This window comes from Vigna umbellata, chromosome 11, assembly GCF_029865625.1.
Source record: "Vigna umbellata cultivar VRB3 chromosome 11, Vumbellata_1.0, whole genome shotgun sequence".
Lineage (NCBI taxonomy): Eukaryota > Viridiplantae > Streptophyta > Magnoliopsida > Fabales > Fabaceae > Vigna > Vigna umbellata.
In genome coordinates this window covers 26,366,298-26,510,476 of record NC_142175.1, presented here as the reverse complement: position 1 = coordinate 26,510,476, position 144,179 = coordinate 26,366,298, and the positions used below count along the sequence as shown (strand labels likewise).

Below are 144,179 nucleotides of genomic sequence, written 5' to 3'. Positions count from 1 at the left end.
AACAAATAGAAACAAAATAAGTACATATGAAGGTACTATTTGTCCAAAGATTAAGAAAAGATTTGACAAGGAATTGCACTTGACTAAATACTGGATCCCTAGGTATGTTGACATCACTACATTACCATTTCACTTCTTTATGTATTCAATTTTGTACTTTAAACAGTGATTTGTGTTTTAAAAATTTGCAGTTGGTCAGGACAAAAAATTTTTGAGGTCAGACACATTTCAATGATGAGTGACAAGTATGTGGTTGACATAGATAAACTGGAATGCAGTTGCAGAAAGTGGACTTTAACAGCTATCCCATGCTGTCATGCACTAGCTGCCATGACATTTATCAACATCAATGGAGAAGACTACGTCCCACATTGGTTTACAAAGTCAACCTACCAAGAAACATATATTCCAATCATCTATCCTGTCAATGGTCCTCAGCTATGGGAAAAGACTTCTCAGCCTGATGTTTTGCCTCCAAGTAAAAGAGTGTTGCCTGGTAGACCAAAAAAGAAGAGAAGGCTAGAGGCTTGGGAGCTAAAGAAGGATGAGACACAACTCAAGCAAAATGGAACTCGTAAGAGATGTTCCATATGTAGACAGCTTGGTCATAAAAGAAATACTTGTCCACAAGCTCCTCCAGCAAACCGAACTCAATATCAATCAACTCAGCAAGCTGAAACCCAACCTGAACAAAGTCAGCCAATTACTGGACCAAGTCAGCTTACTCAATGCGTTTTGGAACAAACTCACCCATCTACAACACAAGTTTAAAAGTGATGGCTATTTTGTAATCAAAGACAAGTATTTTGTTTAGGTTAAGTATGTTTAGCTTAAGTATGTTTAGCTTAAGTGATGGCTGTTTTGTAATCAAAGACAAGTATTTTGTTAACTGTCAGACGTGCATTTGAAGTCCACTCTGTAATTCCAATGACAGATTTTGTTTTCTTTATGATGTAATCATGAATGGTGTTTGGACCTTTGGCATATCAATTTCAATGACAGATTTTGTTTCGAAGTGCATTTAACAATTCCATTTTGTCATTATATTTTTATCAGAGCTTCTGTTTTGATCACAGCTTCTGTTTTGGTGTTTGGTCATAGCTTCTGTTATAGAACAATTTTTTTGGATTAAAACAATGCACATATACTTCTTCCAATCACTGAAAGTCCCTTCTTATACAGAACTCTCTTTTTGGATTACAGAACTCTATTTTGATTAAAACAATGCACATATCACTCAGAATTTTATTGCCAGTTACACACCACTTCCTCATTTTATGTTGTATCTATCAAACAAAATGTAAATTCAAACCATAATTTCAGATGCTTGAATTCAAATTTCACATTCATTTCATAACATCATATTACAATTTGCCCAAAGTGCTCTTCACATAAACTATCTAATAGAACACATCATGGACTTTTAAACAAAATACATAGAACAATAATGTTAATCAATCCCAGAAAACATATCATTGTTATTAACATCTTCTCCCTTTTCTGACATTCCCTAACACATTTCTCCAGGCTATTAATCTTCCTCCTTTGCCTTCCAATAGTGCTAGCAGCATCATCTACGTAATCTTCATTAAGCCATTTAAAGAAATTGCATCCTTGAACTTCTTCATTTCTTGTCCGCTGTTCAAAGTATCCAATCACAAAATTTTCATTAATAACTAAAAATAATTTATGACAAACATTAAACTACAAACCTTGTAGCTAGGGCAGCCCCAGAATTGTTTCCCCTCGTTCTTAACTGTTTTTGCCACTCTCAACACAGCAGCCTCCCCACAATGGCATATTTGGCTTCCAACCAATCCTCTGGATGAACCACCACGAGAGCTCCCCCATGAGCAAGATGAACAACCGTGATTCGAAGACATTGCCAACCCCAAAGCGAGACAACCACTGAGACCGAAGAAGAAGTCGTCAACCGCGAACCACCACCAACCACTGACTTAAGCACAACCCGTAAAGAAGAACAACACGAATGACAACATGATGAACAACAACACCCACAACTGCTCCGTGTTCGCAATGTACGTGAAGAACTCCAACTCCAGCTGCCCTAACTTTCTTTCTATTCAATGCACCTGAAGAACTCCACCTCCAGCTCCCCAAATCAGTTTATCCCCCAATTTCCAATTAGGTGCCCTACCCTAACTTTAAAATCCTGTGCCCTAACAACACGTAAGCACAATCTCAATTACGTGTTGACACCTAATCAGAAACTACTGCCACATCAACAGCCCATTAACTCCGTTTGCCTCTATTTAACGGAAGGAACTAAATAGACTCACATAATTACAAGTAAGGATACATTACACTAAGTTTTATAAAAAGGGACTAAATTGAGATTTCCGACCCAAAGTGGGGACAACATTGGGTATTAAACCTATATATATATATATATATATATATATATATAAAGAAATACATGATAATAATAAGATATACAAAAATTAGTCTGCATATGTTTTTTTCTTTCTCTTTCATCTTTTATGTATTATCAGTTTTATTTTGTAACAAAATATTTATTAAAAAGGAACGGAAATTAGCTTTATTTTGTTATAAAATATTCATTAAATAGGTACGAAAATAAGTTTTATTCTGTAACAAAATATTCATTAAATAGGTATGGAATTTTATAACCCATGATTTCAAACGAATATTGAAAACAATTTATTCAAAAGAATTCGATAAAAGGTTTCTTTGTAATATTTTTCTAATTTGTAATAATTTAAATTACATGTATGCTTGGTTTTTTAGGCAAATTCTTTTATTATTTAAATTTTTTATATAGATATTAAAATAATAAATGCAATTTATACTTTTTACCATGACAAAAATAATTCTTTTATTTATACTGAGAGAATTTTGTTTTTTGTTCACATTTGTTTTTAATTTTACCTGTCGAGTTTATATATACCACTATAAAAGAATCGATCACATCAAACTAACAATTTAAAGTTTATAAATTCTTATTTAATAAATCAAAATAAATTTAATCAATTTTTTATAACTAAATATTTTTTAAAATTGTTAGAAATAATAATTTCTTTAATAAATCGAATATCTATCCATAAAAAATATTTATATTGAATTTTTGTTAATTGAATCAAACTTTTTAGGTAAAAATTTGATAAGTAAATTTTTTATTCTATTTATTATAATTCTAAATAAAATCTATAGGAACTAGATACGAGAGAAAGTGAGAGTAAAACTTGTACATTAATAGTGATAGTAGCAGCACTACACGTATCCCAGAACGTGACGTAAAACAAAACGTGACCTAAAATAAAATATTACAATAAATAACTATTCCTACAAAAAAAAATTTAAGAATTAGTTGTTCTTCCCCATCTGAGATCTACCAGTAATTGCACATTGCGGTGCCTACTTTCACAGATTCAGTCTCCCACATTTCCCCCAAATCCGTAAATGAAAAATTAAAAAAGATTCAATTGCATCTTTATATATTCATTTTCATTCGTGACTGCAATTTTCGGGGGATAAGTTTGGGATTTTGAATCATGTGGGGCACCATTGCCAATTTCAAGGAAAACCTCAACAAGATCGCGCTCGATGTTCATGACGACGACGAAATTCTCCGTGAGTACGGTACCGGCATCACTGCCAACGGCGACAACTCCGCCGTCTCCGGTCGCCGGAGTTCGCACGGTTCCGCCAGTCCCAAATCGGGGATCACGTCGCCGCTCGCCAACGGCATCGATCATGCTTCTCTTCCTGAGGTCATTCTTTTTCTCTGTTTCTCTCTTAAAGTTGCGTTGCGTTGTGAATCTTTGAGCTGCTTGAAAACTTAATAAGCGCGTATCTGGTTCTGCATTGAAGTAGGTTTTGGGTTTTAGTTTTGGAAAAAAAAGTTAGATGAACTTTCTTTGAAGTTTAATCGTTCTTTAATCGGAAGTGAAGTTTCACCTAGGTAATTTGCATAAACTTTTTAGTGCAAACGTTTGTTACCAAGATTATCAATGCGAAACTCCAATTGTCTGGAGCGACATAATTAACACCTAAAGAACTATATACAAGTTTAGTTCATAGAAAAAATTAAAGAAAAAAATTAAGCAAGTTGGATATGGGAAATTATTATGTTGTTCAAGATTACCACTGTCGTAGTTGATTTCCGCTCAACAAATATCAGCTGAGTTTAATTAATTCTTTCTTGGAAATTTAAAAATTCAAGTACATGTGACAGGAATATTAGTCGGAATCATCTACTCATGGTGGTTCCGTACTGTACATCTCATTGGCCATATTTGTTCCTGATCAGGAAAATTAGTCTTTGGGTACTTGGATATTAATTTCTTCAGTAATCAATCATTTTATATGAATGTTTTGGGACTAATTTGATGACTAAAAGCACATTCAAGAACTATGAATGTAATATTCATCCTCTAAGAAATAAGAACTAACATGATGGACACTTTATTTTCAAGGACTGATTTTGACTGTTCAGTCAAGAAATGTTTCAAAATAGGTTTACTTAATGTCCAACCTGTAAGCATGTCTGTATATGCGTTGAAATTGCAGCAGCGTGCATTTAAATATCTCTTCTCCACGTAAGTAACACAGGGGATACTTTTGGAAATGTATGTTTGAGGCAACTAAATGGTATGGTAGTACAAATGTGCATTATGAAACTAACTTGAGTTTACATAATGCTTATTTATCAAGTTCCGTGTACCTCAAAGATATGAAGATTCCCTTAGTTTACTATATTTTGATTGAAAATAAAAATAACCTTTTTGCTTTTCCAACTTATCGGAAGTTACTGAGATTTTTCTATCTCTCCATAACATCATTAACATGCCATTATTTCACACAGGCATTAGTAGGTCTGGAATGGGTTTGACTCTCCCACCCTTGCTATCACTAGGGAGGGGGAGAAACTTGAAGTCAATGAAATCGGGTTATACATCAAAGTTGTGTTGGATGTTAGAAAAGTGGGGAAAACCCGAATCCAATCAAAACAGGATTTTGTCATCAAAATCGTGTTGTGGTTAGACTGGCACCAACTGGTTAAGATTTAATTGTTATGCTTACTTTTCACGAAATTTAGCAGGTTAATTAGTGAAAATATGTTTCCATGCTTGAAATTGTAGTGTCTAAATATGTGAATGTTTATAACTTCTTTTGCCCCTTGAATCCCCCCTTACTTTAGAAGTTGATGGTTAAATAAGATGCCATTTTATAACCCAAAAGGAAAAGATGTAATTTTATTATTTGGTGTACTATTTGTAGATAGAACAGTACAAAGCAGAAATCAAGAAACTTCAAGCATCTGAGGCAGAGATTAAAGCATTATCAGTTAATTATGCAGCTCTGTTAAAAGAAAAAGAGGTACGATCATTACTTTCTGGAATATATGTAATTAATTTACATTTAATTTGTAGATTTTTGTTTTCATCAGTTCACTTGAAGCTACATAATTGTGCACTTGGGGTCTGATGAGACAGTTTTTTAATACAGAAACTTTTTGGGTTTAATCTGTTTAACTGGGTAATCTTCTATACGTTTTGAAGGACTATTGTTGGTTTTGTGCAACTTAGGGTGTTTTAAATTTATCGGTTATAGAATGAATAATGTGCTCTCACCCAAACGATTAAACTTTTGGGGCATGAGGCCTAGGTACATAATATGATATGGATACAAGAAATTTTTAAAAATTAAACACATGATATGGTCAAGATAAATTAGCAAGAAGGTTATATATGTATATTACATGAATAGACTATTTTTTGAGCAACATTAATATTACCAATTGCTCATTAATAGATAAATATATCAATAGTCAATAAATGATTACATTTTTCCAAAAAAGATACTCAAGGTCCTGACAAATAAGCATAGTTACACACCTTTCCTTCACCCATATCATAATATATTTCTTTTACTGTGTCAGGAAAAATATACTATTTCCCTACCCAAGTTAGAGTGTCATTGAAACAATCAATTTTCCATCCAAAAGAAGTTTTGGCTCTATAGAATAATTACATAGTTGTTAGGAAGAAGATAGATAACATGCTCTGACTTGTCATTTGGAAGAGAAATGCTCCTTTAGAACAACAGATATTATTGTCTGCCTTATAACAATAAAAGCTACATTTCTTACGGAGCTGAGTGCCTAGCTGTATCATATCTAGGCAGTAAGGGAGCCATATCAGGGAGTTTATTTAAAAAAATAAAATAAAATGAATGGATACTTTTTGGATAGTATGTAGATATATGTGATGTGTCAAACACATCAGTATTGGATATGTTTCAGACATTGATATTTTTGTATTTTCAGAGTATCGGGACTTCATAGATTTTTAGATAGATGGTTTATGACATAGTATTAGATCCTCTATAACCATGTGATCTAGAGTTCGATCCTTGTTGCATTTTTCCTGGGTGGGCTTGTGCATTTTTCATGCCTCAAGGTCATAGGTGAGAAGGTGTGCTATATATGAAATCATTCATGTCTATTCATCATTATAATCACCTATCAATTTATCTTAACTATTAATTCATTGTTTGCACCTGTGGCCTTCGATAAAATCAACCATCCCCATGATTTCCTTTTCAGGATCACATTGTTAAATTGAATAAAGAAAATGGCTCACTAAAGCAGAATTTAGAGGCTACAAATGCTGCTCTGCGTGTCTCCAGAATTGAAGGTTCTGGAGTATCTACAAATGGAACTTATACAGTCAAGGTATCTCAACCTGTTCTGGAGGTCCTTCATTAAATTTGGCTTTTGGTATCTGTTGCAAAATTTAATTAGCAATGAGGATGTTTGACTGGCAGTGCCATTTGCATTCTCAAATTGCAGTTGTGATTCAAGTTTGGTTTTTGGGCCTTGAATCTAAGTAAGCCTATTAAAATGCTGCAAACCTATTCTGAACATACTTCTTGTTTTAATGACTAGTTGTGGATAGAATTATGAGTGGGCAACCGGGTATATGTCATAACCATATGAAAATGCTTGTGTCCACCAAAAGAATTGATTTTTGTTTGTTTTATAGGCTTTCACCCACCAACCTTAATTTCATATTTGAGATAATTGGCTGCTTTGAGATAAGGTCTTTTGCTTATTATTTAATGGGGACCAAGCTTAGCTAAAAGCCTTGCAACTGTTTTTTTCTTAGGTTGTTTACAGCTCATTTTGGTAGGGAAAGATGGAAAGATGACTATGTTTCCTTTTGGGGCCTCTGTTTAAAGTTTGAATTTCCATCAAGAGATTTTACCCTTATAAGAATGAGATAGGATTTTCTTAGGGACTTTTTTTTTTCTTTTTTCTTTAAATATAAAAAACAAGGTATTAGAAAGCTCTTTTATAGTTATGGGTTTTCTCTGTATTTTTTAAGCAGTTTTATATAAGTCGGTGCATTTTTTAATAGCCATTCAAAAATATTTTTAAGTGTTAAAAATACTTTTGGAGAGGGTTGTATCTTTTATTATGAAAAAAGTACTTTTGGAACAGGACTAATGGAATTGCAAATATGCTATTATTTGTCAACTTTTAGGATTAGATCAGTGCAATTAATGAGTATTTTGAAATAAATATCTGGTCAAACATTTATCATTCATTCAGAAGAATACGAATTTCCTTGATTTTTATACTTTTTTTGTTTTAGATTATCTAGTGTGGGTTGGTGGGACTCGTAGACCTATCTGGTGTTATAGATGGTGATCATTAAGCTTGTGATATGTGCTTTGTTCCTTCCTAAGTATGGGAATACTGTTATGTTGTAACATGGCTAATAGTATTCGGTGATGTGGCTTTGATCTTAATAGATAACTAAGGATTCATGTTGACTACTTTTTGTGCAGGGAAGTACAGATCAATCACCTAATCGACAGAACAAGTTCAACTTGCAACGCAAAAGTCGTAATGCCATGAACAATGGAACTGTGTCTGCTTTGAAATCTGATGCTATTCAAAGTGAGATGGAATTCAAACATTCAAATTTACAAGGAAATTCCAAGGTAATGAATGATATGTATATTTTCGGGTTATTCTTAGCCTATAATTTGGTTTCTCTGTCTTTATAATGCAAACACCCATATTTTCCTGATAGTTTTGATGTATAACATTTGATAGCTTTGTATTTTATTTTTAGTGATGAGTGAATTTGACAACAGATGTATGAATGCCTTCTAGGAGCTTGCGCTTGATGGAAATACCTCAGCAGCTGTTCAACATTCCTCAGATATACAGAAGTTGAAGTTAGAACTAGAGGAAGAACGAGATCAATTGGCAAAGATTCAGCTCAAATTCCAAGGTACTTTTGTTATGCTTTTGGAATGCCTAAATTTTATCTAGGCATACAAGTAGAAGTGGCCTAAGTTCCTAACAAACATTCTTATTCTTTCTTTAATGTCAGAGGAACAGAGATTAAGCAAGTCTTTTCAAGAGGAGCTTAAAATGTTAAAGTTGGAAAGAGACAAAGTGAGTTATATTAGGTAGATATATGAATTTTCATGTTCTTGGCTGCATCATATTTACCTGGTCACACTTAAGAGAGTTATATTAGCTGATTATGTGTAATATAATATGATGGAATTGATTTCGAACTTGACAACAGCTTTGGGAGATGAAGCAAATGATGTATGCATGAAATTACCGTTACATTTCATTATGTATATTTTGGGAACCTTTTGTGATTGATACTTTTGTCATTGTGTTGTTGCTATCAACTTTTTCCTTTCACTTACTAGACATGCTCTGATAAAGTTAGAGAACTAAAGATTAAAAGCACCTCAATAAATGTTTTTTAGCCTTTCAGAAATACCTTTGCAAATTGGTCCTTCATATCGTTATACTGTTAAAAGATCCAATGAACTCACCAAATACTGATCTATATATGTTTTAAAAGAAATCTCCAGTATCTAAATCGGCTTTTGATGAACACAAATTGAGATTTAATATCAAACTATGAATAGAAGGACCAAAAGCATAAATAAATTTTCTTTCTACCACAAAAGATACAGAATAAATGGCCTTGCTGTTATTAATTCAGATGACAATCCAAATTGAAAATTTCTGTCTTTCTCTTCAAATAGAAAATAAAGTTGGCATAAACTAAAAAAGAACTGGATAGCTTTTATCAATTTTTCAAAATCTTCTTTTTATTATTTCTTTTGTTGAATCAATGATAAACGTTTGCATTGTCATAGATTGGGCTGTAAAGCTTTTGGTTATCTAACTAGTAATATGTTATTGCTTTGAAGAAATCAATGGAAGTGAACAAAATACACAACGAGTTGAATGAACAAGTATCAGAAATAAAGCATCTACAATTAGAGTTGACAAAACGGGAAAATGAAGCAGGGGAGGCTGTGGATAGCTTAAAAAGATTTATCAAAACTTTAGAGAAGGAAAACACCACTCTTAAGGTTTGTATATTTATGTTTTACCATATTTGACTGCAGTGTAGGTTGCTACTATTTTTTTGCTCAAAAATTGATAATGATGATTTTTGTATTATTTGGCTTCCGAAACACACCAATATGATCCTATTCCCCTTGTTATTAGATGGAAAAAAATGAAATTGAGGCTGCTCTTGAAAATAGCAGGAAGTTTTTCACAGATAAAATGATGCGTGATGCTTCACATACTCAGGAAAAAGATTCAAGCAGTGTCAGTGATGATGTGAGCCAAAACTTCATAGCAATAGGCACTTTACTTGTTATGTATTCAGATCCTTATTAATAATCGTTTTCTTTTCCTTTTGGGGATTGGGCAAATGGTTTTTGGTAATAGATGCCAGATAACTCCAAAAGTTTTCCAGAAAAGGAAGAAATGGAAAGATCATTAGACAAGCTAAGCAAAGATTTGAATGAAGCCCAGCGGGACAGGGACAAAGCAGTACAAGAATTGAACCGTCTCAAACAACATTTACTGGAAAAGGTTTTGTTCTTTTTTACTTTAATATCTTCGTCTATATTTTCAATAGTGGAACCAATGACGAGTAAACATGACATTCAAGAGACAAATGATGGCTCTTTTGCATTTCTCATTAATTAACTATTAATTATATAATTAATATATTTGTAAGATATATTTTCCTGTGTTAAACTTGACCTGGCTTGAACCATTGCCAACTGACCAAACACCTTTGACTATATAGTTTACTTCAGTGTTGGAAACTGAAACTAAAACACTCCTAGGTGGCGTATTGTCCCCTCTCAGTGTACGATAAAGATTTAAACTATAAAATTATAATATTCAGTGTGAGAGACTTGGTATTCTCCATCACTTCTACTTTTCCTGTATCTATGTTCTGCCCAACTCCTTTCTTGTATCCATACATGTCAGCTCCTTTCTTCTCATAATCTATTAAGTTAATCAGTCATTCAATTTTCCCAATTGCTCCTCTTCACTCTATTTTATTGTGAACCTTAAGAGTATGGTGTTTCTTCAACATACATCTAGAATGAGACACATTTATTGTATGTATATTGACCCATGTTAATTGGTGATGTCTGATTGATCTTTCAACATTTTCTTTTCAGTAATAATATGCAGTCCGAAGCATATTTTAAGTGGTCTAAAGACAACTAAACCATGCAAACATACGCATTTACAATGATACTTGTTAACTACATTTTCCTAATAAAATGAGCTTTGGTCATGATTAGATGCTTTCATTGTGTACTTTTGTTTGATTTGTTGACTTACAATTTTGCTATGTACTGAACTGCTTTTTTTCTCCATAATCTGAGCATGCATGATATATTTACTATATCCATATTTCTGCATCAATGTTCTTTTCCTTGCTGATTTATCTAGGCATCTGAGGAATCAGATAAAATGGATGAAGACAGCAAAATCATTGAAGAGCTACGTGATAGCAATACTTATTTAACAGCTCAAGTATCACATCTCGAGAGAACTCTGAAGCAAGCACTTGCAAGTCAAGAGGAACTGAAGATGGCTAACAATAGTGAAATTCTCAAGTCTAGAGAAGTCATTAATGACCTGAACACGAAGCTTACAAACTGTATGAGCACTATAGATGCTAAAAATATTGAACTTTTAAATCTACAGACAGCTCTAGGGCAGTACTATGCTGAAATTGAAGCCAAGGTACAAAACACATCAGTGCATCTTTTTTTATTGTTCATAAATTGCAGACATTAGTTGGGTTGTTAACACTTGCTCACTTTCATTTTCTTGGTACAGTTCCTTATATTTTAAATATGTGTGCTTGTGTCTACAGTTATGACTTACCTTTCATATGCACTATATTCTTATTCCTTAGGAGCATTTAGAAAGGGAGTTGGCTCATGCAAGAGAGGAAATTGCCAAGCTTTCTCAACTTTTGAAAGTAAGACTCTTTCTGTCTCTAAATATCTGAATGTGCTCTTGTTACTACTTTGAGAAGCAAACTGTATAAACTATTTGAGGGAAGAGAAAACCAGATTATATGATTTAGTGCAGATAAGAAACTATTTATACTGCACATAGTTTGAACTTTAACTAACCTAACTACATTGCCTACTCAGCATAACTGAGTCTGGTATCCGTTTCAGTTTATACCCAAATAGGTTTCCGGTGCAATACACTTTTAATAAACATGCATGCTTCAATTAGTATCATTAGAAAACATAATCAACATATTTAGAAGAGAACTATAACACAATATTAATTCATTGCAAAATAAATCAAGGCTTAATTACTCGCTTGATTCTCACTTTGATTGGAAAGTTTCAAGTTGATCCACTTAGCTTTTTGTTTTCAACTGAGTTCCAATTTTTTTAAAAGTTGACTTAATTAGGTTTTTTTAAGAAAAAGATTACTAATGACGTTAACGGCCACGTGTCAATTTGTGTTTTTTTTTTCTTTTGCAAAATTTTTTGTTTTCCACATGTCAGGTTCGTGGTGACATGTGGCATTAGTAATGCCACGTGACAATATTAGTGTCAAGTGTCATTGTCTTGTACTTAAGGAAAATGACACTTGAACAACCATTTTTGACAACATTTAGACACGCGCACACGTGTCTAAATTTGAGTGGTCCATTTTCATTTAATTTTTCCAACTGGACCACTCAAATTTAGACACGTGTGCGCGTGTCTAAATGTTGTCAAAAATGGTTGTTCAAGTATCATTTTCCTGTACTTAATGTAATTTCTATATATGTCTTTTATATTCAATTTTGTCTCAATTTTTTCCAAAATGGAGCAATATGGTCTCTCCAAATTGAGACCAAAATTTATTATTTTTATAAATTTTATATTGATATTTTTATTAAAAATGACTTTTTAACATATTACATTGTTGCATATTATTAATCCATGTTTTATTAATTCATGTTTTTATTATAAGATTAAAACTAATTAAGTATAAATCTTATTTAGAAAAAGAGTAAGTATTTAAAACTAATATATTGATTTAATAACATTTATTAATCCATGTTTTTTTGTAAGATTAAAACTAGTTAATAACATCTACAAAAATATCAGTATAAATTTGGTCTCAAATTGGAAAGGGAATATTGCTCTATTTGGAAATAAATTGGGATTAAATTGAATCAAAGAGATATATGTAGGGACTAAATTGAGGACAAGAAAATAATACTTGACACTGACACATGCCATTGATAGTGTCACTCGTCACACCACTTAATATGTGGACAATTTTTTTTTCTTTTGTAAAAAAAATTTAAAAAACTACAAATTGACATGTGGCTTCCTGTTACGTCGTTTGTAATTTGTTTTTTAAAGGACTTAATTGAGTCAATTTTTCAAAAATTGAGATCCAATTGAAACAAAAGGCTAAGCGGACACCAATTTGAAACTTTCCAACCAAACCAAAGTGTGGATCAAGTGAGTAATTAAACCATAAATCAATAAAGACATAAAATTTTATCAATTATAACCTGAAGTGTCAAATGTTATTAAGTTTATAATTGTATGAATTAAGTTTGTGTCATTTATTTTTAAGAGTTCTTGGATACACTTTTTAAAGTTTTGTATTCGCGAGTTACTTTAGTTATTTTAGTATGTCAATTGATTTTCTGAAAGATATAGGAAGTTACAAAGTTATTTTGGAAAAAAACATTTTTCCGTTTTTCAGTCTGTTTTTTAGTTTTCAAATTAATAATTAATCATCTAAGTTATTAGATTAAAACAACTTATTGTCATCATCATGTGTAGCAAAATGTCATCAGTACGTAGGAACTAGGTACAATTAATCCCTTAGGGGTGTTGTGGAAGTCATTATTATGAAAAACAATGTTAATCTAATAAATAAAATTTTTGGAAAGCAAAAAAGTATAAACAATAAATTTCTTTATTCAATATTTATGCATTTGATCTTATCTTGCATTGTTCCCAAAAAATTTACTAAAGTATATTTGTCTTGTTAGATAATAAATTAACTTGCTGGGATTCCTGATTTAGTAAGTTGTAGATTTAATGGTTACTGTTGTTACCAGGAAGCCGATCACAGAGCAGAAGTTTCAAGGAATGAAAGAGAAGAAATTTTAGCCAAGCTTTCACAATCTGAGAAGGTGCAAACTGAATGGAGAAGTAGAGTAAGCAAGCTTGAGGATGATAATGCCAAATTGAGGAAAGTTCTTGAGCAGAGTATGACACAGTTGAATAGAATGTCGGTAGATTCGGATTATCTTGTTGACAGGTTAGCCTGTTTGTGTTCTTTCTTAGTATGTTTTTCTTCCAACATTTGCTTGACCATGTGATTTCTCGTAAATTGATGAAATATTCTGGAAAGTGCATTTGTCTACTCTTTATTTCTTTATAAGATTATTTTTGGAATCTTCTAAGTAAGGATTTTGGCTGAATTTAGGCTCGAGATAGTATTTTTATTATGCGTCATACTAATCTAAATTAAATTGGTTGCAGGCGCATTGTGATAAAATTACTTGTAACTTATTTTCAGAGAAATCACAGCAGAGAGGTATGAAAATGTTATATGTTTTGTTTCTTTAAATGCATTGTGCAGGACTGGGTCTGAAATGAAACCCAACAATATCCTTTATTTTGCTCAAAATTGTTATAGTTCATGTTGCATGTGTATGGGTGCTAGTGGGGGCGACAGAGAGCAAATTTCTGATATATGACTAGCATTTTAAAAGTCCCAAGATTTGGTTAAACTGAAATCAAGGGAAATAGTAACATTTTTTCGTAAGTTATAGAGGAGTTGAGAAAAGCTTTTTCCCTTGGAATAAACTAAACCAAACACGCACAAGAAATCCACGAGGTGGTATGTGAGAAAAATTATTAGCTACGTGAATGAATGCAACGTTGATTCATGTTTTAACCTGAGTATGAAAGGGAAATGGTATGCAATTGTATTCTTCACATGCATTTGTTTACTTGCAGCTTATGTTTGCTTTCCGTAACTTGTACTTCTGTGTTGGATGTGTTATTTTATCTGATTTGTGGGATGTCTTGTGCTTACTGTTTGATACATTGGGAACAGGTTTTGGATCTTATGGTTCGCATGCTAGGATTTTCTGATGAGGATAAGCAAAGAATTGGTGGTGCTCAACAAGGTGCTGGTAAAGGTGTTGTTCGTGGAGTTCTAGGGCTGCCTGGCCGCCTGGTTGGAGGCATCCTGGGAGGAAATTCGACTGAATCAGCAGCTAATGCGGGATCTGATAACCAGGTAATTTCTTCTTATCTCTTATAACTTCTCCAATGGTACATTTGGCTGTTTTTCAATATAACAGATCACCACTGATGAGAAAATGGAGGAAATAGATTTATGTAATTCTATGCAATATGGATTAATATCTAGTTGAGTTTATCAGTATGGTACTTTATAAAATTAACCAATGAATTTTTCCCGACTGAACCATGTGTAAGTGTAATCAACCTTGTGCTTTAGAAATTTGAGTTGAATTTCTTATTATGTTTTCTCGTGCAGTCTTTTGCAGATCTGTGGGTTGATTTTCTTCTCAAGGAAACGGAAGAAAGAGAAAAGAGAGAATCATCAGGAAATTCAGGTAAATCCACGGAAGATCCTTCCAATAAAAGTCCAAATACTATGTCTGCCACTCCTCCATTTTCCAACAAAAGTCCAAACACTATTTCTGCCACTCCACCATTTTCCAATAAAAGTCCAAATACTATTTCTGCTACTCCACCCTTTTCGAATAGGACGTTTGATGCTGGAAAAACATCACCTTTTCAGATTACTCCAATTAATCAAAACGTCAGTCCTCCCCCTCGTGTTTATTTTCAGCGCTCTGAACATTTTGATTCTGAGTTCTCAACAGTTCCTCTTACGTCATCCGATTCTCAAACATCTAGTTCTAATCTGCTTCCAAGATACTAAGTATACATTGGAGTACGCAATTAAACAAAGGTATATATCATTGTTTGTTAAATTTTTGCGATATTGTTCAATTAATTCTTTAACATTTAAAATGAGTGTCTCTTTTTCTATTAAGAGGGTGCGGGGAACTTCTCAGTAATTTTGGAAGATGTAGATCTCATGTAATATCGTTCACATTTCTTTAATGTATATAATACACAATTCTATACTTGTACCAGTTCGCAGCTATAATGTATTCTCTATTTTGTGATCCGTAGTTTTCCCGCCAAATGTTTTACCTCTGATATTTTCTTAATAATGTTATAACTCCATGTTAGGAAAATAGTGAGCTTAAAGTATAGTACTTATACACAATCTTCATTGAAGGAAATTATTGTGACCGTACTTGGTATCAATTTCTGTGGTTGGAAAAAGCAATAGAGGGATATGCTGTATTGAAAATTTTCCATTCGTCTGCTATACTCACTTCTCCAATCTCTACATGTTAGTTTCAACTTTTGCTATCATGAAATCATTCCCAAGGATTCAGAATTTATTAGACTTTAGTTATTACTCACTGATTTTTATCGTACACAAAATCATATATTCCATTAATTTTTCGCACATTTAAGGCATTATTTCACAGTAATTTTTCCATATATACATCTACTAGGATAATTTATTTTTCTGCTGTTTTACTGTAAATTCCCTTTTGCAAACTTTTTCCTTTTTCTAAATATACTGTCTCTATTGTTAACGTTTTACATTTAAGATTTAATTGTTAAAAATGTTGAATTTTGTCAGAAAAATATTTTTCAAAAAGAAAAAAAGGAAAACTAAAAAAGAAGCTTCGTGAATTAGTTGTTAGCTTAAAACTTGATATCAATGAAAGAGAATCGACTCTATTAAAAATGGATTGTGTATATTATTGATAGAAGTACTTGTGTTCTCGCTATCAGAAAAATAAAACGCACTGTTCACTTAAAATAAAATAGTTTGTTACATAATTGCTGGTTAAAAGACACAAATTACTTATGACTTATTTCATATGCATATAACCAATTTATTTGCCATACAAACAAACCTTTAAATTGTATTGATTAAAATTGTAATTGAATTGTCTGTAGCAGGAAACTTTTAACTTACAATATTATACTATATTTATAAAATAAAAATAAAATGTAATCAAGTATTACATGAAATTATTGCTAAATTATAAATAAATTTTAAATTATATTATGTATGCTAATTTGTTATATTAAAATAGTTTATAAAAATATATGCAAAAATTATTTTTTTTAAATGATAGAAATTCTGAAAATAATCCGTAATCTGCGTATATTCATAATTTGATTAATTGTTATAGGACAAAATAATATCTTTGTTCTAGGACCAATATATATAAATTCACATAAACAATACTATCTTTGTTCTAGGGCAAAAAAAATATTGTTCTAAAACGATAGCAATTTTATTTTAAAAATATATTAATGTTTATAGTTTTCAATAAAATATAAATTAAATTATTTTAAATTTAATCCAAATAAATTACATCATTATTTATATTTCATATATAAAATAACATTTTTATTGAGATGATAAACATTTTAATTAATGACTCGTGATTAACTTGTACACTGCCAACTGAATAAACATTATAGTTGATTATGTATAAAAGATAGCTAATAAAATAAAATACATGGCACTTTGTTAATTCATAACTGAATAACAACGTAATTTTTTACTTTACAAATGCTCGATACATTTATTTATATATTCGAGTAAAATATATGGCACTTTTTACGGCAATTCCTCGTAGTAACGCAGAATTCAGACTATTTTATTGTATCTTTTTCAGACTGCTAATATTGTATTGAAAAAAGTTACAGGCAAACTACAATATTGTTTTAAAATGAAATAACATGACTCACTGTCCAAATTCTCCACAAAATTTACTTTTAAGAAAATAAATATAAATTCATTTTTCTATAATTAATTTATAAATAAGCTATTTGTAGAAATTGAGCTAATTTATCTAAATTTTTATGCAAGCTACTCCTAATTTTAACTTCTAAAATAAAGTGTGAAATATTGAATCATCAAACAGAAACACCAACCACCAGAAATCTTAATCAAAGAAAAACGTTGACAATTAACATAAATATTTTTTGCTTACAATATGATTACTGATTGAACGACTAAATGGTCCAACAAAAGTTGTAATCAGCAAAATCGACATTCTCGTAGCAAACCTGAAAAAGCTCATGGATCTTGAATACCGCACCCGCCAAAAAGCAAGTCCAAAAACAAGGCTTGGCATATGGTTTCAAAGAAACGAGGCTCTTAAATAAAAAAGACTCAAGTGGAGCCCTCTTTTCGTCTTCAGAATACCAAATACTTAAACACTAAGCTAACTTGCCTTTCAATGGACCTTTCGGGATCTTACTCAACACTTTCTCGTCAAACACAGCATACTGTTTTTTGAACTCGATCAATCCTTTCTCTGCCAGAGGGTCTATCTTGTCTTCATACTTATCATAAAAGACAGGAACCGTATGCAACAAAACGAAAACTGCAAACGAAGATCAAGGAAATCAGTGAAATTCCATAAATCATTGTCATGGCTTAAAACTAAATATAAAGCAAGAACAAGTTATTCTTACCAATGTAGAACAAGGTCAAGAAATTGACCCAGCTTCCCACAATTGATAGAACCCATGTGCTAACAATAACCTATCATAACATCAAGAACAGAATGCTCAGTTATTCAAACTAAAACTAACATTAAATTGAGAATCATAGGTACAGCATTTTGTAGTTCAAACCATGTTAAAATCCCATAATTCATAATAATTACACGTTAAAATAGAATATTTGATGTATATGAATGAAATTAGAAATGAGTTTAATGCATACAATGAGGAATGTCTTCAAATCTCTTCCAGAACCGATAGCATGCAAGGCAGCAAATCCGCGATTGAGTTCAATTGTCAATGCAGATGCAAATTGAAGAAAAGGTTCTTCAGAAAGATGAACAACTGGGATGCGAGGTGGTGCCCTGAAACAACAATATTTGATATTACATGCAATGCAAATTGGTTAGAAACAAATGATAGCCACTACACAGGATGACTTGGTTCAATAATAGAATAACAACTTCCTAATTCTTACTTGTGAATAAATGTATGGGCATTGGACCACAAAAACAAAACCGCAAGCAACAGAATCAAGATGTGGCCGACTAGCGTAAGCAGATGATATTCAAGCAACTCAAAAAAGATCCAAACAGCTGTTGCTACAGCAAGTACACTGGCAGATATCTTCTTGTTCCTCCACAACAGCACATCAGCAGCTGCAATTGAATAGAACAATTGGTTAGGATTAAAAAAATAAATCCCATGTGAAATATTTTAGCTTCTGATTATAATAATTTAGCGATTATTATATGGAGCTTTTAAAAAAGAAGATTGTAGTATATTAGATGATTGTAGTATACTTGTTTACAATTTACAAGAAAACCCCAAAGTGACTATTTTTTCTAATAACTTCTGAGTTCAATAAAATTTAAATTATTTCAATATTTTGAAAAACTGGAAGCCACACGAAAAACTAAATAAATGATTCCCTTCCCGAAAAAATCAGGTATTTCAAAGATATCTCCGATCTATATGATAAATCAACGTGTTTTTTTGACGGCAGTCAAACAACAATACTCAACAGGTAAAAAGACCACAAATCAAAACCCAATTAGAGAGCAATACAACATGTTGCTTCGTATGAATATACCAAAATACTCATTAAATTCAATATAAGCGAACATCGAGCACAAAAAGATTCAAAATTCAATATCTCACACTTAAGTGAACTCGAATTCCACTTCCAAATAATAACGTAGCATTCAAACAACTTAACACCACTACTTAACAAAATGTAGCATCGTTCAGAATCTACTCAACATAGATCAACGAATCACTTCACATCACAGATCTAACGAAACCACACCCAAACAGTGTCAATTAAGACAAAGAAAAGAAAATGCTAGAGAGAGATTCATACGCTTTCCGCCGCCTAGGACGGAGTGAACGGGCTTCTCCCTCCCGAAGAGACGGAAAACCTTATCCTTGATCGAGGAAGTATCCTTGATCGAGGAAGATTCCTTTTTGTCGGAATCGGAATCCGAAGAAGAGGAAGAGTCATGGCCATGGCCATGAAGCTTGTCGGCGATCTTGTCGAGCAACGATTCCCCAGTGGCCGGTACTGCAGTGTGCTCCGATTCTTCCGCCATTGTCTTCGAAAAACCCTAAATCTTCGAACGCGGAACCGCTCTTAAAGGGATCGAAAGGTTTTCGCTTTAGGCTCGTGCCGATGACAAGTAACGTGCGAGGCGCTCGGTGTCCCTTCTTATAGTGTTGTGCAAAACGAGGTTCAGTGCCGAACCTCAGGTTCGGTACACATTTGAATCTGGCACCAGTAATAGAGAGAGGGAAACCGTAGGAATTGACGGCGTCTCTGTTCAAAATCACTAGTGTTACTTTTCCCCCTAATAATCAGATTTTACTAACAGTCTAAAATGCATTAACTAAAAATAAAATTCTAGAACCGATTTTCATATGTTACAGTAGCATTGATTAGCGGGTAAATTTATATTTAAACATGAGTATTTTTTATTAAAATTAAAATTCTATTTTTCAAATACGTATAGTTAATGTTGATATTATTGGTAATACTGATTGTTTAAGTACAAAAAATACTAATTTTAATGAAAAGTGTGCTTAAATTACATCAATTAATATATTAAACTTATGTTTTGTACGTTGTTTGATAAAAACAGTTATTTTCTGTATTTTACTTTATCTGTATAATGTACACATTTCCGAAAATAATTAATCATATTCATTTTAAAATAGTACTGTTTTATTTTATTTTTGGTAATTTTTTTTAACTAAAATACATTTTCTATAAATTAAAAAAAATGATAATAAAAATAACTGATTAAGGTATTTTAAAATGAATATCAGTAAACAAAGGTGTTACTAAAAATGTTTAATCTTTTGAATATTTAAAGTTAAAAAGATTTTAAAATTAGATTGTGTTATTATCTAATGACTTATTCTAGTTTAATATGAAAGGAATTTTGGTGCATAGTTTTAATTACTAATTTTTTGTTAATATATTTAAAAATAAACAAATTTGATACATAAATTAAATTTCTGAATTTTGATCTGTAGATTTAAAAAGTAATAATTTAAGGAAATTAGAAGAGCGTTTAAATGATTGAAATTAAGGAAATTTATTAACAGACTATGAATTGAAAGAAAAAAAGAAAGTGGTTGTGCAAAAAATGGTGACGTGTATGGCGGTGATACTTTAGAAAAGTGGTGACCGACAATATCAAAAGTTGTGGGACAGGTGTCCCTTAGTGATTGGGACTCATGACTGCCGTTGGGTCATGGACGGTTACTCCTTTACGCAAGACACATTCTTACAAGCAAACGCCTACACTTTTTTATCATATATATATATATATATATATATATATATATATATATATATATATATATATACTCATTTTCGTACATTCTTCATTATTTTGGAAAAAAAAATACAAATTATGATGTTAATAAATTTTAATCGAGAATATACATGATTAAATAATTAACTGTTAATTTTTTCTTTAAAATAATTAAAAAAGATAATTTAATTTAATATAAACTTATGGTTCCAATTTATGTAAGAAATTTTGTACTCAATCCATCTCAACAAAAATGTTAAATTTAAATTTATGAATGAAAAAATAATATTAAAATAAAATTTTCAACAATTAATTAAGTTTCAACCACTTCATATTAATATATACAGAAGTTAATATTCTAACAAAGATAAATTTGTTTGGAAATTTTCTTTGATACTTTTAACTAAATGCTACTTCTATAAATAAACGATGCTTAACCCAAAAAAAATAAAATAGAGAAAAAAGTGTAAATGCTTGTGCTTATAAAAACTATTCATTAAAATAAAAGTTATAAAAGTTTGGTGAGATGCTTAAAAATAATATGACATAAGGAATCCATGTAAAGCAATAGAAACTCAAATATAATATCTATAACAACCAACGTTAGAGATGATCTAAAGTAATATTACAATCACCAGAAACAAAAATAAATTTATCCATGTTTATAACTTGGACTTAAATTATGTTATTTAATTCCTTGAAAGTAACTAGTCCTTATATATTTTTTTATCCTATAAAATTTAGTCACTCTTTCAATTTTAATACAATATGTAAATTTTAGTTTTAATTCCTATAAAACATTTTTCTTGAACTCTACCAATAAAACTTTGAAATTAATATTTGTAGTCCTTAATATAAATAAATAACACTTATCTTATGGATTTAAAATATTTTTTAACTCACTAAAGGTCGATATATATTATATTATAACACTAATATTAATTACTTAAAGCAGGCTTTTATGTTTTTATTCAACAGATAAGTAGTAAATTTTTGTCATATAATATCATTAATCCCATTTAATGACTTTTAGTGTTAAGTACGTAGACTAAATACAAATAAAAAAAAAACTACGGAAACCAAAATCAAAGTTGATGTATTAAATGAATAGATTTGTATAAACAATACATAATATTGTCTTACTATATAATAAAATTGTGCTTGAAATCTATATATAAATTTATATGGTACATCAATATTTCTTCTGGAGCGTGAAGGATGAGTCCATATATATATTGTTAAATGGGGTTTCAGCAATATTTCTATAAGATGTCCAGTGTAACAGAAAAAAGGTTGGTTTGAGCAACTACCATTCACAATAAGCTTAACATTCACATTTAACAGTAAAAGGTTATCTTGGTCGAAAATGTTGAAGTGAAGTTGGAGGAATCAACAATAGTTGCAACATATTTTGCTAAAGTGCAAAGACATATAACAGGGTCCATGTTCTCCAAATCAAGCGTTGCAGGTAAGCCACCACACGAAGCATCAGGACTAAGACTACCCTTTGCTTTACCTTAATTGGTGAGAAGAAATCCTAAACCTGTGAGATGAGAATGGATAACCTTATTTAGAATCCTTGAAGTAAAACCTAAGAGATATGTGTGAGATGAGAATGTTTATAGTTTCTTTTAATAATTTAGGACTACAAAAATAAAATAAAAAAGAAAATGCCAAAAACAATAAAAAAAAATTACCAAAAACATAATAGTCGATAATCACAAAAATCTCGATATATTAAAAATATTGACATCAATAATAAAAAAATTGTCAATAATTATTTTTAATTGGTCAAAATTCATTGATAATTACCAAAATCAAAGTCTGTTGATAAAATTTGTCAGTATTTGTGATTTATTGTTGTTGTTTTTCTTTTTTCTTCTCTTTCTCTACTATTACGTGATTACTACTACTTGTTCCTTCTCTTCAACTTCTTCTTATATTTCTCTTCCTTTGTTGTTGTTATTGCTATCATAGCCTCCAGTTTTTATCTTTGTGGTCTTCTTTTTCAATACAAGAATATTTGTAATTATTAATAGATTTTACCAACGGAAATAAATTTGTTGGTAAACCCAAATTTACTATAGAATTTTATTGATGTATTTTAGAATTTAAATTAACGAGGAATATTTTTGTTGGTAATGTATTTGACGGTTAATTTCATCAGTAAATTCCATCGATAATTTGTAATTCCTATTATTAACAAATTATTTTATCAGTAAAATCGTTGATTTAACAAGCATCAAATTTCCTGATGAAATATTTTATATATTAAGAGGAGACAGGTTAAAAAAAGAAAAAAAAAAGAAGAGAAAGAGAAAGGGGGGAGGGGGGGGGGGAAGAGGAGGCACACTTATGGTGGTGCCGCAATGATGACTCAGCGATAGTGGCAATTGAAGTTGTAGGAAGAGGAAGAAGAATAGGAAGAGGAAAAGGAAGAGAAAGAGAAGGATGAGGTAGCGGTAAAAAACGCGAACGTAAATGCATGACAAGGAGGAGAGAAGGAAGAAGAAGAAGAAAAGAAAAAGAAGAGGAAGAGAATGAGAAAGAAGAAGACAAAATTGTGACATTTATCAACGAATTTTACTAATGACCATAATTCGTTGGTAATTACCGAGGAATATTTACGTAGAATTTGCGGTCATCAGTAATTATCAACAGATTTTGCTATCGTTGCTAACATTTATTGATGAGCATTTTATAGATGGATTTTTGTTGTTGTTGTTGGTATTTTGTTTGTAAACTCGAATTATCGAAAAAAATTTGCTATTAAGTATGGATTGTGTTTGCCGGTAGTGAAATTTTCTTGTAGTATGTTGTTGTCGTGACTTTCGTTGCTACCATTGTTCCCATCATTGTCGTTGTTGTCGTCTCTACTACTACTGTTGTCGTCGTCTCTACTGCTATTACCATCATCGCCTCTACTGCTACTACCGTCATCGCCTTCTCCTCCTCCTCCTTATCCTTTTCCTTTTCACCTATCTCCGATTAATTTATAACAAATATCTTGTAAGATTTAATTAAAATTTAACACCCAATTTATTACAAATTTTATAGAGAAATAGTTAAAGTCTAAAATGGAAACTTTGACATCCATTTTATCAACGAAATTTAGCTTGAGAAATACTCATCACAATAAAAGTTTTTAATTATCAACAGATCTTAATTTGTAATAAAAATTCTGATGTACTGGTGAATTTCATTGATGAGTCTATTACTAATGTATATTTTGTTAATGACTAAAATTCTAAAACCCATCGATAAAATTCATTTATCAATTTTATTTTACTGATAATTTTTTTCGGTCAATAAATTTATAATTTATTATTGTGTAATTCATTATGTAATAATTAACATTTAATAATAAATACTTTTATTTTTTCAAAGACATGAAGTATAGTATAAGTTCATATTGAGCTTAGTACTCCACCTCCGTTTGGTTTAAGCTATTGTTACAAAAAAAAATTAATGTTCCTCTATCAAAATACAAATTATGAGATTTTTAGAAATTTGAGTTAAATCTTTTGAGACGTGGACACTGGGTTATTGATGAAGATTAATGACATACTGATTCACAGAAAATCTTTTAATCCTTATGTATATGAATATTAGTATATAAATTATTATGTATTTATAGGTTTTCAAACTGTTTTAAAAATTTAATAACCAAAAATAACCAAAAAGGTATAATTAATTATATAAATATTATACTGATGGAAAAAAAATGTCATGATAAACACCACCATTTTTATCCTAAGAATTACCTTACTAAGATAAAAACAATTAATATAAGAATATAATGTGAAAACTTCAAAATCAGAGAAAAAATCATGATTATTATCTAATGATAACTAGATAATAACACTGTGAAAATTTTTATAATATATAGACCATTTTCTCATGTCCTTTGACTCTAAATATATCCACACCCACCAAGCAAGAATTTAACCAAATGTTATAACACTTTACTACGAGAGTATAAGAAAAGTCAAATAAAAGCTTAAAGTGTTTTTGATTAGAGTCTCGAAACACTGTGAACCTTACCCATTCAATTTCTTATCTTAGGTGATGTGGGACTTTCCAAAATGTGGTATTTTCAACCTAGCAATTATTAAAATAAACACATCTTCATTTTTAAACCATGACAAAGAGTATACTCACTTAAAATCAAACCATTTTAAGAATTTCCTTTCACTGCACACTTGCATCAATGCTAACCAATGTCATGTATAATCACTACATCCTATACCAACATTAGCTAACCATATAACAACTTAGAATATCTAGTGAACCATGAGCTCTTAAACCACTTTGAAAAAAACATCATGAAGAACAACATCTTTATCCTAAAAAATTACCCTACTAATAGAAAAATAAAATAAAAACAATCAACCCAAAAATATAATGTGAAAACTCTAAAACTGAAAGAAAAAAAAACAATTGTTGTCTAGTGACAACATAAAAATAACATTATGTAAATTTTTTTACAATATATAAATCACTCTCCCATATCCTTTGACTCTAAATACAATTTAATAAAATTATAAAAACAAAATATAATATAAATTTAATTTAATTTTAATTAAATTTAATATAATAAAATATAAATTTAATTTTAATTTTGATCTCTTATCAATAACGGATACTCACACGTACTAGTAGTATAATATCGATAATCAATCTTTTTATAAATAGATACTAAATTATTTGTTACGCATTAACATGTGGATATCTATTTAAATAATCTATTTACTATCCGTAACACATTTTATTAGTCGATCTTACTATCACAAATATTTTTGTCATATTTAATCTTAGGTGATATGAAATTTTTTAATATTTATATTTTCATCAATCCAACAATATAGTATATGTTTTATTCTAATAATTACTTAATTGTTAATTATGAATAAATATATAATTATCATTTGCTTATCCGAGTCATTTGCATGTGTAGTTAAATAGATAGACAAAAAGCATAATACACTGGTTTCAAACATAAGCCAAGACCCTAAAGAAGAATAATAAGAAAAGTATAATGCGACAATGTGAATATACGATTAAGTCTAAAAAAGAATGCAAGAAACGTTATGTTGGAGAAGTACTTTGATTTATTTGGTTATGGCGTGATGAGGAAAAGAGAAAGAGGGAACCACGAAGGTTATGAAAAAAGGTTATGGGTTAAAAGTGAAAGCATGTGAGTGGGGACAGAAAAAGGGAGAAGCCGAAGACATTGTGCTTGGCTTGCAGGAGATTGAGTATCTCCAAAATGAAAAATGAATGAATAAAAAAAAGTACTGGAATGTTTAAAATTAAAACTGGAGAAGAACATGGAAGCAATGTTTACTATGAAAACTAATGACTTTAAGCATCTATTACTCAAAATTACTAAAGTTTCTAAAGAGAATGCTAATATTTGCATGTCCTTAGTATTTTATATTTTAACTTAAAATGTGAAATTATTTGTAATGTAATTATAATTACAAAATTTAAAATATTAAAAAACAAAAGTCTTACAACAAATTTAATTTAATTGTAATGTATTATAATTAAAAAAATTGAAAAATAAAAATAAACTATAATTACGTAATACTTGAATGAACATAAATTTGTTAAATTAATTTTGAAATAAAATTAATTTTCATTGGTTCATTTTCTTAGATATGTTTTATCATTTTAACTTGAATTTGTTGGTAAATGAACTCTTATGATGCAAATATATAATATTTACATAATTGCATCATTTTACTAATCACGCGTTAGATAGTTGATAACCAATGCTGAATTGATATTACAAGACTACAAATATAATGAAAAAAAATTACTCATTCCACACCCTTGTCTTTGATTGTTGACATTGGGAAAAAATCTCTTTTTTCTTTATGACGATGAGATTGTGAAACACATAAGTGTAGGACACTAAATATTGCATACTAAATACCTTATATTATGCATTGGATGTTATTTACCATAAATTGGATGAGAAGGTTGTTCATAAGAAGAACTAAATATCTTACATCAGACTGTGAATCCAATTTTATTTATTGTGTATATGTTTGAATAATAATAATAATATAAATTAAATAATCTTTTTTATTTTATTTTTTTATCTTTATTACACCAATATTAATTTACGATATTGTTTTATTTTCTGTATTTTTCTAAAGAAAAACAAAAACATTTTAATAATTTAAATAAAGATGTGTTAATTTATTTAATACAAAATGTCAAGTTTTTTAATTAAAAGTAAATTAAGGTTTTTCTAAAATTTAGCTATATATTTAGTTAATGTTATATCAATACTTGTTTTTTTTTTTTCATTTATTTGGCTTCGTTCTTTCAAACCATTCATTAAAAATATATAAAAAATAGTATTACTTATACTTTTTTTTTTCATTTTCTTTTTCTCTCTCTTGAAAGGATCCAAATACTACATCATGTTTGGTTATATGCTTCGTTATGATTGGTTATTTCGTTATTTTCTGCATTCTTTTCTCTCCATTTTTATCCCTATTTTTTTATCCCTATTTTTTTATCATGTTCAAAAGGGAAGAAAGGTTTTGTTGTTTACAAAAAAAAAAGTGAGAGATTATTGTTAAGATCGAATAGTAGAACCGTTCGATCAGTATTTTAATTTAGTTGTAAGATGATTGTTCGATCATCTTTTTCCTTTTTCTTTTGTATGATCGTTCGGTATAAATCATTTGTAAACCGTTTGGTCTAAGAGTGAGTACTTGTACAATTTTAACTTTTTCGTTATTTTTCTTGTAAGATTGAGATGTAATATTATTAGATGAGATTATTCTATTGTATGGTTTTACACTGTATTTTTGTTGGATGTTACAGTTTCAATAATAATTAATAATATGTAATGTATTTTTTAATTTTATTAATGTGGTTTTATATTTACATATTTGTTATAAGTCTAATTATTTCCTTCTCTATAATTAATAACTATTTTTAGAAAAATGGTTATTCTAATTTTTAGAATACATTTATGACCAATAAAAACATAATACTTACCTATTTAAAAAATTCTTTAAACGGTAATATATAATAATTAGCTTTAATGATCTTACTTAATGTGATGTCGTTTGAATTTTAAAACCGCAATATATATTTATTAAATACATTATTTTCTACTTTAAGCTTATATACCATAAAAATATTTGTATTAAATAAAATAATAATATTTTAAGGTTTAACATCCACCTATATGAGTGTATATATATATATATATATATATATATATATATATATATATATATATATATATATATACACGTACTCTTTTCTCTTCTCTTACATATAGCTAAAGAAACTGAAAGAATGAGTAACAAGATGGCATTCTTTCAAATGTTTTGTATTGCTCTTTTATTATCTTCAGGTAATAAACTTATTTATGTTTTGTTTATCATGTTTTTTTAGTTGCAAGTTTTTTCATAACATTTTATACGAATAAAATGAGATATACTATTAAATTACAGAAATTAAATTGTTAGATATGAGATGATATAAAAATAATAAGAAGAAAAAGGTTGATTAAGATAAAATTTGTAATTAGATATTGTATGGTTTTCAGGTGAAAGCAGATTAACAGCAACAATTTCTGAGACACAGTGCGAATTTGGAGGAGGATTTTGTTTGAAAGTTGGGGGTTGCAATAAGCATTGTAAGTTCATTGGGTATAAGGGTGGTGAATGTAATTCTCCTGGTAACGACTATTGTTGCTGCTCAAGATAAAAGGTCTTACTCTTATGTAATACTTTCAAAATAACTTTTTTATTACTTTATTTGTATCATAACTTTCCTTCTCATGGAATATCAATAAACTCCTTTAATTTAAAAAGTTGGTCCTCATTTAGCAACAAAATGAGGACTAAAACCAAAGTTCCGAGGACTAAAACGAACGTTTCGAAAAGAATGAGGACCATTGTACCTTACTTTGAAAGAGGGACGAAAATCAGAAACGGCCAATAGTTTAGGGACTAAAAACATATTTAATCTTTTTTTTTTCATTCCATTTTTATAAGTCTAACGGCTAACGAAATCAAAATGCGATTTTTCTCAGCATTTCCAAGGTTTTTCTATACACCTAAAATCTTTTTCTTAATGCTTAAATTATTCTTCTTATAAAAGTAATTTTTTTTCTTTTTTATATTACCCAACCCACCTACTATTAACTTTTAATCTTACTTTTTCTTAATCTAAACCTAACGTTACATCTCCTTTAAATAACGTTTCATTTNATGCTTTTTATATATCAAAAGACTTATATAATAAAGGTACTTAAGAGATTCTATATGCACAAGTCACATCCTTCATATACTCTTATGGTTGTGAAGTCGTTACATGTTAATAAAGATTCTTTTAAACCTCAAGAAAAGGACGAAAAACTTCTTAGTCCAAAAGTACTATATCTTATTATTATAATAAAACTAATGTATTTTTCTAATTATACTCGACCTAATATAACATTTGCTATAAATTTGTTAAACAAGATATAGTTCTTCACTTACAAGAAGATATTGAATCGAAGTAAAACATATACTTTGTTACCTTAAAGGTAATATAAATATGGGCTTATTTTATTCAAATGATTCAAAATTAGATCTAATGAGTTGTGCAAGTTGTTTATCAAATCCTCACAATGGTTAATTACAAACAAAATATTTGTTCATATGTGGTGGCACAACGATTTCATGGCGATATGTAAAAATAACTATAACAACAACATCCACAAATCATGCAAAATTTTAGCATTACATGAGGTAAGTCATAAATGTGTTTGATTAAGGCTTATAATTCAAAATGTGCAACAAACTTGTGGTTTATCTCAAAGAAAGATGGAATCAACAACCATATATGAAGACAATAATACATTGTGCAATTGAAAGGATGATATAAAGATCTAAAATATTTATTCATCTAGAAAATTTGACATATCTATTTACAAAGTTTTTGCTAATGATAACTTTTGAGTAATTGATTCTTAAGATTGAACTTTATTGTTTTAATGATGCGAGTTTATGTGAGAGAAAGAAATAAAATATGTGATAAATAATATTCTATTGAAAAAATAAAGAATAATGTATCTTTTTCTTTCATTAAGTTTTTATCCCAATGGTTTTTTCTAATAATGTTTTAACAGAAATTCATTTTTTAGTAATGTTTTCTATGATTGTTCATTAATTTGTTACATTTACTCATTATTCTTTATTGAGATTTGAATATTTATATTAACTATTTAATTTATATATTTTTTAATACATATTATATATATAAAGAAATACATGATAATAATAAGATATACAAAAATTAGTCTGCATATGTTTTTTTCTTTCTCTTTCATCTTTTATGTATTATCAGTTTTATTTTGTAACAAAATATTTATTAAAAAGGAACGGAAATTAGCTTTATTTTGTTATAAAATATTCATTAAATAGGTACGAAAATAAGTTTTATTCTGTAACAAAATATTCATTAAATAGGTATGGAATTTTATAACTCATGATTTCAAACGAATATTGAAAACAATTTATTCAAAAGAATTCGATAAAAGGTTTATTTGTAATATTTTTCTAATTTGTAATAATTTAAATTACATGTATGCTTGGTTTTTTAGGCAAATTCTTTTATTATTTAAATTTTTTATATAGATATTAAAATAATAAATGCAATTTATAATTTTTACCATGACAAAAATAATTCTTTTATTTATACTGAGAGAATTTTGTTTTTTGTTCACATTTGTTTTTAATTTTACCTGTCGAGTTTATATATACCACTATAAAAGAATCGATCACATCAAACTAACAATTTAAAGTTTATAAATTCTTATTTAATAAATCAAAATAAATTTAATCAATTTTTTATAACTAAATATTTTTTAAAATTGTTAGAAATAATAATTTCTTTAATAAATCGAATATCTATCCATAAAAAATATTTATATTGAATTTTTGTTAATTGAATCAAACTTTTAGGTAAAAATTTGATAAGTAAATTTTTTATTCTATTTATTATAATTCTAAATAAAATCTATAGGAACTAGATACAAGAGAAAGTGAGAGTAAAACTTGTACATTAATAGTGATAGTAGCAGCACTACACGTATCCCAGAACGTGACGTAAAACAAAACGTGACCTAAAATAAAATATTACAATAAATAACTATTCCTACAAAAAAAATTTAAGAATTAGTTGTTGTTCTTCCCCATCTGAGATCTACCAGTAATTGCACATTGCGGTGCCTACTTTCACAGATTCAGTCTCCCGCATTTCCCCCAAATCCGTAAATGAAAAATTAAAAAAGATTCAATTGCATCTTTATATATTCATTTTCATTCGTCACTGCAATTTTCGGGGGATAAGTTTGGGATTTTGAATCATGTGGGGCACCATTGCCAATTTCAAGGAAAACCTCAACAAGATCGCGCTCGATGTTCATGACGACGACGAAATTCTCCGTGAGTACGGTACCGGCATCACTGCCAACGGCGACAACTCCGCCGTCTCCGGTCGCCGGAGTTCGCACGGTTCCGCCAGTCCCAAATCGGGGATCACGTCGCCGCTCGCCAACGGCATCGATCATGCTTCTCTTCCTGAGGTCATTCTTTTTCTCTGTTTCTCTCTTAAAGTTGCGTTGCGTTGTGAATCTTTGAGCTGCTTGAAAACTTAATAAGCGCGTATCTGGTTCTGCATTGAAGTAGGTTTTGGGTTTTAGTTTTGGAAAAAAAAGTTAGATGAACTTTCTTTGAAGTTTAATCGTTCTTTAATCGGAAGTGAAGTTTCACCTAGGTAATTTGCATAAACTTTTTAGTGCAAACGTTTGTTACCAAGATTATCAATGCGAAACTCCAATTGTCTGGAGCGACATAATTAACACCTAAAGAACTATATACAAGTTTAGTTCATAGAAAAAATTAAAGAAAAAAATTAAGCAAGTTGGATATGGGAAATTATTATGTTGTTCAAGATTACCACTGTCGTAGTTGATTTCCGCTCAACAAATATCAGCTGAGTTTAATTAATTCTTTCTTGGAAATTTAAAAATTCAAGTACATGTGACAGGAATATTAGTCGGAATCATCTACTCATGGTGGTTCCGTACTGTACATCTCATTGGCCATATTTGTTCCGGATCAGGAAAATTAGTCTTTGGGTACTTGGATATTAATTTCTTCAGTAATCAATCATTTTATATGAATGTTTTGGGACTAATTTGATGACTAAAAGCACATTCAAGAACTATGAATGTAATATTCATCCTCTAAGAAATAAGAACTAACATGATGGACACTTTATTTTCAAGGACTGATTTTGACTGTTCAGTCAAGAAATGTTTCAAAATAGGTTTACTTAATGTCCAACCTGTAAGCATGTCTGTATATGCGTTGAAATTGCAGCAGCGTGCATTTAAATATCTCTTCTCCACGTAAGTAACACAGGGGATACTTTTGGAAATGTATGTTTGAGGCAACTAAATGGTATGGTAATACAAATGTGCATTATGAAACTAACTTGAGTTTACATAATGCTTATTTATCAAGTTCCGTGTACCTCAAAGATATGAAGATTCCCTTAGTTTACTATATTTTGATTGAAAATAAAAAATAACCTTTTTGCTTTTCCAACTTATCGGAAGTTACTGAGATTTTTCTATCTCTCCATAACATCATTAACTTGCCATTATTTCACACAGGCATTAGTAGGTCTGGAATGGGTTTGACTCTCCCACCCTTGCTATCACTAGGGAGGGGGAGAAACTTGAAGTCAATGAAATCGGGTTATACATCAAAGTTGTGTTGGATGTTAGAAAAGTGGGGAAAACCCGAATCCAATCAAAACAGGATTTTGTCATCAAAATCGTGTTGTGGTTAGACTGGCACCAACTGGTTAAGATTTAATTGTTATGCTTACTTTTCACGAAATTTAGTAGGTTAATAAGTGAAAATATGTTTCCATGCTTGAAATTGTAGTGTCTAAATATGTGAATGTTTATAACTTCTTTTGCCCCTTGAATCCCCCCTTACTTTAGAAGTTGATGGTTAAATAAGATGCCATTTTATAACCCAAAAGGAAAAGATGTAATTTTATTATTTGGTGTACTATTTGTAGATAGAACAGTACAAAGCAGAAATCAAGAAACTTCAAGCATCTGAGGCAGAGATTAAAGCATTATCAGTTAATTATGCAGCTCTGTTAAAAGAAAAAGAGGTACGATCATTACTTTCTGGAATATATGTAATTAATTTACATTTAATTTGTAGATTTTTGTTTTCATCAGTTCACTTGAAGCTACATAATTGTGCACTTGGGGTCTGATGAGACAGTTTTTTAATACAGAAACTTTTTGGGTTTAATCTGTTTAACTGGGTAATCTTCTATACGTTTTGAAGGACTATTGTTGGTTTTGTGCAACTTAGGGTGTTTTAAATTTATCGGTTATAGAATGAATAATGTGCTCTCACCCAAACGATTAAACTTTTGGGGCATGAGGCCTAGGTACATAATATGATATGGATACAAGAAATTTTTAAAAATTAAACACATGATATGGTCAAGATAAATTAGCAAGAAGGTTATATATGTATATTACATGAATAGACTATTTTTTGAGCAACATTAATATTACCAATTGCTCATTAATAGATAAATATATCAATAGTCAATAAATGATTACATTTTTCCAAAAAAGATACTCAAGGTCCTGACAAATAAGCATAGTTACACACCTTTCCTTCACCCATATCATAATATATTTCTTTTACTGTGTCAGGAAAAATATACTATTTCCCTACCCAAGTTAGAGTGTCATTGAAACAATCAATTTTCCATCCAAAAGAAGTTTTGGCTCTATAGAATAATTACATAGTTGTTAGGAAGAAGATAGATAACATGCTCTGACTTGTCATTTGGAAGAGAAATGCTCCTTTAGAACAACAGATATTATTGTCTGCCTTATAACAATAAAAGCTACATTTCTTACGGAGCTGAGTGCCTAGCTGTATCATATCTAGGCAGTAAGGGAGCCATATCAGGGAGTTTATTTAAAAAAATAAAATAAAATGAATGGATACTTTTTGGATAGTATGTAGATATATGTGATGTGTCAAACACATATCAGTATTGGATATGTTTCAGACATTGATATTTTTGTATTTTCAGAGTATCGGGACTTCATAGATTTTTAGATAGATGGTTTATGACATAGTATTAGATCCTCTATAACCATGTGATCTAGAGTTCAATCCTTGTTGCATTTTTCCTGGGTGGGCTTGTGCATTTTTCATGCCTCAAGGTCATAGGTGAGAAGGTGTGCTATATATGAAATCATTCATGTCTATTCATCATTATAATCACCTATCAATTTATCTTAACTATTAATTCATTGTTTGCACCTGTGGCCTTCGATAAAATCAACCATCCCCATGATTTCCTTTTCAGGATCACATTGTTAAATTGAATAAAGAAAATGGCTCACTAAAGCAGAATTTAGAGGCTACAAATGCTGCTCTGCGTGTCTCCAGAATTGAAGGTTCTGGAGTATCTACAAATGGAACTTATACAGTCAAGGTATCTCAACCTGTTCTGGAGGTCCTTCATTAAATTTGGTTTTTGGTATCTGTTGCGAAATTTAATTAGCAATGAGGATGTTTGACTGGCAGTGCCATTTGCATTCTCAAATTGCAGTTGTGATTCAAGTTTGGTTTTATACTGCAAACCTATTCTGAACATACTTGTTTTAATGACTAGTTGTGGATAGAATTATGAGTGGGCAACCGGGTATATGTCATAACCATATGAAAATGCTTGTGTCCACCAAAAGAATTGATTTTTGTTTGTTTTATAGGCTTTCACCCACCAACCTTAATTTCATATTTGAGATAATTGGCTGCTTTGAGATAAGGTCTTTTGCTTATTATTTAATGGGGACCAAGCTTAGCTAAAAGCCTTGCAACTGTTTTTTTCTTAGGTTGTTTACAGCTCATTTTGGTAGGGAAAGATGGAAAGATGACTGTTTCCTTTTGGGGCCTCAGTTTAAAGTTTGAATTTCCATCAAGAGATTTTACCCTTATAAGAATGAGATAGGATTTTCTTAGGGACTTTTTTGTTTCTTTTTTCTTTAAATATAAAAACCAAGGTATTAGAAAGCTCTTTTATAGTTATGGGTTTTCTCTGTATTTTTTAAGCAGTTTTATATAAGTCGGTGCATTTTTTAATAGCCATTCAAAAATATTTTTAAGTGTTAAAAATACTTTTGGAGAGGGTTGTATCTTTTATTATGAAAAAAGTACTTTTGGAACATGACTAATGGAATTGCAAATATGCTATTATTTGTCAACTTTTAGGATTAGATCAGTGCAATTAATGAGTATTTTGAAATAATTATCTGGTCAAACATTTATCATTCATTCAGAAGAATACGAATTTCCTTGATTTTTATACTTTTTTCGTTTTAGGTTATCTAGTGTGGGTTGGTGGGACTCGTAGACCTATCTGGTGTTATAGATGGTGATCATTAAGCTTGTGATATGTGCTTTGTTCCTTCCTAAGTATGGGAATACTGTTATGTTGTAACATGGTTAATAGTATTCGGTTATGTGGCTTTGATCTTAATAGATAACTAAGGATTCTTGTTGACTACTTTTTGTGCAGGGAAGTACAGATCAATCACCTAATCGACAGAACAAGTTCAACTTGCAACGCAAAAGTCGTAATGCCATGAACAATGGAACTGTGTCTGCTTTGAAATCTGATGCTATTCAAAGTGAGATGGAATTCAAACATTCAAATTTACAAGGAAATTCCAAGGTAATGAATGATATGTATATTTACGGGTTATTCTTAGCCTATAATTTGGTTTCTCTGTCTTTATAATGCAAACACCCATATTTTCCTGATAGTTTTGATGTATAACATTTGATAGCTTTGTATTTTATTTTTAGTGATGAGTGAATTTGACAACAGATGTATGAATGCCTTCTAGGAGCTTGCGCTTGATGGAAATACCTCAGCAGCTGTTCAACATTCCTCAGATATACAGAAGTTGAAGTTAGAACTAGAGGAAGAACGTGATCAATTGGCAAAGATTCAGCTCAAATTCCAAGGTACTTTTGTTATGCTTTTGGAATGCCTAAATTGTATCTGGGCATACAAGTAGAAGTGGCCTAAGTTCCTAACAAACATTCTTATTCTTTCTTTAATGTCAGAGGAACAGAGATTAAGCAAGTCTTTTCAAGAGGAGCTTAAAATGTTAAAGTTGGAAAGAGACAAAGTGAGTTATATTAGGTAGATATATGAATTTTCATGTTCTTGGCTGCATCATATTTACCTGGTCACACTTAAGAGAGTTATATTAGCTGATTATGTGTAATATAATATGATGGAATTGATTTCGAACTTGACAACAGCTTTGGGAGATGAAGCAAATGATGTATGCATGAAATTACCGTTACATTTCATTATGTATATTTTGGGAACCTTTTGTGATTGATACTTTTGTCATTGTGTTGTTGCTATCAACTTTTTCCTTTCACTTACTAGACATGCTCTGATAAAGTTAGAGAACTAAAGATTAAAAGCACCTCAATAAATGTTTTTTAGCCTTTCAGAAATAACTTTGCAAATTGGTCCTTCATATCGTTATACTGTTAAAAGATCCAATGAACTCACCAAATACTGATCTATATATGTTTTAAAAGAAATCTCCAGTATCTAAATCGGCTTTTGATGAACACAAATTGAGATTTAATATCAAACTATGAATAGAAGGACCAAAAGCATAAATAAATTTTCTTTCTACCACAAAAGATACAGAATAAATGGCCTTGCTGTTATTAATTCAGATGACAATCCAAATTGAAATTTTCTGTCTTTCTCTTCAAATAGAAAATAAAGTTGGCATAAACTAAAAAAGAACTGGATAGCTTTTATCAATTTTTCAAAATCTTCTTTTTATTATTTCTTTTGTTGAATCAATGATAAACATTTGCATTGTCATGGATTGGGCTGTAAAGCTTTTGGTTATCTAACTAGTAATATGTTATTGCTTTGAAGAAATCAATGGAGGTGAACAAAATACACAACGAGTTGAATGAACAAGTATCAGAAATAAAGCATCTAAAATTAGAGTTGACAAAACGGGAAAATGAAGCAGGGGAGGTTGTGGATAGCTTAAAAAGATTTATCAAAACTTTAGAGAAGGAAAACACCACTCTTAAGGTTTGTATATTTATGTTTTACCATATTTGAGTGCAGTGTAGGTTGCTACTATTTTTTTGCTCAAAAATTGATAATGATGATTTTTGTATTATTTGGCTTCCGAAACACACCAATATGATCTATTCCCCTTGTTATTAGATGGAAAAAATGAAATTGAGGCTGCTCTTGAAAATAGCAGGAAGTCTTTCACAGATAAAATGATGCGTGATGCTTCACATACTCAGGAAAAAGATTCAAGCAGTGTCAGTGATGATGTGAGCCAAAACTTCATAGGCACTTTACTTGTTATGTATTCAGATCCTTACTAATAATCGTTTCTTTTCCTTTTGGGGATTGGGCAAATGGTTTTTGGTAATAGATGCCAGATAACTCCAAAAGTTTTCCAGAAAAGGAAGAAATGGAAAGATCATTAGACAAGCTAAGCAAAGATTTGAATGAAGCCCAGCGGGACAGGGACAAAGCAGTACAAGAATTGAACCGTCTCAAACAACATTTACTGGAAAAGGTTTTGTTCTTTTTTACTTTAATATCTTCGTCTATATTTTCAATAGTGGAACCAATGACGAGTAAACATGACATTCAAGAGACAAATGATGGCTCTTTTGCATTTCTCATTAATTAACTATTAATTATATAATTAATATATTTGTAAGATATATTTTCCTGTGTTAAACTTGACCTGGCTTGAACCATTGCCAACTGACCAAACACCTTTGACTATATAGTTTACTTCAGTGTTGGAAACTGAAACTAAAACACTCCTAGGTGGCGTATTGTCCCCTCTCAGTGTACGATAAAGATTTAAACTATAAAATTATAATATTCAGTGTGAGAGACTTGGTATTCTCCATCACTTCTACTTTTCCTGTATCTATGTTCTGCCCAACTCCTTTCTTGTATCCATACATGTCAGCTCCTTTCTTCTCATAATCTATTAAGTTAATCAGTCATTCAATTTTCCCAATTGCTCCTCTTCACTCTATTTTATTGTGAACCTTAAGAGTATGGTGTTTCTTCAACATACATCTAGAATGAGACACATTTATTGTATGTATATTGACCCATGTTAATTGGTGATGTCTGATTGATCTTTCAACATTTTCTTTTCAGTAATAATATGCAGTCCGAAGCATATTTTAAGTGGTCTAAAGACAACTAAACCATGCAAACATACGCATTTACAATGATACTTGTTAACTACATTTTCCTAATAAAATGAGCTTTGGTCATGATTAGATGCTTTCATTGTGTACTTTTGTTTGATTTGTTGACTTACAATTTTGCTATGTACTGAACTGCTTTTTTTCTCCATAATCTGAGCATGCATGATATATTTACTATATCCATATTTCTGCATCAATGTTCTTTTCCTTGCTGATTTATCTAGGCATCTGAGGAATCAGATAAAATGGATGAAGACAGCAAAATCATTGAAGAGCTACGTGATAGCAATACTTATTTAACAGCTCAAGTATCGCATCTCGAGAGAACTCTGAAGCAAGCACTTGCAAGTCAAGAGGAACTGAAGATGGCTAACAATAGTGAAATTCTCAAGTCTAGAGAAGTCATTAATGACCTGAACAAGAAGCTTACAAACTGTATGAGCACTATAGATGCTAAAAATATTGAACTTTTAAATCTACAGACAGCTCTAGGGCAGTACTATGCTGAAATTGAATCCAAGGTACAAAACACATCAGTGCATCTTTTTTTATTGTTCATAAATTGCAGACATTAGTTGGGTTGTTAACACTTGCTCACTTTCATTTTCTTGGTACAGTTCCTTATATTTTAAATATGTGTGCTTGTGTCTACAGTTATGACTTACCTTTCATATGCACTATATTCTTATTCCTTAGGAGCATTTAGAAAGGGAGTTGGCTCATGCAAGAGAGGAAATTGCCAAGCTTTCTCAACTTTTGAAAGTAAGACTCTTTCTGTCTCTAAATATCTGAATGTGCTCTTGTTACTACTTTGAGAAGCAAACTGTATAAACTATTTGAGGGAAGAGAAAACCAGATTATATGATTTAGTGCAGATAAGAAACTATTTATACTGCACATAGTTTGAACTGTAACTAACCTAACTACATTGCCTACTCAGCATAACTGAGTCTGGTATCCGTTTCAGTTTATACCCATATAGGTTTCCGGTGCGATACACTTTTAATAAACATGCATGCTTCAATTAGTATCATTAGAAAACATAATCAACATATTTAGAAGAGAACTATAACACAATATTAATTCATTGCAAAATAAATCAAGGCTTAATTACTCGCTTGATTCTCACTTTGATTGGAAAGTTTCAAGTTGATCCACTTAGCTTTTTGTTTTCAACTGAGTTCCAATTTTCTTAAAAGTTGACTTAATTAGGTTTTTTTAAGAAAAAGATTACTAATGACGTTAACGGCCACGTGTCAATTTGTGTTTTTTTTTTTTTTGCAAAATTTTTTGTTTTCCACATGTCAGGTTCGTGGTGACATGTGGCATTAGTAATGCCATGTGACAATATTAGTGTCAAATGTCATTGTCTTGTACTTAATGTAATTTCTATATATGTCTTTTATATTCAATTTTGTCCCAATTTTTTCCAAAATGGAGCAATATGGTCTCTCCAAATTGAGACCAAAATTTATTATTTTTATAAATTTTATATTGATATTTTTATTAAAAATGACTTTTTAACATATTACATTGTTGCATATTATTAATCCATGTTTTATTAATTCATGTTTTTATTATAAGATTAAAACTAATTAAGTATAAATCTTATTTAGAAAAAGAGTTAGTATTTAAAACTAATATATTGATTTAATAACATTTATTAATCCATGTTTTTTTGTAAGATTAAAACTAGTTAATAACATCTACAAAAATATCAGTATAAATTTGGTCTCAAATTGGAAAGGGAATATTGCTCTATTTGGAAATAAATTGGGATTAAATTGAATCAAAGAGATATATGTAGGGACTAAATTGAGGACAAGAAAATAATACTTGACACTGACACATGGCATTGATAGTGTCACTCGTCACACCACTTAATATGTGGACAATTTTTTTTCTTTTGTAAAAAAAATTTAAAAAACTACAAATTGACATGTGGCTTCCTGTTACGTCGTTTGTAATTTGTTTTTTAAAGGACTTAATTGAGTCAATTTTTCAAAAATTGAGATCCAATTGAAACAAAAGGCTAAGCGGACACCAATTTGAAACTTTCCAACCAAACCAAAGTGTGGATCAAGTGAGTAATTAAACCATAAATCAATAAAGACATAAAATTTTATCAATTATAACCTGAAGTGTCAAATGTTATTAAGTTTATAATTGTATGAATTAAGTTTGTGTCATTTATTTTTAAGAGTTCTTGGATACACTTTTTAAAGTTTTGTATTCGCGAGTTACTTTAGTTATTTTAGTATGTCAATTGATTTTCTGAAAGATATAGGAAGTTACAAAGTTATTTTGGAAAAAAACATTTTTCCGTTTTTCAGTCTGTTTTTTAGTTTTCAAATTCTTTGTTTGATTAATAATTATTCCAAATTAATCATCTAAGTTATTAGATTAAAACAACAAATTACTATGTTATTGTCATCATCATGTGTAGCAAAATGTCATCAGTACGTAGGAACTAGGTACAATTAATCCCTTAGGGGTGTTGTGGAAGTCATTATTATGAAAAACAATGTTAATCTAATAAATAAAATTTTTGGAAAGCAAAAAAGTATAAACAAAAAATTTCTTTATTCAATATTTATGCATTTGATCTTATCTTGCATTGTTCCCAAAAAATTTACTAAAGTATATTTGTCTTGTTAGATAATAAATTAACTTGTTGGGATTCCTGATTTAGTAAGTTGTAGATTTAATGGTTACTGTTGTTACCAGGAAGCCGATCACAGAGCAGAAGTTTCAAGGAATGAAAGAGAAGAAATTTTAGCCAAGCTTTCACAATCTGAGAAGGTGCAAACTGAATGGAGAAGTAGAGTAAGCAAGCTTGAGGATGATAATGCCAAATTGAGGAAAGTTCTTGAGCAGAGTATGACACAGTTGAATAGAATGTCGGTAGATTCGGATTATCTTGTTGACAGGTTAGCCTGTTTGTGTTCTTTCTTAGTATGTTTTTCTTCCAACATTTGCTTGACCATGTGATTTCTCGTAAATTGATGAAATATTCTGGAAAGTGCATTTGTCTACTCTTTATTTCTTTATAAGATTATTTTTGGAATCTTCTAAGTAAGGATTTTGGCTGAATTTAGGCTCGAGATAGTATTTTTATTATGCGTCATACTAATCTAAATTAAATTGGTTGCAGGCGCATTGTGATAAAATTACTTGTAACTTATTTTCAGAGAAATCACAGCAGAGAGGTATGAAAATGTTATAATTTTTGTTTCTTTAAATGCATTGTGCAGGACTGGGTCTGAAATGAAACCCAACAATATCCTTTATTTTGTTCAAAATTGTTATAGTTCATGTTGCATGTGTATGGGTGCTAGTGGGGGCGACAGAGAGCAAATTTCTGATATATGACTAGCATTTTAAAAGTCCCAAGATTTGGTTAAACTGAAATAAAGGGAAATAGTAACATTTTTTCGTAAGTTATAGAGGAGTTGAGAAAAGCTTTTTCCCTTGGAATAAACTAAACCAAACACGCACAAGAAATCCAAGAGGTGGTATGTGAGAAAAATTATTAGCTACGTGAATGAATGCAACGTTGATTCATGTTTTAACCTGAGTATGAAAGGGAAATGGTATGCAATTGTATTCTTCACATGCATTTGTTTACTTGCAGCTTATGTTTGCTTTCCGTAACTTGTACTTCTGTGTTGGATGTGTTATTTTATCTGATTTGTGGGATGTCTTGTGCTTACTGTTTGATACATTGGGAACAGGTTTTGGATCTTATGGTTCGCATGCTAGGATTTTCTGATGAGGATAAGCAAAGAATTGGTGGTGCTCAACAAGGTGCTGGTAAAGGTGTTGTTCGTGGAGTTCTAGGGCTGCCTGGCCGCCTGGTTGGAGGCATCCTGGGAGGAAATTCGACTGAATCAGCAGCTAATGCGGGATCTGATAACCAGGTAATTTCTTCTTATCTCTTATAACTTCTCTAATGGTACATTTGGCTGTTTTTCAATAGAACAGATCACCACTGATGAGAAAATGGAGGAAATAGATTTATGTGATTCTATGCAATATGGATTAATATCTAGTTGAGTTTATCAGTATGGTACTTTATTAAATTAACCAATGAATTTTTCCCGACTGAACCATGTGTAAGTGTAATCAACCTTGTGCTTTAGAAATTTGAGTTGAATTTCTTATTATGTTTTCTCGTGCAGTCTTTTGCAGATCTGTGGGTTGATTTTCTTCTCAAGGAAACGGAAGAAAGAGAAAAGAGAGAATCATCAGGAAATTCAGGTAAATCCACGGAAGATCCTTCCAATAAAAGTCCAAATACTATGTCTGCCACTCCACCATTTTCCAACAAAAGTCCAAACACTATTTCTGCCACTCCACCATTTTCCAATAAAAGTCCAAATACTATTTCTGCTACTCCACCCTTTTCGAATAGGACGTTTGATGCTGGAAAAGCATCACCTTTTCAGATTACTCCAATTAATCAAAACGTCAGTCCTCCCCCTCGTGTTTATTTTCAGCGCTCTGAACATTTTGATTCTGAGTTCTCAACAGTTCCTCTTACGTCATCCGATTCTCAAACATCTAGTTCTAATCTGCTTCCAAGATACTAAGTATACATTGGAGTACGCAATTAAACAAAGGTATATATCATTGTTTGTTAAATTATAGGCATGCGATATTGTTCAATTAATTCTTTAACATTTAAAATGAGTGTCTCTTTTTCTATTAAGAGGGTGCGGGGAACTTCTCAGTAATTTTGGAAGATGTAGATCTCATGTAATATCGTTCACATTTCTTTAATGTATATAATACACAATTCTATACTTGTACCAGTTCGCAGCTATAATGTATTATCTATTTTGTGATCCGTAGTTTTCCCGCCAAATGTTTTACCTCTGATATTTTGTTAATAATGTTATAACTCCATGTTAGGAAAATAGTGAGCTTAAAGTTTAGTACATATACAATCTTCATTGAAGGAAATTATTGTGACCGTACTTGGTATCAATTTCTGTGGTTGGAAAAAGCAATAGAGGGATATGCTGTATTGAAAATGGTTTCAATATAGCTACTCAAAATTTTCCATTCGTCTGCTATACTCACTTCTCCAATCTCTACATGTTAGTTTCAACTTTTGCTATCATGAAATCATTCCCAAGGATTCAGAATTTATTAGACTTTAGTTATTACTCACTGATTTTTATCGTACACAAAATCATATATTCCATTAATTTTTCGCACATTTAAGGCGTTATTTCACAGTAATTTTTCCATATATACATCTACCAGGATAATTTATTTTTCTGCTGTTTTACTGTAAATTCCCTTTTGCAAACTTTTTCCTTTTTCTAAATATACTGTCTCTATTGTTAACGTTTTACATTTAAGATTTAATTGTTAAAAATGTTGAATTTTGTCAGAAAAATATTTTTCAAAAAGAAAAAAGGAAAACTAAAAAAGAAGCTCCGTGAATTAGTTGTTAGCTTAAAACTTGATATCAATGAAAGAGAATCGACTCTATTAAAAATGGATTGTGTATATTATTGATAGAAGTACTTGTGTTCTCGCTATCAGAAAAATAAAACGCACTGTTCACTTAAAATAAAATAGTTTGTTACATATTCAAATCAAAATCACATTTAAATCTTGAATTGCTGGTTAAAAGACACAAACTACTTATGACTTATTTCATATGCATATAACCAATTTATTTGCCATACAAACAAACCTTTAAATTGTATTGATTAAAATTGTAATTGAATTGTCTGTAGCAGGAAACTTTTAACTTACAATATTATACTATATTTATAAAATAAAAATAAAATGTAATCAAGTATTACATGAAATTATTGCTAAATTATAAATAAATTTTAAATTATATTATGTATGCTAATTTGTTATATTAAAATAGTTTATAAAAATATATGCAAAAATTATTTTTTTTAAATGATAGAAATTCTGAAAATAATCCGTAATCTGCGTATATTCATAATTTGATTAATTGTTATAGGACAAAATAATATCTTTGTTCTAGGACCAATATATATAAATTCACATAAACAATACTATCTTTGTTCTAGGGCAAAAAAAATATTGTTCTAAAACGATTGCAATTTAATTTTAAAAATATATTAATGTTTATAGTTTTCAATAAAATATAAATTAAATTATTTAAAATTTAATCCAAATAAATTACATCATTATTTATATTTCATATATAAAATAACATTTTTATTGAGATGATAAACATTTTAATTAATGACTCGTGATTAACTTGTACACTGCCAACTGAATAAACATTATAGTTGATTATGTATAAAAGATAGCTAATAAAATAAAATACATGGCACTTTGTTAATTCATAACTGAATAACAACGTAATTTTTTACTTTACAAATACTCGATACATTTATTTATATATTCGAGTAAAATACATGGCACTTTTGACGGCAATTCCTCGTAGTAACGCAGACTTCAGACTATTTTATTGTATCTTTTTCAGACTGCTAATATTGTATTGAAAAAAGTTACAGGAAAACTACAATATTGTTTTAAAATGAAATAATATGACTCACTGTCCAAATTCTCCACAAAATTTACTTTTAAGAAAATAAATAATTCATTTTTCTATAATTAATTTATAAATAAGCTATTTGTAGAAATTGAGCTAATTTATCTAAATTTTTATGCAAGCTACTCCTGATTTTAACTTCTAAAATAAAGTGTGAAATATTGAATCATCAAACAGAAACACCAACCACAAGAAATCTTAATCAAAGAAAAACGTTGACAATTAACATAAATATTTTTTGCTTACAATATGATTACTGATTGAACGACTACATGGTCCAACAAAAGTTGTAATCAGCAAAATCGACATTCTCGTAGCAAACCTGAAAAAGCTCATGATCTTGAATACCGCACCCGCCAAAAAGCAAGTCCAAAAACAAGGCTTGGCATATGGTTTCAAAGAAACGAGGCTCTTAAATAAAAAAGACTCAAGTGGAGCCCTCTTTTCGTCTTCAGAATACCAAATACTTAAACACTAAGCTAACTTGCCTTTCAATGGACCTTTCGGGATCTTACTCAACACTTTCTCGTCAAACACAGCATACTGTTTTTTGAACTCGATCAATCCTTTCTCTGCCAGAGGGTCTATCTTGTCTTCATACTTATCATAAAAGACAGGAACCGTATGCAACAAAACAAAAACTGCAAACGAAGATCAAGGAAATCAGTGAAATTCCATAAATCATTGTCATGGCTTAAAACTAAATATAAAGCAAGAACAAGTTATTCTTACCAATGTAGAACAAGGTCAAGAAATTGACCCAGCTTCCCACAATTGATAGAACCCATGTGCTAACAATAACCTATCATAACATCAAGAACAGAATGCTCAGTTATTCAAACTAAAACTAACATTAAATTGAGAATCATAGGTACAGCATTTTGTAGTTCAAACCATGTTAAAATCCCATAATTCATAATAATTACACGTTAAAATAGAATATTTGATGTATATGAATGAAATTGGAAATGAGTTTAATGCATACAATGAGGAATGTCTTCAAATCTCTTCCAGAACCGATAGCATGCAAGGCAGCAAATCCGCGATTGAGTTCAATTGTCAATGCAGATGCAAATTGAAGAAAAGGTTCTTCAGAAAGATGAACAACTGGGATGCGAGGTGGTGCCCTGAAACAACAATATTTGATATTACATGCAATGCAAATTGGTTAGAAACAAATGACAGCCACTACACAGGATGACTTGGTTCAATAATAGAATAACAACTTCCAAATTCTTACTTGTGAATAAATGTATGGGCATTGGACCACAAAAACAAAACCGCAAGCAACAGAATCAAGATGTGGCCGACTAGCGTAAGCAGATGATATTCAAGCAACTCAAAAAAGATCCAAACAGCTGTTGCTACAGCAAGTACACTAGCAGATATCTTCTTGTTCCTCCACAACAGCACATCAGCAGCTGCAATTGAATAGAACAATTGGTTAGGATTAAAAAAATAAATCCCATGTGAAATATTTTAGCTTCTGATTATAATAATTTAGCGATTATTATATGGAGCTTTTAAAAAAGAAGATTGTAGTATATTTGTTTACAATTTACAAGAAAACTCCAAAGTGACTATTTTTTCTAATAACTTCTGAGTTCAATAAAATTTAAATTATTTCAATATTTTGAAAAACTGGAAGCCACACGAAAAACTAAATAAATGATTCCTTCCCGAAAAAATCAGGTATTTCAAAGATATCTCCGATCTATATGATAAATCAACGTGTTTTTTTGACGGCAGTCAAACAACAATACTCAACAGGTAAAAAGACCACAAATCAAAACCCAATTAGAGAGCAATACAACATGTTGCTTCGTATGAATATACCAAAATACTCATTAAATTCAATATAAGCGAACATCGAGCACAAAAAGATTCAAAATTCAATATCTCACACTTAAGTGAACTCGAATTCCACTTCCAAATAATAACGTAGCATTCAAACAACTTAACTCCACTACTTAACAAAATGTAGCATCGTTCAGAATCTACTCAACATAGATCAACGAATCACTTCACATCACAGATCTAACGAAACCACACCCAAACAGTGTCAATTAAGACAAAGAAAAGAAAATGCTAGAGAGAGATTCATACGCTTTCCGCCGCCTAGGACGGAGTGAACGGGCTTCTCCCTCCCGAAGAGACGGAAAACCTTATCCTTGATCGAGGAAGTATCCTTGATCGAGGAAGATTCCTTTTTGTCGGAATCGGAATCCGAAGAAGAGGAAGAGTCATGGCCATGGAGCTTGTCGGCGATCTTGTCGAGCAACGATTCCCCAGTCGCCGGTGCTGCAGTGTGCTCCGATTCTTCCGCCATTGTCTTCGAAAAACCCTAAATCTTCGAACGCGGAACCGCTCTTAAAGGGATCGAAAGGTTTTCGCTTTAGGCTCGTGCAGATGACAAGTAACGTGCGAGGCGCTCGGTGTCCCTTCTTATAGTGTTGTGCAAAACGAGGTTCAGTGCCGAACCTCAGGTTCGGTACACATTTGAATCTGGCACCAGTAATAGAGAGAGGGAAACCGTAGGAATTGACGGCGCCTCTGTTCAAAATCACTAGTGTTACTTTTCCCCCTAATAATCAGATTTTACTAACAGTCTAAAATGCATTAACTAAAAATAAAATTCTAGAACCGATTTTCTTATGTTACAGTAGCATTGATTAGCGGGTAAATTTATATTTAAATATGAGTATTTTTTATTAAAATTAAAATTCTATTTTTCAAATACGTATGGTTTTAAGTACAAAAAATACTAATTTTAATGAAAAATGTGCTTAAATTACATCGATTAATATATTAAACTTATGTTTTGTACGTTGTTTGATAAAAACAGTTATTTTCTGTATTTTACTTTATCTGTCTAATGTACACATTTCCGAAAATAATTAATCATATTCATTTTAAAATAGTACTGTTTTATTTTATTTTTGGTAATTTTTTTTAACTAAAATACATTTTCTATAAATTAAAAAAAATGATAATAAAAATAACTGATTAAGGTATTTTAAAATGAATATCAGTAAACAAAGGTGTTACTAAAAATGTTTAATCTTTTGAATATTTAAAGTTAAAAAGATTTTAAAATTAGATTGTGTTATTATCTAATGACTTATTCTATTTTAATATGAAAGGAATTTTGGTGCATAGTTTTAATTACTAATTTTTTGTTCATATATTTAAAAATAAACAAATTTGATACATAAATTAAATTTCTGAATTTTGATCTGTAGATTTAAAAAGTAATAATTTAAGGAAATTAGAACAGCGTTTAAATGATTGAAATTAAGGAAATTTATTAGCAGACTATGAATTGAAAGAAAAAAAGAAAGTGGTTGTGCAAGAAAATGGTGACGTGTATGGCGGTGATACTTTAGAAAAGTGGTGACCGACAATATCAAAAGTTGTGGGACATGGACGGTTACTCCTTTACGCAAGACACATTCTTACAAGCAAACGCCTACACTTTTTTATCATATATATATATATATATATATATATATATATATATATATATATATATATATATATATATATACTCATTTTCGTACATTCTTCATTATTTTGAAAAAAAAATACAAATTATGATGTTAATAAATTTTAATCGAGAATATACATGATTAAATAATTAACTGTTAATTTTTTCTTTAAAATAATTAAAAAAGATAATTTAATTTAATATAAACTTATGGTTCCAATTTATGTAAGAAATTTTGTACTCAATCCATCTCAACAAAAAATGTTAAATTCAAATTTATGAATGAAAAAATAATATTAAAATAAAATTTTCAACCATTAATTAAGTTTCAACCACTTCATATTAATATATACAGAAGTTAATATTCTAACAAAGATAAATTTGTTTGGAAATTTTCTTTGATACTTTTAACCAAATGCAAGAATACGTGTGTTGTACAAGATACTTTTAACTAAATGCTACTTCTAACGTCCCCAAAATTTCACACAGAATACTTCATAATTTATTTATATTTACATTACATTACATGTACGATAACATTCCGTAATCTTATACTTAAAAATTCATAATTAATATATGAATTTTACATGTTTTAAGCTCAGATAAAAAAAAAATCCTAATTATAACTTGGGTTCTTCTATCTCTCCCTTCCTTGGCACTGAGTCAGACGACATTCCTTCATCTGCTCCCGTATAACGAATTATACTATCATCGCACATACCCAAACATAAACACAAACAAGTAGGGTGAGCTAACATGCAACCAATCATTTCTGAAACATGCATATTTACTTTAATGCACTCAACAAATCTCATATAATAATTATGTCAGACACACTGATACCATCATACAAAAATCACATCATAGATACTCATTCATTACTTTAATACACTTGATATACACTCATACCACAGTACCCAATATACACTCATTCCACAATACCCAATAGACACTAATCTCGACGATATGTTATTGAGCGATTCAACGGAAGGTTCCCCATTTGTGATGCCATTCTTAGTCCCCTCACTATGTCCAAAACTGACACATAGACCATGACATCCTGCCCTCCATACCATTCACAAGGTTAGTCCCCTCACTATGTCCAAAATCGGCACATAGACCAAGACATCCTGCCCTTCATACCACTCACAAGGTTAGTCCCCTCACTATGTCCAAAACCGGCACACAGACCAGGACATCCTGCCCTTCATACCACTCACAAGGTTAGTTCCCTCACTATGTCCAAAACCGGCACATAGACCAGGACCTCCTGCTCCTCTCACCACATAATTCATCCCTCTCTACTTGAAACTGGATGATTATTAGAGTATCAGGATAACCTCCAACTACGGGACCCTCAACATCAACATATACATAAATACCATAACATTACTGAATCTCTCCACGAGACTCAAACCATATTCATATTCCTCAACTCACATTATACCCTTACAAAATCTCCCCATAATACTCATATCATGTTCAGACGCATAAATTCAATTGCAATATAATAAAATGCAATCATCACAATTATAATTCATAATTCCATATCTACCACAATAACATGAATTCATCAGACATTTCCATTCCAACAAGATATATTGCACAATAAGTTAACAGTACATAATCTGTTCAATAGGATTTAAGTTAAAAACTTGTCGAGTAGACTTCTAGGAAAGAGAGGAGCGTCACAATGGACAACTCAAGTACCAAGTCTTTCCTTAGCCAAAGTGTTCCTCAACTAGTTTTTAACAAATTTTTTATTTACAGATTCAAAACAACATCATATAAAATTAACACCGAATTTCAATATAGATATCAAAAAAATAGAAATTAAGCAATATTGAGATCCCTGAGAAGATACGAAATTAATATCTCTAAATCTGTAACTCCGATTTCAAATCTGAACGGTCAAAGTAATTCACTATGTGTTAGAAACTACATATTAAATTTTCAGGTTGATCCAACGGTTAACTAGATAGATATTGAGGTTTTACCGAGGTAAGTCAGGGACAAAATTTTAAGTGGTTTTCGGTTATACTCAAAATGCGGAACTAATTCCTCTAAGCACAAACATCTAATTACAAATCTGAACGGTCAAGATGACTTAATATGTCTTATGAACTACATACTAAAGTTTGGGCTCAATCTAATCGGTAAATGAAATGCATCTGAAGTTTTTACCATGATGACTTAAGAATAGAAATATAGTGTTCATAGATTTTTCAAACTTTCAAAATTACTTTCTCAAAACATAGACTTCCAATTACAAATCCGATCGGTCAAAGTGTAGTAATATATTCTAAGAATCATATATCAAATTTTCAGGTTGATCTAACGGTGAAATAGGTCAGAATCTATATTTTACCGAGAGGACTCAGTAACAGAACTACAGGGGTAATTAATTTACTCAAACATGCAGGATTTATTTATCCAAGTACAAACTTCTAATTGATGATCCGAACGGTCAAAGTGAAGAAATAGGTCTTAGGATTCATATATTAAATATTTAGCTAAATCCAATTGTAAAAACAATTAAAAGGAAGGTTTTACCACAGTAATGCAAAAATAAGAAAATTATAATTATGAAAACTAAATTTATACAAATGAATAGATAACTACCATTACCAAAATTTTAACATATTCATAACTCATATTCATGATCATAACATGCATAAAAATCATATATAAAAAAGATTAGCTCCACTACCTCTATTCCAGACTTAATCTCGTGCTTAGAAATTGTTTCCCGAAAACTTCCAGAATTTCCCCTTTGCAACTAGAATTTCCTGAAAATCACATTTTATAAACTTATTATATTTTCCATTCACAAAGGAATTTACTACTACTAGTAATAAAATTGTTACTATTAAGGTAAATATTTTTCATGGGTCTTACATAAATGATGCTTAACCCAAAAAAAATAAAATAGAGAAAAAAGTGAAAATGCTTGTGCTTATAAAAACTATTCATTAAAATAAAAGTTATAAAAGTTTGGTGAGATGCTTAAAAATAATATGACATAAGGAATCCATGTAAAGTAATAGAAACTCAAATATAATATTTATAACAACCAACGTTAGAGATGATCTAAAGTAATATTACAATCACCAGAAACAAAAATAAATTTATCCATGTTTATAACTTGGACTTAAATTATGTTATTTAATTCCTTGAAAGTAACTAGTCCTTATATATTTTTTTATCCTATAAAATTTAGTCACTCTTTCAATTTTAATACAATATGTAAATTTTAGTTTTAATTCCTATAAAACATTTTTCTTGAACTCTACCAATAAAATTTTGAAATTAATATTTGTAGTCCTTAATATAAATAAATAACACTTATCTTATGGATTTAAAATATTTTTTAACTCACTAAAGGTCGATATTATATTATAACACTAATATTAATTACTTAAAGCAGGCTTTTATGTTTTTATTCAACAGATAAGTAGTAAATTTTTATAATATCATTAATCCCATTTAATGACTTTTAGTGTTAAGTACGTAGACTAAATACAAATAAAAAAAAAACTACGGAAACCAAAATCAAAGTTCATCTATTAAATGAATAGATTTGTATAAACAATACATAATATTGTCTTACTATATAATAAAATTGTGCTTGAAATCTATATATAAATTTATATGGTACATCAATATTTCTTCTGGAGCAACTATCATTCACAATAAGCTTAACATTCACATTTAACAGCAAAAGGTTATCTTGGTCGAAAATGTTGAAGTGAAGTTGGAGGAATCAACAATAGTTGCAACATATTTTGCTAAAGTGCAAAGACATATAACAGGGTCCATGTTCTCCAAATCAAGCGTTGCAGGTAAGCCACCACACGAAGCATCAGGACTAAGACTACCCTTTGCTTTACCTTAATTGGTGAGAAGAAATCCTAAACCTGTGAGATGAGAATGGATAACCTTATTTAGAATCCTTGAAGTAAAACCTAAGAGATATGTGTGAGATGAGAATGTTTATAATTTCTTTTAATAATTTAGGACTACAAAAAATAAAAAAAGAAAAGTACCAAAAACAATAAAAAAAAGAAAATTACCAAAAACACAATAGTCGATAATCACAAAAATCTCGATATATTTAAAATATTGACATCAATAATAAAAAAATTGTCAATAATTATTTTTAATTGGTCAAAATTCATTGATAATTACCAAAATCAAAGTCTGTTGATAAAATTTGTCAGTATTTGTGATTTATTGTTGTTGTTTTTCTTTTTTCTTCTCTTTCTCTACTATTACGTGATTACTACTACTTGTTTCTTCTCTTCAGCTTCTTTTTATATTTCTCTTCCTTTGTTGTTGTTATTGCCATCATAGCCTCCAGTTTTTATTTTTGTGGTCTTCTTTTTTAATACAAGAAGAATATTTGTAATTACCAATAGATTTTACCGACGGAAATAAATTTGTTGGTAAACCCAAATTTACTATAGAATTTTATTGATGTATTTTAGAATTTAAATTAACGAGGAATATTTTTGTTGGTAATGTATTTGACGGTTAATTTCATCAGTAAATTCCATCGATAATTTGTAATTCCTATTATTAACAAATTATTTTATCAGTAAAATCGTTGATTTAACAAGCATCAAATTTCCTGATGAAATATTTTATATATTAAGAGGAGACGGGTTAAAAAAAGAAAAAAAAGAAGAGAAAGAGAAAGAGGGGAGGGGGGGAAAGAGGAGGCACACTTATGGTGGTGCCACAATGATGACTCGGCGATAGTGGCAATCGAAGTTGTAGGAAGAGGAAGAGAAAGAGAAAGAAGAATAGGAAGAGGAAGAGGAAGAGAAAGAAGAATAGGAAGAGGAAAAGGAAGAGAAAGAGAAGGATGAGGTAGCGGTAAAAAACGCGAACGTAAATGCATGACAAGGAGGAGAGAAGGAAGAAGAAGAAGAAAAGAAAAAGAAGAGGAAGAGAATGAGAAAGAAGAAGACAAAATTGTGACATTTATCAACGAATTTTACTAATGACCATAATTCGTTGGTAATTACCGAGGAATATTTACGTAGAATTTGCGGTCATCAGTAATTATCAACAGATTTTGCTATCGTTGCTAACATTTATTGATGAGCATTTTATAGATGGATTTTTGTTGTTGTTGTTGGTATTTTGTTTGTAAACTCGAATTATCGAAAAAAATTTGCTATTAAGTATGGATTGTGTTTGCCGGTAGTGAAATTTTCTTGTAGTATGTTGTTGTCGTGACTTTCGTTGCTACCATTGTTCCCATCATTGTCGTTGTTGTTGTCTCTACTACTACTGTTGTCGTTGTCTCTGCTGCTATTATCATCATCGCCTTCTCCTTCTCCTCCTCCTTATCCTTTTCCTTTTCACCTATCTCCGATTAATTTATAACAAATATCTTGTAAGACTTAATGAAAATTTAACACCCAATTTATTAACAGATTTTAGAGAAATAATTAAAGTCTAAAATGGAAACTTTGACATCCATTTTATCAACGAAATTTAGCTTCAGAAATACTCATCACATAAAAGTTTTAAATTATCAACAGATCTTAATTTGTAATAAAAATTCTGATCTACTTGATGAGTCTATTACTAATGTATATTTTGTTAATGACTAAAATTCTAAAACCCATCGATAAAATTCATTTATCAATTTTATTTTACTTGATAATTTTTTTCGGTCAATAAATTTATAATTTATTATTGTGTAGATTCATTATGTAATAATTAACATTTAATAATAAATACTTTTATTTTCTCAAAGACATGAAGTATATTATAAGTTCATATTGAGCTTAGTACTCCACCTCCTTTGGTTTAAGCTATTCTTACAAAAAAATTAATGTTCCTCTATCAAAATACAAATTGTGAGATTTTTAGAAATTTGAGTTAAATCTTTTGAGACGTGGACATTGGGTTATTGACGAAGATTAATGACATACTGATTCACAGAAAATCTTTTAATCCTTGTGTATATGAATATTAGTATATAAATTATTATGTATTTATAGGTTTTCAAACTCTTTTAAAAATTTAATAACAAAAAAGGTATAATTAATTATATAAATATTATACTGATGAAAAAAAATGTCATGATAAACACCAACATTTTTATCCTAAGAATTACCTTACTAATAAAAAAAGATAAAAACAATTAATACAAGAATATAATGTGAAAACTTCAAAATCAGAGAAAAAATTATGACTATTATCTAATGACAACTGGATAACACTGCAAAAATTTTTATAATATATAAACCATTTTTTCATGTCCTTTGACTCTAAGTACATCCACACCCACCAAAGCAAGAATTTTTTATTAGGGTCTCAAAACACTATGAACCTTGAGTTCATTATATAGGTACTATCACCCATTCAATTTCTTATCTTAGGTGATGAGAGACTTTCCAAAATGTGGTATTTTCAACAACCTAACCATCCTCACAATGATTAAAATAAACACATCTTCATTTTTAAACCATGACAAAGAGTATACTCACTTAAAATTAAACCATTTTAAGAATTTCCTTTTAATGCACACTTGCATCAATGCTAACCAATGTCATGTATAATCACTATATCCTACACCAACATTAGCTAACCATACAACAACTAAGAATATCTATTGAACCATGAGCTCTTAAACCACTTTGGAAAAAACATCATGAAGAACAACATCTTTATCCTAAAAAATTACCCTACTAATAGAAAAATAAAATAAAAACAATCAACCCAAAAATGTAATGTGAAAACTCCAAAACTGAAAGAAAAAAAAAAATTGTTGTCTAGTGACAACATAAAAATAACATTATGTAAATTTTTTTACAATATATAAATCACTCTCCCATATCCTTTGACTCTAAGTACAATTTAATAAAATTATAAAAACATAAAATATAATATAAATTTAATTTAATTTTAATTAAATTTAATATAATAAAATATAAATTTAATTTTAATTTTGATCTCTTATGAATAATAGATATTTATATGTACGAGTAGTATAATATCGACACTCAATCTTTTTATAAATAGGTATTAAATTATTTGTTACGCATTAACCGGTGGATATCTATTTAAATAATCCATTTACCATCCTAAACACATTTTATTCGTCGATCTTACAATCAGGAATATTTTTGTCATATTTAATCTTAGGTGATATAAAATTTTCTAATATGTATATTTTCATCAATCAAACAATATAGTATATGTTTTATTCTAATAATTATTTAATTGTTAATTATGAATAAATAATCGTATATATAATTATCATTTGCTTATCTGAGTCTTGCATGTGTAGTTAAATAGATAGACAAAAAGCATAATACACTGGTTTCAAACATAAGCCAAGACCCTAAAGAAGAATAATAAAAAAAGTATAATGCGACAATGTGAATATACGATTAAGTCTAAAAAAGAATGCAAGAAACGTAGTGAGAATAAGATCTGTTGGAGAAGTACTTTGATTTATTTGGTTATGGCGTGATGAAGAAAAGAGAAAGAGGAACCACGAAGGTTATGAAAAAAGGTTATGGGTTAAAAGTGAAAGCATGTGAGTGGGGACAGAAAAAGGGAGAAGCTGAAGACATTGTTTTTGGCTTGCAGGAGATTGCGTATCTCCAAAATGAAAAATGAATGAATAAAAAAAAGTACTGGAATGTTTAAAATTAAAAGTGGAGAAGAACATGGAAGCAATGTTTACTATGAAAATTAATGACTTTAAGCATCTATCTATTACTTGAAATTACTAAAGTTTCTAAAGAGAATGCTAATATTTGCATGTCCTTAGTATTTTATATTTTAACTTAAAATGTGAAATTATTTGTAATGTAATTATAATTACAAAATTTAAAATATTAAAAAACAAAAGTTTTACAACAAATTTAATTTAATTGTAATTTATTATAATTAAAAAATTGAAAAATAAAAATAAACTATAATTACGTAATACTTGAATGAACATAAATTTGTTAAATTAATTTAGAAATAAAAATAATTTTCATTAGTTCATTTTCTTAGATATGTTTTATCATGTTAACTTGAATTTGTTGGTAAATGAACTCTTATGATGCAAATATATAATATTTACATAATTGCATCATTTTACTAATCACGCGTTAGATAGTTGATAACCAATGCTGAATTGATATTACAAGACTACAAATATAATGAAAAAAATTACTCATTCCACACCCTTGTCTTTGATTGTTGACATTGGGAAAAAATCTCTTTTTTCTTTATGACGATGAGATTGTGAAACACATAAGTGTAGGACACTAAATATTGCATACTAAATACCTTATATTATGCATTGGATGTTATTTACCATAAATTGGATGAGAAGATTGTTCATAAGAAGAACTAAATATCTTACATCAGACTGTGAATCCAATTTTATTTATTGTGTATATGTTTGAATAATAATAATATAAATTAAATAATCTTTTTTATTTTATTTTTTTATCTTTATTACACCAATATTAATTTACGATATTGTTTTATTTTCTGTATTTTTCTAAAGAAAAGCAAAAACATTTTAATAATTTAAATAAAGATGTGTTAATTTATTTAATACAAAATGTCAAGTTTTTTAATTAAAAGTAAATTAAGGTTTTTCTAAAATTTAGCTATATATTTAGTTAATGTTATATCAATACTTGTTTTTTTTTTTCATTTATTTGGCTTCGTTCTTTCAAACCATTTATTAAAAAAATATAAAAAATAGTATTACTTATATTTTTTTTTTCATTTTCTTTTTCTCTCTCTTGAAAGGATCCAAATACTACATCATGTTTGGTTATATATTTCATTATGATTGGTTATTTTCTGCATTCTTTTCTCTCCATTTTTATCCCTATTTTTTTATCATGTTTAAAAGGGAAGAAAAGTTTTGTTGTTTATAAAAAAAAGTGAGAGATTGTTGTTAAGATCGAACAGGAGAATCATTCGATTAGTATTTTAGTTTAGTTGTAAGATGATCGTTCAGTATAGGTCTTTTGTAAACCGTTTGGTCAGGAGTGAGTAATTGTACAATTTTAACTTTTTCGTTATTTTTCTTGTAAGACTGAGATGTAATATTATTAGATGAGATTATTCTATTGTATGATTTTACACTGTATTTTTTTTGGATGTTACAGTTTCAATAATAATTAATAATGTGTAATGTATCTTTTAATTTTATTAATGTGGTTTTATATTTACATATTTGTTATAAGTCTAATTATTTCCTTCTCTGTAATTAATAACTATTTTTAAAAAAAAATGGTTATTCTAATTTTTAGAATACATTTATGACCAATAAAAACATAATACTTACCTATTTAAAAAATTCTTTAAACGGTAATATATAATTAGCTTTAATGATCTTACTTAATGTGATGTCGTTTGAATTTTGAAACCGCAATATATATTTATTAAATACATTATTTTCTACTTTAAGCTTATATACCATAAAAATATTTGTATTAAATAAAATAATAATATTTTATGGTTTAACATCCACCTATATGGGTATATATATATATATATATATATATATATATATATATATATATATATATATATATATATATATATATATATATATATATACGTACTCTTTTCTCTTCTCTTACATATAGCTAAAGAAACTGAAAGAATGAGTAACAAGATGGTATTCTTTCAAATGTTTTGTATCGCTGTCTTATTATCTTCAGGTAATAAACTTATTTATGTTTTGTTTATCATGTTTTTTTAGTTGCAAGTTTTTTCATAACATTTTATACGAATAAAATGAGATATACTATTAAATTACAGAAATTAAATTGTTAGATATGAGATGATATAAAAATAATAAGAAGAAAAAGGTTGATTAAGATAAAATTTGTAATTAGATATTGTATGGTTTTCAGGTGAAAGCAGATTAACAGCAACAATTTCTGAGACACAGTGCGAATTTGGAGGAGGATTTTGTTTGAAAGTTGGGGGTTGCAATAAGCATTGTAAGTTCATTGGGTATAAGGGTGGTGAATGTAATTCTCCTGGTAACGACTATTGTTGCTGCTCAAGATAAAAGGTCTTACTCTTATGTAATACTTTCAAAATAACTTTTTTATTACTTTATTTGTATCATAACTTTCCTTCTCATGGAAACATCAATAAACTCCTTTAATTTAAATTATTTCTATCATTATATATTTATACCTATATATATATATAATAAATTTTAAAAATATGTAAAAAAACAAAATTTAAAAAAGAAGTTGGAATGTCACCGAATTTTATAATGAGATGGGGAAAAATTTTCCAATTATTTTATTGTGACATAATTTTTTTTTCATTCCATTTTTATAAGTCTAACAGCTAACGAAATCAAAATGTGATTTTTCTCAGCATTTCCAAGGTTTTTCTATACACCTAAAATCTTTTTCTTAATGCTTAAATTATTCTTCTTATGAAAGTATTTTTTTTTTCTTTTTTATATTACCCAACCCACCTACTATTAACTTTTAATCTTACTTTTTCTTAATCTAAACCTAACGTTACATCTCCTTTAAATAACGTTTCATTTAAATTCATCCACTTAATCTACCTTAAATATATTGTTTGAAACTGACAAACTATCTTGTATTCGGGTATTCATGTCGGATCAATGTATAAAACTGAATCAATAAAATGTAATAATGGATTAGGGCAATCGGGTACGGAGACTGAGTTGCATTTTCGTGGGTATCCGACCCGTTTGAAATAATATTTTAATATTTATATGGTTGATATAAAACTAAAGTTTTATGAACCCTAAAGTGAGGTTACAAAGTGATTGAGGTGTCTTGCTATAACGATAGTTTCTATTAGATTGGATTAAACATAAAATTCAAATAATCGGATATAAATTTAAAAATATTAAATTCGAATTGTGATGGATTGATTAAGTTGGATTTGAATGCTATACAATCTTACTTTCTATTTCATTACTTAATAATACAAACAGATTATTAATATTATTTTGACCTATAACTGAGATTAGGCGGTTAGATATGACAGTTTATGATTTTTTTTTCTTTTTCACCTATACTCCTGTAATTTATACTATTATATGAAGATAATTTTTTTTGTTTATCATTTTTTCCTCTCGAGTTTCTTTAATCTAATCATTTTTAAAATTAAATAAATAAAAATTATCTGTAAAATAAATAATTATGTTTTGTTATTATAAAGAAGTGAACACATATATGAGTATATGTTTTCAGTAATCTATATTTATATATAAAAAAGTTTCTTTTTAGTATTTATATTTGTTTTCTAATTTTATCATTTAAATACATATTTTTAATTAAAGTAATTATTTTATTAATTTTACTTTATAATTAATAATTTTTTAAAATTTAACTCTTCTTTCTTTTGACTATTTTTTTAAACTTAACATTTTTTAGTTATAAAACTCTTACAAAGTAAATAAAAATTACTTACAATAAATTTGCAAAAATAATTTTAATTTTATAATAATAATAATAACAACAATAATAATTCTATTACTTTTCATTAACATGAAAAAATATTATATTACATATAATACATATGTTTTGACTGGTATTAAATAACGTAAATACAACAATTAATGTTAAAAGATCGTTTTATTATATGTTTATATAAGATAAACAGTTTAAAATTATAGTAGAAAATGTATGCATATTTTTAAAATAATGGGGAAATTATAAGGATTATTTATATTTAACAAAGTATTTGTAATGTATACTAAATCAAACAAAAGTATAAGTTTTAATAGAAAAAATATATTTCGAAATCAATAATAATAAATATTGCTAATTTAGTGTTTCTTTTTTGGTATTTTAAAAAATATATCTGATGCATATTACGTATAAAAATTTAACATTTAATGTAATTTTAAATAACATTATTCTTTCTTAATACTCCCACTTTTATTATCAAGAATCCAGATAAATATTTTTTTTTCTTTTTATTTTTGTTATATTTTAAAAATATTATGCAATAATGTTACTTAAGACAATTATGTAATATAATTAATATAAAAATTGATAAACGTTTCTCTTTATATATATTTAATACTTTCTGTAACATCCCAAAAATACATTATAAAACCATATCATAAAATACTCACATATTAATAATATTACAGTTCAGTTCGAAAAGAAAGAGTATATGGTTCGGCCTTAACCTCCAATTCTTCAAGAGCCTCTTCCAACAACTCCTCCTTCTACTCACATCCACAGGATGATTATTGCAACAGAAAACAAACAACAGGAAGGACAAAACAGACAAGACAAGAAATAGGGTAAGCTTATGTAATTTAATTAATTCAATACACATATAATTCAATCAACCCACCAATCATACATTAAGCAATGAACGATCACTTGACTCTGACTGTCAGGACTGTATGAATTTTGTGTAGCTACGACGTTTTTGCACCCGGGTAATGTAGTAGCTGAGATGTCCTCAACAACTGCCACCCAAGGTTAGTCTGTTCTTACATCGCCAATCTTAACCTTATGGACTAGGACCTCTGCCATTCTCACCATGATTTACTCCTCTCTACTTGAGAATGAGTAATCATAGAATATCAAGATAAACGCCACCTTAGCATGACCACATTCATACTTTACCAATCCATAACAAATCTTGAGATATTCCTCCCTGGAATACTCTTTCACATCCATACCATTCAAATCACATCATACTTTAAAGTCATCATACTTCATTATCAATACAGTCAAACCAGACCAATAAAACCAAATTCCATCTTAAAACAGAGCTTAAAGAGATAACCTAAATTTTAGAAGTAAGACCGACATGAGAGAATATTGTTTAGATTATCATAACCGAACGCTTAGTGTAAGACCGAGCGACCTTTCACTTATCCATAGAACAAGACCGAACGATCCATACGAGACAAGACTTATCAGAAGCCTAACACTTATAATAATAAGAAACGTTTCCTTGATACTCAACCATTTTGACCGAAAGGTCTTTACTAACAAAACTCAAGGAATGTATGGAATACTATAGAATACATACAATTAAACCTGACTGAAGGTAAGTAAAGTTTTTATCAGAGACCTAAGAGTTTAAACCGAACACTACAAACTAAGGCCGAACACTTTGGAGTGATGCCGAACACTCTTAATACCCAAAGAAGATATATTACGGAATATATTGTATAACCGAGCACTTATTTCGAAGCCGAATACTACTGAGACCGAGCGCTTGATTTGTGACCGAGCACTACTAAGTTAGGTTTATGACCAAGCACTACTGAGATTATACAATGAAGGAATATATTCTAATTACAATTACATATGACTTATTTTCAATAAAGGATAAATATAATATTTAAGAATTTAGGTATTTTTGAATATCTTAACTAAGCTGATTTAAGAAGTACAAAGGAGAAACTATACTTAGATCGAATGCTCATTTACATATATAATAATATAAACCGATCGGTCATTAACTAAATTCTCTACAGAAGAATTCAGCTTGGACCGAATGTTCAAAGGAAAATCAAACGGTAATTAATGACTATCGGTGTCAAACACAGGATTATATAGAAAGCTGCAAATTGAAGATCAAACTCTATCTCAACCCAGTCTACCTCAATTATAAATCATCCACTCATAAAAACAACATACAGTAGCACCAATACTTCATATTCATCAAATAATCAAACAAACATACAACCATTCAGAACAAGAATCATAATCAAATTATATAAGCTTCCATTACCTCTTAAGCTTAGCCGTACGCTCCCAATTTGTATAGGATAATTCACCACCAGAAATCTTACGCTCCTACGGTCACGATTTATGAACTTAAACCAAACAAAATACCAGCATTGTGCTCAGAATGAGTTGGCAAACTCATGCAACCAGAAACTCGGTTTACATGTGATAGAAAACAACAGTGCTGAGAGAGGGATGAACTTACCAACTCAAACCATCAGTTTGATTGGTGCAAAGTGAAGCTCTCGGCACCAGGGAGACTCAGACGTGGTCTGATTGAAGATTGGAAGAAGAAAAGGGTAAGATTTTGTAGAGAGAAGAAGAAGGTTGTAGAGAGAAGGAGGAGAAATGAAGAACTCAGAATATTTGGGAAAGAATGGTGTATGCAGAAAAGTGGCACAAATTTTGAAAACTTTAACTTATAAACTACCATCAAAACCGATCGGCCACTCAGCTACTCACACCTGTCTTCCACTTTCTGATTTTCACTAACACCTGTCTTCCACTCACACAGGGTTTTTAAGGGTCCTGACACTTTTACTGTGCTCAAAAATTAAAATCAAGAGCTTAGACACATATTTATTTCTGTCTCAATTTTCTTACATGTTTTTTAAGAATAAAATTATGATATATCCATTGAGTTAAGCAAAAAGTAATTTTTAATTATGAGATGGAGTGTTGAAACACCATTCTCTGTATGCATTACTATTTGTTCAGATAGAGAGAACCAAGGTTGGTTTTAGAATTTTTTTTCGTTAGTTCTCAACAACGACTTAACATTATATATATATATATATATATATATATATATATATATATATATATATATATATATATAATATGAAGTAGTAGTCATTTAAAAATAATTAGACTCAATTATTTTAATATTAAAAAGTTTTAATATAAATAGTTATGTGAGAAATGAGTTTTATTATTTTAAAACACATAATCTCTTTATAAGGATAAAAACATAATTTCATTTTTTTAGTGGGTAACGGGTATCCGAGGGTTAGATAATATAATACCTGCATTCGACCCATTTATAAGCGGGTATTAAAATACTCGTTACTTGTAGATAACTGCGGATACAAACTATCCATCGCAGATTTTATCTGCAAATATCCGCGGACGCAAATTTTTTTGTCATCCCTAGTTGCATTTCTTATCTTAGTTTTCTATATGACTCTCTGTTAATCAGTGGTTCCAATGGCATACCTGATCATGATTCCATTGTTTGTAGGTGCAAATAATGTCCTTTGATCTATTGAAGTTATTTGAGATTTGATAGGATTGTTCGGTCATTTAGCAAGTAAGGAAAGCTAACTACTAGTTTTGATGTTGCTAATGTTTGAATCAATTGTGTTGCATGCTTGAATTGGTTTGAAATTGATAAATTGGTATATGGAATTGTTGAATGTGAGCTTGCTTAAATGTCGCTGTTTTGTAGTCTAATTTCATGTATTTGGAGTGAATATGTGTTTACGATATTGAAAGGACCCTGCATTGGTTGCTTGTTGAATGTACCTATTTCAGGTTGTTTGAATTGGTGGATTTGATGTTGTAATGAGTTAGGAATTTTTGTTGAACTGTAGTGCGGTAAAAGGATAGGGTTATGGTTGGTGTTTAGTCTAAAATGGAGTTTTGCTAGGTGAATTTCTAGAGGAGTTGGTTTGGGAAGGAACTTAAAACTAGTACAAAAAATGATTTTAATGTTTGTTATTTAGGGATTTTAACGTCTGATCTCGCACCGACGTCTTATTGGGAGACGTCAATGTAGACGTCAGATAGTATAAGTCAGACGTCTATATAGACATCGGATAGTACAGGTTAGACGTCTATATAGACGTCGCATAATACAAGTCAGTCGTCTGACTATGGGCGGCCGACATTTAATGTCCTGGAGGAATTTGGCTCTGTAATCTATTAGACATCTGCATGTGCCCCGTTCAAAAACACAGTGGAGGGAAATAGAGGAGTGCACCATTCAAAAACGCAAGAATCGCCGGCTAAAAACGCTCAAAATCACTGGCCAAGGACACACACAAGAGGGGCTGACGTCTAAGACCTATTTAGACGTCGGTGTTGACTGACGGACGTCTAAGGACAATGGAACAGTCACTTTTTCAGGCAATTTGGCGTCCGGTGGGGGATGGGGGGCTGACGTCTAAATAAGACTTTAAATGTCAGTGTGGCGGAATCAGACGTCTAAATGATAACTTTTGGAATTCTGACTACCTCATTGGTGTCCAATGGTTGGCCCCGACGTTTAAATAGGTTTTAGACGTCAGACACTCTGAACCCAGACGTCTAAAGCCAATTAAAATATTAATACTTTTTATTCATTCGTCTATTTTTGGCGTCTAATTGCAGGGGCGAACATGTATTATTCTTTAGACGTCGGAGACCCCCCAGCCGACGTCTAAATAGTGATTTTAATTACAACAATGCTATCAATAATTTTTTACATTGGATATTCAGTGGTCAGACGTCTAAAGGGTGACGTTAAAGGCCTTTTCTGTACTAGTGTAAGGATTAAAGTATGTTTTTTTGTCAATTAAGACTTATTTAGTCTTTTAGTTCAACAAAATATGATATGTATGGAGTGAAATGTAAGGTATGAGTTTTTCGGTTATAGGTTTGATCTGATGGACCTTGTTCTTGGCCAAATAAGCAAATTGGCATTCAATGTAAGTCATAAACATGTTTTTTAATCAATTCTAGCATCAAAAATACTAGTTTGGTAATTTGGATAGGTTCTGAGTGCATTTAGATCAAGTTTAAAAGTTGTTATCATATGGTTTAACTTTGAGTAACACTTTGTGGCATTGAGCACAACAAAACTCGAGAACTACTAAACTCTAGGGTGTTGAGTGCTACAAAGCCAGAGAGTTCTTTGGTTTATGGGTGCTACGCGCCACTTTTTCACTCCAAGTTTTGACCTCATTGCTCCATAATTCGTTGGACAAGAGGTTATGATCGCTGGGCGAACGTGTTTATATGAACAATAGCATTGGGTGGCAGGAGATGGGCGTTAAGCATGCCCTGATTTAGTTTTTGTTCAAGCTTTTTGTGTTGTTTTGGTTTGGTTATATTAAAATAAGTTCTTTTATATCCTATATATGTGTATTATCATAATGATGATGTTACATGGACTGAAATATAATTGTTTCATAAATGACTATAATATAGTAGTTATATTTCGATATCTTCTTATTGTTGATTAATACTTATGTAACTTTTATTTGATAGTTTTTTTGCTATTAAGATAAAATGTTACAAACATAGACTAAAATATTACATAATACATATGTTTTCAAATGCTTTTATTTTCTAATTGGTGACTAATCGGCGGAGGTGAATTCGAAGCCAAAACAGGCAACCAATCGACTGTCAGACAAAAGCTAACTAGAAAAGTTAAATATCATTAATGACCAATTAATACGTTTAATGGTCATATTAAGGACGAATATACGGTATTTATGAGTGATTGACAGATTATATTGCCAAAAAATATACTGCACTAATGGTTAATCAATGGACTTGGTTGTCACAAGTCCTATAAATATACAATTGGTATCCAGAGATCTTAATCTATTATAATAAAATATAGACCTTTTTATGAAATATATCTGACTTGAGTTGTCAGCGTGTTTTGTGCAGGTCAACCCCCGATCGGTACTAGGAAAGGAGCAACAAGTTCGAAGCGGGGAAAGGAGGAGCGGAATAGTGTTCTCGGTCTACTTTACCGAAACATTTTGGCACCCACCGTGGGGCTGAGCGACATCCCCATGAAACCACGAGTAACGACATGTAGACGTGCGCAGCCTCGACATTGCTATTTCGGATAAATACCAGGTTTTGCAACAAGAGTACAAAATTCCGTAATAATTTATAAAGACATGTCTTTTGTTTGAGAACTTTCAGGAAGGTTCAATCCTACCTACTTTCAACCTTGACAGGTTCACTTTTGATTATAATTTATAAATTATAATATATTTGTTTAACTCATCTTTGTGAGTAAAAATATCCTACAGAGGAAGGTTCAGTTCTATGTTCAACCTTGACAGGTTCCACTTTTGATTATAATTTATAAATTATAATATATTTATTTAACTCATATTTTTGTGAGTAAAAATATCCTGCAGTAGAAGGTTCAGTCCTAAGTTCAACCTTGACACAATATATTATAATTTATAAATTATAATATATTTCTTTAACTCATATTTTTGTGAGTAAAAATATCGTGCACGGGAAGGTTCAGTCCTACGTTCAACCTTGGCAAGAATTACGTGTCTACACAGGAAGGTTTAGTCCTACGTTCAATCACAGGTTGCGGGGCGATGGCACAAAACCCAAGGAACGCTCTCCGAGAGCTCCTGGTCCTAAACTGAGCGATGAAGAGTGTTCGTGAACTCTCACTCTCGTCCACAAAACCCAGGGAACGCTCTCTGAGAGCTCCTGGTCCTAAACCGAGCGGTGAAGAGTGTTCACGAACTCTTACCCTCTTTCATAAAATCCAGGGAACGCTCTCCAAGAGCTCTTGCTCATAAACTGAGCGGTCACAAGTATTCGACCATTCGGTCTTAAACTACAACACATCGCCCGATGATTCAAAAAGGTAATCACTCTTTCCCACCACTTTAAATCCGTTCGACATATTTAAACCCCTTCGCACCTACAAACAACTGCTCAGGGTTTGGGGGGGCTTAATGAACTATACCATGGTGACTGGTCGGCAGAGGAGAATTCAGAACCAAAACAGACAACCAATCGACTGTCAGGCAAGCAACAAGTTCGAACCGAAGAAAGGAGGAACAAAATAATGTTCTCGGTCTACTTTACCGAAACACTAACTAATTGGTTTCAATAATAATTAATACTATGTAACGTATTTTTTTAATTTTATTAATGTGGTTTTATATTACATATTTAGTATAAGTATAAATTTTACATCTTTATAATTAATAAATATTTAAAAACAAGTTGGTTATTCTAATATTTAAAATACACTTTATGACCAATAATAATATAATACTTATATTCTAATATTCTAATAATTTTAATTTATTTGACTAAAAATTTAATATATAATTAACTTTAATGATGTTATGTGATATATTTTAAATTTTAAAACCACTATATATTTATTAAACACATTATTTTCTACTTTAAGCTTACTTACAATAAAAATATTTTTATTAAATATAATAATATTATTTTAAGGTTCATGTACCTATATGTGTATATATATACATACTCTTTTTCTTCTCTTACATACATATACGTACGTATAAGCCTTGAAAACTAAAGAAATTCAAAAGAATGAGTTACAAGATGCTATTTTTTCAAATTTTTTGTTTTGCTCTTCTATTATCTTCAGGTAATCAATTTATTTATGTTTTGTTTAATATGTTTTTTTAGTTGTAAGTTTTTTCATCCTAAACACTTTATATAAATAAAATGAGATATATATTATTAAATTATAGAAATTAAATTGTTAGATATGAGTTGATAAAAAAAAAAAAAAGTTGATGTAGATATAATTTGTAATTAGATTTTGTATGGATTTCAGGTGAAAGCAGATCCACACCAACACCTCCTGGAATGGTATGCCAATATGGAGGAGGATTTTGTTCCAAACCTGATAGTTGTCACAAATTTTGTATGTTCTTTGGCCATAAAGGCGGTGTTTGCGCTTTACGTGGTCAGATATGTTGTTGCAAAAATTAAAGAATGCTTCTGTTATGTAATACTTTTAAAATAAGTTTTTTGTTACTTTATTTCTGAGACAACTTTCTACATGAAAATATCAATAAACTCTCTTAATTTAAATTACTTCTATCATTATATATTTATATTCATGACTTTTTTATATTTATTTTACAATTTTATTATTTAAATAATTTTTTAATTTAGAATAATTATTTTACTAATTTATCCTTTTAAATGACTTTTTTTAAATTTAAATATTATTTTAATTTAACCACTTTTTAAAAACCTTACATACTTTTTAATTAAAAATTACTTACAAAATAAGTAGAAGCTATTTATAATAATATTTTTTATATTTAATTTTATGAATATAATAATAATAATAATAATAATAATAATAATAATAATAATAATAATAACTTTATTATTTTTTACTACTTAAAAGAATAAAGTAAACTCACGTGCACATACGACAGTGTTTTCAGTATTATATATATATATATATATATATATATATATATATATATATATATATATATATATATATATATATATATATATTAGTATCGTAACTTAGATCTATAATACATATAAATTAAATTTTATTTATTAAATATAAATAATAATTTTAATTTATTTGATAAAAAATATTAACTGATTAACTAAAATTTTTAAAAAAATTATAAAATTAAATATATAAAATAAGTTTTAAAAGTATAAAAAATAAGTTTTAAAAGTATAAAAAATAAATTTAAAAAAGAAGTTGGAATGTCAGCCAATTTTATAATGAGACAGGTTAAAATTTTCCAACTACTTTATTGTGACAGATAAATTTGTTCCATTCAATTTTTGATAAGCCAACAGCCAACGAAATAGAAATAGATTAAGCTAACTCTTTTGTCAATCTCTAATCTTAAAAGAAAGAAGTTAGGTATGAACAATAATATAAGTGTTATATTATTCCTATGAAACTTAAAATTATAAAAGATAAAATATAATAAAAGAAAGGTAAAATGTAAACTTTATATTGAAAAATATAATTAACAATTTAAAAGTAATGAATAGTTTACTATGATTTTTTATTTTATTTTAGTATTATGACATTTTTAGCATAATAAAAAATTATAAATGATAACTAGAACATTCAAAATATCTGGGAAGTGCCCAATATAAATTCTATCTGCATTGAGAATCACACACATAATTTACTATTTTGAATTGCTCATGCTTCTTAGTTTGAATGACTTATATGGATTATGACACTTACAAGAGACTTCATTGAAACTTTTGTAGCATTATGGAGGCCGAGATGGTGAACTATAGCAACCGAATTTATCCTAAAAGTAAAGAGATCATCATAAACAATGTCTATTTTTTCTGTCACTGAGTTTCATCCATGGATGAGTATCATAGACATTGTAAACAATATACAACAGACTAGGGAAGAAATGAGAGGGAAAAAATAATAGCAAAATCAATGATGTAAAGTTGGAGCAAATTTTCCAGAGAGACAGAGAAGTATATTCAACCATGAAGCTTCTTATTGACATATATGATTTAAGGAAAATGTCTTTTTAACTATTTTTTTTACAATTTTTTTATAATAATCTACGTGGTAGCTTCTGATTAGTCTATTTTAAATATATGGACCAATAAAATAGTGACACGTCTGTTATAAAAATTGTTAAAATATCATTGTACATAATTTAAAAACAGTCATTTCTAGAAATACATGAACACAAAGCACAAGACAACTGAGCAACATTCAGAAGTAAGGAGTCTCAAATATGAACCTAAAAAATGGTTGGAACTGCATAGGTAAGAAGATAACACTATAATGGAAGATCACCTGAATGGCCTGGGAGGCTTCTCTAAAACAGCAGAAAAGAACATTTCTTGATTATCTTTATCAAGCTTTGGAGCAACCACCCATTTGAGTTTCTTATATCTCAGCATTTTGAAGGCCTTCAAGTAATCATACAAATCTTCCTTCAAGCAGAAAAAACTGTCAATCCAAAGCAAACCCCCTGGCCTCAGAACTCTGTCCCAGTCATACAATATGAACTCAAGGAGCACAAAATCAATCCATCCATCAAGAAACCTGGTTGTGTGAATCAAATCCAGGGTGTTGTCAAAAAATGGAAGCCTCTGATTAATAGTCAAGTAGAGAGGAACAAGTCCTCTGAGAGCTATCATTTCATTGAAGGGTGCTCCAAAATTGATTGTGGCAGAAACTATTGTCACATTGAATTCCCTCATCCTAGCAGCAAAAGTCCCAGTTCCAACACTGAAGTCCAATCCCATTCTGATCTCTCCTGGCTTCATTGCAAGAACATCTGATATAAGGAAATCTGCTGTCTGGTTTGAATCAGATTCCAGGCTCATCCATCTAGGCATCTCATGGCTGGTGAGGTTGAAGCAGTGTGCACACTTGAAGAATCCCTTACCAGTGGTGTTGCCAGCGAGACAAGCAAAGTTCTTGCACCTGTATTGACTCCATCGAACATTTCTATCATCAGGGAGTTTCCACAATGATTCAGTGATGGGAAATGGTTGGTTGTATAGCTTAGGGGCCCTTGAAAAGCACCTTCTCCTTGGTAAAGGATCACAGCCATGAACCATGAGCTTTTGAGCCAGTTTCCAGTCATCATTGCAGATCTCTCCAACGTCATAATCCATGTATTCTTCAAGCTCTTCCTTCATGGCAAAGCACGCATGGCCTATGCTGGTGAAGCTTGCATTAGCACCCATAAAATTTTGTTTTCCTAATCTGTTAGGCTTGATCCTGACATACTTGCGAATCTCTTCTCGAAGAAAGTAATCGGCTGGTTCATCTGATCGGTTCTTTCTTCTCACCAGAGGATGATTGGTGAAGCTATCATTTTGCTGATTATTCCCTTCATTGTGTTGATGAGACGTCGCTGCTGACTCAAGAAGTCCTAATATATCAGCAAGAAATGAAGCTTGCTGGAATGCAAATGATGACGATGATGATGGATCCTGTTTTGTTTCCCTCAGTTTTTCCATCTGCTCTTCAATTTTCTGAATCACAATTTCAACAGTTATCATCATCACTTCATTTTCGTTCCCCTCAGGATTCAGATTTGAGTATAAAGACTCAGTACCGAGAAATGACTTGAAAGAGAGGAACTTGGACATGGCCGCAACAGAGAGGAGAAGAGCAAGAGCACCAGGTATAAAGATAAAATAGTAAACACTTCTCCACTTTTTTAACTTAGTATTAACATTCTGTTTTGTCATTCCCTTATCTTCAGGACTGTGAATACCAAAAGATTTCATGCTCTCAAACCGCACACACCTTGAAGTCGATATATGCAGTTTCAGATTAACAAATAACTAAATATTTGGAGCTCAAACACAAGATCTCATACAACCTTAGCATAAAAACTGACGTTGAAATAAGAACAGAAAAACAGATCATGAAATTACCTTCAAGTTGATTACTTTGAAGCTGAGAGTATGTTCTCATAATTTATAGAAACAACATGATAAACCAGAATGAACAACTGGATGCAAAGGATACTGAGATAGATTTTTCCATATTCTACGTACATTAATAAATGGAGTTTGGCACTTCTCTGGTGCATTGCAAGCACTCTTTTATTGATTGCTTAACAAGTACTTAATTTCAATAAGCCAAAAGGGATTGTCAACCCACAAACCTATCTTGCATTTCAGGTAATCACAACTTGCTGAAAATAATATTAACAATGTGTGGTGATTATTCAACTCTAGCACAGATATAGAGGAATGCCAATAGCAAGAAACCAGAAAATACTACTGAGGATACACAGCCATAGTTAATGCCACAGCTTCAAGAACAAGCTGGCGCCACATGCATCACCACCACGTTTAGATCATGTAATGTTCTCAAATGTGCAGTGCAACTTAAGTAAGGCTAAAATACAATTCACTACTTAAAGCTGGTTTGCACAAAACTAGATAAACATCTCACGATTGGAATACGACAACGTGAATATTGGCCAAAAACAAAGAAAAGAAATAGGCAGAAAACCTTGTTTGTCCCGGGAATGAATGAGCTCGAAATGAAAGCTGTCTAGTAATGACGACAACCCCATATGGGTCCATCATTCGAAAACCGGAAAACATAAAGTGTACCACAAGTTCACAACCAATTTCTTAGCCAAATTAGAGAAAGTTAATAAATAAATAAAAAATTAAAACCCCACAAAAGTGAAAGAAAAAGTGTAATATTCTCGCCAAGAGATTCCACACTACTAGGTCAAAGAAACAAAGCTAGAACAAGTAGTACCCGTTATCCAATGTCAAATCGTTACCAAATCATGGTACTAACAAAACGCGATCGCGGATAATTTTCCCTAAAAAAGTAACATTTGGTACAAAGTCGGTCCTTTACCAATAATTCTACACATGTTCCCACCCCCACCTCTTCATTTTCATCTCAATTTTTTTTTTGAAATAAAAAAACCCACCATCTCCCTTTTACAGGGAAGATTTACATTTTGCATAAAGTTTTGATACAATTTTTCTGAAACGATTTCAGGGACCCAGTCTGATCAAAATTGTAGTTTTATCTCGTCGAGGCCTAAAAAACGAAACTTTTTTTTATTACAATCAAGATAAAACTGCAATTTTGAAAAGAAAACATTACTGGATGTTTTTCATCTAACTTTCCCAGTGAAACCAAAACCCCGTAAGAAAATTCACCTCCTCCCCCTAGCATCGGCGGCGTACTGCGAGAGCGGCACGACCTCCTGAAGCGGCGTGGACAGCGGCGTGGGCATGGGGGAGTTCCGGCACACGGGGCAGGAGCCGTTGAGCTTGAGCCAGGGGTCGAGACAGCAGAGGTGAAAGTAGTGTCGACACTCGGGCATCATTCTCAGCATCTCCGAATCCTTGTACTCGCAGAGACAGATGGAGCACGTGGTGTCGTAGCCGCCGTCTTTCGCGAAGGGAAACTTGGGGTAGGAGTTTATGACGGACTGTTCGAGGCCGGAGACAGCGTCGTTCTGTCGGGCGCCGTCGTCGTCGTCCTCGGCGACGAAGATAACGCGCGGGAGGACGATGCCATCAGGGGCGTGGGGGTTGTGGCGGCGACGGCGGTGGTTGTTGTTGCGGTGGCGGAGGGTGCGGCAGCAGAGGTAGGAGGAGAGGATGAGGGTGGAGATGAGGAAGAGGACTCCGAGGGCGATGGCGATGGAGTAGCCGAAGCCGAGGTTGGTGAAGTAAGGGGTGGGGGGTGGAGGGGAGAAGGAGTTGAGGGAGGACATTGAAGAGAAGAAGATGAAAAAGAAAAAGAAATAAAAGAAGAAGAAGAAGAAGAAGGATGAGTTGGGAAATTCTCCATTTGTGAAAGGAGAGGGGAGAGAATAGTGTAAGTGCATTATGTGTTTGTTGTGAGGGCCAAAGGAGGTGGGTGGGGGTATTAGCTGCTGCATTTAATACTCTCTATTATGCTTTCAGGAGCCACTCTACTTCCACACCCCATTTAATTCCTGCGCTGGATTCACCATAACGTGGATCAAACACAAGCACCACACTCTCTGCTTTTATCTCTGTCAACCAAGTCTTTTTCGTTCTTCAACTTTCCACTTTTTTTTTTTAATTTCATTATCAGTTTTTTGTACATTCTTATATTAAAAATAAAGTATGCAAATTTGTTACTTGCAGTTACTAAGAGACAGTTTGGTTTGGATGGCCTTTTGTTGATGGGGGAGGTGAAAATTTTGAACTTGGACGTGGCTCGGATGAAAAGGATGTGTGGTGGAGCGAAAGGGAGTGTTTGACAAATCATACAACACTTCCGAGGTAACTGGAGCTGTATGTGTACACGCAATCTATTCTACGGATTGCTTGTTTTGTTGAAATTAACGTTAGTTGGACTTCTCAACATAGGTTTTAAACTCACTCTCGCTACCGTTGGTTCGGTTGGATCAAGGTGTGTCCTCAACTTTGTTACTGATTCTATTATGAACTGCACAAAAGAAGAGAGCTGAGTTGGTAACAAATTATTAGTCCATGATTTAAATTAACTGTCCATTAAGTTATTAATTCAGACTTAACCCATAAGAAAAGAAAGAAAAGTCATACCAAACGGTTAGAAATTTGAGGAGGTTTCAAACTGAGCTCTGATATCAGTAATTTATTTTGTTCCGTTTCTATTTATTACACAGGAGTTGGTAACCTCTTATCCTTTATCTTCAAGCATTATGCCATTACTTAATTTCCACCCTGGTGCAGGACTGAAGGCATTGTTCCATTCCATCCTTGGTACCCTTATTCATGTGAACAATTTATCATTTGTAACATTGTCAATCAATACCTTCAAATTATATTACAAAGTGGGTTTTAAGCCTAACTCAACCCCACAAAACCGGCTTGTAGGGTGAGGTTTGCACCTCACTAGAGATAAGGCCAAATTATAATATATAAGTGAGCTGCAAACCTCACCCTACAAGCCGGTTTTTTGGGGTTGAGTTAGGCTTAAAACCCACTTTCTAATATGGTATCAGAGCCTGGTTAGAGCCTATCCTAGCGAGTTCTGAGTGGGCATTCTATTCTTCTATTCCACCCGCTATCGGGCCGTTATCGGACCACCCAATTTCTACTATCACGCACGAGATGTCTATACCTCGGCGTGAAGGGGGTGTGTTGGAAGTCCCACATCGACTAGAGATAAGGCCAATATATAATATACAAGTGAGGTGCAAACCTCACCTTACAAGCCGGTTTTGTGGGGATGAGTTAGGCCTCAAGTCCACTTCTAATATGGTATCAGAGCCATGGTTAGAGCCTATCCTAGCGAGTTCTAAGTGGGCATTCTATTCTTCTATTCCACCCGCAATCGGGCCGCTATTGGACCACCCAATTTCTACTATCACGCACGAGATGTCTATGGGTGTTACTCCCTCCACCCCCACACGTCTCTTCCTCCACCTCCCCAATTTTCTAAAATGCCAATTATATCCTTCTAAAATGACAATTATATCCTTAAAAGTTAAAATTTTTTATTTTTATTATTTTAATATTTTAATTTATTTAAAACTTCTGATTTACTTCCCTCTGCACCTCTTCCTTTCTTCCATTTCCGTTTACCTTTCTCTCTTTCGTCAAGCTTCTTCTCCATTTCCGTTTATCATTTTCTCTTCCGTCAAGCCTCATCAACCTTTCACTTCTATTTCTCCATTTCTTTCTTCTTCATTTAAAAACTAACCATATATAACATTTAAAATTATAAATTTAAATATAAATTACTGTAAATAAAATAAACAAATAAAATAAAAACGAAACGTAAAAGGAACACTGCCTCTGCACGGATGACATCCTTCAACGGATGTCAACATCCGTTTAAGGCAAAACGGATCCGTTTTGCCTTAAACGGATGTTGACATCCGTTGAAGGATGTCATCCGTCCAGAGGCAGTGTTCCTTTTACGTTTCGTTTTTATTTTACTACGTTTTGCGGCTCATGCAAGGATTATAGGCTTGGATATTAAAAGGATTATTGGAAGTATGGGAAGGGTTTAGGGTTTAGGATTATTGGATGGATTATGACTACGTACCTGGAGAGGAACCACGACAAGGACACTACACCACAAACGCACTGCACCACGTACTGCACCGAGAACAAGAAGAAGATTGTTTGATAATTCTTTTCACGATCACCAAGCTTTGCAGAAAAATATTTTACTCATACAAGGAACTACGTAGGTTATCAGTGAAATATGTTATAAATGAATAAAATTAAAAAACAACAATTTTAAAAATAAAATTTGACTGAGGGGCAAAATAGTAAAGGAAAAGTGGAGGAAGGGGCAAAATAGTAAAGGGGAGGTGGAGGAAGAGATGTGTGGGGGTGGAGGGAGCAACACCCGATGTCTATACCTCGGCGTGAAGGGGGTGTGTTGGAAGTCCCACATCGACTAGAGATAAGGCCAATTTATAATATATAAGTGAGGTGAAAACCTCACCTTACAAGCCGGTTTTGTGGGGTTGAGTTAGGCTTAAAACCCACTTTCTAATATGGTATCAGAGCCAGGTTAGAGCCTATCCTAGCAAGTTCTAAGTGGGCATTCTATTCTTCTATTCCACCCGCTATCGGGCCCTTATCGACTAGAGATAAGGTCAATTCTTACTTTATAAGTGGGTGCAAACCTCACCCTACAAGCCGGTTTTGTGGGGTTGACTTAGGCTTAAAAACCCACTTTCTAATATCTGAGTGGGCATTCTATTCTTCTATTCCACCCGCTATCGGGCCGTTATCGGACCACCAAATTTCTACTATCACGCACGAGATGTCTATACCTCGGCGTGAAGGGGGTGTGTTGGAAGTCCCACATCGACTAGAGATAAGGCCAAATTATAATATATAAGTGAGGTGCAAACCTCACCCTACAAGCCGGTTTTGTGGGGTTGAGTTAGGCCTAAAACCCACTTTCTAATAAATTAAGGACAAGTTCTTTTTCAAACTTATTACTGGCTATCTTATAGTATATCTGTTCTACTCACAGTTGGCTATATTGGGAAGAGAACATGTATGTATCAGGTTCAAGGCTTAAAGCCATGTTTTGATGTTTGGTCAGTTCAAAAACAAAATTTAAATGGTAAGAGATTCTTATTGCGAAAACTGTATATAAAATAATATCAGTAATTTCTGTCAAATTCTAATAGTCTTTATTTTCTTTTCTTTTCTTTTTCTGTTAAGGAGGAGAATGGCTTGCTGACAAGTAGCTTTGCAGTCTTATTCTGGTTAGTGACTTCTTATGAACTCAGATAGTGATTTGCATGTCCTTGAGAGAAACCTTTTAAATACTAATTGCTTAACCGGTCAAGCAATCACATACAGACACACAATTGTTGGAAGTTCGTAGAAATATTCTTTGAATAATACAGCTCAACTGATTCATAAATTCTCTCATTTTCTATTCCACTCCCTTTGCCACAGTTGGAGCAGAGACTTGCTCAAAATAGCATTGAACCTTTCCACACACAAACTATGTTCAGTATAATACGAAGTTTGCACTCTTCAACAATTAATTAGGAGCACCAAACTGAAGAGGAAATCATCACATGATCCGAAATTATATAATCTTGATCGGTTTTCCCCAAAATTGTTACCACATTCCATAAACTATTACATTTTTTTTATAACTATTACATGGAGATTGCTAGTGCTTCATGATCTCTGATTATATAAAGCAATTCAAGAACAATTTGACTTTTACTGATGTTAAAACACTCACCTGGCCATTAATTACTTCTATATTTCGGTCCTTATGCTTATCAGAAGTTCCAAAACAGCAATACTATTTTCAATGAGGAGAGAAAGAAAGAAAAACAAACATCCCCACAATTTCAAAACCGAAAACCAGAACAACATAGAAAACATCTCATTATTTTTGCTATAAGAGTTACACAAATATATTCAAGGAAACTAAACTAAATCAACACATGGACCACTAAAGTTTAACCTTCCGTACACAACTCTGCTCCTTAATAGCCTGTGTTGAAATATTAAAAGTGGTGGAGCAGTTCATTTTTACAACAACATGTCTCTTGAACAAGTTCAAGATCTTCACCTGCCCCGGAACTCTGGAGAAGCTACTCATAGTCATCAACCCCGAAACCAGATCCGTCGTAAAATCCGGGCTAGAAACCACCCGATCCGTGATAACATCAATCGTTACATTCATCCGTATTGTTCTTCTAGCCTTTGCCCTCCCAGGTGGTCCTCTTGCCTCCCCCACCATGAGACCACGATAGTACAAACTCGTGGTCGTGTTGCTATACCTAAACGATGCAACGTTGGGGTTTTTCACTGACACATCTGCCACTAGGGACATGTTGGCCCTGGTTTGAAGGGTCATGGTGTTGGAAAGTTCGAGCTTTGTGATCCTGACCCCGTTCATGGTGATCACAGGGTCCTTGACACGAAATACTGTGAAGATCAAAACTATGATCAGTATTGCTAGGAGAAGCAGAGAGATCAATGGGCAAGCACATCGTTTGATGAGTTTTTTGTGAGCTTGTCTTTTGGGGTGAAGAGAGGAGTCATCTTCTTCACTGCTTGGTCGCTCTATTGCTGGGGCCAAGGGTCTTGCTTGCTCCCTATCTACCATGGCTGGCTTAATTGGAAAATGGAGTTTGGGTTAATGTCGGAAAACAAAAGTTGTGTTTGTTGTGTTATTTGTGGTGTCGTGTTATTTATGATGTTTAAAGACTTAATGTGTGACCATGTAGGTGGCAGTGTGGGTGGGGCCCATGTTTCATAAAATCGGTTGACTTTTTTAGCAATGAGTCCACGAATTCGTTTCTGGTTGTGCAGAAATTTCACCGCTTTGACTAATTAGTTTCCCCAACCTCCCACACAGTACCATATGTGTTAGAATTGGATGATTAATTTTACCTATTTTTTAATAACTTTTAATTAGTAATAAAATATATTTAAAAGAGTGGTATTAGTGTTTTTATTATTGTGAAATTATGAGTATAGAGCTCAATTTAAGACGTAAATTTTGGAAATTTTTATACGTTTTGGTTAGAAATAAAGAACGTATATTGAAAATGAAGATATGACAAAAACATTTCTTAACATTTTTCTATATTTGTACATTTTGTTTTTTGTGGGAGTAATCCTCATATCAGTGGAAGAAAAATTTGAGCCCAGCAATCTTGTGTTTTAGTTTATTGCTTACTTACAAAGAAGGTATTTAGGCTTTTTTTTTCTTTTCAATATCAGTGTAATTTTATTTCATAATGTTTTATTTAATTTAATAAACAATTAAATTCTATCTTTAATGTAGTATCGAAAATTAAAAAAAAAAGTTTATCTTTGTGAGATTAATTAGGTCTATGTATTATTGGTTATTCTCTCTCTCTATATATTATAACTTAATCGCTTGAAATCTCCAATATCATAAAATATGAATAGACTTTAACCAATCTTGAAAGTGATGATTTTTCAATATTAAAAAAATTTAATTTCTATCAAAATGAAAATTACATTAGTAAAAGATTGTTCTATATTAAAATGACTTGTCATTTGTTCAAATTGAAGCATTTTGGGACATTATAGCCAAATGAAGTATTTCGTTTGTCTCAAAATAATTATTATAATTTAAGATTTGTTTTATAAAATTAAGATTAATAAATAAATTATTTTTTAAAAACAGTTTTATTAAAATATATTAATTTTCAATAAGAACGTTACTTTTATTCTCTATTAAAGAACAAAAACTTTTAAGAATTATTTAGCAGTAAATTAGAGAAAAAAATATTTTTATTAAAAGGATTATATATGTTTTTATTCTTTAATTTTAATTAAAGATTTGAAATTAGTTTCGAAATTTTGGTTCAATTTAATTTTTAATTCTAAAAAATGTGAATTTAAAATTTTAAATCAAATTTTATTAAATTTATTTATCGTTTTAAATTTTAATATAATATTTAAATTATTTACATACTTTTACCCTAATATTAATTTAAAAATATATTAAATAAATTTAATAAAAAATGGTTAAAAAAATAAATTTATACTTTTTAAAATAGGAAAGTAAATTAATTTAAAATTTTGAAAGTTAAGGAATAAGACATTTAATTTTTATTAAAATTATAAGAATATTAATTTATGTTTCCTTTCTAAACGATAAATTCTTATAAATAGTTAAGTGAAGTAGGTTTCCCATTTGTGATACTACAAGTTTGGTGAAGTGTGTAATAATTCTAATTGCTTACCTTGTGCTTGGGGAAAGCGAATACTCTTTCATTGACCACTTTTAATTTGGTTTTGCCATCTTCCTCTTAAATGACGTATATACACTATTTTCATCAGAAGAAAATCATATATTTCGGAACCAGGAAATTTAATGATTAAAAATCAATTAACGATATTTTTCGTCGTAATTACAATAAATAAAATTAAAATATCGTAATAATTATATATTTAATATTTAAGTTTTATTTCAAGAATAGTTATTAGTATGACCGTTGTTGTTTGGAGGAGACATGATGCTTCAACCAACTCAATGACCTAACCAGTTTTCACAAAAATAAATTATTATTATTTATTTAATTTAATCTCATTATTAATAAAATATTCAACAAAATTTAATCATTTTTAAAAACGTGACCACTTTTTACTTAGTTAACAATAAATTTTTAACACAAAAATGTTAATTATTTTAATACGTGTAAGGTTTTTTTTTATACAAATATTGTATCTTAGGTATCACTATTTGTTTTAATATGTCTAAGGTAGTTAATTAATAATTATTTTTTTATGTAAGGTAATTTTATGTAAGGTACTTTATAGCCAATATAATGATATTTTTTAAAATTAATGACATTAGTTTTAAGATATAAAAAGAGACATGAGCTACATGTTAAAAAAATTTCTAAATCAAACAACTTAAACATTTTATTAATTAAGATAATCAATCAGTAAACTAACATTGAACATGGGCAATGCATTAGTAATGGTGATCCCAGAATCTTGCTTTGTCGTGTTTTTTTCTTGTGGCTATCATTAATTTGAAGCGTAGATATTTAAACAAAGCGCAGGCAGAAACTAGCAAACGCCGCTTCGATTCTCTCTCACTGTGTGTGTGTTGTGCCATGGCATTAACAGTCTTTTCTTCAATCAACACGACTCATCATAGCACTTTCATGTTTCCTCTGAAACAACATCATCAGAACCTTAGAATTCACAGGTTGCGATGCAGTGGAACTAACCCCAATGAAGAGTCGCAGCAACCACAGAACAATGCCCTTCTCAAACTTGCATGGTATAGTTCTGAGCTTCTTGGCATTGCAGCCTCTGTTTTCCGTTCACCTACTACTGAGGAACCTCCTCCTCAGCGGCTTCTTCAGACCATTCATCGTGCTGCAGTTGTGGACACCATCAAAGAAGACTTCCAAAGATCCTATTTTGTCACAGGTTTTCCCTCACCCACTTGCTTAATTTCTCTGGGTTATTTCCAATTTCTTTCCTTTCGTTCATTAGAGATGAATTTGATACACGAACGATGTATGGTTTCCTCTCTCACAACTCTGCATTACATTTGAGTTCCCGACATGTTTTTGATTGGCAGATCTTCTACCTGAAGTTTTAAGACTGTGATAAGCACTTTTTTTTAGATTCTAAATGATTATTGCACATTTAATAATCTGATTAATCTCCCTCTGGTAGTGGTTGATCGGTTGATAAGCTGTATGAAACTGGTACAGTACTTCATTTTCTTGAATGTAAATTGTTTGTTTGGAGTCCCAAGTTAAATAGAATGAACAATTTGATGTGATACTTAGCTTTGAGTTGAACTTTCCTCTTCTTATTAAGTTTTAACATTGTTCAAGCCCTCCTTTTAAAACTTGAACTCTTATGTGTAACCTTGGCTTTTATTTATGCATCTTCAGGGTTTGATGGATAATATATTTTATTGCAAGCTTCACTGAAGTAATTGTCTAGTTACAGGCAAAGACAATATCATTACTAGTATATTTAGAACTTCTCCATAAGCGAGTCTAGGAGAGCATAATAAAGAAAAAGGAAATGCAATGAGGTTTAACTTTGATAAATTCTTATTCTTTTAGTTTGTGTATAAGCTAATTCTCCAAATCATTGCTTTTCATACATTGACCACTTGACAAGAATAAAACCACACTGATGTTACTAGCAAGTAATTTCACTGTATATCAGACAGTTCACATGGTGAATCTGCTCTTCTCAACCATCAGGAGATCTGACACTAAATGCTTATGAAGAGGATTGTGAATTTGCCGATCCAGCAGGATCATTTAAAGGGCTTCAGCGTTTCAAAAGGAACTGCACTAATTTTGGATCTCTTCTGGAGATGTCAAACATGAAGCTTATGAAGTGGGAAGATTTTGAAGTGAGGACAACTTTTCATTCATTTTCCTACATTTTTAGTTTTACAAGTCTTGTTCCTAGTCAAGAGCATATTGTGTTCATTGCATTTGCTTTCTACTACACATGGATTTAGAAACTCAAGTAAAACCTGTTTCTTATTTACCTGTTTAAGGTTTCTTCAAATGCTGATACTGCTTTTACACACATGTTTCCATGATAGGATAAGGGAATTGGCCACTGGCGATTCAACTGTATATTGTCCTTTCCTTGGAGGCCTATTCTTTCGGGTACATATCGAACTTTATCTGCGTACACTATCATAATAATTCATACTAAATGCAATGAAATTTGACCATGTTGATATATGCTGCAGCAACTGGATACACAGAATACTATTTTGATGCACAATCTGGAAAAGTATGCAGGTGATAAAAACTGTCATTTTTGAAGGTACATGTTTCTACCTTTCAGTTTTGATCAATCATCTAAATGTCTACGAAAAATTTCAGGCATGTGGAGCACTGGAATGTTCCCAAAAAGGCATTGTTCAAGCAAATTCTAAAGCCTAGCCGTGGATTTGGCTTAAAAGATTATGTGAATAGGTGGTTGAAAATGGTGCAGATGAAGCTTTAAATTACAATAGTTCTGCATATTACTATGAAATATTGGGTTCTTTATGTAACCGGATGAAGGTCTCTAGCTGCAAATACATAGAAGAATTAAGGATCAACTTGGATACTCCTTGTATATTTTTTAACCAAAAAGGATAAACAGATAGAAGAGATGTAACTTATAACATTTTTCCTTTTATATTTTTGTCCATACATAACAATACAGTGAATACCGTATGTATTTTTAGTTATGCTTATTGCAATAACTGAGTATTAAGCCTATAAAAGTTAGAAAACAACTACGTTAGCTCTATAATAATAACAAATAAATGAAATATGGGAAAGAGAAAACAATCCATTCCTAAAATTTATGACAAGATTGTAAAATGTTATTTAAATTTAAATTTATTTGATTTGAAATAAGTCTGTTGTGTTAATGAGAAATCAATTATCGTTACTATAATTTTTTATAAACAACTGAATTGAATTACAAAGTACTTTGATTTTGACCAAAATTAACTTTCATTCAAAAGTTGATTATAGAAAAATTATCTGAATTGACATATAAAATATAAAAAATGATAATTGATATCTTCAGAAACAAAAGTATACACTTAGTAACATAAACCTATGTTAATAATATGTGTGTATAAATATATATATATATATATATATATATATATATATATATATATATATTAAGTTAAAAAATAAAAAAACATAATTAAACATTCATATTTTGAATTATTAAATGAGTATATTTATTTAATTGAGTGTCAAAATATCATCATTCATAGAATATTTTGGATTTGTTAAAAAGTAATTATGGTTCCTTAAATTTATCATAAATTGTATAAATTGGATTATAAAGTACCGCGTTAGTATAATTTCTTTAGCGTTTGTTAGAAAAGGTAAGAGATTTAATATAAATAACTATTTTTGTAAGGAGTAAGGAAACGGACTTGCATTTTTAGTCACTAAAAGTATATCTAAATATAAACATATAAATAAGATTACTATATATACAAAAATTGACATTTATACACATCCTCTCCCTGGAGATATGGAGTTAGTGCATTTACACAGGGTTATATGTTTTCTTTCAGGTTTCATTAATTTTTAAATTCATGACAAATTTGAATATTTTTAATTATGTTTTTTATTTAGTTATTTCTTAGTTTATTGACTATATAAAATTTAAGTATTTTTCTTAATTTTTAATACACGAAGACAAGAAAAGGACACGATAAAAAAATAACAATCATATCACTCACATAATAGAAAAAAAACAACCCACTAAAAGCAATATAGGATAAAAAAAATCATCTAGTTGAACAGGGTTTGCTCCATTAAATTGCTTCAAAACAGGGGTTTATTGTAGAAATTCCATATGATATTGGACAACAAAAAATAAAGTTTGTGAAACATCAAGACATTTTGCATTGACCTTGATCAACAAAAGGATAAAAAGAAAAAAAAAAGTAATTTAAATGCTTTAATTTTGTCATCTAAGCCGTATCCATTTTCTGAACTGCTTCAAATGCTGCGGACGCTGCCTTGTCCAAACCTAACTTCTGCAACTCACTTGAAAAAACATCTGCATCTGTCTTGCTTATTTTGTAGGGGCTATGGTGAACATCAGGAAACGAACCATTTGTAACATCTTCCTTATACTCCAGTAAAGCTTTATTGATGACGTCTCCTACACGTGCATACTGCTTACAGAATTTTGGAGTGACCTAAAAAAATCATCACCTCAAAATTAGCAAGGAATCCAATAATGTCTGAAAGAAAAACAAGGTTACAAGATGCTAGAAATACCTTTGCATGGTGGGGGTGTTGTAGCATACCAAGCAGATCATGGTAAACCAGCACCTGCGTGAACAATGAAACTAAATTATAAATCCTCTGTTTTCCATTTACTGGGAAAGGTTTCTTTTGTTTCTTCCCAAGAAAAGCAAATATAAAATTGAAACTCAAACAATGCCCTGTTCAGTTATCTGAAAATGACTAAGGGATAATCAAACTTCTAGCCAAGAACTTATGATACTCGTTAAACTAACACATTTAATATTTAGTCAATTATTTTATAGGTAAGCTCAGTTAACACCAGATTGTTTTAGTCAATTTTTGATAGTTAAACTTCGTTAACATGCTACCATCCGAGTCAATTTAACTATTGAAATTGATTAGGAATGACAGCCTTAGGTGTTTCCGCAAAATGAAAATCAAGATGTCACAAGAATGTATCTGCATAACACCGCCATCAAAATTCTATCATTTTTATTGACTATTATTTTGTTTAAAATAGATATTAATAGGAAATTATTTAAATCTTACTAGTATAATTTTTTTAAAATAAAAAAAGAAATATCATAATTTTTCTTGATCGTAATAAAATAATTAAAAGACTTTTATTTTATAATTGTTTAATTCCACTTTATAATAAAAATACATATTTAAACAAACTAAATATTAAATGAAGAGGACAAACATAAATGAAAAGAATAATACATCGTTGTTGTTTTGTTTAAGAACAGAAACAAAAATCTACCCATAAAATTTATTTATTTTATTGAAATATTAGTCATTTGAAATTAGAAATATCACCAAAATTTTTATAATTTACTGCTAACCTGGACGTAAAAGAAATCAATTAGCATTAACCAGAAAAATGGATGCGTAGTAGAAGAACAGTCATGAAAAAAAGGTGTAATTGCATATTTTGGTTAAATACATGAAAACGTGTAAATGCACAATTTTTAATCAAAGGGAAATAACAACACAAATTACAGTAATCTTATCTGTAGTTATAGATGGTGGATATACTCAAAACCAATTTAAACATATTAAAGCCCAACACAGCAAGATGACGAAACAGCAAACGCCTTCAAATAAAGCAAAGATAGGCAAAAAAAATTAGTTACTATGTAAGCCGCACTCATCTTTCACTCAAAGAAAAATAGAAAGAACATCTCAATAACAGAACACTAGCAAAACGAAGGGAAATCAATCCAACTGACCTGTCCACTGCAAAAGGGTCCAGCACCAATTCCAATTGTGGGAATTTGAAGGGCTGCCGTTGCTGCGGCGGCAACGGGCGGAGGCACACATTCCAGAACAACAGAAAAACACCCTGCTTCTTGCAAAGCCAATGCAGTCTCTACAACCTACACAAACACATTCCTTTCAGTTTCAGAACAACAATAGAATCAATCAATTCCCAAATAGATGGACAAGAGAGAACCTTAACAGCACTGGCAACATTTCTTCCTTGAGGTCTAAACCCCCCTAAAACACTAATGGCCTGAGGAGTAAGACCCACATGGCCCATCACAGCAATTCCAGCCTCAACAATAGCCTTCGCTGCAACAATTCTGGAAGGAGACCCTCCTTCAAGTTTTATCGCATCCATTCCCCCTTCCTTCAGAATCCTAACCGCTGTATCCACCGCCTGCAACACTCAAAAACATTCAACCATGGCTGAAACAATTAAACAAACACCACATGCGCACGAACAGCACCTGATTGGGATCGGACTCGTAGGTTCCGAAAGGCAAGTCCCCGACGAGGAGCGGCGTCTTGGCGCCACGTGCCACGGCGCGGCAGTGGACAAGCATCTCGTCGAGCGTGATGGGAAGCGTGGTGTCGTGGCCGTGGACCACCATGGCAGCGGAGTCGCCTACGAGACAGATGTCGACGGCGGCGGTGTCGAGGTGGACGGCGGCGGGGTAATCGTATGCGGTGACCATGGTGATAGGTTGGGATGATTTGTACTTCTCTCTCAAATGCCTGAGCGTGACTCGCTTGTTCGGGGTCTGCGCCGTGGGACCCGAATAGACGGTGTTCTCGGGAACGTTGCTGAAGCTCCGCAGAAGACTAGCCATAGAGCCACGAGAAGCGTTTCTCGCTCGCAATAAAGACGCCATTGTGCAGTGAAGAATGAAGGGAAGGGGAAACACAAATTGGATTCACCAACTACTTTCAAATCTTGTGATCATCACTACTGTATGTTGACTCGTAAAAAAAAAAAAGTATCTCTGTTTCTGCTATTGTTCAGGTTTTAATGCAAAAGAAATGGAGATGCGGGGTATCGATCCCCGTACCTCTCGCATGCTAAGCGAGCGCTCTACCATCTGAGCTACATCCCCATTCAATTACTTATTGCAATCTATATATATAATTAATATACACTAGAATATGAATTATTGTATAAAAAAGTTATTAATAGTATATATTTATAGCATTATCTTTCAGAAAAAGATTTATAAAACAACAAGTAATACATTCAGTCCCATAAAAAAGTCATACAACTAATACTTAGTGGCATAAAAGAAAGATGAACATACGTTTATGAAGTTGACAGCCATACATATGAAGAGTGGCTTTATTATAAGGCCATGTACATATATAGTTTGATGAAGATGCAAAAGGGTGGAAAGATACATATAAAAGGAAAGGAAATGATGGTGTTGGAAGGAAGGCTTAGGCAAACATGGTAGAGAGGGTTGGAAGCTTGATCTCTCCGCTGTGAGAGAGAGGAATGGTGAAATTGCCAATGACAGGAAGGTCAATAATGAGACGAATGTCGAGTTGGTAGTCGATGTCCCAGTCGGCACCAATGTCCCTTGCTAAGGACATTAATATGCTGTATGGAACCTTAACTGGCACATCCACCATGGTCGTGTCCTTTGACTTCAAAGATCCTGGGTCTGGAATTGTCCCTGATGCTATCTCCCTTCACCACACAACACAAAAACATAAAAAAAAACCTTGTTTATTATTGAGAATGCATTTATCAACTGCTGATGCATTTCTGTTTTCGTTGATTGAATAAAAGTCTTAAATAAAAGATTTAATTAAATCTGAGTACTTCATAAACGCAATGGTGTTGATATTTTTAATTGAGTTTTTGTTATTTTTTTTATTAAATGTTCAAAATTTTATATATTTTTAATTAAATACCTATTTTTCGTAATTATTATTTTGAATAATTTTATTCTTTTATTAAAAAAGTGTTGTCGTTTAAAATATTTAAATCTTAAAGATATTTTAAGAGTAGTTTTCTTTAATAAATCAGATTTTTAATTTTAGTACATGTAAAATCAAGCCGACAGCTCTTCTGTTCTCATAAGATTCGGAATTTTAAGGTTATAATAAACTTTTATTTTTGCAAATATTCTTTAATTAACGCAGTTTTACTCAATTAAGTAAGAATTGTTGGTAGTTTTTAATCGGTGAACTGGTTTAAGGTCTAGGATTTGTGATAATTTTAATTGGATAAACAATAAGTTTAGTGTAATAAATATTTATATATATGTTTTTATTTTACTTTTAGTAAAATAAGATTTTTTTAATTGAATCCACTTTTAGACTTAGCAAAATTTAATTAAAGGTTAATTAATTATTATAATTAATTGTCCTTCTGATTAAATATTAAGAAGTGACAAACAGTGAATTAATAGAATTGAAATTGTGAATTAATGAAATTAAAGTTGTGAATTAAAATTATGATTGATGAAGTTTAAATAAAATTAATAAAATCAAAATTATTATATTAAAATTGTATCTATTTACCCATTTTAATTTGATTTGTATATACTTACAGTTTATCATGACTGTTTTCTAACTAAGTTCATAATTTATTTATTCTTTTTATTTTGCAGAAAGTAAAATTATTTTTTTCATATATACTTTACTTCCTTGTGAGTTAATTTGAGAATTGAAATAGAGTGTAATTTATGTAACAGTGAGAAAGGGTACCTTGACGCGCTTTTGAAAGAGTATCTGATCTCACATATGGGTATGGGAGTTGAATAAGGGTTACGAACAGCTACCTTCACCAAGTACTCCATGCTATCTTTGCTCACGCGCTTGAAGTCCACATCGCTCACACTCGCCTCAGGCTTCGCCATCTCGTTTACCTTCTCCGACACGAAGTTCTTCGCTTTATTCAACAACTGCGACATTTTTTACTTTGCAACAATACTCTTAATACTGGAACTCTGAAGAACGTAACTGATGCATAACCAATTTATATACGAACACCTAAGTGAAATCCCTGTCCTAGTATGCCAGTACGAGGATCTGCTACTGACACGTGTGTTTCTTACCAGTACGTGTCGCACGTGTCCCACTTTGGGCAATGATCATCATCGAGGTGTCGAAAATACCAGAAGTAAGAAGAGTATTTAATGGTATTTTTAATTATGAATAACAAACTAATATTTAAATTATGCACATCATATAAATAACATATTTATACTTCTGATAAAATAATAAATGGGAATTTAGTATAAAATATATTATAATTTCTTTCCATACTAAATAATATTTTTAAGTGTAAAATTTTGTATTTCAATTTATAATTCATAATGTAAATATTTATGGTATAAAATTATTTTTAACTATCTAAAACTTTTGAAAATATATTAAACCATAAAATATAAATAATTTAAAAGATCAATATAAGTGGCCAAGTAGACATTGAAAAAGACACAACCATTTAGAATGCCAAATATACTGTTGTAAATTCTTTATAGAACGTTAAATTTAGCGAATGTTATTATTTTTGGTACGAGTGGATTTGAGGTAAAAATATATGTATAAATAGATTTTTTTAATGATTTTGGTTAGTAAAGATTATGAGACGTATTATAATTCTGATTTTGTTTCATTTGTGTGATCTATTTTCTTGTAACAAAGATTTAGAATTTAAAAATTTAATATTAATACTCTGATTTATAATATAAAATATATATGATTTTAAAGTTTAATTATATTAATAATGTAAAATTTTATATTCTACATTATAATCATAAATTATCATACATGGTATAGCGATTTGAGTCCTTAAATTAAGCTTTACACATAGTCCTAAAGATCATTAAATTTTAATAATAATTATATTTAAAATGTTCATAAAATGATATATTAATTAATTAATAAGATAGTATGAACTACTAATATAAAAATGACCATCAAATTGAAAGCATATTGTGTCACGCACTTTAACTTTTTAACGGCATAAGTAGATACAACTACCTAGCTAGTTTCAATAAATTCCTTGGACCGGCATATAGGAGCTTTCTTGATATTATGAAATTTCTTACTTTGTAATCTTATGATTTCTTTAATATATTTTACCAATATGAGTAGGGATATTTAAACACATATGTATCCATTTTATATATATAGGCATAACATTAGCTACTCCTGGATTAGGTGAATACATTTGACTAAATCCATCACAATCTCATCGTAATATGCTCAACTTAGCTTTGAAAGGTATTATAGTAAATATATAGATCCACGAATATGATTGGCAATATCAATCCATATATGATTCTTGGGAAGTACATCGTACATCTCAATTACAGCAATTAGTTAATTGGAAATCAAATTAAGATACTAAATACAGGTAATGAAACTAGGGTTCTTGATGGATGAAGGTTTTGTTTTTTTATATAGATGGAATTACATCACATGTATGTGTAAATACATATACACACATATGCATGCATGTTGTGGCTATAGCAGAGAAGCAGGAGAAGTGTTGTTATTGGAACCTAAGCTAGAGAGAAACTGCATTTGCTTGAGAAGAGGTGTTAGGGTTTCCATGAGTTTTTCGCATGGATGATTGTGAATACCCTCGTAAGTGGTCACCACGATGCTTGTGTCTTTAGACAACCTTTGCACCTGTTTCTTCACATTACATGTATGATGCGTGCACCGGTAGTAGCTTCTTTATTTTCCAATGCACCATCAATCCAACAATATCAGTGCTCTCACCAGAAGAATTAAATGGTAATTTAATATCAGATATCAGATATATATATATATATTCAAACAAGTTATTTGTTGTAAAAGTTTAGACAATTTTTGCTAAATAACGTTAATCCACTCATCTTAGATAATGGGATGTAATTTTGTTTGGAATGGAAGGATCTGTCCTATGATTGCTTATAGTTAGAGTTATTAGTAATATAAAATCCTTTTCTCTAATTAAATCATATATATTTTGTGTTGATTAAGAACTTAAGAAGTCGTTTGGTTCGAGAAGATAATTTTATTTTATTCTTTTAATAGCTGTATTTTATAAACAGAATATAAATAAGCTGTTTTTACTAGTTTTTGTTTTACAAATTTTTAAATTAGTAAAATGAAAAAAGTCTCACCCGAAACTATTTTTAATAAATAAATTGTTAAAAATACTCTAAACACTGACAAAATTTAATAGCAACGAGTCATGGAAAAATCAATATAAAAAACTATGAGCGAGTTCTAAATCAAAACTTTTAAGACAATAATTTTGTAGACTTTCTTTTTTATATACTATTATTAATATGAAACATAAACTTAAACTTAAAAGTATATTTTTTTAAATCAATATATATTATTTTATTGATAAAATGAAGTTGTTAAACAAGTATTTTTTTTATCAAGATGTCAAAATATATTTTTTCTTTTCATATTTGTCCAATGATCTTAATTATTAATAGTAGTTTACATAAATTGTAGATTAGTAAGTTAAATAGGCATTAATGTACTCAATAACTATAAGCCAGTCATTAACAAAATCACAAGTGAAAAAAAACCCCTTATATGTTATTTTTACTATTAATATACTTTATGTTGCTGACCACATTCATAATTTTTTAAGATTATTTTCCCATAGTAAATATTTTTACATTTATGTTTCTCGTACACCTTAATTTTCACTATTATTTTCATCTCCGTATTTCTTTCGTTCCAAATCCAAGTATACATGTATACTATAACCAAGGGTTATATTAAGATCCCTTTTGTAATTTTTAAGTTCAAATTAATTGGTGTTGCAGCACATGCATGCAACTCGGTAAGCTTCGGAGAATTTACTGCTCAGGTATAATTTTTCCTAGAAATTATCGGAATAGATAAATTGTTAAAAATATATAAAATTGGATAAGTCTAGTTTCAAAAACACTATTTGTCTTGAATAAGTCGTATTCTATAAATACAAGTTAAACCTTTTATTTCTCACAACAAAAAGTTATGTTTAAGATACGCAGTTTTATTTTATATTGAAGTCATGTTTGATAAATATAAAATATGTTTATTAAGTATAATTTTAATAAAAAAAATAAATAAAAAAATTATAGTTACCAAATATGATTTCAATAAAAAAATAAAATGCAATTTTAATAAAAAAGATTAAAACTATGTTTACAAAACACAGTACAAAAAAGATATAAAACAAAATTCGTGTATATTAAACAAGAATTTTTATTATTAAAATAAAAAGTTGAACATGTTTTCAGAATAAGGCTTCTTGAATTGGAAATCATTATTTTTTTTCAAGTAAATTTACCTAATTTTATGACTTGTTTTAATACAATTTATATAGTAATTTTTTCAAAAAATTACCTTAATGGTTAAGTGCAGCTTGTTTATATACGTAGATAACTCTTCATATATTCATGATGTTAATTACTTTTTCAGTATATAATATAAGACTAATTAACATCACTTCATCAAGAAATTAAATACTATTCTCTTCCTTTGAGAGTAAACTACATAAACACAACCATGCATGAATGCAAAGTGAAAGAAAGCTAATTTTTGGTTTATCACAAACCTGGGATGCATGTTGTTCTTCACAGCTTTCTGCCCATACTTCCTCCAGCGATAACCATCATCCAGAATATCATCTGCACTTCTAGTCTGAAACGCAAATCTGGGTCGTGTTGTCTTCTTCACTCTGCTTCCTTTCCTTTTTTCTTTATCATTCTTTTCATCCACGTGAGCACCGTTTTCTGCGATCAAAGCACACGACAAGGATGATGAAGACGAGGAAGATGAAGACGAAGAAGAAGCGTATTCCATCGTGGGCTTGGCATTCCCAAGGAAACTGTTTTGGCTAGAGAAAAGGCTAACCCAGTCTATATCATCATGCAAGCCTTGAGGCTCCAAAGGGTTTTGCATCATTGACGTGGGAGTGAAAAGGAAGGGAGAAGGGTTTGGAGGGTCTTGGCTTTCCATCGGTGAACAAAAGATGAGATTGTTTCGAGGTTGAAATTTATAAAGCAGAAAGATGGTGGAAAGTAGAAGAGGTTGGACAGCCACTCGTATACTCGTATGTGTATGAAGAAACTGAGAACATGCATTGGTGATAACGAAAGATATGCATGTTGGTCACGTCTTCTAAATTTGTGTCACAGCATGCATGTACTTGAATTACAGAGCAGTTGAACAAAAGTAGTTGAAATTTAGTTGAGTTTAGCATTGTGTGTAACATAGGTCACTGAACTGAATTAACCAGAATAAGGGTTTTGTTTCTATCTCGATGTTTTAACCATATTCCTACACATGTTGAAATCATGCGCTGTTTACCAACCCCAGATTTGACCACTTTGGGTCCTCTTTTGACACTTTTCGATGCTTCAATTTTAAAATAAATACATGATGTTCTGATGTCATACGAGGAAAAACCCATATACATTTTAAATACTCCACTACATTCAATAAAAACTCAAGAAAGGAACTTTTAAACGTATATACACGGATTGAATAAAAAAAATGATAAACGTTGTAGAAAGAAAAATAATATATATATATATATATATATATATCTATATATATATAGAGGTATATATATATATATATATATATATATATATATATATATATATACCTCTATATATATATAGATACATATATATATATATATATATATATATATATATATATATATATATATATATATATATATAGATACATATACATATATATATATATGTTAAATTTTATAAAAATGAAAACTAAAAGATACTAAAATTGAAAACGCTTGATGATGTGATGTGAGTTATGTACTGTGAGTTCATTGATTGATTGCAAGCTTGGATTTACTATGATTATAACTTCTTTAGAACAAAAGATTAAAGATATTGGAAAGGAAGTTGTTATGATGGGAAGAATTTATTTAGTAAATTTGGTAAGCTTGTTCTGTTATAGTTTTTAGGTTTATAAACGATCTATCAAACTTATTGAAATGAAACAATTAATTCAAAATTTTGTTTGAACTAGGAATACATAGAAAAGAATATTGTTCATAGTAAATGGTCTATCTTGTGTCATTTTAAGGTCAACGGTGATTTGTAATTTACTAATATTCAATTGGACAATAAAATCTATCTTTTATGTGTAGTTTGAGAGTTTGTTTATCAAAAAATGACTTGGACTAAATTCATGCATATTCAATTTCTTTTAAATTCAAGTATAAGAAATACATGTTCTTTAAATCGATATCGCTTGACATGATATTAAGGATACATATGATATTGTCCTTGAAAATACTTTTTGGACATTAGGTAAGGGTAATTATATTATTCTTTGAAATGATCGTTGATGTTTTGACATTTGCATATCTAAACTAGCTAGAATTCCTTTTCGTTAGAGTAAGCTTATATTCAGTTGTTAGTTCGGTTTGGATAAGTACTCACTAGAATCTTTTTTCTTTTGTTTCCTGTTTATGTGATTTTTCTTCTTTAATGGTTAATGAGGATGAGGATATGACTAATTACATTTTGGATGATACTATGTGTTATCGATTATTTACAAGTATATCAAATCGTATAAATAATAAAATGGATAAGCCCATATATAATTTTCCCACATAGACTTGTGTTGTTTAGAAAAACTACGCTTATTTATTGATTTAGGTTAAAGAAATAACTTTTGAATAATGAAAAGAATTAAATTTTACCATAATACTTCTAAGATTTAGAATAGAATTAAATGTATGAAAATACTTATGCGATAAAGGCTTCACTATGTTTAGTGTTGATAGGGGGAGCTATGTATAGCTGAACTCATATCTCACATATGTGTTTTTGATTATGACAACATAAATGTTATATAGTATCTTGCACAAATGGCAAAATTGTTGTTTGATTATATCATTGATTGTGCTTGGAATATATGTATGTGTGTTTATTGTTTAAAAATGAATCATTGGATAAAACACTTTGCACATTGCATATCTGCATGAATTAATCGATTATTATGATTGTATAATCTGTTACAATTCATCAAATTTCAATATATGCTTAACAGTGGCAAAACACCAAGTTTTAACTAATTAGATTATGGGTATAATTAAAACTCGTGGTTATGCCTGCACATGTTTACTGAGTGCATTGATGTGTTTTAAATGAAAAAGTTTTCAAAATTTTCTTAAGTATGGAACTTAACCGATTATGTTAATTTTCTAATCGGTTAAAATGCGTTTTGTATGAAAACCTTTTTCATGGATAGCCTTAACTATCATAATGGTCATATTTTTTAATGCTGTGAGTTATATGTTTTAATTAATCGATTACATGCACTTTTTAATTTGTTAAATGTTGTGAAATGTAAATTTGTTAGTGCTGAAGGAATTACTTAACCGATTACATTATATGCATAATCGATTACATTGCGTTAGACTTGAGAAAACTATAAATAGACGCATTGCTCTCTATATTCAACAACTTTATGATTCACATCTTTAATATCAGATTTGTTTGTTGAGATCTTAATTGTCGGAGCATCCTGAAACTCTCCAAGAATCAAGATTACTACATTTGGAAGAAATTCTCAAAGATTTTTGAAGAATTGAAGTGTTGTCATAGGCTGATCATATATGCACTTTGAGGTGTATTTTCTGGAGATCATATTTATTTGCAATCAAGGTTGATTGTGTTCCTTGTTGCTGCGGCCAGGAAGAGGACTTGATGAAGTTCGTTGACTTAGAGTGTGATATCTCTAAGGGTGACAGATTGAGGGTGTCCTTTCTGGGTTGCTATAGTTGATTTAGAGTTAAGAAGGAGAGTACATTAAGAAGAGTGATCTCTGTATGTCTTGCTTGTAAGAACTCAATCAATATAATGAAATTCTTTCAATCTAAGGTTGATTGAAAGAAGACAGGACGTAGGTAGTTTGGCCGAACCAGTATAAACATTAGTGTGAATCACAAAAACATTATTCTTTATTGATTGCATTCCAAGAAAGCTTTAAAGATTTCAAAAAGGTTTTTAAAAGAACAATTTTTATAAAGGGAAACCAATTCATCGCCCTCTCGGTTGAGACACTTGGCCTACTTTTTTCTACAGTTAGATTTCATGCACCAAATTAATATGAAAACACAAAACATTATTCTTCTAATTTCTACTTGATAATTGACATTATATCATTGTTTTTATTTTATTTAATTTTATCTTTTATTGAGATTTTTGTTATTACTTTTAAACAATTAAAGTTTTTATTTAATAAATTGGGAAATAGAAATATTTAGTTCTTATTTGTGAAAATATTATGCAGATAAGTGAAAATCACTAAACTTTGAGTATATATCAACAAATTCAGTTATCTTACTTCAATTATAAAAATAAAATAAATGAGAATCACTTTAGATTGAAGAATATCTCAATAAAATCAGTTGTAAACAAACTTGGTTACTTCAATTACAAAAATCAAATACAAATTTCAGACCCAATCTAGTTATGAAAGTCTTTAAATAAAAGACTTCATAGAGTTAAAAATTAACCCCTTTTGAGGGAACATGGAACTAACCCTAAAGGGTGGAGACTCATTCTATAGGTTGGAGACATCATTTCTTTATTCATTTCTAGAGTTCATAATGTATAAGAGTAATTAACTCCCTTATTCACAGGGTTGGGCGCAATATATATCTGTATGAATTGATTGATTCCATATCTTTGGGTATCTGATTATTCGACATGGTGTAGGAACCTAAACTAGAATAAAACAACTAATTGATTAAGCATCTAGACATATAGTTTATCGTTGGTCATTTATAACATTTGAATTTAATGCTTATAATGTGAAATTTTAATGAGAAAAGGTTTAATATATTAGGGTTCTTATTAATAAGTTTAGACTTGGCTCTAAAACATTGAGACTTGTTAAATAATGGTGTGAATGCTAGAGTAAGAATTTGAAGTATATTGTTTAATGTTTTTTATATTGATTTGATGCATGAAATCTGACCCTAGTGAAGTATTTACCGTATAGTAATTTCATAAATTTTATTGTTTTCTCAGTTTTAGATTTATTTCATACACATAAACAATTTTCATTCTTTTAAAGTTCTTAGCATTAATTAAGGAATAAACATTTTTTTTAATAATGCAAGTTTCACTACTACAAAAATCGCGTACAACGTCGAATATTTTGGGCTTTTAACAACTAATTCGTGAATGACGTCATATCAAGAGACGTTAAATTTACGTCGTTTTTTTTAAATTCGACGTGAAATTAACGTCAAATTTTGTAAATATATGACGTTAACTTAACATCAAATTTTGTTAATATACGACGTTAATTAAGTTTTTTTTTGTTTTTTTTTAATTAATTGTGATCATTTTTCGCAACTCTACGCAGACCTGAAAAGTAGAAAAACAACAAATTTCAGTTTTTGGTATTTTATAAAGCAAGAACTATGAACATAGCATCAACAACAAACAACAATAACCAACAACAAACAACAATAACCAACAACAAACAAGTTCAATCAAATCACATCAACAAACAAGTTCAACCAAACAACAACAAACAAGTTTAACAAAAAAACAAAAACAATTTCAACAAATAATTTCTTCAAAACGAAAACGAACACTAACCTTCAAAAGGTTTGTTTTTGTCGAAATAAGGTATTGTCACCGGTGACAGAGAAAGAAGAATGCGCCTATGAAGAACAAAAGCACGAAAATAATCGGTCAAAACAAACGAAAATCATAAATAAAATGCATTTGTATCAAATGAAAGAAAATTACATGTGAATGGTCGTCAAACTTCGTTCTAGAAAAGTTTGAGAAGAGAGAAGAGGGTCTCGCGCGCTGAGATAAAGTGAATGAATTTTCAATCTCCCGCTCAAATTTTTGTTGAATTAACAAACCTTTTGACGTCTAACGCTGTGACATTCGACATTTTATATCATTTTATGTCGAATTACAATTCTAAACGACGTTTAATAATTGCATTTATTTACAAAAATACCACCAGTCATTTTTAACGTTGGTTATTCAGTGGTTAGACGTTAAACGCGTGACGTTATACGCTATTTTTGCACTAGTGTTTATGTGAGAAATGATATATGAATTTATCAACTTTATTACTTGTACAATTTGGTACACTTGCCAATTCTGTAATACTACTCTTGCATTTACCCACTATTTAAGAAGTCTTAATTTCTTAGAGACAAGTCTAATGTCTTAGATCTTTTTATTAAAAGTCCACAAAATCATTAAGTTCAGATGTTTAGAGTGACCAACACAATCAGGTAACTATTTTATCGTTCTAATATCATGTCCAATAATCATATACCTACAAATATGCAATCAATAAATTATCATGCAATTAAGAACGAAAAATAGAATACAAGAGTAATGGAAAAGAAATATATTGAATAACAAGAATCATAAAGAGTTAAGATACATCACATCCAACCCTAGTGAATAAGAGAGTTAGTTACTACTACATTTTGAACACTAGAAAAAGAATAATGATGAATGCCTCCAACCTTTAGAACCTAAGAAATATTAATTTCAACTGTATAAGGCCTTCTATTTATAGTTTTCCAAAACACATAGCTCACTGGGCTATACCTGAAATTTGTACTTGATATTTGTATTTCCCAAATTATTAAATAAAAACCTTAATTTTCTAAAAGGTAATAATAAAAATACCATAAAAATAAACAAAATAAAAACAATGATAATTCCAATATCACATCCTTCGAGAGAGAACTTTTAGAAGCCTTGATTGGAGAATGATTCTTCTTGAGTTTGTCATTGTGTTTTGGACCAACTAGTGGTTCCTTGGAGTTTTAGAGGGTAATGGTGATGATGTTGATGCTTACATTTTTTTAAGCATAAATAGTTCAAAGTTTCTCACTTTTTTCGTGAGATATCATTGTGCTAATAAGTTAATTAATTTAACTTTGATTGATGGAGAACAATATAGTGACTTAATGTTTTACCTCCATGTGTTTATATATATATATATATATATATATATATATATATATATATATATATATATATTTCATAATAGGTATAATTTACCTTCATGAAGCGTATAATGTTTATCGATGTAGTCTCTTCAAGTTTTGTATTCTTTTATTTTTCTTTATAACAAATTTTTATGTAATAGTAAATGATTGATATACTTTGGATGTTAACATAGTTGAGATATCAAAGTTCTTAATGATACTTAACATGATTTTATTTTGAAATGTTTTATCTCTATATATTTATTTACTTTTTTTTTTCAAAGTAGGTATGGTTTTTTCGTGTAATTTATATCATGTGTCAAGTTTAATTCCCCAAATTTTTATTTATTTTCTTAATAAATCTTCATATGATGAAAATGATTTATAAGTGTAAGGACCGCACGTCTTACCTTCTTTTTGAAAGTGGGAGGGGCGGCTACCTAGCAGCAGATTGGTGTAGTTGTAAGTGGTGGGGGCTCCATTCTTCCAGCAACAGCAAAAATGGGTGGTGGGTCTCCCCACTTTGAAGTGCTCCAACTGTAAGGACCCAAAAAGGGTCTCCATTCATTTTCCAAACCCATTCTTTCTCTCTCTAAAACTTCATCTCCAAAATTCTCTCGCTTCTCTCTAGAATTCCAGCACCTTGAACCATAGGAATTCAATTCTGATGCTACCATGGCCTCCGCGGAGTAGAGGGCTTCATTTCAACCGAACGTTTTCGTCGTTCCTATCGGGGCAGAGTTCTTGGCTGTAGGATTGTTGTGCTTGCAGAAAACCAGGTAAGGGAAGCTAGATCTGTTTCTATAGATTGTAGGAATAATATGTTTGAGATCATATTATGATTGTTTGATGAATAATTTTGTGAATAGAGTATCCTTCTTTGCTATGAATCCGTATGAGTGATTGTAGAACTATACTGTTGCAAATCTGGGAAAAAGGGGGTGAAACAATGGGGTTTCTGGGTTTTCTGGAATTTGGTGCGATTTCTGCAGAATTCTGCAGAACGCGCGTACGTCCAATTTTAGTGAGTCAAAATTGGACGTTCGTCCAATTTTCTCGACCAATTAGTGGTCGACCAAAATAGTACGAGCGTTCGGTTTTGGTGTTCTAAGGTAGCGAGCGTCCGCGTTCGTCCTTAGGTAAAGTTAGAAATATATTAGACGTTCGTCCAAACTGTATACAGTGAATTAGAAATTTTAGGCGTTCGTCCTTAATTAAGTATTCTCATGAAGCAATTTGTAGCGTTCGGTTTGGGGAATTAGTGATTGTAGCGTTCGACCTTCATCTGATATTCTTAGGTTTGAATCTTAATCGTTCTGTCTTCATGTTATTTGTTCTCAGGTAGCGAGCGCCCATAAGTAACTTTTGATTTTGATGATAAATGTTCTCAGGTGTCCTCAGGTAGAGAGCGTCCATAGGTAGTAGCGAGCGTTCATATTAGTGGCGTTCGGTTTTGATGTTATTTGTTCTCAGGTAGCGAGCGTCATTAGGTAGCTTTTGATCTTGATGATAGTTGTTCTCAGGTAGCTAGTGTTCGGTCTTAATTTGGTATCCTGAGGTTTAGTTTGAATGCGTTCGGTCTTTACTTGGTGTTCTTAGGTTTGGATCTTAAGCGGTCGGTCTTGGTGTATTAGTGACTGTAGCTTTCGGTCTTAATTTGGTATCCTTAAGTGTCAATCTTGAGCGTTCGGTCTTGGTTTAATTGTGATTGTGAGCGTTCAGCCTTAAGTTGGCATTCTTAGGTTTGGATCTTGAGTGTTCGGTATTGGTGAATTAGTGATTATAGTCGTTCGTCCTTAATTTGGATTCTTGGGTTTGGATCTTGAGCGTTCGGTCTTGATATCTGTTAGTGATTGTTAGCGTTCGATCTTGATCAGTTAGTCTCAGTCATATTATGTGTTAGTGAACGCTCAGTCTGTTAGCAAAAATCAAAGATGAAGTTTTGATGATGAACAGATTTGCACAAGTAAAGATCCATAAAGACAAATTGAAGATCTCTGTATTTTATAAAGCTTTTATAATAATCAAAGTTGATGTAATAGTGCTCAAATATGTATTAGGGTTGATTCTTGTAATTTATATTTGATTTATTTAGTTAATCGATTATTCTTGAGAATAATCAATTAACACTAGCCGTTGGGGGTTTCAGATTTGAAAAACTAGCCGTTGGGGGTTTCAGATTTGAAAAACTAGCCGTTGTACTCATTATTAATCGATTAATATTTATGTTAATCGATTAAATGCGTTAGATGGCCCGTTTTCGAAGAATGGAAGGGTATTAGGCTGAGTCTATAAAATGGCTCACTCTTTATCTCAAAAATAACTCTTCCCTTGTGCAAAAGATCTCTGAACTCTTTGAGAACTCTGTGAGATTGTTGAAGCTAAGGAAACTCTTGTCTGCAAGTCCTGAAGTGGTACTGTGGTGACAGAGGAATAGCTTGTTCATCCTTGGTGTGTCTGAGGAAGTGTCTGGAAGAGGATCATCCTTCGTGAAGCATTCGAAGGAGGTGGTCATCCTTTGTGAAGATTCAAAGGAGGTGTAAGTTCATCTCTTGTGGTTTCAAGAGAGGTGGTAATTTCTAAACTGTTACAAATTGTTTTTCTATGTGACTAATATTTGTAACTGTTTTGTGATAGTGAAAAAGGTTTATCTTGTTTGAGATAAGCGACTGGATGTAGGATCCTAGTGATCTGAACCAGGATAAAATCACCTGTGCAATTTTTCTCTTTCCCTTACTCTGTTATTTACATTCAATTATCTGCTTAGTAAGAAAGAATTGAGAGAAAAATATTAAAAAGGCATAATAAGAGAATATAACCAATTCACCCCCCCTCTTGGTTTGTTACCACGCTAATAATTCCGCTGCAGCGATTCTAACACAGTCTTGATAACGTTTTCAGTTAGTGATCGTCCATAGTGAGCGTTCGATCTTGGTGATGTTTTCTGGTTAGTGATCGTTCATATGGAACGATCGTTCTCGAAGATGTTTGTCCTCAGGTAGTACTCGTCATAGGCAGCATTCATTCTTGATGAGGTTTGATCTTTGAGCGCTTGTCCAAACAGTATTGAATTCAATATGGTGTTCGGTTTTGAGCGTTCGGCCTAGTGTTTGATCTCTCAGTGTTCGTTCTAAGAGTGTTCGGTCAATATGGTGTTCTGAGTTTTTAGCGTTCGGCTCAATAGTACATGATCTCCTAGCGTTCGTCCAAATAGTATTCAACCAAATAGCGTTCGACAGATAGCGTTCGTCCAAATAGCGTTCGTTCAAATAGTGTTCGTCCAAATAGTGTTCGTCCAAATAGTGCTCGGCAAATAGGGTTCGGTTCCATTTTTATGTTGCTCTTGTTTTAAGTGTGCAATGTGTTTTGTATATATACTCTAAGGTAAATTATGTGAAAAATATGTGAATGCATGAGATATGATAAAATTACTGTGATGAATGTATTTTATGATGTTGACATGAAATTATGCATCTGATCATGATACGAGTATTATGGGGAGATTTTGTAATGGTAATGTGAGTTGAGGAATATGAGTATGGTATGAATCTCATGGAGAGATTCTGTAATGTTATGGTATTAGTGTATATGTTGATGTTGAGGGTCCTGTAGATGGAGGTTATCCTGATACTCTAGTAATCATCCAGTCTCAAGTAGAGAAGGATGAATTATGTGGTGAGAGGAGCAGGAGGTCCTGATCTATGTGCCGGTTTTGGACATAGTGAGGGGACTAACCTTGTGAATGGTATGAAGTATTTTGGAAGTGTATTTGTAAGAAAAAGTAGAAGTCATCACAAGTGCATAACCTCCCGTGACCGCTCATCAACGTATCATCCGGATGAGTGTCTTATAGGAATTGTGGTATGATGGTATGAGGATGTCTGACATAAATATTAGATGATGTTTATATCAAAGCAATTATGCATGTTTTATAAATGATGTGTTGCATGTTAGCTCACCCTTACTTGTTTGTTTGTGCCGGAAAATCTTATCTATGCGATGATCGTATAATTCGTTATACCCGAGCGGATGGAGGATTGTCGCGTGATCCCGTGCAAATGAAGAAAGAAATGGAAGAACGAATCAGAAGGATTTAATGTTATATTTGCAGTTAAATCTGAGCTTAAAGCATATGTATAGATTTAAGTGTGAGATTACGGGGTGTTACCGTAAATGTATTATTACAATATTTAAATTTTGAATTTTTTAAAGTGTGAATTTTTGGAATGTTACAATAAGTTTTAGGAAGACATCATGATTAACATGTCAAAGTTCCATATTACTTTATTGAGAAAACAACTCTACTAATGCGTGTTTTTCTTTGTGATAATAATAAAAAATATTATTATTATTATAGTTATGCAATTAAATATAAATATTTTTTATAACTTTACACTAAATAACTTTTTTATAGGTAGTTTTATATTTTATTAAAAGTTAAATTAAAATAAATTATTAAATTTAAATAAATGATAAAATTGATAAAGTAATTATTTTAATTTTAAAAACTTGTATTTAAATGTAAATTTGAAAAATAAATGTGAATGCTAGAAGGAAGAACCCTTGTATATATGTATAGATTACGAGTAATATAGTAGCTAAATATTTGGTATTAAAAGTCTAATATTCTTTGAATCCGTAGAAATATAATGTTTTTCAACCAACTGAATTAATCTGAGTAGTTCCCATGGCAAATACAACTCCGTAATATTCTTAAAATCGATAGATTCGAAAAAGTTTTACGCCGACTATTTTATTCGGTTGACAAATAATTCTTAATCCACATATTGCAACTTCTATTTTCTGTAAAAGTGACCATTTTCCTGTGATCGAAGCAAGTTTATGAGTGTATAGTACCGTATTTTAAACGTAAAAAATCATGAACAAGTCAACCTATGCTTTCAGGACCAAAGATACGACGAAGTTTCCTGTCAAGAAGAAAAAAAGGTGTTGATTTGGACTCCAAAACAATACGAGTTGGTGAGCTAATAATAAGAATAAAAACATGAATATTCAAACAGAAACTACAACAAAATCGGAAACATTCAAAACGTAACTATCATCACGGTAACTTGTTTATAACAGTATGACTGCAAGAAAACATAAAAATAAATAAAAGGAAAAAAATGAAAGAGTAATTTCCGGTTAGTTATCAACAAATTTATATAAGAAATTAAAATATTTTTAATTCAAAATTTTATTACCAGGGTTGAATGTACGTTATTGGGATAATATATAAATGATATAACATATAAATTATCTCATTGCATTTTTCTATATATAAGTTTAAATTGTTATGGTTATTATTGAAATATTGATTATATATAAGATGAATTTTTAACATATTAGTGAGCGTAAATTTTATATTACAAATCAGTTTTATAATATTGAGTTTAACTTAAAATCTAGACTTAATTACTCGTTTGGATTTTATTTTGGTGTGAAAGTTTTAAGTTGGTTTTTACTCTTAAAAAGTTTTAATTGTTTTTTAATTTTGAAAAATATGTCTAAATTCAATTTTTTTAAATAAAAATTACTAATAATATTAACCAGGTGTCATATGTCAATTTGTGAGTTTTTTTATTTTTTTAAATTTTAATTTTTTTATAAAAATTGTTATTATCACGTGTCAGGTTTTTAGAGTAACCCAGTGTCACAGAATAATGCTACATATTAGTGTCAATCTTTATTTAAATTTAGTATATATATATATATATACTATATATATATATATATATATATATATATATATATATATATATATATATATATATATATATATATATATATATATATATATTGGTAACTTGACGGGACAAAAAATATTGTGTGATAAAATGTATATAAAGTCGACTTTTTGTGTAAAGCAATTAGATAACAAGGATGCTTTGATGTTGTTTAAAAAGTTGGTTGGAATACATAATAAAATGTCTCACTATAAACAAGAAATTGATAAGAAGTACTGTGCAGGGTTACCATAGTTGCAAAGGCAGTACTACGAAGCAAAAGTGAGTCAGTATAGGAAGCTACACTAGAGCAGCTTAAAAAGCAAGAATTAGTGAAAATGAGGAGATAAAGTCCATTTTCTTACTTTGTGCTTGAAGGGGTCTCTTCAATTTGGGAAGCTTAGGACAGAATTAAGACATCAGTCCAAAAGGTAAAAGATTCAGGCTTACTGTTGGATGTAAGTTCTAATAATCATTTCAATATGCATGATTTGGTTCAAGATGCTGGTTTGTCAATAGCTAACAAAGATAAAAATGTTTTTACTCTAAGAAAAGGAATAGATGATTCTGCACTTCTATTTCTATAAGAAAGAGCTTGATCATAACATTGGTGGAAGGAGAAAGAAACCAAGGTCAAATTTTGTTTCTTTCTAAACTAAAAGATTTGCTTAAACATCCCGCTTGTTTCTGTTTTACCCAATCACTTGTTCTTTGATAGGTTAAAAGATTACAAGATTAGAGGCTTGGAAGTGTTTTCTGTTGGAGACTTTAGAATGCTTGATAAGTATGAAACATGTAGAGTTTCAGCATTACAACTTAATGATGCCATTGACATTCAATCCCGTGAAGGCATAAAAATATTGTTTAAAATAGTATAATGTTTGTTGTTGGGAAAGATGTGGATGTTCAAATTGTTGTTAATGAGTTGAAAGGTATTAGAAAGATATCTTGAATTTCATCTTACAATTTTTTTTTCAATGATAAGGTACTCACTCACTTACTCATTTACAAATCAATGATAATTTTATTTATATAACATTTTTACTATTACGTACGTTTTTTTTCTTTCTCTCTTCATATCATATCATATGATCTATAAACCTATTATTTTTATTTTGTTTCTGAATGTATATTAAATATATTAAGTGTTAATATATGTCAATGTCTATAACCACATCAGCTTCTTCTTTTTGCCTGCTTCTACTGGTCAGTTTCACATACAGTGAGATCTACTGCTTGATATATAATGATAGTGGATTTGTTATAGAGCTTTTTTGGCGTGGTAGTCAGTGGCTGAACGAAAATAGGTTTGGGTATTTGAAGAGGTAGGATGCACGGGTGTATAGTATAAAATATTAACCGAGTGGTTACAAACAACCAACCGGATATTCAGGTAATCTGTTTATATCTTATTCTGTTTATATTTTATTGGGCTTATATCAGCTCAGGATCCATGAGGTAAATTATAAATACAAAGCCAGGGCCAAAAGCCAGGGCCAAAAGCCAGGTACGTTCCACTTACGCATTATTTACTCTACGTTACTCTCAAATACTCAATGGTGATAACCACTCACTAAATATTCAACCAAGAGCCGAGGCTCTTCAAATCACACGCCTAACTTGGGCGTCGGAGTACCTTTTGCAGGTACATCCTCCCTCGTCAAGAAGGAGACCGATCGGTTTGTGCCAACACCGATCGGCCAATAGCAAGAGTTTGGAAGCGAGCGAGCGGTTCAGACACATTAGCAGGTTAGTCTCTCGGTCCCAAAAATATCCACCGAAACATTTTGGCGCCCACCGTGGGGCCGAGCGGCAAACCCAAATGGTGACCACGAGGAGCATGGAGGAAGAACAACACACCGGAGATTTGATAGCACAGATGCAGGTGCAAATACAGGCACAAGCCAGAACCATACAAGCACAGACGCACGCACAACAAGAGATGCAGCGAAGGCACGCAGAAGAAATTACAATGTTGAGAGCAGAGCGAGGTCGTACCGAACGGTCAGCTCAACACTCAGAGTCCACAACCGATCGGGGTAACAACCAACACAATGATAACGCTGGAAGTCGTAATCAGCAGCCATCTCGGCATACTGACCCGAACGATCGGGGAAGAAGGGAACCATCCCCCTTACGAACCGATCGGCCCTCCAGTCTGCTCCCTTTCACTGCGATCATCATGCAAACTCCAATGCCAGAAAAGAACCCTCCTGTATTGGATAAGTATGATGGCTCGACGGATCCCGACAATCATCTCAGAATCTTCACCAATGCAATGGTGTTCTACACGGACAGTGATCCGGTTATGTGCAGAGCCTTCTCCTTATCACTCAAGGACGAAGCATTAGAGTGGTATAACACTCTTCCCCCAAACACAGTGGATTGCTTCGCCACTGTGGAAAACCTTTTTAAAAGGCAATACGCCTCCAATCGTAATCAGGAAGTAACGCCAGCGGAATTGGTAAATACCAAACAGGAAAAGGAAGAAACTTTGAAGGCCTTTATGAAAAGGTATATGGAAACCGCACGACGAGTTAAAGAGGTAAGTCAATCTTTTATCATCACCAATTTGCCTTCCTGTCTAAAACCAGGGTATTTTGCTGAAAAATTGTATGCACGACCGCCAAAAACAATGGAGGAGCTCCAAGAACGAGTAGCTGAATTCATCCGCATGGAGGATATGCGAATCTCACAAATAAAGCGACAACAAGAAACTGAGGCAAGTGGAGGTAGAAAGGACGGTAAACGACCGTTCGGCAATAATGGTAAAAGCGGGGAGTTTTCCCGAACGTTTAAATTTAATCACTATACAACCCTCAACACACCTAGGGCAAAAGTTCTTGAAGAAGCTCTAAACGCTGAACTTCTCACACTCCAAACGAAACCATCTCCAAGATACGCAGATGAAAGGAAGAGCTGTCATTTCCATCAGAATCGGGGGCATACTATAGAAGAATGCATTACGCTGAAAAACGAAATAGAACGTCTCATTCAGGCAGGACACCTCCGTAAGTACATACAAGAAGCAAGAAGAAGTCCCGAACGAGCGTATCGGAAGAACGAACGAAGGCGAGACTATAGTCGCAGTCCTGCTCGTCATCGTGAACGATCGGTTCGCGGAGTTATAAACTGAAGATAGGAATCCAAATCTCTATTTAATGTCATGTTTAAATTCTTGATTTAAACTTTTGTTATTTTATTAAACTTTCATTATGCAATGAATAAAACCGAGCAATTCACGCTCGATCATCGGTTACCAATTTCAATCCAGAATTTCGTAGTCAACACTAAAACCTTCTCGAAGCCGAACAGTAAAGCCCGTTCCCTAGGAAGCACTCCTAGGTCGAAGACCGAGCGGTAAATCCCTCTCGGGAGAGAGGTAAAGCCCTCTCAAAGACGAACGGTAAATCCCGTTCACTAGGAAACAATCCTAGCTCAAAACAGAGGTAAAACCCTCTCAAAGCCGAACGGTAAAGCCCGTTCCCTAGGAAGCACTCCTAGGTCGAAGACCGAGCGGTAAATCCCCCTCGGGAGAGAGGTAAAGCCCTCTCAAAGACGAACGGTAAATCCTGTTCACTAGGAAACACTCCTAGCTCAAAGCAGAGGTAAAACCCTCTCGAAGCCGAATGGTAAAGCCCGTTCCCTGGGAAGCACTCCTAGGTCGAAGGCCGAGAGGTAAATCCCTCTCGGTTCATGTTGAAGACCGAGCGGTAAATCCCTCTCGGGAGAGAGGTAAAGCCCTCTCAAAGACGAACGATAAAGCCCGTTCTCTAGGAAGCACTCCTAGGTCGAAGACCGAGCGGTAAATCCCCCTCGGGAGAGAGGTAAAGCCCTCTCAAAGACGAACGGTAAATCCCGTTCACTAGGAAACACTCCTAGCTCAAAGCAGAGGTAAAACCCTCTCAACGCCGAACGGTAAAGCCCGTTCCCTGGGAAGCACTCCTAGGTCGAAGACCGAGCGGTAAATCCCTCTCGGTTCATGTTGAAGGACGAGCGGTAAATCCCGCTCGGTTAAAGCCGAAGGCCGAGAGGTAAATCCCTCTCGGTTCATGTTGAAGGATGAGCGGTAAATTCCGCTCGGTTAATGTCGAAGGCCGAGAGGTAAATCCCTCTCGGTTCATGTTGAAGAACGAGCGGTAAATTCCTCTCGCTTAATGTCTAAGGACGAGCGGTAAATCCCGCTCGGTTAATGTCGAAGGTCTAGAGGTAAAATCCTCTCGATTAAGGTTGAAGACCGAGAGCTGTTGAAGAACGAGCGGTAAATCCCGCTAGTTAATGTCGAAGGTCGAGAGGTAAAATCCTCTCGATTAAGGGTGAAGACCGAGAGGTAAATTCCTCTCGGTTCCTGTTGAAGGACGAGCGGTAAATCCCGCTCGGTTAATGTCGAAGGTCGAGAGGTAAAATCCTCTCGATTAAGGTTGAAGACCGAGAGGTAAATTCCTCTCAGTTCCTGTTGAAGGACGAGCGGTAAATCCCGCTCGGTTAATGTCAAAGGTCGAGAGGTAAAGCGCTCTCGGTTAATGTAGAAGACCGAGCGGTAAAATCCTCTCGGTTCCTGTTGAAGGACGAGCGGTAAATCCCTCTCGGTTACTGTTGAAGGTCGAGCGGTAAAACGCTTTCAGTTCCGCCAACGCAGCCTCCCTCAAACTCCTCAGTCCTATAGTTAACCACGGCTAAAGCCAACCGCTTAACTCGGACTTGGGGGGCATAATGTATAGTATAAAATATTAACCGAGTGGTTACAAACAACCAACCGGATATTCAGGTAATCTGTTTATATCTTATTCTGTTTATATTTTATTGGGCTTATATCAGCTCAGGATGCATGAGGTAAATTATAAATACAAAGCCAGGGCCAAAAGCCAGGTACGTTCCACTTACGCATTATTTACTCTACGTTACTCTCAAATACTCAATAGTGATAATCATTCACTAAATATTCAACCAAGAGCCGAGGCTCTTCAAATCACACGCCTAACTTGGGCGTCGGAGTACCTTTTGCAGGTACATCCTCCCTCGTCAAGAAGGAGACCGATCGGTTTGTGCCAACACCAATCGGCCAATAGCAGGAGTTTGGAAGCAAGCGAGCGGTTCAGACACATCAGCAGGTTAGTCTCTCGGTCCCCAAAAGTATCCACCGAAACAACGGGAATGTGATAGTGTAGTGCATGTAATTCCATCTCATTTGCTTTCCTTCTTTCACAGTTTGGAAGAGTTGAGTGTATGGAATTGTAATAATGCAATACATTTATAAAAATGGGATAGTTTATTCAATAAATTATAAAAATGGAGTAGTTGATTTAAAATTTATAATTCAAGAATAAGTCATACAGAGTCTTGACGATTTTCAATTTGAAGTTATTATTTCGAACTAAAGTTATCTTCTATTGTAAAACTAAGTTTGATGATATTCTCCTCTTCTCGACAACAGAGGAAACGCTTGTCAAGTTTGACAATAAAGAATAAGTTTGTCAAACTCAATTTCATAGTAAACTCATTGTCACTTATCACGATTTTAGTTTAAAAAATTATATGCAATTAAAATTATCGTGAATTAGGACGACTTTAGTTCAATAGAAAGTCATTATTATTAAAAATAATTGAAAATTGTCACTACTCCTAAATATTTCTGTTCAACACGTTAATAAAGAAGTCTTCATCGGTCTTAACACCTTCACGAGTTCAATTTGGAAAAAGCTTCCGAAATATTCCGTTTGAAAAGTTTGTATGTAGAAAAAATGTATTATTTAGATAGAAAAAAGTTATTTAAGCAACAGAATATATACATAGATAGAAAATATACAAAACTGACAAAAAAATACTCCCATATTTTGTGCTTGCATGTCCCTGTTGAACCTAGTTTTATGTAATGATGATTTGGCTTAATTACATTTGGTAATTAATGAGCATATTATAATGAGCGACATGGAATTAGGCTCAACTGCCATTTTAAAAAATAAATAAATTAACAGGTGTCAATAATCCCAGTTGAGGATATTCGAGCAAACTTAATAGCAAATCATTATTATAAATGTTAGATGACAAAAAACCCAGAAAAAATATCTCACAATATCAAGATGGGTATTAAAAGAAAAACAAAAATTGGAAATGACTTGAAAACCATCTATTTGGACAGCTGTTAAGAAATTAAGTCTGGGCAATTGGGTCTTATTATCCCTATCAGTTTGTTATTTTAATTTTTATATTAGATGATGTATTACTCATAAGATAATCTCGAAGATGCGCAAGATCATACGCATCTGGATGAAAAAAATAAACTCAAGACTGATAACTCATGTCTTATTTGAAGATGAATTTTGGCGAAGTGATTATTGGAGAAAGAGGATTTACAAATAACAAGAGAACAAACTTCGATGTAAATCGAGAAAGTTATGAGAATTTTGTATTTCTTAAAACGTTAATTGTCATTTGAATTTTATAAATTGATGATAAAGTAAGTACTCGTAAGGGTAATAATATAATTATAAAATACTAGCTTGTGTATAAAATTTCTTTTTAATATAGTGCACTGAGTTTCTTTGATAAAAATTAATTCTTGATAAAATTAGTAATTCTTTTATTTGTAAAACAATGACTTAAAAATCTTACTGACTTTTGAAATAATTAATTAATGTTTTTATTTATTTGTGAATTTCGTGTATATTTGACATCTTAATCACGAGAAATAAACTTTGAGGATACTAATTGCTTAAAAGCGTCTAGACATATAATTTAATCAATCATCTTAATAAATCTTAAAATAAACTAACAATAAACCTAATAATTAATCAAACATCTAAAATATTTCTTATCTAAATATATATTTTAAAATTCACATAAAACTAAATTTGATATTATAAATATTTTAAAAATTTAAATGAAACAAAAGAAAGCTAAAAAAACCTACTAAAAAATGTTGGTAAAAAATACTTCTTTAAAAAAATTTTAATGAAACATAACCAAAATCACATACGTTCAAGAGATAAAGTGTAAGGTATATGAAAACTAAATTAACCTTTTATTCAACCAACAAAACGCATGGAGCCTTCAAAATACATTCTTTACATGAAAATTATGGGCCAAGACATAGAATGAAATCTCAATTAGGATAACGAAACAACTTGTATTTGAGTTAAATGAACCAAAACTCACCTAAGTTTATAGTTGTTGTCACTTTGTTTGTTGGAAGTCCCATATGACTAAAGATAAGACAAATTTATAATATATAACTGGGTGCAAATCGCACCTTACAAACCGGTTTTGTGGGGTTAAGTTAGGTTTAAAGCTCACTTTAATATGGTATCAGAGTTATGGTTAAAGCCTATAAGTAGGTGCAAACCTCATCTTACATGCCGGTTTTGTGGGATTGAGTTAGGTTTAAAGTCCATTTCTTAATATTGTTGTCATTGTTGTAGTTGCTAGTTCACCTTTGACATTTCTTACATGGGACGACATCAATTTTAACATTTTAATTACAAAAATACCACAAGTTGTTTTTTACATTACATTTTTTTTAGTCTAGCATCGAATATGTGACATTATAAGTCATTTTTACGTTAAAAGTGAAATGTGAAAAATTTAGTGTGAAAGAATGTGAAGAATTGATGACTACGATGGATGATGACTAAGATAATTTTTTTGTGATTTCTAAAGCTACTAATATTTCTATTATATTGAGTTATGCTTCAACATCTTCTACTACTGATGTTTTTTGTAATGATGTTTTATGTCATGGACATATTCTAAGTGGTTTCTTGGATAATATTTATAAAGATAGTTTGTCCTAACAAAACTATTATTGAGTTATGGGAAACATTTGAACTGAATAAGGATATATAGAAAGACTTATCTAGATATTCTTGTGAAAAAATAATCGATATTATGGTTGATAATAAACCTATTTTTATGAGATTCATGAATTTTTATGTTTACTATAGTTCTTTATAAAGATTGTGATAAAACTTCTTATGAGTTATGGAAGAAAAAAGATAACCTTTTTTAAAATATTTTAAAGTGTGAAAATGCTTGGCAAAGGTTAGTGTACTTCTTTATAAGAAAAGAAAAATAAGAGTTACAACATTTGATTATGTTTTAAGGTTATTCCTTGCATAACATTACTTAGTTATGAAGTGAGTGAAATTTCTAACAATACTACTATGGAATCTAAAGGTGTTGTTTTTAAGAAAATATTTTTATTTTAAAAGATAAATTGACTAAAACTTTTTGTGATACATCTAATATTGGTTTGCCTTCTAGTGATAATGTTATTTGTGATGCTTTTAGTTTTGTTTTTCTAAAACGAAAAAGAAAGGCTAAAGATTTAGGTCTTGACTTTTATTCTTTTTTACTTGAGGATGATTCTAAAACTTATGATGAAACTTAAGATCTATTGATGCTTCATTTTGGAAAGAAACTATTAATAATAAAATGAATTCTCAGTAAATAAGACTTGGTTTTTAACTGATCTTGCTCCTGGTAGTAAAAGTATTGGATGTAAACGGATTTTTAGAAAAAAAAAAAAAAACTAATTAGGCAAGACTTCTTTGATTGCTCTTGTATTACAAATTTATCGATAGATTTTAAAACTACTTTTTTAAATGGTGATTTAAAAGGAAAATATATATGAAACAACCTGAGGACTTTATAAAGCTAAGAAAATAAAATAAAGTATGTAAACTTGTTAAGTCTTTATTAAAACAAACATCAAAGTAAAGACATGAAAAATTTGATCGTATTATTCTTTCGTATGGTTTTCATATTAATAATAGTGATAAATATGAGAATGAAAAACAATATGATGATGGTGTTTTTTTCTACTTTTAAAGGATGCAAAATATTTGTTATCTAATAATATGATGAATGACCTCAGTCTTGTAGATGTTATTATGGGTATTAAGTTATAAAGAAAGATGATGATATTATTTTAACATAATCTCAGGTAGAAAAACTGTTGAAGAAATTGAATTATTTTGATGTTAAACTAGTTTTAACGTACCCATTTATTAAATTAAAGAAAAACTTAAGGGAAGATATTTCTTCTCATAAATATTCTGAAATTATTGGCTGTTTATTACATTTGATAAATTTATCTAGACCTGTTATTGTTTTTGCATATATTGGAAAAATATGAGATTTCGTTGCAAAACTCGAGCTAAAAACCTTGCAATGTTTTTCTAAATTAGTTATTTGTATAGCTTTGTAATTTAATTCAATAATCAAATTTGTATTAAATGTTACACAGTCGTCCAATTCACTTGAACATGACTATTTCACGCATCAATATATTACAACAATGCACTTGAACACCCATTTCCGCTCTTCGTTAGTTTAGGCTTAATTTCTTCATGACTTTTTCAGAATTTATCAATAACATACACCTATTGTCTCTTGTACCTCCTTTTCGTTTCTACTTCACTTCCTTCTTATCTTTTTCTCTTTCGTCATGCCTTGTTTTTACCACTTTCTCTACCTTATTTATTTCGTTTTTAATTTGGTGTCGACTTCCCAATACACCCCAGCAAGGGATGCATCTTTGACATATCCAGAATTGAGAGAATAGGCTTTTTGTCAAAGCAGCTTCATTGGATGTCAAAGAAACCCTCAAAAGGTCTAGTGCCTGACCAAAATAGATACAATGAATGTCAATAATGAATTGAAAAGGAAGAAATGTTGTACGCAGTTTACTATAGCCATTTATTTTATTAGATTAATTAAAACCATAAATATTGTGGTTGAACAAGTATAAAGAGTTGATTGAAAATATTACCTCATGTGACTTTCTGACTTTAATAAAATGTTCCTCCAAATCATTCAACTTCACAATTCCAAGCTCTTTCAAATGCGAAATGCTAGAAGCACTTGTCATTGGTTTCACTTCCAGATCATCGCTCACAACAAACAGACATGGCCTATTCATAAATCCCACAGGAGGTTCTCTTGCTCCATCAGAAGATCTTGGGTCAAAAAGTTTCACTTTTTTTGGATCTCGTAACAACTCTTTTCTCTTTGAAATCATTGTACGCCCCTCATTATCTTTCTCCACTACAGGGCCATACCAATATTCAGGAGAATCGTCCTCTTCTAATGGATTGCTCTTACAACCAAAATGAGGAGCAACCTTTATATTCTTTAAAGATTCGTTAGATGATCTTACAAACCATGATGGATTGAGACGCTTCACACTTTTGTACAAGTTACGAATGCTTCCCAAGCACAATTTTCCTTTCATAAGCTTCACAATAGATCCAATAGGTGTTGTCAGGAAGCTGGCTAGAAGGTCAACAAAATCTCCATCTACTTCAGCAAATAAAATCTTGTTCTTTGATTTGCTCACCATTACTTTGACTTTTACATGACCTTTGGAATGAATGGGACCAGTATATTGTGAGGAATATTTGGAGATTTGGAGATCTGGAGATTTCTTATATTTTTCATTTTTCAATAATACATCACTCAGAGGAGATTTGGAGATTAAGGATTGCTTTAGTATGCTCAATATCTGAAAATACAACCAAAACCATGCTAATTAAGGAAGTCTAGAAAGGTTATCAGTTGAGCAAATCATAAAAATGTCTTCAACCGAAAATATAACTTTAGACCACAAAATAACCATTTCAATATCCAAAGTATTTTCTCCATCCACATATCAAATCCTATTTCTTTCCCTGATACATATTCATGCTCAATATTTTAAGGGCACGCGACTGAAACATACTCCTCAAAAAAATACGAAGGGTTAAACTCCTCAGATTTTACCTTATTTTTTTACAAGTTTGATTAGAAATGTATTAAAAACAATTACCTCCTTGATGCCAACATTTTGAGATCTTTCTGTGAGGTTGCTGATGTCTTTGTGTCGATGCGTGAGAAACGTTTGAACAGAGTCACCTACAGAGCTTCGGAGGACTCTCAAGTCATCCAAGATCAAGAACATGGCATCTGATTTAACAAAAGCACCATTGTCCCTACCTACCTCTTCCTTGGATTCTTCCAGCAACTGCGTTTCTTTTCTCATCAATTTTCCACAATTGCATCTTGCACCATCAAAGGTACTCAGCAACAAATCCTTTTCCTTTGAACAGCTGTAACACACGAAATACTTAGTGGGTTCTGTATCATCCACTTTCACTTTCAGTCTTTGGCAAGAGCTCTCTAACGGGTTGCGCGGAGAATGCAACATTTTCTTGCAGACGTTGTTCCAGAAATCATTAGATTTCAAATTATCAACACTCTCGTACAGCTTATTGATGCAACCAAGCTCTATATGTTCCTCCAATTTGTTTCCAAGCCTAATAATAGTTCCCAATGGAAGGGTGAGGAAACTGAAGAGAACATCTACCAAGTCCCCACTTGCTTCTGCCACAATTACACGCTTTTTGTAATCGTCCACCCAATATTTCAAAGGGATTGTTACCTCTTTGTTGGAAGACATAACTGAAACATAAAACTAAAGAACATTAACGAATTAATCAAACAAAACATGTACGATTTTTGTGAAATTTCTTATACCTCAACTCAATCGTTGCTTGGGTTGTGTTCCCTACGCGATATTTTTAAGAATTATACTTCTTAGTGTATTTTTAAGAGATAAGCTAACATGATGAGAGGGTTATGTATGCTCTTGGTATTAAGGAAGCTGCGAAGAAAAAGGTATAGTTTGGTTCTTCCAAAGATGCTTTTCAATTTAAAGTTCGAAAATTTGTTAAAGTAAGTTCCGTTTTCAGATCCAATTTCTTTTGAATTATAATTAGATTTTTTTAAAGTTTTTTCTAAATTAGGAGATAAATCGAGTCAACTAATTCTACCCTCTCTCCCATGAACTCACTCAACATTGAAGAAATATAAATACTTAAAATTAGTAACATTAAAACTAAATCACTCAAGAAAAAAGAAAAAAAAAATTGAGTTTTACAAGATTCCTCAATGTGTTTTACAGAATAAGGAAAGTTTGGTATGAAGTATTGATCTATAAGAATAAGTATGTTGAAGTCGTTGAAGAAACTGTTTTCTCCCAAGGACACGGAAAGAATTCAGCACATATCATTGAGAGTTTAGAACTTTGAAACGGATATTGACCTAAAGCCCCATAGAGATGAGTAAAACTTCCAAAGTAGACTGTAAAATGCTTTACAATTATACACTCCAGATCCTGATAGATATTTAATTAATCTTTTAGGACAACATGTTTTAACCCAAAAAATATTCTCTCAGCTGCATTACGTTTAATTTTTCAACTTAATGGCAGAAGCGGATATAATAATGTATAAACAATGGCAATAATGATTACAAAGTTAACACATTATTGGTTGGCTGATACTAGACCTCATAGCAAGAAGTAATTTGTAATTAAAGATATATAGGTGTCAATATTCAAGTAACAAACGATAAAAGTAGAATCACATAGCTTGTCACCATACAGTTTTAGAGCAATTGTTTCACTTTTTTATTCTTTATTTTGCTCTTCCTCTTGCTCATGACTTTACTCAGAAAAAGAAAAAAAGTTTGGCAACTAGTTTAGGATACCTTTAAATTATAGCCTTCCATTATAATATGTTTTTTTTTATGTCCAACACTCTTTTCGGTAACGTTTGTCCGAAGGTCGGTCGTCCTTCTTACTATGTTCCGATCGACCAACTCTTCAAGTATTTATTCCCGATTGGTGGTTGACCTGCAGAAGACACTCCGACGCTCAAGTGAGATATGTTTCATAAAGAGGTATATATTTCATTAGGATAGAAGAATATGATTGTACCTGACATCAATTGTATTATTTATAGAGTTTGTGGCAGTCAATTCCATTGATTAGTTATCAGTGCAGTATAATTTTAAGGAACAAAACCCAATAATCAATAATTAACACCGTATATTTGTAGAGCGTAAGGTAGTCTAACCTATTAATACGTGATAATTGCCCATGAATGACCATTAACTCCGATCGGTATATTTCATATAGTACATAAGCCCCCCAAGTCCGACCAAGCTCTTTATTAAAAGAGGTGCGTATGGATTATTATGAGCTTTAAAAGAGGTCTTTAGGAAGTCTATCTTCGATGCTTTAAGTTTTCATTGCTCTATGTACCGAGCGACGAACTCTAGGAGTTCTCTTTGGACCTGTTCCTTAGACTGAACAGAAAATACTAAGAGTTCTCTTTGACACTTTTTCCTCTACAAGAGATTTTCACTCCAAAAAAAATATGACAAAGTTGAACATGTTGAGTAAATGCTTCAATATTTGTTTTTATAATGAAAAGGCATTTGAACATGACAAAGTTGAACATGTTGAGTAGTTGATTGATAAGAGTTCTTTTTCGAAGTTCCTGCGTTGAACGAGGATTTCTGAAGCCATTTTTGTGACTTCCCCCAGAGCGACTTGAGACAGTAGTCATTTTTCTGACTTCCTTCGTTGAGTGGGAGTTTTTGAAGTCATTTTTTTGACTTCCCCCAAAGTGGCTTGAGGCAGGATTCATTTTTCTGACTTCCTTCATTGAGCGGGGATTTCTGAAGCCATTTTCCTGACTTTCCCCGAGCGGCTTGAGGCCGGAGTCATTTTTCTGACTTCCTACGTTGAGTGGGGATTTCTGAAGCCATTTTCCTGACTTCCCCGAGCGGCTTGAGGCACGAGTCATCTTTCTGACTTCCTACATTGAGCGGGAGTTTCTGAAGCCATTTTCCTGACTTTCCCCCGAGCGGCTTGAGGTAGGAGTCATTTATCTGACTTCCTGCGTCGAGCAGGGATTTCTGATGCATTTTCCTTACTTCCCCCGAGCGGCTTGAGGCACGAGTCATTTTTCTGACTTCCTGCGTTGAACGGGGATTTCTGAAGCCATTTTTTTGACTTCCCCCTAGTGGCTTAAGGCAGGAGTCATTTTTCTGACTTCCTGCGTTGAGCGGGGATTTCTAAAGCCATTTTCCTGACTTCCCCCCAAGCGGCTTGAGGCAGGAGTCATTTTTCTGACTTTTTGCGTTGAGCGGGGATTTCTGAAGCTATTTTCTGACTTCCCCCTGAGCGGCTTGAGGCAAGAGTCATTTTTCTGACTTTCTACGTTGAACAGGGATTTCTGAAGCCATTTTTCTGACTTCCCTTTGAGCGGCTTGAGGCGGGAGTCATTTTTCTAACTTTCTGCGTGGAGCGGGGATTTTTGAAGTCATTTTTCTTACTTCTCCGAGTGGCTTGAGGCAGGAGTCATTTTTCTGACTTCCTGCATTGAGTGAGGATTAGTCATTTTTCTGACTTCCTGCGTTGAGCGGGGATTTCTGAAGCTATTTTCCCGACTTCCCCGAGCGGCTTGAGGCAGGAGTCATTTTTCTGACTTCCTACATTGAGCGGAGATTTCTGAAGCCATTTTTCTGATTTCCCCCGAACGGCCGTTTGGAGAATCATATTGGAATGTGTCATGAACGAAATGTAAGTGCTTTAATGCCTGCAAGATCTACAACATCAAAAATATAATTTATATAAAAATATTCATTTAACCACCGTTGATAAGTAATGATTGGCGGACTGCGTGGGAATTCTCGATGTCGGACGACTCTTCTAGGAGTTTCCAGTTTCCACTGTAGCAGCATGCCCATGATAATTGTAATGGAAGCACCACTAGTACATTTAAAGGAAATGGCACCGGTTAAATTCGCTAATAGGCACTGGTTTTTGAACCGAGGCATATTCAGACGAGGTAAAAAGTGACCAACTTTATGCCTCGGTTGTGGACGAGACAAAAAACGGTACGTTTCGGTCTCGGTTATCAGAACCGAGGTTGTTCTTCTCCTTCTACTGCCTCGGTTGGAGGCTAAACCGAGGCAGTAGGGTCTTTTTTTTTTATTTTTTATTTGGTTATGCATTATCAGTAGGGTTTTTGAACAAGCAGAGAACTCAGATTAAGCAAAACCCTCACCCCTTTTTTGTAGATCTGAACACATTAACTTGCTTTGAAAATGATAACAAATTAACACAAGAATTTAATTTTGGTGCCTCAAGCAAATTAACACAGAAAAGTTAACACAGACAACATCAGATCTGACCCTAATTTTACTCCAATCTCAGATTCAAAGAAGCAAGTAAAACAAAATCAGATTCAAAAAACCCTAATCTGACCCTAATTTTACCCCAATCTGACCCTAATCTCAGATTCGCACCACCACCATCAACATCAGAAAAACCCTAATCTGACCACCACCACCACCACTATCACCGCCGCCACCATTGACGCACCACCACCGCTTGCTCTTCCCTCCAGAGGCGACGCACTCGCAGGAGATTTTGGAGACCGAGAGAGCGACGGAGCGAGCCAGCGAGAGAGTGACGGAGCGAGAGCGAGGGGAGAGAGGCGCGAGAGCGAGGGAGGCGCGAGAGCGAGGGAGGCGCGAGAGCGAGGGAGGCGCGAGAGCGAGGGAGGCGCGAGAGCGAGGGAGGCGCGAGAGCGAGGGAGGCGCGAGAGCGACGGAGGCGCGAGAGCGAGGGAGGCGCGAGAGCGACAGAGGCGCGAGAGCGACGGAGGCGAGGTGAGGGGAGGGAGGCGCGAGAGCGACGGAGGCGAGGTGAGGGGAGGGAGGCGCGAGAGGGAGGGAGGCGAGGTGAGGGGAGGGAGGCGCGAGAGCGAGAGGGAGGCGAGGTGAGGGAGGCGTGAGAGCGAGAGGGAGGCGAGGTGAGGGGAGGGAGGCGCGAGAGCGAGGGAGGCGAGAGTGAGGGTAGGTTTTCGTTCACTGGGGAAAATATTTGGGGAAATAAGAGGGTTATATGCCTCGGTCCTTCTGGCCCGAGGCAGTAGAGGCTGATACGCCTCGGTCCCTTCTACCAACCGATGCAGTATACCCCTTTTTGGTACCGATTTTTTTTAACCGTGTCAGAAACCACTAATTTGGCACCGGTTGCTTTCACAACCGAAGTAGTAACCCTTTTTGGCACCGGTCAAATCTGAACCGAGGCCTATAAGGTCTCGTTAATTACAAAACTGCCACCGTGTCTGAATAGACAGCGGTTTGGTGTAAACCGAGGTCTATTGTGCGAGTTTAAAAGCCCATTTTGTACTAGTGCACTGTGGTTTTTTGAGCATTATGTGAACAAAGATGCTCTTTTACCGAGCCCCTTTTTTCTGAAATAACTAAATCACATAATAGGATCTTAAATTAAGATATAAATTAAATTATTCAGCTAAGAATAATAGAATAAATTTAGAATAATTATATAGAAAGTAATTATCAAAATATGTGTATGAGTGAGCAAAGTCAAGAGCTCTCAAGTGCAGAAGCTAGTTAATGTTGGTAGTGAGACTTTTTGTCGTCACCGATCGAGGCTAACAGACGGCGCCGCATTCGTCGCAGGCGTTGTGGACGACGGAGTCCGCGAGAAGGCTTGCTTATCTAATTGCAGACCTTAACGCATTTGCGGTGATGCTAGGGAAACCTCACACGGTTTCGAATCTTCTGAGGATCATCTTTTCGCATCAGCCTCGACACTCTGGAAATGCTGAGACTAGAAACATCTTCTCGGAAATCTTTTTCATCTATTTCAGAATCTTTTCTACCATTATAGTAATACTGTTTTTGTTTCACCAAACAATTATCGTTAAACAATAACAATAACGATAAAACCCCATTTTCTCATCACATATGATGTGTTACCTTATTCCGCATGATGTTAATGGTCCATCAGTAGCCAAATCAGTAATATAAAGAATAGAGGTTTTCTGGGCGAATTCTTGTATTGTATACAAAATGTAACGCTTGAATCATATCAGGTATACACACTGGAAATAAATATTTTGAAATATTTGAATGAACCATACGCAGTGGAAATAAATATTTTGAAATATTCGAACGAACCATACACAGTGGAAATAAATATTTTGAAATATTTGAATGAACCGTGGAAATATTTAATGTGAAAACATTGCCCTGTGCTATTAAAGTCAAATTTTGTATTAAGCCCTCAGATTCCATGTAATTCCCATTTACCAACCATTACTTTGAATGAAGGAGTCATCACCACGGGAAGTTTCAAAAATTTTGCAACCCTTGGTTGTAAAAAATTATCAGAACTGTCTCCATCAATCAATACTTTGACTGACAGAGAATTTCTCATCATAGAAATAACATAGACCCTTCTCTCTTCGTAATTGCATTTCTGTTGGGCTTATTCTTTTGACATTAGGGTTTCTTAATGGTGGTCCTGGTGGGTTAGGTAACAACGGAGGTAAGGAAGATTTGGAAGCTGGTAGAATAGTCCTTGTGGTGTTTTGAACCCCGAACGTGGTTACTTTCGGAGAAGTTGTGTATCGAGTGTTGTAACTAGGAGTAGGCTTGGTTCCTGGCATATATTTCTCTTCATACAGTTTAGCTAATGCTACGGCTCGTAAGAGGTGTGTTGGAGTCAAGGCAATCACATCTCTTCTAATATCAACATTTAAACCACTCATAAAGCAATTTAAAATAGCTTCCTCGGTTAAACCCTCACAGCGATTTGCAAGCGACATAAATTTCATATAGTAATCTGATACCGAGCCTTGCTGTTGGAGCTTAAATAATTCTGCCATTGGACAATCAAAGGGAGAGGGTCCAAATTGAGATTCCAGAGCACGCTTCAACGCTGTCCAGGTTGTGACCACTTCAATCTTCTGCAACATTTGGAACCATGGCACCACGTCGTTCTCAAAATGCATAGAAGCTATTTCAACCCGCTCAGCATCAGGTGTGTTGTGGTAGTTGAAGAATTTATCTGCTTTAAAAATCCATTCTAAAACTGGGGTGGAGCCATCGAAGTGCGGAAAACCCAGAGAAATGTCTTTTACCGGGTTCATAGAATGGAGCGGATGAACTCTGACTGTGGAATTTGAGTTCGAAGGACTTCCAAATGTCTGAGTGGAATTTTGCAATAGTTGTTGTAAGACGAGTTTGATTTCATCCATCGTCGAGTCTTGATTTCGATTTCTCTCATCTGTCGTGCTCTACAGCTTTTCCACCATTGCTGTTAGACGAAGCAGATCATTAGTCGTTGTGCGGATCTCGGTTTGGAGCTCTTTCAATCTTGTGTTCTCATCCATAGAAGTCAATGAAAGCACCAATGTAACAGTGCTAAATGAGGTATGTATAAAAATCGAACAAAGCAATGGAATTTTATTGAGAAATAAAGCTGTCTCAGTACAAGTAATACATGGCTAACAATGAAAATGACAAATACAGAAAATAAAACTATATGAGTCACAGCTGAACCATGATGTGTTCCATTTCTGTAAAAGAATAAAGGAAAGGAACTTAGAGAATTATTCGCACTAAAATCAGAGAAGAAGAATATGAAGAAAGAGTGATTGCAGAAAGAGGGACCATACCACCGATTGACTATCCCTGAATGAAATCCCTCCATTTAGTATTTCCTCTCCTCTCACGTGTCCCTCTACGCACTCCCATGCCTTCATCTTTGTTTGACACGTGGCCACTAGGTGTAACCGTTTCTCCCTCCTTAATACTGTCATGCTTTATGCGCGTGACAGTCTTTGTAGCTAATTACACCGAACTTAGAACATCTGACAGTGGGTGAAGATGAATTGAAGATGATTGCTGTTTCGGTAGGATTTAGAACCCTAATCCAAAACATTCAAAGTTGTCTACTCCGATGTCCAGTTGTGCTGTCTTCTCTCTTCTCCTTGTCCGAGCCACGGGGGAAAGTGTCTGCAAAAGACACTTCGACGCTCAAGTCAGTGACTTTGCGTAATAATCTTGTAATCAAGATTTTGTTATCAGAGCTCTAAGTTTCAGTTCAAGTTCAAGTTACCTGTACCCTTGGCCAGACAAATATTTATAAATTATAATGAGCTTATCGTTAGGTCTGGCTTATTAACCACCAATGAATGACAATATTAATTGTCAATAAATGACAATTATTTTCATTAACTCGCCGACAATTATTATTATTAATTACCTTAACAGCTGATTTAACCGATCGGTTCACTGACCTAAGAGGTATCATCGGTCGGGCTGATTTTACCGATCGGTTTATTGACCTGAGAGGTATCATCGGTCGGACGACTCTTCTACACTTTTACCGTTCGGTCGGCTATGAGCCCATAGTAACATAAGCCTCCCAAGCCATAAGAAAACTTTTGATGTTGGGTTAGGTTTATAAAGTTATATCGATCGGTAGAGGATTTTTACCTGAGTTTCAATTCATACTAGCATATGTTCTTTATCGTCCGAGCGGGTTTTGCGCTAAGGGTTCCTTTGAAATGTTCCCAGACCAAGGCGAGAGTTCATGAAAGAGCTTGCTTTGCCGCTTGGTTTAGGTCTTAGGAGCTCTCTAGAAGCGTGCCCTAAGACCAAGGTGAGAGTTCACGAAAGAAATCTGCCTCACCCGTTCGGTTTAGGTCTTAGGAGCTCTCTAGAAGCGTGCCCTAAGACCAAGGTGAGAGTTCACGAAAGAAATCTGCCTCACCCGCTCGGTTTAGGTCTTAGGAGCTCTCTAGAAGCGTGCCCTAAGACCAAGGTGGGAGCTCACAAAGAGTTTGCCTCACCGAGTTGAAAAAATGTTCCCTGCCGATCGGTTGCTCAAAGTTGGCCAGATAGTTTGCATGCAGAGCCTTGTCATCTGCACTTAAGAAAAATAATTCGATTTGGAATGGTCAGGAAAAAATATACGCAATATAAGGCCGGACGGCCAAACAAATAAGACCGCTTTGTGTGAAATCCATATTAGGATGTGCTATGAGTTGTAAGTGCTTTTACTGTCCTGCAAAATAGATAAGAAGGTGACCGTAATAACATTAATGTCACATCTGTTTGGACTTTGGCCACGTATGAAGGGCCCGGCAGGAGTTGAAAAACATTCACTGCTAGTCAGTTGCTCAAAGTTGGCCAAGTGCTCGGTATGCTGTATTTTGCACGAGTAGTAAGCTCTCATTTGCTAAATAGCTTGTATGCAGGGTCGCGTCCTTTGCACTGAAGAATAATAATTTCTTAAACGATCAGAAAACATGTTAGACAATTATACTAACACATTTATGACTTTAATTAATAATAATGTATTTTGCCGTAAGACTGGACGACTATGCAAGTGAGATCGATCGGTCTTCAAGAAGGTTTGAAGACTAAAATGGGAAGACGATGATGTGTTCACGGGTACGTTGTAGGTACGTTCAACAATTTTAATGAAATCCAACATCGGCCGCCTGTGATTGGAATTATATGAGAACCACTTTGTAAACTCTCGGATGAGGTTTTTCCTGCTTCACTTCCCCGAAGCCTCATTTGGTCATGCTCCAAAATAGGATTACTCTAAAAGCCGAATGAGTTGATATGGGAATAATGTTGACCAGGAATATGACTTGAAAATACCATCCTCTGATCCGTTTCTGGTTCCGGAAGGGAATTGACATGAGCCTATCCTTAATTGATAAACTTCCTTCACCATGAATTCTAATTTTACCACATAGACCACTGGGGTGTCCATCATTTGTGTTTGGTTTGTAATATCCACTATAGCAAACTGAGCAGCCCTTCCTTGCTTAATATCACCTTTCTGATTTCAAGTATTCGGTTCTGGACGATGGTCTCCCAGAGAGCTACGGTTCCACCCTAGAAGCATCTTTTCTCACATCGCAACAAATTAATTATGCACGTGATGTACGAACATGGGCAAGTTTGGGATAATCATCGATCCCGACAAAGATGACATCAGTGGCGACAGCAGAAGCAGCTGTGGTGGTGGAGGAAGGAGAGGAACCCGCTGCAGGCGCCGTTTAGCAAGGAGACGACGGTGGAGGGGCTGTCGTCAGTGAGAATCGGGTTGGAAGGCCCCTCATCGTCGTTCTCCTCTCTTTTCGCGATGCCCCTCCAACGTCCAGTAGCCCCCCACCTACTCGTAAGTTTATTCGCCATCACCATTGATATGGCAGGGTCCAAACCGATGTCTGGCGGTGATTAGTATCCTCCACTTGAAGTCATTTGAGAGAAAGAAGACCCAAGAAGCTCAACAGCGATTGGGCTCAACTCCACCACTCTCCACACTGGACGAGAATGGCGATCACCATGGCGGCGTCGAAGACGTAGTCATAGACTTGGTTGCGGCTCGCGCATAGAAAAGCCTGGCACAGTCGATGTCGGCGGCCATCTGGTGATGCTGCCAGAGGCAACGACCTTGACGGAATATGCAACGGGGAAAATGTTGGCGCGGACGTTCTCCAAAGGAAGAATGAGGGAGCGTGCCTTGAGGGCGCGAAACATGCAGAGGTTCCTAGGCACGCCGTCGGCGTGAGTGAGTTGGAAGATGAGGCAGCGGCGACCAACACAGAGCTTCCACGTATTCGTCGGAGGATCTGAACCACCGGGGAGTTCCTCACCGGCGTTCGAGGCCGACAAGGCGCCGCAGGTAAACGTGGCGACGATGGATGTTGAGAATGGAGAAGATCCAACGGCACACGACGGAGACGGTGGAAGTGGTGGAGAGTAGAACCCTTATGGATGTTGTATTCGGCGAGGGTGCAGCTGTCCTCGAGGCGAGTATGAGACGTTGCTGACCCGGGAGATGTCCTCCTTGTTCCGGATCTTGGCCTTGACATTATCAATGGTGTCAGAAGATTCCCCCTCAAGGGTGATGGTTTCCCTCGTAATAGTTTTCACGAATATTTGCCTTACAACTGCTAGGTTTCCAATGAATGAAGGTATAATCTCTAAATTCCAAATGAATCGAAATCGAGGAAGAAACGAAGCTATAAGAGCAGTAAAAGAAAAAATTGAAGTCATGATATTAGTTCATATTTCATTGCTCCTTATGTTTTCATTCTGGCGAAAAGGAAAAGTCGAGATTGCTGCCACTTAATTCTCGTGAAGACCTATTGTCGCCAATAACAATCCGAAGAACGGCTGTAGAGAAAAATCTTTGCCAAGATCTTGATCCTGTTCAACAATAAATCCAAGAAAATATCGGATGCTCTTTTGTTCCTGAATAACGTCACTTTATTAGATAAAATAATTAAGTTATTCAATAGAAAACAAATTTAAGATAAATATAAAAAATAACTATCAAAATATATGAATTTTTGACCAACGCAAATGCACACTGGTGTTGGTGCTGGAATTATTTTGATGTTGTCGGTGAGTAATGAATCAATCTTGAATATCATGATATTCAATTATTCAGTAATAGTAAAATAAACTTATGATGGTCCTGGATGAAACAAAATAAATCTTGCCTTAATACTTATATGTTAATTCAGTAATCTAGTTAATTATGGAGTTTATTTATAATATAATAAAGTTGAAATATTGGTGAAAAGATTGTCGCAGGTGTTTCTGACACTTTGCATGTTAAATTGATGGGCACTGGTATATTAAATAGTTGTAATATCTAATATATATTTGGATGTTACTCTTGTTCGTCGTAAAACTCGAACAATGCTTCAAGCTAATTCACGAGCAGATTTTTTATTATATATTTTATTTTCATATTGAAAATACTCATATTTCAAAAATACTTACCTCTCTTGGTTGAAATTCCACGCCGAGATGATAATCTATGTTATATACCTTTCACTTTGCTTTGAAGTAAGGATGCCGAGACCGAGCGGCTATCTTGGTTCCTTGCAGTTTTCAACGGGATGTCGCTCGGTCTCACGGTGGGCACCAAAATGTTTCGACAGGATTTAGAACCTTAATCCAAAACATTGAAAGTTGTCTGCTCCGATATCCAGTTGTGCAGTCTTCTCTCTTCTCCTTGTTTGAGCCGCGGGGGAGGGTGCCTGCAAAAGACACTCTGACGCTCAAGTCAGTGACTTTGCGTAATAATCTTGTAATCAAGATTTTGTTATCAGAGCTCTAAGTTTCAGTTCAAGTTACCTGTACCCTTTACCACACAAATATTTATAAATTATAATGAGCTTACGTTAGGTCTGACTCATTAACCACCAATGAATGAGAATATTAATGGTCAATAAATGACAATTATTTTCATTAACTCCTCGACAGTTATTATTATTAATTATCTTAACTGTTGATTTAACCGATCGGTTCACTGAACTGAGAGGTATCATTGGTCGGACTGATTTTAACGATGGGTTCATTGACCTGAGAGGCATCGTCGGTCGAACGACTCTTCTTCACTTTTACCGTTCGGTCGGTTATGAGCCCATAGTAACAATTGCCAATGGGAAATTTCAGAGAAACCTTTTACACAAGATAAAAGTTCTCGGTCTGTGCTTTGATATTGAGTGTGATGAATTTCCGCAGTATGGATTTCTAACACCGTTGCCAAATGTAATAAAGCTTGTGGTGTGTGACAGTTCCTTCAAAGTGATTTTCTGGGATCAGAGACCTAATAATAGTGAATTTTTCTTTACAATTGAAAGAATTACGAATGGAGTCCCTTCAAGAGAGCTAGTTTCCATTGGGTTAGAAAACTCATGGACTGTAACCTTTGTCAGAAATCTAGAAACCTTTGAAGTCATTAAGTGTTCCAATTTAAAAAAACTTGATAACATGCAGAGTGTCTTTCTCGAATCTGATATGTTTAAAAGTTGAATTGTCGTATTTGTTTATATCTTCAACAGTCAAAAGTTTGGCTAAACTTGAAAAAATGGAAATAAGAAAAGTGTGAATCAATTGAAGAAATAGTGTCTAAAGAAGGGGAGGAATCAGATGAGGATGAAATAATATTTCCGAAGCTCAATTGTTTGAGTCTTAAATCTCTGAAAAATCTTCAAAGGTTTTACAAAGGGAGTTTAAGTTTTCCATTGTTGGAGGAACTGTCAATAAGAGATTGCGACGAGATGGTAACTTTATGTCCAGGTACTCTAGAGGCAAGTAAGTTGTCTCAAGTAAAACTTGAAGGATCAAACACTACATTGAAAACTGATCTCAACTCTACTATGAAGAAGGAATTTCTGGAAACGGTACGTCGTTAATATTTCTTTTTATTGAACATTGTTACGATTCTTGTCTATATAAAAAATACACCCTCTGAGTGCTCATTGGTTATATATCTATATTCACAATTTCTATAACTTCTAATTCACACTGTGTCTACAATTTAAACTCAAAATTATAATACTTATTTACAAATTTAATTAATAACTATAACGAAATTTATGAAAAAATTTAAAAGTACTATACTAAAATATTTCAAAATAAACAAAACATAAAAAATAAAGAGCTCGTGATAAATATTATTTGTCATTAAAAATAATAAATATGAAGAAGAAGGAAAAAGAACATTGTTTAAAAAAATTTTAAATTGTATTATTCATAACAACAATATTTATATATTTATTTACATGTCTCAAACATACGGTAACGGTAACAAATTTTTAACTATATGATAACTAAATAAAATTATAAATCTCAATTCTTAACTTGGTTTTGCAAGTCTTGATGTCAAGTAATGTGAATTAGAAAACGTGATTCAGTAGATAATTTCTTTTAAATATAGTAAGGTGGTTTTTTTTTGGTAATAAAAAATAATTAATAATAAAAATAGTATTCATATTTGTAGTGTAGTGATTTAAAAGATATAATTGACTGCTGTAAATAATTACTTTCATATTTTTATTGATGATTTTGCACGTGCAGATTTCAGAGCTTGACGAAGTTGATCTGCAAAGTGGACCAACACAACAAGAGATATGGAATGGCTCACTGCATATCTCCGACGTCTGTTTCAGTGAGTTGGCCAAATTGACTGTGAATGACTGTCAATTTTTATCAGATGCAGTGCTGCCCTTCCATTTACTTCCTTTATTACCTAGATTGAAAACATTGGAAGTTGAAAACTGTGATTCTGTCAAAACCATATTTGATGTAAAATGTACAACAAAAGACACATCAATTACTTTTCCTCTGAAGAAATTGGTTTTATCGAAGTTGCCAAATTTGGAGAATGTTTGGAGTGAAGATCCTCATAGAATTTTATGCATGGAACGTCTAGAAGAAGTACATGTCAAGGAATGTAACGGCCTTAAAAGTGTGTTCCCCGCATCAGCAGCCAAAAGTCTTGTGAAACTTGAAGATCTAGTAGTGGAAGACTGTGAGGGATTGATGGCAATTGTTGCGGATGAATCTAAGGAGGGGGATGAATTAGATGAGAATGGGATAATATTTCCTCGGCTCAGTTATTTGAAGGTAGAAAGTTGCAATAGTCTGCCATATTTGTTCACATCTTCGACAGCAAAAGGTTTGGCTGAACTCAAAACAGCGAAGATAAAAGAATGTAAAGCAATTGAAGAGATTGTGTCGAAGGAGGGGGAAGAATATGATGAGGACGAAGAAATAATATTTAAGCAGCTCCAGGATTTGTATCTTGAAAAGTTAGATGAGCTAGGGTGCTTTTATTCTGGCAATTTAACTTTAACTTTACCCTCCTTGGAGGAAGTCCACGTCATCAAGTGCAGCTCTATGAAAACTTTCAGTGCAGTAAACAAAATAAATCATCCCACAAAATGGTACTGTTCAGAATACGAGAGACCACAGAAAGAAAGTGATCTCAATTCTGCTGTGCTCAAAACTTCTGCAGAAAAGGTACCTACACTTTTACATCTTAATGTTTCTTCATAAAGAATGATAGATGATATGTCCAGGAATTCTAGGTTCCTGTATAACAATATTTTCAGACATTATTTTTAGTGTAATGTGTTTTTTAGTTGCATCGTGCTTAAAATTAACTTGTACGTATTCTTTTGTTTTAAATAGGCTCCAGATGCTTCTAGTGCACTAGTGCAGCGAAGGGCTTTTACCGCGGTTCATTTTCACTATACGTCGCGGTTCTTGAACCGCGGCATATTCAGCCGCGGTAGTAAGTCAGACACTTTATACCGCGGTTCGAACCGCGGTATATAGGCTGCGGAATATGCCGCGGTTGTCTAGGGAACCGCTGCCTAAACCCTAAAAAAAATGAAAAAAAAAATTAAAAAATGCTTTATATGCCGCGGTTGAACCGCGGCATATAGGCCGAGGAATATGCCGCGGTTAGTGTCAAAACCGCGGCCATATGTCTCGTTTGTAAAAAAAAACGAAGCACTATATGCCGCGGTTGTGGTTAGAACCGCGGCATATTCCCCTGCAGTTTTTTAAAATTGCAGGTCTGTTTTTGTGATATCCATTACCACAAAAACAGACCTGCATATAAAAACATTTACAGAAATTCAATTTCAACATAACAAACACATGTTCAAATGTATTTCAACATCAAATAAAGTAGAGAGTCTAAGAAAATTCTATCTAATCAAATGCATTGTTTAAATCTAAATCTAAGAGCTATTGTATAATCTAACTATATACTTCGCAGCAGCGTTCCTAATGAATAGTAGTGACTTCTCAGGAACTGGTGTAGTAGTCTTGAATCTCTGCAAAAGACAATTCATTTTAATTAGTGTATATGAATTCAACATTTGTTAAAAAATCAAAATTTGTTAAAGTTAAATATTACCGTTTCCCAGCTTCTTGTGATGTGAGAACGAACAATATGGGTCATCCAATACATTACATAGTATCCACACTCATATGACCCATTTTGTCTGTTACACTACAATATATCATCACAGTTGATAATAGTTAGTGAATAACATTTGTTATAAAACAATTATAACAAAGTCAGACTTTAGCATATGTCAAACCTTGAGAGAAATCCAAGCAATCTTTCTACTCTTAACAATTGATCTCCCGTCCATCATCATACTTGCTGGAATAGAACTGTATATAAAAAAATGTTTTAGCATTCAGTTATATAACAAACGCTTAAGATTTCTACACTCTTTACCAAATTCGGGGAATTGTCGATCAATATTTTTCCATTGCTTTGAATCAGTTGGATGACGAAGCAGCCCGTCAATTTTTCTCTCATCTGCATGCCATCTAAGATTTTTAGCATCTTTGGGATTCGCAAACAAACGCTTAAGTCTGGGCACTATTGGAAGGTACCAAACTACTTTCAAAGCAGATCCATTTTTTTCTATCTGACCATTATCTTCACTATTGTTTTTTGACTTGTATCGTGATAAGCCACATTTTGGACACTTTGTCAAAAATTCAAACTCTTTCCTATACAAAATGCAGTCATTGGGACAAGCATGTATCCTTTTATACTCCATACCCATTGGACAAAGAATTTTCTTCGCATCATAATTACGAGTGGGCAGTGTATTTCCATCTGGCAACATTTCATTCAACAACGTCAACAGTTCTGTAAAACTCTTATCAGTCCATCCATTGCTCGCCTTCAAATTCATGAGCCTTAACACCGCTGACAAACGTGTGAACTTAGTTGAACCGACATACAAAGGTGTTTCTGCATCAGTCGACATCGTCTCATACACATGAGCTTTGGCAAAATTTTCTGCTCCAACATCGCGGATCATGTCCTCCAATTTGTCTTCATCCGGTCGATCTTCTTCCATGGTGGAATCAGTAACATTTACACTTTGAGAGTCAGTGGGAAAATCCATTTCTTCGCCGTGCCAGATCCATGTTGTATAGCATCTTAGAAAACCATCACATATAAGATGTTCTCTAATTTGAGTTGCGTTCAACTTTCTCCCATTCAAACAGTTCACACAAGGACATCTAAACTTCACTTCATCATCAGTTCTCCCCTCATTACGTTGCGCAAATTGTATAAATTCCTCTACACCTCTCTCGTACTCAGCACTAATACGTGGTAAATTAATCCAATTTCGATCCATATTCCTAAATATTACATAAATAATATTTTAAGGTTTATAAATAATACAAGAACTACAACACACATTACCAAAACTATAGCAAAAACCATACCATACATTACCAAAACTATAACAATTTCATGCATTATCAAAATTAAAGCAAAAATTATACCATACATTACCAAAACTATAGAAACTTCATACATTACCAAAACTAATGAAGAAATAACGTTAAGAATGCAAAAGGACATAAATACCTGGAAGAGGAACGACGGCGGTGAGGGTGAAAAACGCAACGAAATCACGATTTTGATCGGCTAAAACTCGTTTTTATCGTCAAAAATGAATAATGACGGAACAATTCTGAGTTTAAACGGTGAAAAACGCGAAATCTGAGGTGATGGGTGGTTCGGAGGAGAAGAAACGCGAAAGAAAACAGAGAACGCGCGAGGAAGACGACACTGTTCCAAGTTTTAATTTTTAACTCTGAACGGGGGAATCTACCGCGGTTCACTACTTAACCGCGGTATAAAAGGGGTATATGTCGCGGTTTCACGTCCAACCGCGGCATATACTAATTTAAAAAATTATCAGAAATGGCATTTTTGAAATTATTTTCAAACTATATGCCGCGGTTCAGCGGGCAACCGCGGCATATACCTCGAAATATTTCAAATAAACATTAAATTAATTTCAGATAGGAGAATATGCCGCGGTTGCTCGTAGAACCGCGGCATATACCCCTGAAACGTGTTCAACACAACTGTCTCCCCAACTGCCTTTCAGAGAATTTCAGAAGTTACAGGGGGTATATGCCGCGGTTCTCTGGGGAACCGCGGCATATACCCCCTGTAACTTCTGAAATTCTCTGACCCAGTCAGCACCTGCAATAAATTGGCTGGGTATATGCCGCGGTTGTGCAGAGAACCGCGGCATATACTCTGTTATTTAATTTTTTATTCATACGTGGCGTCAAAGGCAATGGTTGACTGGGGTATATGCCGCGGTTCCCAGTAGAACCGCGGCATATATGTTCGTTTTATTTACAAAACTGCCACCGCGCACCATTATGCTGCGGTTTTCGTAGAACCGTGGCATAATGTGCGCTGTAAAAACCCGATTTTTTACTAGTGGTGCCATCATTTCAGTTCTCCAATAGTTCAGATAATGAATATGGTACATCAAATATTATCTAATGCTACTAAAATTGTTACTTTTTTTTTTTATGTTGAGTTATGAGTTATTATAAGACCCATGAAAAATATTTACCTTAATAGTAACAATTTTATTACTAGTAGTAATAAATTTCTTTATGAATGAAAAATATAATAAGTTTATAAAATTGTGGAAATTTAAATAAGAAATTTTGGTACCTTAATTGGTAGAAAATTTTGGTGATGGGTTCAAACTCTTTTCTACCTTTTTGTAAAAAAAAAATAAAAATAAAATAAAATAAAATATAAAATATTGATAATGGAGAAAACATTCATATTTGAAGTCATTATTAAGGAATCCATTATGAACCCATTATGAATCCATTATGTAAATTAATATAAAAAAATAAATATTAAAAAAAATTGATAAATAGTAAAATTTTTGGACTATAAATAGCCATGAAGGGGAGACTATTTTTCAAAAAGAGAGGAAGAATCTAGTGAGAAACCTTGAAAAATAGAGAAGAAAGAGTTACGAAGAAATTTTTAGTTGCAAGAAGAGTAGAGCCTCTAGAGGTTTTTGGGGAAAACAAATTCGGAGCAAGAGAAGTCTGGAATAGAGGTAGAGTAGTTAATCCTTCTTATATATGATTTTTATACATGTTATAATCATGAATATGAGTTATGAACATGTTAAAATTTTGGTAATGGTAGTTATCTATTCACTTGTATAAATTTAGTTTTCATGATTATAATTTTCTTATTTTCGAATTACTGTGGTAAAACCTTCCTTTTAATTGTTTTTACCATTGGATTTAGCTAAAAGTTTAATATATAAATCTTAAGACCTATTTCTTCACTTTGACCGTTCGGATCATCAATTAGAAGTCTCTACTTGGAGAAATAAATCCTGCATGTTTGAGTAAATTAATTACCCCTATAATTTGGTTATTGAGTCCTCTCGGTAAAATATAGATTCGGACCTATTTGACCGTTAGATCAACCTGAAACTTTGATATATGATCCCTAAGATATATTAGTACACTTTGACCGTTTGGATTTGTAATTAGATGTCTGTACTTGGAGAAATAAATCCTGCATGTTTGAGTAAATTAATTACCCATGTAGTTCTGTTGCTGAGTTCTCTCGGTAAAATATAGATTCTGACCTATTCCACTGTTAGATCAACTTGAAAATTGGATATATGATTCTTAGGGTATCTTACTACACTTTGACCGATCGGATTTGTAATTGGAAGTCTATGTTTTGAGAAAGTAATTTTGAAGGTTTGAAAAATCTGATGAACACTATATTTCTGTTCTTAAGTTATCATGGTAAAAACTTCAGATATATTTCATTTACCGTTAGATTGAGCCCAAACTTTAGTATGTAGTTCATAAGACATATTAAGTCATCTTGACCGTTCAGATTTGTAATTAGATGTTTGTGCTTAGAGGAATTCTTTCCGCATTTTGAGTATAACCGAAAACCACTTAAAATTCTATCCCTAAGTTACCTCAATAAAACTCAATATCTATCTAGTGAACCGTTGGATCAACCGGAAAATTTTAATATGTAGTTTCTAACACATAGTGAATTACTTTTACCGTTCAGATTTGAAATTGGAGTTACAGATTTAGGGATATTAATTTCGTATCTTTTCTGGGATCTCAATATTGCTTAATTTTTGTTTTTGGACCATTTATACAAAAATTATGAATTATAATTGTAATGATTGTATTTTATTATATTGGATTTGAATTTATGCGTCTGAACATGATGTGATTTATGTGGGAAATATGTGAATGTATGAGATATGTTTGATTCACTGTGATAATATGATGGTATCTGGTTATTCATGTCTTGGGTTAAGTTTCAAAGTGACAGTATGGTTCATGGATGTAATTCCATGATCCTCAAGGAGAGGATACATGGTGGTGATCTGGGGGTGTGTAGAATGATTGCATGGTAGCTCAGTTTTGGGGGTCATCTTGAAACTCCAATGGTCTTTCTTCTCACGTAGAGAGGATTGAACCATGTGGTGAGGAGTAGCAGGAGGTCCTAGTCTTGGGTGCTTCCAGTATGACCCAAGGTGAGTGATGACGGACTAACCTCTTGAGTATGGTAGGGTGGGGGAGCCCAAGTTTCATAAGTCACCACGAGTGCAAGACCCGCTATAGCTCGGTAATCATTCTAGTCCGGACGAGTCGGTTTATAAAGTGACAAGTCTTGTGATGTCATTTTACCATGTGTATCAAAGTAATGGATGAGTATCTATGATGTGATTGTTGTATGATGGTATGAGTGTGTCTGACATAATTATTATCTGAGGTTTGTTGAGTGCATCAAAGTAAATATGCATGTTTCATAAATGATTGGTTGTATGTTAGCTCACCCTACTTGTTTGTGTTTTGCGTTTGGGTATGTGCGATGATCGTATAATTCGTTATACGGAAGCAGATGAAGGAATGTCGTCTGACTCAGTGCCAAGGAAGGGAGGGATAGAAGAACTCAAGTTATAGTTTTATAGTTGAAATCTGAGCCTAAAACATGTATAGACATTATATCAACTAGAAATTTTTAAGTGTGAGAATTTGGGATGTTACAGTTATACTATCATTTTCTCTATGCATATGCAGGTGGTGATCAATATGAAGCAGTTTTCACATTATAATGATTATGACTGATTATGTAAGCAATTTTTTTTAGTTTAATTTAATATTTTATTGATTTCTATTTAAATGGATATATTTCTCTGTGATGTTTTAGTTGAGACTTATGTATGAATGATATTCTCTATATATAATGCTACTTTTACTTCCTTTATAATTAAATTCATGTTCTTTTCTTAATAAATTTTATGAAAGTATAGTAATTGTTCTTATAAATTGTATAGGATGAATCTGAGTTGCCGACTACAATATTGCAGTAATTAAGAGGAGAATGAAGGCACAATTAAAGAGTGGATGAAGATGAATCTGGCTCTATTTTACCATTTTTGTGTGTGTTTTCAAAAAAAATTAAAAAAAAATTGTGTTGTTCTAGCTCGTTGAAGATGAAATACATAATATTATTTATATATTGTAATGTGTGAGATTAAGAGTGATGAACGGTCATGAATATTGAGTAAAGGTGAAGTCATGAACTGTGTCACTAAATATTGACTGTATGAGCTTATGCCGAAAAAAAAAAGTGTGCTTGTATTCATATGTTATTTTCTTACTGAAAGTTGACAGTGGAACAATTTCCAATGTTACGAAAATTAAATTGAATTTTAAATCTAAGACAAATTTTAGCTTGTTTCCAAAGTGGGAAACACAACTGTGTGATAAAGATGTGATTTGAAAAGAAGAACTTTTGCATTTCTGAATAATTAGCTATAAGTAAAGTTGGTGGTTTCTAGCAAAACTGTTAAAAAAATCGCAATTCTTGTTAATCCTTGGAAAAAGGTTGTTAACTCTATTTATTCCTTGCGCTTCGGTTCCGTGTTAACTGAGGCATATATAGCGCGTTAGAAGGTCTGTTTTGTACTAGTGACATGTGATTTCGAAAGAGGGGAACATGGGATTGGCATCTTGAGTTGAGACATTGAAATATATAGTTTTTCATTAATTATGAAGCTTCTTTGAGCATGAAAGTTCACATCATTTCAATTTTATACAGAGAGCTGAACCTGCTTTTACTTCGTTATTGTTCTATTTGTAGTTAATTTTGTAAGTCATTTTTTTTATTTTATTTTATTATCATGATTTGCATGTTTTTGGAAACGTTGGAAGTTTATCCAAATGTACAACACAAAACAAAGAGGTGGTATCTATGGGATCAACCCTTCCCTTTCCCCTGAAGAAATTGAGTTAATCCAAAGCAGAAGACAATACAGATCGACGTCTTGAGCTTATGTTTGACTGTCCCTGTTTGAAATCATTGAAACTACTGGGTTTGCCCAAGTTCAAGTATTTTTACTACTGCTCACTCAACTCTGACATTTATACGCATCTAAAATCACACACCGAGAATCAAGTCGATACTGAAGATGTACGTACGTATTTGGATATGAAGTTCTAGAAGAAGTTCCCCATATAGAGAAACTTGTGGTGTGTGATGGTTCTTTCAAGAAAATGTTCTGTTGTGAAAATCCTCGTAATATAATGTCTTACAGCAGCTGAAAGTATTACAGTTAGAGTCCTTCGGAGAGCTGGTTTCGATTGGGTTAGAAAACTCTTGAACTGATTCTTTTGTCAAGACACTTAGAAACCTTTGAAGTCATTAGTTGTTGGAGTTTAAAACACTTGATAGCATGTACAGTATCTTTCTCCAATCTGACATTGGAAACACTCCGAAGATTTTACAAAGGGAGTTTAAGTTTCCCATTGATGGAGGAATTGACAATAATGTATATATTGCAACAAGATGGTAACTTTATGCAGGTACTATAGAAACAAGCAAGTTATCTCATGTTAAATATGAACTATCATTAATCGAAGCTCTTCTATCGGAAACTGATCTCAACTGTGTTATGCGGAAGAAATATCTGAAAACGGTATGTATTTAATATTTTTAATTCAGCATTGTTCTGATTCTTCTCATTATATATACCGTCTCATAACCTCGGTTTTTGCACGAAAGTAGGCAAATATGCCTTATTTATTATCAAAATGGGCAAATTTTGATCCAAAGTGAAGTCGTGGGGTCAAAACGACTTCAAATGAAGAAGTCGTGACCCCCCTGCACGACTTCACACTGTTCATATCTACAATGCTGAAGTCGTGCATCCCAAAAACGACTTCTGGGTCCTGTAATCGATTACATTGAATTGGTAATCGATTACAGAGTGTTAAAATAGTGACACTGAAGGACTTGAAATGAGTAGGCAGAAAATGTACTGGTAATCAATTACGACATTTCGTTAATCGATTACCAGGGTTGTTGTGTGGCAAGAAGCACTCTGGTAATCGATTACAGGTTTTTCGTAATCGATTACTTGTGTGTTTTTGATTGGTTTATGAAATTGATTTTGCATTTTACATATGTTATGTATTGGTTGTGTTATAGGAAGAGAAAATAAATATTAATAAGAAATATTAATAGTAATATATCAGTCATGAATTTGATTACAATTGGGTAAATATAAGAAATAACTAATGACGAAAAGGACAATTTCCCGTATGATGACCTTCGTTGCAGCAGTAAAAGCATTTTTTTGGCTTATCTGGATTGGATTGATCCATTTCATTATGAAGCCTATTTGTAGATGGTCTTTCGGATGCCTTGCGTCGCATTTTAGGATCTGGTATGAAGTTTGGACCTGTATACACAGACCAATAATCTTGATTTTGGATTGGGTGAAATTGTACTTCGTATGCCTTGAAAATGTTGTTAACACTGTACACTGGATCAATTACTTGGGTTAGTGGGATATGCGAAAATGCACAAACAACAATGACATGATGACATGGGAGACGAGTAGCCTGGAAGTGTCCACAATCACACCACCATTCATTTAGGCTGACCTTGTAGGAAAGTGGAACAGGGCGATAGTGGTGAGGTGTTGAAATTTCCTGAACATCAAATTCAGAATTTTCACGGTTGTAGCGATGAACATGACAAAATGCGGATTGTTGTTTATTTTTCCTAATGATGACAGTGATTTCTTCAGGATATTGGTGTCCTGCCTGTAGCATACAGTTCGCCTTTAATCCGCATTCAACAAACCATGATTGTGTCCTCTCAAATGTTGTTCTGATGAGAGCACATATTGGTAATGAACGTGCTCCCTTTAAAATGGAGTTGGTGCACTCAGCAAGATTAGTCGTCATATGTCCATATCTTCTCCCTCCATCAAAAGCCTGAGACCATTTTTGTAATGGGATTTTATCTATCCATTCAACTTGCTGTGGGTATTGGTTTCTCAATGCAGCAAGTTTTGCCGTCACAGTTGGTTGCTTGACCTCGTAAGCTGTAATGATGTAATAAATAAATAAATTAAAGAATAATGTTAACAAAATTATAAAAGTATAAGTGTATGAAGAATGTTTGTAGTAGTACCTAAATTGATGAATTGTTTTTTGAGGTCGTGATTTTTGAATTTGTTGTTGAAGTTTGATGCTAGATGACGTATGCAATACACAAAGTTCAAATCATCTTGTTCCCAACCAACTTCTTCTGATCTTAAGGCGGATAGTATACCCTTTCCTCTGTCAGTGATGATGCAAATATTTTGTTGATGGCAAACATGTTCTCGAAGTAGTTGAAAGAACCATATCCAGGCCTCCTTTGTCTCACCTTCTACAATGGCAAAGACCAATGGGAAAAGATTTCTATTGCCATCTTGACCTATGGCGGTGAGCAAAGTTCCATGATATTTACCCGTTAGAAATGTACCATCAACTTGGAGAATGATTTTACAGTATTTGAATCCTTCTATGCAAGGACCGAAAGACCAGAAAACCCTTTCCATAATATAGCAATTATTGTCGGTTTGTCCATCAATATGCACCGGAGAACCAGTGCATTGTAAAATTGTACCTGGGTTTGCTTCCTTGACGGCATGCAACCACCTCGGCATGTGGTTATAAGAGTCCTCCCAGTCTCCAAACTCCATAGCAAGAGCTTTCTGTTTAGCGATCCAAGCTTTTCTGTATGACACAGAATATCCGAATCGACCCTTAATATCTGCAATCAAACTCTTGATTGGAATGGATGGGTTTGTCCGGATTGAATTTGATATGATCACGGCAATGTGGCTACTATCAAGATTTGTATGATCTTGAGATAGTACTGTTGAGAAACACGAATGTTGTCCGTCTATATTTTTTATTTCCCAATATTTACGGACTTTGCTATAACCTGCCCTCAGACGCCATTGACAACCGTTGTGATATTCCAGACAACGAATAACATAAATGTTGGGTTTGGACTCAACGACTGTGTATTTGTAACCGTTGGTTATGTGATAATGTTTGATTGCAAGAATAGTTTCCTCCTTTGACTGGAACTGCATACCTTGATTCAACTCTGCAACGAGATGTGCAGATGATTGTGTGATGTGGTCGTGGTCGTTGTTGTCATCTTCGAGTATGTTGTCTAATTCATCATCGGTGCTGAAGTCATCAACGTTATCCAATATTAAAGGTTGTTCATCGATCAACTGCGATGATGAAGATGCTGGTAAGTTCCCTGATGCCATATTTGAATAAATGTTGGGAAGAGTTTGTAAGATTGGAGGAGTAGGAGAGCTCTTGGATGTGCAGTTTGGATGTGAAGATGGAGTCCTTATAGAGCGTATAAACGTCCATGAATATAGTGGGTGACTGGGTCTAAAATACCAAGTACTAAACAACTGTGAATATAGCACTGTCACTATAAAGTCATTTGCAGTGTCCTCTCATATAAGTTTTTCTCCACTCGTTTTTTAAGTACTTATTGAGAAAATAATTTATTAAATTGTTGTTAACAAATAAATAACGTAGAATTTATATTTATAATAATAATATAGTTTATAAATAATTAAAATTTAAAAAACATAAATTATACAAATAGAATTTAAAAAAAAATAAAATAGGGAAGTTGTGGGGAGGGGGCATGACTTCAATAGATGAAGTCGTGTACCCCCTACACGACTTCAATGGTTGAAGTCTTGTAGGGGGTACACGACTTCACCTATTGAAGTCGTGCCCCCCCCCCCCCCCCCCCCCTCCCACAACTTCCTTTTTTTTTTAATTGGTAATTATATTATTTTGTACTGAAAAATTTTGTTGTAAACTCTAATAAAATGCTAAAATACTGGAATATATATTTACAATTCATAAAAATTGATTACATACATTTAATAATATTATGTAGAAATTTTTAAATGGTATTTATGGATGCATCAATATTATGTGGGACGTGACAAGAGATTGTACACATGCATTGCCACATTTGCCTCTGACCACCAATAATGCTATTCAACTTTGGTCTTCAACTTTGGTATTAAATTTTCCTATTCATGTTCCTATTCATTTGCATGCCTACATTTAGTGCAGATTTTACCTTCAAAGTTACTACTATTCAATCACATGCCTCTCTTTTTTTTTGCAGGTTTGAAGATTCTTTGAAGAGCACTCATTACAAGTTATATGAATTGTCATTTCCATGTCCTCATTCACGTGAGTTTGAAGATTCTTGGGCATCAATGCTTCAACTTAAATTGTTGGAGGGTTCATTTCATTTCTCCCACTGTGTTCTGACTTCCAATAGCCAAGAGAACATCGGAGGGTGCATGATCTTGTTACAATGTTGGGCATGGGAAAGAATAACATGTCTTTCACCAGAATTACTTGATGTCACAGAACACGACATATCTTCTGGTGCAGTTTTTCCACTTGCGAAAAGATGGTGTCGCACAAAACACTCAATATTCTAGGACACTACAACTGTCAAACAATTTCGTCAGAAAATAGACGACCTATCACCTAGACAAGTATTTTTAAACTGTGAACTTAATATTGTGTTATAAATTTGATGATCATTTTTAGTAATAATTAGACCAAAAACTTCAATACTGCAGTTGGTATGGACACCGTACAGACGTGGTGAAATTTCTAGACTCATTCAAGTAGAAGTGCCCCCGACATGTCGGGCAGTTGTGCCTCTTATATGTTTCTCTGTTGTAGAATACCAACAATCAGACCGTGTCATGCGACAATATGGATTTCGACAAAATGTACCCCATCCACCGATGAATCTAGATGAGGAACATAAACAAGATATGAGAGGACGCGCTGATTGGAATTGGCATGAACACCATCACCAGTGGATTGCATTGTGGAATGACCGGCATAATCGTGTATTCAACGGGATTCCTTTCCAGAAAAATGGTCACTTGCGAGATGAATCGGAGTATATGCAGTGGTATATAACTCATACCATCCGCTATATTGGTATAATAGAAGATTCAACCGACGAAGAGGTACTACAATATTCCCTCCATATAATATATGAAAGTGTTAATATCTTGTGTTCTTCACATCACACATTGTGTTTGGCAGTATGACATGGACCACGACGAACAGTTGCACCCGGCATCTCAATACCGTGCATCTTCTTCATATCATGATCCACAAAGGTTTGCCTCTGACCATGTCAACTATCAGCATCCACCTCCAAATTCAAGGTTTCAACAAAACATCCCACCGACATCAACATTTCCTGGGGTTGAGACCTCTTATTTCGCCTTTCCACTATCAACACCGTTCAGTGCACATCCTTCCAATTATTTTGGAACCTCGACAATGACTCCACCATCTGCATACCCACACGCTTCATCCTCACATAACGTGTATCGACCGACATATGATTTTCAAAACCTTCAACACTCCAATGAAAGTCATCCCACGGATGAAGAGCAACACACGCAGAGTCCCACACTAGAACAACAATCACAAAGGCGAGGCCAACGACAACGATGAAGACCACAGTGTGGGACTGGAGGACATAGATAGATTGTTTGCCTTCTTTATTTATAAATATGTAATTTGTTTATAATTTTTAATTAATGAATAACATTTATATCATCATAAACTGTTATCCTCTTATGTTATTATTGCATTCAACTTTACATAGAAATCATTTTTAATAGATAATGCATTCAATCAATTGTAAAGCAAACAATAAATCAAAATTCGTTCCTCCAAACACTGGTAATCGATTACAGGCTTTCTCTAATCGATTACCAGATAACCACTGTAAGGACTTATATAGACTGACTGGTAATCGATTACAGCGTTTTGGTAATCGATTACCAGAAACTTACTGTAAGGGTTGTACAGGAGTTGTTGTAATACACAACCAAATAGGCATGTAATCGATTATAGGGTTTCTGTAATCGATTACCAGTGGGCTCTGGTAATCGATTACAGAAAGCCCAACCCTAGTCTATAAATTCAATTTTTTCTCTCTCCTCACGAACCCACACCACTCCCACTCTAGCAGCAGCGCCTCCCAGCGTCTCCCATCCTCTCCAAGGTCCAAAATCATCTTCTCCTCCACCATTTTCACTTCAAAACACCATATTTTCACTCCCCTTTCAATTTTGTTCAACTTGCACCGATTGGATTTTGAAATGGCGGAATCTTCAAAAAGGCAGAGAGTAAGGGGGTCATCTTCTACAGGTGGGGGACGTCGCCGCCGTCAACCTTCACCGGCAGAAAACTCACTGTCACCCTCACCACCACCGTCACCCACTGCCCAACACCAAAATCTTCAATTTTCAACTCCTGCACTAGCCCAAAGGTATTACTCCCTATATAAAGACCGTCAAATCATTGAGCCAAAATATCTAGATGACGATTATTTTGAGAGCCATAGTTTTGAATTTTTTGGCATGCTCAAAAATTTGGGATTGGATGAATTTTGCTCCGATTTTGCTGCATATTATCCTGATTTGGTACGTGTGTTTTATAGTAACCTCAAATTTTCTGAAAATGGAACAATGAAAACTGAGGTGAACAATGTCCAAATTATTATCAAACCCAGCATTTTTGCTTCTATAGCCGATCTTCCCTCGATTGGGTTGCCCTTTGAGGGGAAATTATTTGAGGATTGGGCCAATGAATACAATATAGACGTAGCCAGACAATTAATTTGTTTGCCACACAATCCCCCTACCAGTAGAATTCTAGCAGGAAATATGACAGCTGAGGCTAGAGTATTACATTATACTATATGTCGTGTTTTGTTTCCACGTGTTTCTAACTTTGCACAGGCAATCGAGAAAGATCTTCTGATAATGTGGATTATAATGATGGCAAAGCAGATCAACTGGAACCATCTCATCCGACATAGGATGAAGAAGGCTTTGAGGCCAGGTGCTCCACTACCATATCCAACTTTGGTCACCCACATCTTGAAACATTTTCAAGTTCCACTTGAGGATGAAATATTTGTCCCACCAACTAGGCATTGGACAATATCAGGAGGAGTCATACAATCATTTGGATTGACCCAAAATGCTGACAACAGATGAGTGCACAGAAATTCTCCTCCTCCACCTCAACCTCAAAATCAACCACCTCCTGAACTACAACTACCACCAGTTCGTCAACAACAAACTAGTAGATTTGATGATGTCATGAGGGGGATAAACGATCTCCGAACATTTGTTGGGGACAACTTCAATACACTCAATGAAAGCATGAATGCAAGATTTGAACAATTGGAGCTGAACATGGGTGACCGCTTCGATACTATTGATGCTCGAGTTGAGCATGTGGAGCACGACATTCAGTATCTGCGTCGTCATTTTGGTCAACATGGTGGATCATCTTCCTAGATGCCTTTCAATTTGTGTTGTCCTTTTCTTTTAATTTTAGCTTGTTCCTTATGTAATGCACTTTTAATTCAATAAAATACTACAAATTTCATTTCTCATTTCATGTTATGATTTTCTCTTATTTCTATTACATAAAATCATATACTCTTCCTATA

General features: G+C 32.5%; 13 protein-coding genes, 1 long non-coding RNA gene, 1 other non-coding gene and 2 pseudogenes across 18 annotated transcripts in view; 5 read left to right on the top strand and 12 right to left on the bottom strand.

Moving 5' to 3' along the window:
* The window catches only part of LOC148191371 (uncharacterized), a 1,074-nt gene extending 303 nt beyond the window's left edge, over nucleotides 1-771 (top strand). The window contains exons 2-3 of the mRNA XM_088101380.1: nucleotides 1-102; nucleotides 192-771. The exon at nucleotides 1-102 is cut by the window's left edge and continues 156 nt beyond it. Of these exons, the coding sequence (XP_087957506.1) occupies nucleotides 1-102; nucleotides 192-771 (682 nt within the window). The remainder of the gene's footprint in view (nucleotides 103-191) is intronic.
* Nucleotides 772-3,357: 2,586 nt separating this feature from the next.
* Nucleotides 3,358-15,565, top strand: LOC148191370 (golgin candidate 3-like). Of its 3 annotated transcripts, none has more exons than XM_088102506.1 (16): nucleotides 3,358-3,752; nucleotides 5,263-5,361; nucleotides 6,590-6,718; nucleotides 7,837-7,992; nucleotides 8,168-8,288; nucleotides 8,391-8,455; nucleotides 9,238-9,402; nucleotides 9,542-9,658; nucleotides 9,770-9,916; nucleotides 10,799-11,095; nucleotides 11,271-11,336; nucleotides 13,449-13,651; nucleotides 13,876-13,930; nucleotides 14,456-14,641; nucleotides 14,903-15,343; nucleotides 15,429-15,565. In XM_088102506.1, the coding sequence occupies exons 1-15, from the start codon at nucleotides 3,534-3,536 to the stop codon at nucleotides 15,311-15,313; spliced, it is 2,436 nt and encodes an 811-aa protein (XP_087958632.1). In that variant the 5' UTR covers nucleotides 3,358-3,533; the 3' UTR covers nucleotides 15,314-15,343; nucleotides 15,429-15,565. The 3 variants fall into 3 exon arrangements, with proteins under 3 accessions (XP_087958632.1, XP_087958633.1, XP_087958631.1); XM_088102507.1 differs by lacking the exon at nucleotides 15,429-15,565 and having other exon boundaries at nucleotides 14,903-14,981; nucleotides 15,170-15,329; XM_088102505.1 differs by having other exon boundaries at nucleotides 14,903-15,565.
* Nucleotides 15,566-17,398: 1,833 nt separating this feature from the next.
* On the bottom strand, nucleotides 17,399-19,739 carry LOC148191369 (reticulon-like protein B1). Its single transcript, XM_088102511.1, has 5 exons — nucleotides 19,349-19,739; nucleotides 18,464-18,644; nucleotides 18,209-18,350; nucleotides 17,956-18,025; nucleotides 17,399-17,864 (listed from the first exon to the last, which is right to left on the bottom strand). Exons 1-5 carry the CDS (start codon nucleotides 19,575-19,577, stop codon nucleotides 17,698-17,700), a joined length of 789 nt encoding a protein of 262 aa, XP_087958637.1. The 5' UTR covers nucleotides 19,578-19,739; the 3' UTR covers nucleotides 17,399-17,697.
* Nucleotides 19,740-31,008: 11,269 nt separating this feature from the next.
* Nucleotides 31,009-43,008, top strand: LOC148191368 (golgin candidate 3-like). The gene is made up of 15 exons (XM_088102637.1): nucleotides 31,009-31,413; nucleotides 32,925-33,023; nucleotides 34,254-34,382; nucleotides 35,466-35,621; nucleotides 35,797-35,917; nucleotides 36,020-36,084; nucleotides 36,867-37,035; nucleotides 37,170-37,285; nucleotides 37,390-37,536; nucleotides 38,419-38,715; nucleotides 38,891-38,956; nucleotides 40,922-41,124; nucleotides 41,349-41,403; nucleotides 41,929-42,114; nucleotides 42,376-43,008. The coding sequence occupies exons 1-15, from the start codon at nucleotides 31,195-31,197 to the stop codon at nucleotides 42,784-42,786; spliced, it is 2,439 nt and encodes an 812-aa protein (XP_087958763.1). The 5' UTR covers nucleotides 31,009-31,194; the 3' UTR covers nucleotides 42,787-43,008.
* A 1,915-nt stretch (nucleotides 43,009-44,923) lies between these two features.
* LOC148191367 (reticulon-like protein B6) lies at nucleotides 44,924-47,172 on the bottom strand. The gene is made up of 5 exons (XM_088102570.1): nucleotides 46,854-47,172; nucleotides 45,988-46,168; nucleotides 45,733-45,874; nucleotides 45,480-45,549; nucleotides 44,924-45,388 (listed from the first exon to the last, which is right to left on the bottom strand). The coding sequence occupies exons 1-5, from the start codon at nucleotides 47,074-47,076 to the stop codon at nucleotides 45,222-45,224; spliced, it is 783 nt and encodes a 260-aa protein (XP_087958696.1). The 5' UTR covers nucleotides 47,077-47,172; the 3' UTR covers nucleotides 44,924-45,221.
* Nucleotides 47,173-69,369: 22,197 nt separating this feature from the next.
* On the bottom strand, nucleotides 69,370-71,663 carry LOC148191366 (putative methyltransferase At1g29790). 2 transcript variants are annotated; one of them, XM_088102029.1, is made up of 2 exons: nucleotides 71,145-71,663; nucleotides 69,370-71,013 (listed from the first exon to the last, which is right to left on the bottom strand). In XM_088102029.1, the coding sequence occupies exon 2, from the start codon at nucleotides 70,992-70,994 to the stop codon at nucleotides 69,540-69,542; it is 1,455 nt and encodes a 484-aa protein (XP_087958155.1). In that variant the 5' UTR covers nucleotides 70,995-71,013; nucleotides 71,145-71,663; the 3' UTR covers nucleotides 69,370-69,539. The 2 variants fall into 2 exon arrangements, with proteins under 2 accessions (XP_087958155.1, XP_087958156.1); XM_088102030.1 differs by lacking the exon at nucleotides 71,145-71,663 and having other exon boundaries at nucleotides 69,370-70,736; nucleotides 70,820-70,940.
* A 247-nt stretch (nucleotides 71,664-71,910) lies between these two features.
* LOC148191365 (RING-H2 finger protein ATL67 pseudogene) lies at nucleotides 71,911-73,135 on the bottom strand (annotated as a pseudogene).
* A 3,913-nt stretch (nucleotides 73,136-77,048) lies between these two features.
* LOC148191364 (late embryogenesis abundant protein At1g64065-like) lies at nucleotides 77,049-77,986 on the bottom strand. The gene has a single exon (XM_088102031.1). The coding sequence runs from the start codon at nucleotides 77,812-77,814 to the stop codon at nucleotides 77,155-77,157; it is 660 nt and encodes a 219-aa protein (XP_087958157.1). The 5' UTR covers nucleotides 77,815-77,986; the 3' UTR covers nucleotides 77,049-77,154.
* A 2,281-nt stretch (nucleotides 77,987-80,267) lies between these two features.
* LOC148191363 (uncharacterized) lies at nucleotides 80,268-82,422 on the top strand. The gene is made up of 5 exons (XM_088101654.1): nucleotides 80,268-80,630; nucleotides 81,428-81,582; nucleotides 81,781-81,847; nucleotides 81,934-81,985; nucleotides 82,070-82,422. Exons 1-5 carry the CDS (start codon nucleotides 80,309-80,311, stop codon nucleotides 82,191-82,193), a joined length of 720 nt encoding a protein of 239 aa, XP_087957780.1. The 5' UTR covers nucleotides 80,268-80,308; the 3' UTR covers nucleotides 82,194-82,422.
* Nucleotides 82,423-83,495: 1,073 nt separating this feature from the next.
* Nucleotides 83,496-86,211, bottom strand: LOC148191362 (3-methyl-2-oxobutanoate hydroxymethyltransferase 1, mitochondrial-like). The gene is made up of 5 exons (XM_088102305.1): nucleotides 85,696-86,211; nucleotides 85,419-85,625; nucleotides 85,195-85,341; nucleotides 83,993-84,046; nucleotides 83,496-83,910 (listed from the first exon to the last, which is right to left on the bottom strand). Exons 1-5 carry the CDS (start codon nucleotides 86,098-86,100, stop codon nucleotides 83,680-83,682), a joined length of 1,044 nt encoding a protein of 347 aa, XP_087958431.1. The 5' UTR covers nucleotides 86,101-86,211; the 3' UTR covers nucleotides 83,496-83,679.
* Nucleotides 86,212-86,249: 38 nt separating this feature from the next.
* Nucleotides 86,250-86,322, bottom strand: TRNAA-AGC (transfer RNA alanine (anticodon AGC)). The gene has a single exon. It is a non-coding gene; the product is annotated as a tRNA-Ala (tRNA).
* A 157-nt stretch (nucleotides 86,323-86,479) lies between these two features.
* LOC148191360 (desiccation protectant protein Lea14 homolog) lies at nucleotides 86,480-88,173 on the bottom strand. The gene is made up of 2 exons (XM_088102282.1): nucleotides 87,935-88,173; nucleotides 86,480-86,909 (listed from the first exon to the last, which is right to left on the bottom strand). The coding sequence occupies exons 1-2, from the start codon at nucleotides 88,138-88,140 to the stop codon at nucleotides 86,657-86,659; spliced, it is 459 nt and encodes a 152-aa protein (XP_087958408.1). The 5' UTR covers nucleotides 88,141-88,173; the 3' UTR covers nucleotides 86,480-86,656.
* A 1,520-nt stretch (nucleotides 88,174-89,693) lies between these two features.
* Nucleotides 89,694-92,191, bottom strand: LOC148191359 (putative WRKY transcription factor 24). Its single transcript, XM_088102465.1, has 2 exons — nucleotides 91,788-92,191; nucleotides 89,694-89,915 (listed from the first exon to the last, which is right to left on the bottom strand). The coding sequence occupies exons 1-2, from the start codon at nucleotides 92,189-92,191 to the stop codon at nucleotides 89,702-89,704; spliced, it is 618 nt and encodes a 205-aa protein (XP_087958591.1). The 3' UTR covers nucleotides 89,694-89,701.
* A 20,941-nt stretch (nucleotides 92,192-113,132) lies between these two features.
* On the bottom strand, nucleotides 113,133-115,420 carry LOC124820257 (uncharacterized). Its single transcript, XM_088102303.1, has 3 exons — nucleotides 114,732-115,420; nucleotides 113,697-114,428; nucleotides 113,133-113,546 (listed from the first exon to the last, which is right to left on the bottom strand). Exons 1-3 carry the CDS (start codon nucleotides 115,359-115,361, stop codon nucleotides 113,337-113,339), a joined length of 1,572 nt encoding a protein of 523 aa, XP_087958429.1. The 5' UTR covers nucleotides 115,362-115,420; the 3' UTR covers nucleotides 113,133-113,336.
* Nucleotides 115,421-120,854: 5,434 nt separating this feature from the next.
* Nucleotides 120,855-121,830, bottom strand: LOC148191358 (uncharacterized; annotated as a pseudogene).
* Nucleotides 121,831-128,921: 7,091 nt separating this feature from the next.
* On the top strand, nucleotides 128,922-135,735 carry LOC148191357 (uncharacterized). Its single transcript, XR_015782808.1, has 4 exons — nucleotides 128,922-129,421; nucleotides 135,174-135,265; nucleotides 135,353-135,404; nucleotides 135,610-135,735. It is a non-coding gene; the product is annotated as an uncharacterized LOC148191357 (long non-coding RNA).
* A 2,116-nt stretch (nucleotides 135,736-137,851) lies between these two features.
* Nucleotides 137,852-139,899, bottom strand: LOC148191356 (uncharacterized). Its single transcript, XM_088101379.1, has 2 exons — nucleotides 138,759-139,899; nucleotides 137,852-138,669 (listed from the first exon to the last, which is right to left on the bottom strand). Exons 1-2 carry the CDS (start codon nucleotides 139,897-139,899, stop codon nucleotides 137,852-137,854), a joined length of 1,959 nt encoding a protein of 652 aa, XP_087957505.1.
* Nucleotides 139,900-144,179: the final 4,280 nt, after the last annotated feature.

Coding starts and splice junctions, on each gene's coding strand:
- LOC148191363 (XM_088101654.1), top strand. CDS start 80,309: ATGGCATTAACAGTCTTTTCTTCAATCAACACGACTCATCATAGCACT. Junction 80,631..81,427: donor AAGATCCTATTTTGTCACAG/GTTTTCCCTCAC, acceptor CTCAACCATCAG/GAGATCTGACACTAAATGCT. Junction 81,986..82,069: donor CAATCTGGAAAAGTATGCAG/GTGATAAAAACT, acceptor GAAAAATTTCAG/GCATGTGGAGCACTGGAATG.
- LOC148191360 (XM_088102282.1), bottom strand. CDS start 88,140: ATGTCGCAGTTGTTGAATAAAGCGAAGAACTTCGTGTCGGAGAAGGTA. Junction 86,910..87,934: donor TCTTTCAAAAGCGCGTCAAG/GTACCCTTTCTC, acceptor TGTGTGGTGAAG/GGAGATAGCATCAGGGACAA.
- LOC148191359 (XM_088102465.1), bottom strand. CDS start 92,191: ATGGAAAGCCAAGACCCTCCAAACCCTTCTCCCTTCCTTTTCACTCCC. Junction 89,916..91,787: donor AAGAACAACATGCATCCCAG/GTTTGTGATAAA, acceptor TGGAAAATAAAG/AAGCTACTACCGGTGCACGC.
- LOC148191366 (XM_088102029.1), bottom strand. CDS start 70,994: ATGAAATCTTTTGGTATTCACAGTCCTGAAGATAAGGGAATGACAAAA.
- LOC148191364 (XM_088102031.1), bottom strand. CDS start 77,814: ATGGTAGATAGGGAGCAAGCAAGACCCTTGGCCCCAGCAATAGAGCGA.
- LOC148191368 (XM_088102637.1), top strand. CDS start 31,195: ATGTGGGGCACCATTGCCAATTTCAAGGAAAACCTCAACAAGATCGCG. Junction 33,024..34,253: donor CTCTGTTAAAAGAAAAAGAG/GTACGATCATTA, acceptor TTTCCTTTTCAG/GATCACATTGTTAAATTGAA. Junction 37,286..37,389: donor CAAGCAGTGTCAGTGATGAT/GTGAGCCAAAAC, acceptor TTTTGGTAATAG/ATGCCAGATAACTCCAAAAG.
- LOC148191369 (XM_088102511.1), bottom strand. CDS start 19,577: ATGGCGGAAGAATCGGAGCACACTGCAGTACCGGCCACTGGGGAATCG. Junction 18,645..19,348: donor CGTCCTAGGCGGCGGAAAGC/GTATGAATCTCT, acceptor ATTCAATTGCAG/CTGCTGATGTGCTGTTGTGG. Junction 17,865..17,955: donor CTTGACCTTGTTCTACATTG/GTAAGAATAACT, acceptor CTTCGTTTGCAG/TTTTCGTTTTGTTGCATACG.
- LOC124820257 (XM_088102303.1), bottom strand. CDS start 115,361: ATGTCTTCCAACAAAGAGGTAACAATCCCTTTGAAATATTGGGTGGAC. Junction 114,429..114,731: donor AAAATGTTGGCATCAAGGAG/GTAATTGTTTTT, acceptor TTGTATTTTCAG/ATATTGAGCATACTAAAGCA. Junction 113,547..113,696: donor AAGTCAGAAAGTCACATGAG/GTAATATTTTCA, acceptor TATTTTGGTCAG/GCACTAGACCTTTTGAGGGT.
- LOC148191370 (XM_088102506.1), top strand. CDS start 3,534: ATGTGGGGCACCATTGCCAATTTCAAGGAAAACCTCAACAAGATCGCG. Junction 5,362..6,589: donor CTCTGTTAAAAGAAAAAGAG/GTACGATCATTA, acceptor TTTCCTTTTCAG/GATCACATTGTTAAATTGAA. Junction 13,652..13,875: donor TCGGATTATCTTGTTGACAG/GTTAGCCTGTTT, acceptor AATTGGTTGCAG/GCGCATTGTGATAAAATTAC.
- LOC148191367 (XM_088102570.1), bottom strand. CDS start 47,076: ATGGCGGAAGAATCGGAGCACACTGCAGCACCGGCGACTGGGGAATCG. Junction 46,169..46,853: donor CGTCCTAGGCGGCGGAAAGC/GTATGAATCTCT, acceptor ATTCAATTGCAG/CTGCTGATGTGCTGTTGTGG. Junction 45,875..45,987: donor GCCCATACATTTATTCACAA/GTAAGAATTTGG, acceptor TTGTTGTTTCAG/GGCACCACCTCGCATCCCAG.
- LOC148191362 (XM_088102305.1), bottom strand. CDS start 86,100: ATGGCGTCTTTATTGCGAGCGAGAAACGCTTCTCGTGGCTCTATGGCT. Junction 85,626..85,695: donor ACGAGTCCGATCCCAATCAG/GTGCTGTTCGTG, acceptor TGAGTGTTGCAG/GCGGTGGATACAGCGGTTAG. Junction 84,047..85,194: donor GACCCTTTTGCAGTGGACAG/GTCAGTTGGATT, acceptor TTGTTCACGCAG/GTGCTGGTTTACCATGATCT.
- LOC148191356 (XM_088101379.1), bottom strand. CDS start 139,899: ATGGCATCAGGGAACTTACCAGCATCTTCATCATCGCAGTTGATCGAT. Junction 138,670..138,758: donor AAAACAATTCATCAATTTAG/GTACTACTACAA, acceptor ACATCATTACAG/CTTACGAGGTCAAGCAACCA.